The following is a 142,709-nucleotide window of genomic DNA, read 5'->3' on the forward strand; positions in this document are numbered from 1 at the left end:
AGGCCCCGGATCGTGCTTGCACTGCTCTCAAACACAGGAAACAGAAAACAGCTCCTGTGTTCCTGTTCAAATGCACAGCCCCACACTGCACCAGCCTGAGCAAGTTGCATAATTTCCATTCATATGACACGGGGCTGGAAATGGAAAGTATCTCTCATTCATGGCTCTTCGCAGTGGCCCCAAGTGGGTTTAGGGTTATCGTGGGCAGCTGCATGCTCCAGGTCTGAGCACCAAACCACTGGCACAGGCAGAGGTGTTGGGACCTGAAGGAATTTTGCAAGGGCTCCAGAAGCAGTGCTAGATTTCCCTTTGCAATCACAGGCTGCTCTGCTGAGAGCGCTGTGTGGTGGGCACCTGTTTTGAAATCGCAATTTCCCACCGCGCTCTCACTGACCTGTCTGAAAGGATAAAACCAGAAGGGTTTCCAGGATGGGTGACACTGGGGCCAGGGACCAAAACTTCACTTGAGCCTCTAAAGGCTTTTCCATGGTTGGAAACCTCGTTCTTGCTTCAGAGAACTGGTTTGTCCTTCACTCTCTCAGCCAGGAGACCACCTTTGTCTTCAGTTCACAGCAGGATTTCAGGTAAATAAATATTCCAGAACTAGGAAATAAGCATGCATTCAAATATATATCCATGATATCCAAATGAAAATTTTGTTTCAGACATGTGACTATCTGGGGAAAAAAAATATTGCTTGATGCACTGTTCTGTAGGAACAGTTGGAACTTTCCTAGAACTTTCAGCCTGGCAAAGAGGCAGAAAATAATTTTATGGCCAGGAAGATGGCATGGACATTGACTTGTTGAAGTTCCAGATGGACTCAGTGATTCACATGAAGTCATATTTTATAGCTAAACTGCTGGAAACAGAAATATGCATTACAGAATCACTACAAATACTCCATAGTTAAGATTACAAGAAGAACAGATTATTTATTTCAAGCCAATTTTTCAAACCTCCTCAGACCCAAACGATAATTGATTGACTGCAACATGAATCTATCAAAGTCTGGAATACAGATCTGAGGTTAAAGAATAGTACTTTTGAAACCTCAGATTTTCAGCTTTCTTGTCAGGTTTTTTTCTCTGCAGAAAAAGGGGGAAAGAAACATTGAGAACCATGCGCTGCTTTTCTGGAGAAGAAGAAGATGAAATTCTATATTAAATTAAAGCCATCACAATTTTATCATTGATTTTGAAAGAACCAAGGTTGAGAGACAGTAGAGGGAGAAACACAAAATTCTGTAACACCTGAAGATGCCACTATAAGGTTTACAAGACGCGTTTGCTCCCCTTGCAGTGAGATTTGCCAAGATTTCTCTACAGAGCTGATTTCCAAGTGTACACAAAGGAGGCAAAGCTGGACTCCTGGGTTTAAGGAAGAATATGCAGGAGCTCTTGAACCAAGTGAAAGCAGTCAGCAGAGATGTGGCAGATCATGGATTTCTGCATTTGAGGCCTTGAAATTTTGCTGAAAAACATAATTTTAATAGGGAGCAGAGGTGTGTTTCACTCTGGTGAGGTGGACAGGACACAGGCTCATCAAAGACCTCAGAAACCAAAAGCTCCTGTTGTGCTTGAAAAGAGTAGTAATGGAATGTAAAGAAACAAGAGTCCAGAGCTGTTTTATGCCTGAGCAGCCTCCTGGATATAAAAAAAAAAAAAAAAGAGTTTGTGCTAGAGAAAGGGAGGGCAGACCCGTGAAGTGGATACTGATGTTCCCCATTTGCTTCTCATTCCTGCCAAATAATTCTTATACAGTGTTGGGCAAGACAATTCAATTTTTCTGGGCCAGTTTTTCTGACATGGAGGCAATAAAGAATGATTTCTGTCCCCAGTCCTTTGTTCCTTTTGTCTATATGAGCAGCAAGCTGTTCAGGATCAGGGGCTGTGTCTGGCTGGATGTATTTTCAGGGCTTAGCATAGATGTCTCTCAGTCTCAGATGTGACCTCTAGGCACCATGGTGCTACAAAATCAATTACCTGAGCCTGTGTGTTTATGTAGCTAATTGTAATAACTTCCATGGGGATACTGGGTCTAATTTTAGCTCAGTGTAAATCAGTTCATATCCATTGATTGGCCTGTCTCTCCAAGCCTATTGCTTGTGAAAATATTGGTTCACAAGCAGGATGTCAACACACACAGGGACCTTTCCATTGTTTGGGGCTTTTGGTTTTGTTTTTTTTTTTCCCTGTGAAATGAGCAGGTGAGGATGCCTTACTGCCTGAAAGTTAACAGACTTAGGACATATTTCAAATACACCTGATGCTAGTCAATTTGTGAAGATGCAGAAGAGTACAACACAACTAAACAACTTCAGGAAGAATGCCTGAATTGCTGGAAGGTATGTTGGATATGTGCTGAATCACCTCCTGTGCCTCACCTCACTGTCCCTCTGTCCGCCCTACTGGCACAAAACCACACTTTATCATCCCAGAGAAAATCGGGTCAAAGTGCAAAGCATTCAGCACCCAGCGAGGCCAAGCAGATTTACTTCCTTGATGACAAGAAGCACAAGGATTTTGAAGACTTTTCCCATGGCTGCTGAGCACTTTCTCTGGAGTCCTGAGCATCATCAGACTCAGCTGTGGTTTTGTGTCTCAAGGTGTGCTCAGTTCTCACTCCTGACATGCATCAAACTTTTCTGTCTAGTTCAGAGGGATCACTGAAATGTTTGATCAGAGAGAGCTTGATATCAGCACTGTTGTCCAGAGTGCTGCCTGTGAAGCTGAAAGAATATAGAAGCTTCAAGAGCAAATTATCAACATGATTAACAGTAGGTTTATTACACAGTTGGTTCCTCACAGCGTTCCAATTTGATGTTGCATCAGACTTGCTTCTTTTTTGGGAAAAAAAAAAAATTCCCAATGGATTTTCCTCTCCAACATTGTTCAGCAAGCTACAAGTTCCACAGAGACATCAGAAGTCTTTAATGCAGGGTAAATGAAACCTTTTTTTCGGCGTGGTTGCCTTTGTAATAACAGTCTTCTTATTTGTTGGATACTTATGTAACATAAGATGAAAAGACATTTTATAGCCTTCTGGCAAGAGGACTGAAAATTAACAGCATACCTGTGGCTGCCCTAAGCCGGGGAGGGAGTCATTTTCAGGCCATGGGAAAACTGCAGGTTTGCATCCTTCCCTTCTCCTGCCTCACCGGTGTTCAGTATTTCCATGGACTCGGTTCTCCATGGAAGTATCACTTTAAAGGGAAATTAAGTAGTTGGTTGTGATGCAGGAGCAGAATACCAAGGTGGCAAGAGACAAGAGTCACCCAGCAGCGCTCCCCCGAGGAATGTGGTGCTTTAACTCTTGTTTTGTCTCCTGGCTGGGCTCTCTGCTAGCTCTGATTTCCCCTGGCAGCAAAGCCCGGCAGATGCAGCCCATCCAGAGGGAGGAATCCTCGCCATCCCGGTGCCTTTATGGGCCATATCCTGCAGGCAGGCAGACCCCCTGGATCCAAGGGATGCTTTACAAAACAATCAATGGCTTTTCGCACCGACTCCCTCTCCGCGTGCGGAAAGGAAAACCACAAGAAGATAATGATCTGGGGTTTGATCTCACCCATACCGGGCTGACAGTAGGGTAATCCCATCGACTCCAGCTGATTTATTCCAAATGACTTTCACAGGCTTTGGGCTGGGCCTTTAAACAAATGTAAACTTGATCAGAACCAAGCCCAATCACATTCATGCCCATTCTTGCTTTGAATATTTGTCTCCCCTAGCACGTTTTCACCTGGAACCCGAATGACCTCAGAGCAAAGCCTCCTTATTCAACATTAAGTTGACAACTTATTTTCAAACAAGTTAATTACTCTCATTATGAACGCGGGGTGCTTTTAATCCTCAAAGCAGCGATGCTGGGAGATACACTTTGCTGCAATCCCCATTGATTACCAACAAATAGATCCCAAAGAAAGGCAGGCGTGGGTGGGGCAGACTGTGGCCAGCAAAACCAGCCAGACTCCCGGAAAAATCCTCGGGATCCTGGCATGTCCCGAGCTCTGGTGGTGCTGCTGTAGAGCCCTGTGCAGGCATTGGAGAAGCCCTCACCTCTGGGCAGATAAAGGCATGGTTCAGAAGAGTGGCTGAGGGTGATCTTTGGCTTCATCCCAGCGCTCCTGGGGTTAGCAGAGCAAGGGTTGTGCTCTTCCCGCCCAAAACTCTGGAGGTGAGGGATGCTGCAGCCAGCAGAGCATGGACAGAGCATCAGGAGGAGGCTGTGATCCTGCCTGGAAAACCAGCTCTGCTCCCACCAAAGCCCCGTGAAAGCTGTGCATACCCCAGGAGGCCAAGCCCCCGGCATTCCCAGCTTGGGGAATGTTGCCTGGCATCTCCTGGGGATGGGGATCACCCTCAGACAGGCCAGCACTCCTGGCTCTGCAGCTCTGGGGCTGCTGAACTGCTCCTCTGGGCAGCACCATTGCCCACATCCCCGGGATGGCAGCACCATTAGATCAGAACGTGACTCACTATGGAGCGAGCCCTGTCAAGCAAGACAAACACAATTTTGGTTGTTAGCTAATCTATTTCTGTTTGTGTTCCCAATGCATCCAAGGCACTGATTGCATTGCAGTCTGCCATGCTGGCAGGAGGCATGTGCTGCCACAAAGCTCTTTGCTCTGTAAGGAGAGCATTTGTGAGCACAATTGCTGTATTTGTCTATCAATATTACATCACTGCTGACGTACCCTGCGCCAGCTCTCTGGGTGCAATAATATTTTTTGGGTTTCCAGGAGTTACGTTATGGAAAGGCAATATTTAAGCTGAACTAAGTAACTAGAATTCTCATCTAAGGAGCACTTCTACTATCTGTCACCTTCATCTGCCAGCCCTTCCTTCCTTCCTGCATCTCTGTGACTGAAGTTTTGTGGCTTGATAAAGTGAAGCTTTGGACTTTGATCTAAGAAAGCAGGGTTGACGGGGGCTGTTTCAAAGAGGCCTTGTAGGATGCTTCTGCACCTCCACTGCTCAACTTCATCAATGCAAGCAGCTCTCAGGGGTGCTCAGCTCCTCCTGAAAGAATACAAGCTCTGCATTTGGGTTATTTCTGCACATTGTACTTCCTCTCTGTTTGTTTTTTAGTTTTGTAGTTTTGTTTAGTGTTCACTTAGACTTCAGGATGGCTATTTATGGAAATTTAAAATTTTCATGATAAAGAAAGCAGTTTGCAATTAGAATGAGGAGAAACCAGTGGTTTTAAGAACAGACAGGGAAACTTTCTAGCTTGCATGGTTGGCATGTCCATTACCAATTGCCAAACTTTGCAAAGGAGTAAACAGGCAAAAGTGTATGGCAAAAAGGAGGTGAAAAGCACCATAAAACCAACACGCTGTCTTTCTCCAGGTGATCTTAATGTAAAGTAAGTTGGCATACCATGTAAGGCATTATCTGTCACATTTTATAGAAGTCTTTCCAGACTCAAGTAAAAGACCTCACTGCAATCACTTCATGATCAAGTCTTTTTCTGAGAATGACAGAGAGATAACTGATTATTTGTGGAAAGAGAAAAAACTGTGGCTTTGCAAAGCTATACACATACTAGGACTAAAATTATCAAGATTTCTGCTGCTTTTCCTAAGCCTGACTGCAATATATGTGAAAAAGATTGAAACTAAAATATTAGCAATGAATTTACAGCACTTTGGAACCCAGATAGCTGTGGGTAGCTTTTCAGGAGAGCCATGAGCAGGCACTGAGGGTCCATCACTGTGTTTGCCCTCACAGTGGTCATTCAGGCCTTCCACTGCATTTTTACTGATTGTGGGAAATTCCTGTAGAGCCTGCTGGTTAATCATGACAGGTTAAACAAGCTGTTAAGTGATGTGGGAAACCATTGCAAGGATCCTCAGCTGAGGCTGCAAGGCTGAGCCAGGCTGTGTATCACCCCTCTCCATCTGATAGTGCTCTCCTGGTGCTGTGGGCTGTGTGGGAGCCTGCAGCTCCTGTCAGCCCAGCCCGGGGCTTCCTGCCACATTTCTCATGCAGATGGTTCTGCCTCCCGGATTTAAGCCCTAGGCTGGGATGGAAATGAGTGAAGTAACTTGTATTCTCCCTCCTGAGTATGTAATACTGCATTGTGCTGCCTGTCAGCCACCTTCTGAGACAATAGCTAATTTTCCTCACATATAGCATAAGATATTATCACCATTATCGTTACTATTATTGTGTGATATCATTTAAACTAGTCCAAAATTGCATGCCTGGGTGTAATTGCATCTTTCTCCTGATCAGCTGAGCCAGACATATGAGATAACCACACCATGAATGGAGCCAGAGCTGGTTGGGCTCCCTCAGCTTGGGAGCAAAAGTGCCAGAGAGGGTTTCTAAACACTGTTCTGTCAGAATAGCGGGAAAGAAGATCCAGCCTGAGCCGAGAATCTGGTTTTCCTGCTAAGAAGATGCACTGGAGCAGAGGAGAGCTGTTTGTGACCATGTTTCCAGCCAGGTCCAATGGAGTGAGCACTGGAAGTTTGGCAGTGCTGTCTGAAAGAGCCCCACAAAATGCTGAGCTCAGAGAGGGGGACAGAGCTGGGCCCTGATCCCTGCCCTCCTCCACCTCCTGCCTTTCCAGTGGGGGAATCTTAGCAGTGACTTTTGCCCAGGGTGACTTGGTGGCTTGTAAAAGGGTGGATGTCTCAGGGGCTGCCTGCAAGACAAGCAGTGAAACCAACATCTGTCTTATCCTCCTTATCTTCAGGCTGATACCATCAAAGGTCTCAGTCTGTCCTGGCTGGGGACTCATTGTCCCTCCAGGCAGCGAATGACTTGTGAAAGTGGGTGAAGTTTGGGTTTTTAGGTGGGTTGAGGCACTGTGACGGCACCCAGTCCCTTTCCATCCCCCTGTCCCATGGCCATTCCTAACTGAGCCCAGCCACCAAATCCTCCTCAGGACAGAAGAACTGAGGCTCCCAGCAGCTCTGTGAGGAGCCCTCCTGAAGCACAGCACCCACCTTTCCTTCGGCTCCCATGTTCAGAACTAAACTTCTCCCTTTGCCCTTCTGCGTCTTGATCTTCCTAGGACATGTCTCAGCAGAGGTGGAACTGGCTCCTGTGGCTCAGGATGAAACTGTCCTGATCCACCACGCACTCTTGAGGTGGTGGTTTTGGTGAGTTTGTGAGGTGCAGTGGGATCCTGTGTGAGGAAGTTTACCATAAACTGCCTGGGCAGTAATCCTTACACTCAGCAGTTTTCTGTGGAAGAAAATCCCAAGATTTCAACCCAAACACATTTTTTCACCTGCATTTTTTTGCTTTCCACTGAGGTCGTTCCAACTGTGGAAGCATCAGCAGGGAGTAATATGACTTAAATTCCTGGGAAGTCTTACAGCAAGGAGAAATCACTGCAAGACCTTTTTTAACAGCTGGACTTGATGATTTTTCCAGCCTAAATGATCCTATGGTTCTATAAAGTCACACCAGCAGAGCCACAATCAGGACATAGCCAAGTCCCCAGTCTCTAGCAATTACAAGTTAATTAAAGGGTAATATAATCAAGCCAGTGATGAATCATAAACTTTTTATCAATGCAAAATGAAAGATTTTCCCCACCAGAGACTGCAGCTCACATTTTGCTATCACTGTAACTTCATCAAGCCCATGCACTGAATCCAGTGATTTCCCACCTGAGTCAAAAGCAACTTCATGGAGTTATACCAGGGCAAAACCAGCCCAAGGAGATAATGGCAAGGCAATAGAATCCCTTCTTTAAACCCCAATACCTACAGAGAGCCAAACAGATGGATCTGAACCCATATTCCTACCGGGTGATAAGGGATTTTTATGGCACAAGCAGTGCATTGCTTTGTAGATAAACTGCATGTTCCTTAAGGACACTGAATTCATAATCCCTGAGGCAAGGGAGTGCATTATCCTTGCTCCCAAAAGCACAGAGAGTGGCATGAAAGACACGGGGAACCTCATTCTGCAGAATAATGCTGTTGCTATAATAGGAGGGAAACGGAGGGGGGATGCTTTGCCACAGCCAGCAAGGATGAAATGGCCAGCAGTTTACATATCCAGCTTCCCATGAAAGGAAAACAACAGCCTGCCCAATCCCTTCCTACAGCTCTGCTTGTGCCACTGCAGCAACCCCACTGCCAAGCTAAGCCAGCCCCCGTGCAGGAACATAAACACAGCCAGAAATCAGACTTGGCAGCAAATAAAGCCCGGGGTGGGAAATACCTCTCACTTAAAGTATCTGCTGCTCTAAGAGGGTCTCTTTGTAACAAACTCCCACGCTGCAGCCTTAAAGCTTAATGGTCTGTGAAAGTTATTATGCAACATTTTTAGCATTTGATTCCGTTCTGACGGGACTTTATGATCTGTATTACAGGAGAACGCTGTTAAGCCAATCATGCCCATAATGAATCTTTGTAATAGAATAGCTTCTAACATTTTGACTTTTCAGAAATACAGAAACACAAAACTGTCACTGATGTTATTTTCCCCCTGCTTCCCCAAGCCCATCTGTTAGAGCTGCTAAAGATCAAGGGCCATCATTTCTTCTGCAGACTGAATGGTGGAAAAGGCACTTGGCTTCCAAGGGCCTAATTCTGCACTTTTTTTATTCCCAGGCACAGACTCTTCAGGCACTATCAATTTGCCTTTTTCTTTTTAAAGCATGCCTGGTATAAGTCATGTCTGAAATATAATTCCTTATTTCTGCTACTGATGACAGCTTAAATGATTAAAAGGAATTTTTAAAGTTCTTTGTAGGTTTCTCATTTTCATATTATTGTTATTTTCCTTTCTGCATTTCATTCAGTTCTGGTAGCAGAAGGAACCTTACTGGAGTCACTTTTTCCTTCTGTTCATTAAAACTAATTCCATACCGTTTGCTTTTGATGAGCAGTTAAAAGAAAAGGAAATAAAAACACAGGTCCTAAATAGACTAAAACACTCAGCAACTGCACCCTACAATGCAAGAAGGGCCCTTTAAGCTTGAAACAGGAGCAGATTCTTTAAAACTTTCCCAGAGAATAGCAGTGACCTTGCAGATCAGATAACCCATGGTCTCCAAGAGTTCAAATATGTCATCAAGACTTTATTTTACTGCTTGATGTTCCTTGGCCTAGTTGCTTCAACCAGGCTAATTGCACCACTCCCCCACCCAAAACCACCCCCTACAACAGGAGTGCACAACCAGAACCAATGTCAGCAGAGCAGAGCTGGGCACATGGCAGGGACAAGGATAAATGGGACACTGTGTTGTGGAAGGCTGGAGTTCTGCTGAGTGACCCTAATCTGATGGGTGCAACATATTAAAGCCAATGGAAACATTTGATTAAAAACCTGCTAGATCTTTGCTCGGGGTCTAATCACAAAGCCCTCACAGACAGGCAGGCAGGCAGCCAAGTGCTGAGCAGCAGCACAAATGGTCCATGGTGGAAATCCACCAGCCCCCAAGTCCTTCCACAGAAAACCTGCCTGAAGGATACCTGGGCTTCTCAGACCTCTGCTGCCTTTCAGTGTGTGCAGTGAGAGACTGAGGTGCGCTGTCACCACCCTTTAGAACACAGACAGCTCTGAGAGCATCATCTGCCCCAGCCCAGACCTCTTGGGCTGGGTCCAGGAAGCCTCAGCCTCTCCAAGAGGCCACGTGCCTTTGTGTCAGGCCAACACCTTTCAAACTCTGTGGTTTTATTCCAGAAAAATTCCAGTCAGGAATTCCAGGAGACGGGGGTGAGCATCCCAAAACTCCAACACCTCCTGCATCCTGCTGAGAGGGGTGAGCATCCCAAAACTCCAGCACCTCCTGCATCCCACCAAGAGGGGTGAGCACCCCAAAACTCCAGCATCTCCTGCATCCCACCCAGAGGGGTGAGCATCCCAAAACTCCAGCACCTCCTGCATCCCACTGAGGGGTGAGCATCCCAAAACTCCAGCACCTCCTGCATCCTGCTGAGAGGGGTGAGCATCCCAAAACTCCAGCATCTCCTGCATCCCACCCAGAGGGGTGAGCAACCCACAACTCCAGCACCTCCTGCATCCCACTGAGGGGTGAGCATCCCAAAATTCCAGCACCTCCTGCATCCTGCTGAGAGGGGCAAGCACCTCAAAGCACCGTCTGCTCTCACTTGATTTGCAGCCAGTTTGGTTTCACTGACACATTTTCCCTGCTGTTCCCTTCCCCCTGGGTATCCCTGGCAGGATGGAGGAGCCCAGGAGCACAGGAATTAAAAGCATGCCAGTCGGTGTGAGAACTGCTCCCCTCTGTTCTGTCTCCAACAGGCTGGAGCTTGTGAAATCAAACAGGGGCTGCGTGTGAGCACAAAAGCTGACTCCAGCCCATCTCCATAGACTTTAGCATTAACTGAGACTTTTACTTTCATTTTTATGAGAAATGGATGCTTTTCAAAGCCGTTGAGGAAGTAGCTGTTATTGTCAACAAGCTGCATTGGTTTTACTCCAGGATGGGCATTTCAGAGAAATCAGCCAGGAGAAGAATAATCACTTTCAGCAACAGCTACTGTCTAGACTAGTTTAGACTTAACTTTAAACCGTACCCCTAGGCTCCAGTTTAGCAATGTATTTAAACATATATTTAACTTTTTAGGCATATGTAAATTCCAGTGTACTTACTTATTTAAATTTAGGCACATGTTTCAGTCTTTTCCTGAATTAGCTTCTAAAACATTCACAATTTAGCCTCTCTTCCATCAGTGCAAGTCACTGTGCTACATCATTTGATTACTGCAGAAGTAAGAAAAAATATTCTTGGCAATTTCTTGAGAAAATTTTCCTGCTTTTATAACAATATTCTGCTGGGGGGTTCAGCTTTTTTAACCAGTTTCCTTCTTCAGCCTGAACTCAAAAGCAAAGGTGGGATTTGATGAAATACTTCGGTTGTGAAGGGAATATGCTCCAAGTATACACAGATTTTAAAGAGGAGAGATAAAGTGGGGGCACAGCTTTATTGGGCATTTCAAGCAAAAATGCAGCCACTCCTCTTTTCCAGACCCTCCTTTTTCCCAGCTCAGTGTTCTGGGACATTACCTGTTCATTTCAAGGCACGCTGCGGTCAGCACTCACACCATGACACCACCAGCTTGCGGCTGCAGAAGACCTCTGTGTGTATTTTGGGTTGATGTAGTTGCTGATCAAAACTGAAAATCATATTTTATTTTCATAATTTTTTTTTTACTTTAATTCCTTTGAAATTGAATGTACAGTCAGAAAGATGATTCTTCTTTATATTTTTCTTCTCTGAAAAGAAAAGCATTCACAGTCCAAGGTTGCAAATCTGAGCAGTCTGGTCAATGATGTAAACACAAATGAAAATTAGCCAATAATGAAATTCATTTGAGTTAAATAGGAGGTTGCTATCATACCTTGCATCCTCTTCTGTAACTAAATGGAGAGTGAGTCAGGTAAAGAATCAACCAGAGGGGACAAAGCAGCTACTGCTGGCACTGTGCAGTATACACTGACACAGCAAAAAGAATATAAAATAAATAGGATACAAAGATGTAATTCTAGGATTATGTGTTTCCCCAAAAATATGCTGTTCCACACTCATTTTTAACCAAATCAGACTGGACCTCAAGTAAATAACAAAATACCAGTTGCCACAAACATCCCAAATTAAGTATAAATATTTCTGAAGGCTTCGCTAAGACTATAATCTCACCCCTCATGGTTCTCAGTTCTTCACTTCCTTTACTGATTCCTGGAAACAAGTGCAGCAGATTCCCCAAATCTTGTCACCCTGCACCATTATTTATATTTTCACCAATCTAGCACAAGTGCTACAGATTTGAAATGGCAGCACCCCGAGTCCACTCCTTTGGCACACACACACACACACACACACACACACACGAGGCTAAAGGTGGTAGAAAGCCCAGGCAAAGTGAGTTTATTTGATTGCAGTCATTAGTGCTGTATATTAAGGGCTCAATCCTGCTCCCTTTGAAGTTGGTGGAATTACTCCCACTGAATTCATGTGCTCTGAAAAATGCCTGAGTTTTGCAAATTTATCATTTTTGTCATCTACGCTTCAGGTCAAAACTACAACCGAGTGTTTTAGGCTTGGTTCTGAGCCAAATGATTTTTCCTAAAGGTTCCAAGAACACTTGTCCTTCAGAGAGGCGCCAATCCACCTTACAAGGAAGGAGCAGGGGAGCTGAGGATCTCAGAATGCTCTGAGGGATGCAAACATCTCGCAGTGACCACAGCAAGCCCAGCTCCCAGGGTCTGCCCAACAACAGCACCTCACTTTAACTCAACAGGAAGGATGAGAGACCATCCTTTGAGAGAGCACTTCTGCAGTGGGTGTGATGATCCACACTGATTTACTGCCATTTATGGGGAATTACACCTAAAATCGCTACAAAGCATCTCCCTGTGGTTTTGTTGCTGTTTCTTCTTGTTCGGTTGTTGATTTTTTAAAGAAAAAAAAATAACATTGTGCTTCAAAACCTTCTAAATAAGCAATTCAACAACAAATTTCCAATGGTATTTGTTTATTTATGTGCCTCTGGAATGACAAGGAGCGAGTGCCAGTCTAGGGAATAGAGAAAATGTTTCTTTACATTGTAAATCAAATGTAAATGCTCTGTGTGGTCAAGACATGCTTTTTCCTACCTCACATATCCATATCAAACCCCGGTGTCTGTGCTGGCCATTTTCATGCTGCTATATTACCAAAACATACTGCCAGCTGAGCAAAACAGCAACTGTAGCTGCTGGGTACAGAATCAAAATATTCTTCACTCTAAAACACTTTCGCTTTAGGGATGCTGGTGCTTAAATACATTGTTTATTTCACCTTGTTACTGTCTGCCAGGCTTCCTGTGGCGCCTCTCCCCCCACTGGCCCACTTCTGGCACGGCCTAACAGGAGGTTTTCCTTGAAAGAAAGAAACAAAACCTTGCTCCCTGCTTCTTTTTTCCCCCCCCTTTTGCGTTTTCTTACTCCCCCAGTATAAATTTGGGCTGAATTCCATTAGCTTGGGGTCTGTCCCTGCTTTTTTGGTCCCATCAGTGACAGCTCCTCATCTCAGGTCCCTCCAACCATCTCTCTATCCTCCTTGCATCCCCAGCTTGGGGATGGTTCCCCTACAGAAAACCTCTATGAGCTTTGCTCCATTGAATTCCTCATTTCACAGAGGAATTCCATGGAATGAGGAACCCACGGCTGCTCTGGGGTTTTGGGCACCGCAGATGACACTGAACCCCTCCAGGTGGGTTTGAGATGTCCCCATAGAGACACTGAATCTCTCCAGGTGGGATTGGGATGTCCCCACAGAGACACTGAACCCCTCCAGGTGGGTTTGGGATGTATCTAGAGACACTGAACCCCTCCAGGTGGGTTTGGGATGTCCCCACAGAGACACTGAACACCTCCAGGTGGGTTTGGGATGTCCCCATAGACACTGAACATCTCCAGGTGGGTTTGAGATGTCCCCATAGAGACACTGAACCCCTCCAGGTGGGTTTGGGATGTCCCCAGAGAGGGAGATCCTGCCCTCCTTGGGCAGCTGTCCCGGAGCTTTGCCACCCTTGCTGTGAAGAAGTTATTGAGGTGACGCTTCTCGTGTTTTGTGTTTAGGGCCATTGCTCCTCAGCCTGCTGCTGGGCACCCACTGAAGAGGCTGGCACCTTCCTCTTGGCACAGCTTGGAGGTTTTTGGAGTCACCGATGAGATGCCCTTGCAGTCAGTCTTTCTCAGCCTCTCCTCTCAGGAGAACTGCTCAGACCCATCTCCATCTGCCGGACCCTCTCCATCCGCTCCTTCTCTTTCGGGACCAGAGGAGTCCGGAGCAGGAGCGGGTTTATTTTTGGGGGGGAGGTGTTCCCTTTGGCGGCCGCCCTCCCGCCCTCCTCGGCGGCGTTCCGGGGGCAGCGGCGGCACGCCAGGAATGCGCGCTCCCGCGGCGGGGCGCGGCGGCGCGCAGCGGCGGGGGCGGGATGACATCATGAGAAAGTGGCGGCGGCGGCCGGGCCCAGCGCCGCGGGGAGGGGAGCGCCGCCAGGCAGCGAGGGGGAGAGAGAGAGAGCCGGGGAGGGAGAGCGGGCAGGAAGGAAGCGCCGTCGGAAGCCCCCGGGGCCCAGAGCGGCGGAAGCGCCCGCATCCCGCATCCTCCATCCCGCATCATCCCGCATCCAAGGACGGGCGGCAGGGAGCGCGCCCCGCGGCTCCGGGCAGGCAGCAGCGGGCGGTGCCGGCGGCTCGGGGGTGCTGCCCGCACCGGGGCGAGCGGGGGCGGCCCGGCTCTGGCGCTGCCGCCCGGCCCGTCCCCTTTGTGTCGGCGGGAGCGGCGAGATCTGCCCGTCCCGCCCGGTAACAGCCCCGCGCCGCCATTGGCTCCCGCGCCGCCGCTTCCTGCGGCCGCGCCGCCCCCGGGGGCTCCCCGGGCCCCGCGCCAGCCCCGCCCGCCGCCGCCGGCACCGCCCGCCCGCCGCGCTGCCCGCGCCCCGCCGCGCCGCTTTTATGAATGGAGCGGCGGCCGCGTGCTCCGAGCGCGGACAGGCTCCGCCGAGAGCCCGCTCCGACCGGCACGCACCGGGAGCGCGGGACCCGTGTGCCCGGGCGGCGGGGCCGGGAGAAAATGATCAGGAGGAAGGAGCTGGCGCGGTCCAGGGGAATGCAGCCCTGCTCACCAGAAAGGTGTTGGGGGTGCAGGGTTGGTACTAAATAGGGTCCCCCTGGATGCGCATGGAGGCACGTCCCGTTTCGACCCAAGAGCGCGGGGTGGTCCGTGCTTCTTCATTTAATGTTAAAACCTTCCCGGCCAGCTAAAGTTGTGGAAACAGAAGTGGAAGTCCTGTGCGTGAGGCACAATAGACAGACAGATGGACAGGGGGACAGGGGACAGCCTCCTCACTGAGGGACCCTCCAGAGTCGCCCCATGGGCTGTGGCGTGCAAAGGGAACTGAGAGCGCGGGGCCTCCAACATCCTCCTACTCCTCCTGACAGAGGACACAAAATGGAGACAAATGGTCAAGCAAACGAGTAAATGAGAAAAGATGGGCAGACAGTCCATGCAAAGAGATTACATAAACACACAACTGTGCAACAACATGCCCTGTGATCTTTGGCACTGCTCTCCCTGCAGGAGAGATGCTGTGTCCTCCATGGCCAGCAGCCCCTGCCACTAGCTGGAGTTTCTGCCATCAGTGTTGCACCCCTGGCAGGTATTCAACACCCAGGTGATCCTAAAGCACCGAGGCTGAGGTTAATCCATGCACCCCAATTTACAGCCTTCCTGCTTCTCCCAACATCACTTTGGGGCAGGACAAGGCACTTCTCCCAGGCATCAGCCTCACCTCCAGTGCTCCCCAGCAGGCCTCAAGCTGTGCTGCCAGCCCCTGGCAAAGTGAGGCTTTCAGAGATGCCCTTTTTAAACACAAACAGCACCAAGCAGCTCAGGTACAGGAGACTCGGCCAGGGAGCGGGAGCTGTTTACAGCAGGGCCCCATCACGAGTGGACAGAATGTCCTGGAGACGCAGATGATGCCCCTGCAGGCTCCAGCACTTCCCTCCCTCCCTCCCCACCAGCTCGTGTCCCCAGAGGTGCTGGAGGGAGCCCTGGCCTCCACTGTGCTGCTCCGCAGGGATATTTTTCCTGGGTGGCGTGCCGAGTGTGGCCTTCCCAAGTGTGCAGGATTAGCTCTCGCCCTGTCCCCTGCCACCTCCGTGCCCCTCTGGGAAGGTGAAACCTTTAAAGTGAATGGAAAAACAAAAAAAACGAAAAAAAAGAAAAAAAAAAGAGAAAGGTTGGGAAAAGAACCATCTTGGCAGAGCGGTGGGCACCCCAATTGTTTAAAAAATTTGGTGTGCGGTAAAACCATCCTGGCTGGGAAAAAGCAGGGCTGAGGAAATGGGAGAAAGGTTTTCCCTTGGGATCAGCTACAAAGAGGAGTTGGCGTTCAGGCTGGGAGTACACCTTTTTAAAGGACAGCACGGCAGCTTCGTGCCAGTGACAGCAATAATAATAATAATAATAATAATAATAATAATAATAATAATAATAATAATAATAATAATAATGATAGCAAACAGCGAGGCACTGGTGCTGCTCCACTCTGCTCCCCTCCCTGGCGCCCCCGTAAAATAATACAAAGTCTCCTTGCATTTCTCTCCCTGATGTCTGTGTGTGGCCTTAGCCCCATTCATCATTTGGCTCCCAGTGCAGAACTTGCTCCATTTTTAAAATTATGCATGATCCACTGAAGAGACAATTTGGGTTTCCCCCACTTCTGCCTTGCCCTTGAAGAAAGCGAGCCCTTGTCTCATTTGCATTAAAACCCTGCTCTCTATAAGCTAAGCAAAGGGGAAGGACTTGAAGCCTATGGGATGGCTTTAGGGCTCTGCCCCTTGCTTTTGGCTCTCTCCCTCTTTCTCATTCTCTCTCGTGCTTTGATCTCTGCTTAACAACAGTAACGTCACAGAGACTACACCAGGAGAGTTTTGTTGGAAGTTAGAAAGTTTTTCAGCCTCCAGAGGGCTGTAGCGGCAGTAGCAGAAGCAGCATCCAAGGGACTCCTGGAAGGGGAAGAGAGAGAGAGCGAGCGAGCGACTGACTCAGTCCTGCTGCAGAGAACTGACTCGAGGCGACGAAGGCAGACATGGAACATCAGCTGCTGTGCTGCGAGGTGGAGACCATCCGACGAGCCTACCTGGATGCCAGCCTCCTCAATGACAGGGTGCTGCAGACAATGCTCAAGGCGGAGGAGACCTGCTCGCCCTCCGTCTCCTACTTCAAGTGCGTGCAGAAAGAAATCTTGCCATATATGAGGAAAATAGTTGCCACTTGGATGCTGGAGGTTTGTATCTTTCGGCGACTTTTTTTTCCTTGCAACCTCCGGCCACCGAAACGAATTAAGCCGGGGGAGCCGCTGCCCCATCTCTCGGCCCCCCTGCCTTTCCCCCGGGATCGCTTTCCCGGCTCGGCACACGTTGCCTGCCCTCGGAGACGCCCGCGTGGAGCGAGGGGACGCGGCCCGAGGTGGCGGCGGCCGCCGGCTCCGCGTCCCCGCTGCGGCCGCCGGGTCCCGGCGCTGAGAGGCGGCGGATGAGCCCCCCCCGATCCCTGCCCGGTGCCCCCGGGGCTCGGGGGGTGCCCGGCGCCTTTCCCGGCCGTCGGGGCTCGGCGGAGCCGGGGCAGAGCCGGCTCGGGGCTCCCCGGGCCCGGCGGGGAGCGGCTGCGGCCCGGCCGCCGAACCCCCGGCCGCGCTGCCGGCCCCTGCTGCCAGCCCGTGTTTTCTGGGGGATTTTTATTTTAAATTAATATCCTTGTACACGTATGCAAGCGGCTGCCCGTGCCAGTATTATGCGCCATCTTTGTTCTTTTATTTGCAAAGCAAAAAGTGTTTATTAATCGGGAGAAAAACGAAGAAAGTCCCGGGGAGCAAAGCCAAGGGTGTGTGTGTGTGTGTGTGGCGGGGGGAGCGGGGGAAGGGGCCGGGGGAGGAAGGTCGGGGGCCGGGGGACCCCGCTGGGGCTGCGGGCAGGGGGACCGGCCCGAGGGGCTCCGGCCTTTCTGGGGGGAGCTGCAGGGTGAAAGTTTCTTTGTTCAGCGTGAAGACAGGCTGGAGCTGCGGTCACCCCTCAAAGGCACGCTTGTGCTGCGGCAGCAAGCGGCAAGGTCGCCTGGGAAAACACAGTTGGAAAGGGCCCGGTCCCTGGCGAGACACGTCTGGGGGGGGTCCCAGAGGGAGCCCCAGGAGCTGGGCTACATTTTCATGCCTTTTCGGAAGCCGTGGGTGCCCGCGATGTATTTTTAATTAATTTTTGAAACCGCAGCGCCCTGCCTTGCTCTGGGAAATGTCGCGCCCGGCTGTGCTGCAGGGCGAGAGAGGGAGGCGGTGGATTTCACTTCGGGGGATCCTCCTGGAGCCCCCCAGCAGCACCAGAGGCACGGGGCTCGGTAAAGGACCCCTGCCGCTTCATTTTCAGCCTTTTTTGAGAGGTCGAATAATTTTTTAAATATTTTTAAATATTTTTTGAAAAGATGACGTCTGGGGAAATGAGGCTGGACGCCACCTTTGTGTCTCGACCGGAGGGGAATCGGCAGCACAACGGCAAATTAGATGAAAAAATAAAAGCCAAATAAATAAACCCGGGGCCGAGCCCGGCTCTGCACCCCGTTACCGACCACGGGGGTTAGCATTTTCCTCCGCTTTCCGTCTTCTTCCCTTTTTAAAAATTTGTTCTTAGGGGCTGAAAAACTGGGCACAGACCTCTTCTTCGATTACCCTCCTCCCCTTTTGCCATGAATCGCCTGCGGGTTTCTAACGCAACATTTCCCCCCACTTTGTCACTCGTGACTTTCGTTTTCTTTGATGCCTCTGCTTTTCCCATATTTATCCATTTTCCCCCAATTGCGTTTCCTCCTCGTCTCCTTCAACCTTGCCCTTCAAAGCCTGGGGGTGAGGGAGGAGGGAGGGCGAGAGCAGCGGGACAAGCCTGTCTTTCGCCTCAATTAAATTATTCTTCAACGATCTCTCCCCTTCTTGCAGGTTTGCGAGGAGCAGAAGTGCGAAGAGGAAGTTTTCCCCTTGGCTATGAATTATTTGGACAGATTTTTGTCTTTCGAACCCCTCAAGAAAAGCCGATTGCAATTGCTCGGAGCTACCTGCATGTTTGTGGCTTCAAAAATGAAGGAAACTATTCCTCTGACCGCAGAAAAACTGTGCATTTATACAGATAACTCCATTAGACCCGACGAATTACTGGTAATTTCACGTTCAGTCGCTTCAGGAATAAAAAAAAAAAAATCGATGCAAAAAATTTAAGAAAAATATAAAAAAAAAAAAAAGCAGGGGAAAATGACGGCAACGCCGCACGTTGGGAAGCGGCGGGCGGGAGCTGCGGATGCGGCGCGGGCCGGGATGGGGCCGGGATGGGATCGGGAGCGGGAGCGGCACCGGCGGCCGGCCCGGCGCTGGGCGGCCCGCGGGCTCCCCCTGGCGGCCGCGGCGGGCGCTGCCCCGGCGCGGGGGGACCCGGTGCCGCTCCCGGCCCGGCGCGGCCGCTGCTGCTGCTGCCGAGCCCCGGCACCACCGTGTGCGAGCGGCTCTAACCACGCTCCCCCCACCCCACCCCCTGCTCCTTCCGCTTCTCTCCTTCCCCCTTCCCGTCCCTCTCTCTTCTCTTTGCAGCAAATGGAGCTGCTGCTGGTGAATAAGCTGAAATGGAATCTGGCCGCAATGACCCCCCACGATTTCATTGAACATTTCCTCACTAAAATGCCTCTGGCAGAGGACACCAAGCAGATCATCCGTAAACATGCTCAGACTTTTGTGGCTCTGTGCGCTACAGGTATGAGCCCTGCACGTTGCGCAAAGCGCGTTGCTCCCCGACACCATGCGCCCACCCCCTGGCTTGTAAAGCTTCCCATAGCTGTTGGTCTCAGAGCTGCGGGGAGGTAGTTTAAGCCCCGATTATTGCCCCTTGTTTGCAGAAGGTGGATTACTTTGCCAGAGGTAAGTTTTTTTTTATTTTCAGAAGATATTTCGCTTCTGAGTTGGAGTTTTGTGTGGATGTCAGGGAGGGGGACCCCCCATCACTGTCTGTAGCTCAGCACGGTGTGATTTCATGATTTCATGATTTCCTTGCCTCCCCACACCGGGTTTATGTGGGTGCTGCAAAAGGCTCACTGCCTGTGCAGGGAATCCCTCCCTGTGTGGATTCATTCTCTAGGATGAGGCAGAGGGAGATTTTGCCTGTGAATGGCACTGCGTGGAGGTTTTAAACCTTCCTCTTCAAGCTGCCTCTTCCCCCCTCCCTTCCCTCCTCGGTGGCCGGTGGATTGGAGGAGGGCCACGCGGCACGGAGGCTTTTCCTGGCACAGGACCGAGCCGCTGCCATCTGCACCCTCGTGACCACGTGCTGTGCTGGAGCCATGAGCAGGGCCAGCCTCCAAAGACGCCCAGGAGCCGTGGTATCCACGCTCCAAAACCTCGGCGGGACGGACGCGCGCGGCCGGTGGCACCCGCTAGTGCCGTCTGGCTTGTTCTCCAGAGGTTGGATTTGGTGTGAAAAAAGTGGAAGGAAGATGGCAGGAGCTCAGAAGGAACAAAAAAAAAAAACCCACAAAGTTAAAAAAAAAAAAAAAAAGTTTTATTTCACAGAACCAGCCCCGCTGCGAGGCCTTAAAGGTAGAACGACCAAGCCATAAAAGAGAAGTTTATAAACAGTGGCGTTGCTCTTCATCTTGGGCCTAAAATCAGCGTAAGGGGCAGCTCATAGGTGAGGTTGCCTGGAGTAATGCTTGGTGCTGGAAGCGCCACAACCTTCAAACCACCAGCAGGAACGTTTTGGGAAAGTCCAGTGTTGTCCCTCCATGCCAGGTTCTGCCAGATCCGAGGCTGCTGCGACTCTGGAGGCATGATTTGCTAAGTTTGGAGCTAAAAAGAACGGCCACCCGGGCTCCCCTTTGGATGTGGGGATGTTTAACCTAGGTTGTTGTGTTGGCAATGACAGGGATGAAAGCAAGAGTAGTTCAAAGGTTGGAGACTTGCTAAGAGTCCAGTACTTTGATCTACTGTCGGTGTTGTTATGTTTCTTTTAGGAAGCACATCCAGAGCCTTTATTTAACACTGCTGCACACCACAGCTGGAGAATGGATCAGTAAATGAGAACCATGTTCTGGGAGTTTTACTGAGCTTTTAAAAAAACCAGTGCTGAGCTCACCAGTTGGGGCCCTCTGCAGCTCCCTACTGGAGCTGGGAATATTGCCTGGGGAAGGAGCACTCAGGAGGGCTGCCACTAGGCTCTGTGTTTTTATTGTTATTTTTGGATGTCAGGGCTTTCTCTACCTTTTTGCTTTTCTCATGACTTCTTTGTTGGCTAGTGAAGATCACATGTGGCTTAAGCAGCATCTGGACTTTGCTTTGCTGTTGCTGGGTCGTGCTGCATTTCCCCTTGCCAAAACGAACCTAGATGGACTGCAAATGCCTTGTGCTGCCTGGATGCTGTGGGGCCTGATCCAAAGTCCACTGGGGACACTGACAGCTCGCTTAAGTGGCCTCAGGGGCAAGTGCAGTCTCTCCTCTGCCTGTGTCCTCTTCTGTAAAGGAGGTTCTCCTGTGAAGACGCTGCAAAATAATGCTTGCTTAGAAAACAAACCCTTGGCCAGTTGGCTTACCAAGGTGAAGCCTGTGGAAGAGTTTGTAGATGAGTGTGTATGTGTTTGCTCCAGAAAAAGAATGTTACACTGCAAGGTGAAGTTGAGGGGAATTCCTCCTAGGCTCCCCCTCCAGTTGTCTGGTTAGTAGAAGCAGAAGTGGATTTGTTCGATTTGGTTTGGTTTTGAAAAATCCATTTTCACCAAAGGATGCCTTTGTGCTGTGGTAGGTTTGGGAGAAAAAGCAAAAAAGAAAGAAAAAAAGAAAAGAGAAAAGAAAAAAAAAATTACCAGGGCTTGTTTGAAGTTAACACATAATTGAGCTTAATGAATGGGACTTTGGCATGGCAGAGCAAGGCAGGGAGAGCTCAAAAGGAAGCAGGCCTCTTTTGGCCCAAGTTAAGACCAGTGTTGAGGGAGAACTGCAGCTCTATACAAGCATAACAATGAATAGCAACAAATATTGGAGCTTCAGCATTTCATTATGTTCCTCTGGTTATCAAAACATACCAGGCTCATTATTATTATTATTATTATTATTATTATTATTATTATTATTATTATTATTATTATTATTATTATTATTATTATTATTATTGCTGTTATTATTGCTATTGCTTTGGTCCTCTCCAAAGGAGAAAGAAAGATCCCCCTTTGAAATGAGCACGTTACAATTCTCCCATTCTCTGGCCTTTATAAAATTGGAAGTCTCAAGGTATGTGACCAGTTGGAACCTGTTGCATCTTGCAGCAAGTGATTTATGTTCACAGTTTTGATTTGCCTCAATGAAAAGATTTTCATTCATAGCCCCCAGCTCTCCAGACGGATGGAATTGCTGCTCCATTTAAAAAGGAAAAGGGGTGACTCGCCTTGTTAGGAATTTTTTTTTAAAGCGCTGCAGCGCCTATATGCCTGCTTTGTCCTCCCTTCAGGGTGGCTGGCATTCTTCTCTCTCCTCCCCCTCCTCTCTCTCTCCCTCTCTCTCTTTTTAACAACGCTGAAGTTGTTTATTCTTTTTGGATGAAGTCTCAGATAGGCTACTGGGGATGTGTGCTTCAATTGATGGGGCCCCCTACCCCATTGTGGCTGTGTCAGGTCTAATTCATCTCACCGAAGCCCCCTTGTTCCTGAGTGCTCAATAGCGCAAGATGAGGCGATGGAGGCTGACAATGATGCCACACTCTTCACTTGGGGGCATCCAATTACAGGCGAGAGGGGCCCCCTGATTAATATGCTGAAATTAGTGGCCTCTGCCACAAATAATTCCTTGTTGAGTTGCAACAAAAAGGCAGTCCATGCTGCTTGTCTGGAGTGGTTATAGGGACAGACACAAACTGGTCATTTAAACTTCATTATCACTTTTCCACCTTGGAAAGAATGAGGGTGTGACTACGAATTCATGTTCTTGTTTACTGCTCCATTTAAAAGAAGAACACAAATATTAATCCCAAACGTGATCCTGTCAGGACAGGCTCATTAGAGTGACACATTTTGGTCATGTCCCGTTTGTGGAGCATCGTAAACAGTGTCGGGAAGGCACTGCCACTCTACCCCTCTGAGCAACCCCATCCTGGTGGGATCCCTGCTGGGAATCCCCCATTTCCAAAGTCCACCTGCAGTTCTGTGTCACTATTTCAGTTCAGGACTGGCTTTGGAATGGCAGAGCTTTTAGGAGTTCTTTTGGGAATGACAGCAGCTTGCTAGAAGGTGGATGTGTTTACATCTGCCTGGAAACAGGCAGGTTAGGAAAAAGGGGCAAGCCAAATTTATTTTGATGTGTTTATTTTAACATAAACGAGATGACTTTAGCTGAGGCTTGCCTTTTCACTGGCAGTGCATCCCCAAAGCTTGGCCAGAATTTCGTGTATCAGTTCAGTTTTGGAGGTTTGCAGGATGCTGGGCCAAATGCCCCTTTGAAGGTGGGTATTGGTCAAGGCCGCAGTGGAGTGTCAGAGGTGTCTGAATAAACAGATTCAGAGCCAGGACTTCCATGGAGTCCTGAAGGCTTTAGTTCCACTGGTAAAACATTTACACAAAAGTTATTTTATCATAATAAAGGAGATGCATGATTTAATACTTAAACAGTTCCACTGAGCCCTCTAAGCTGTCCATTCCTTTGATTTCATTCAGGGCTTTGACAGATGGTTTATATTTTTCCAACCCAGAGGAAGTTGTGTTCTGATAAAAGCTGAAGGAATGTATCTCAGGTTCTGGTGTACATTGCAGTGTTTCCCTTTCTCCCTCACAAAACTGGACCTTGACTTGTGCCACTTGCTTCCTTTGTTCCTGATTCTCCACCAAGGTGTTCACTGCCACAGATCAAATGCATTCCTGCTTAGCAGAAAAGAGTCTTATCATTAAAATGTAGACTATTATTATTATTTAAAAAAAAAAAAAAAAACTAGAAAAACCCAAACCAAATCAAACAAACCCAAAGGCAAAACATGCTAAATGGCAGAGATAGCCCCTTAAGGGATCCTGGGAGTGGCTTTGTGGAGAGACCTACAGCAATGCAGTCTGGAAGGGGGCCCAGCCTCTTGTCAGCATGGTGTCACATCAGAATGTAACTGATTGTCCGCCAATTCTTGGGACCCCCGTCACTTAGTTATGCCACATTTACATTAAATCCCTGTTGCCAGGATGGATGGCAGCCACTGACAAGAGACTAGGTTGAGACAAAGCATTTTTAAGATGAAACCTTAATTTAAATATGGATTATCTGCCTCCTGACAGGGTTAAGCAGTCTTTCTCTTTTCTTTCTTTTTGTTGATGTTGTTGTTCATTAAAGCAATATTCCTTTGCGTGTTAGAGCAAAAGTTTCTGCATTAAAGGGGCCCAGGACTCGTTGTTAGAGTGCACCTTGGGTCTGACCATGCAAAACACTGCAGGATGTGAACAGGTTTTCTCAGATGTGCAGTGCCATTGACCCCCCATGGCATTATTCACAGGAGCAAAGCATTTAAACCTGGACAAATGGGGGCCCTGCTTATGATAAAAGTGCCTCCGAGTGATGAATGGCCTCCCAGGCCCAGTGCTAGGAAGGGCCACTCTCTGCAGAGCAGTTGCTCATGTGGATAAGTGTTTGCAGGTTTGGACCTGTAAGAGTTTTACAGCAGGAGGCACCTTTCTGCTCACCATTCTCACTGCCTTTTTGGATGCAATAGTTGGCAGCTGAAAGCCATGCTGGTACAAAGAGTGTATGTGTATGGACAGGCTTTTCCTAAAGCAATCATTTCAGTCTTCTTTTTTTTCTCTCTTTTTTTTTTTTCTTTTTTTTTTTTTTTTGTTTCTCTCCTTTCTTCATACAGATATTAAATTTATTTCAAACCCACCCTCCATGATCGCAGCTGGCAGCGTGGTAGCAGCTGTGCAAGGCCTGCATCTGGGGAACACTAACACTTTCCTCTCCTATCAATGCCTCACACATTTCCTATCACAAGTTATCAAATGTGACCCGGTAAGTGACTCTTCCTCTCGGTTGATCTCCTGCATTAAGGGTTTTTTAAGAATGAATGCCTGCTTGCTGCATGGGAGCTAATCTGACAGTAAATCTTGGGAGAGGTCAAGCCTCAGAGTGGGGGTTCTCAATGTGTTCTCTTGCTTGTTTGGCTGTTGTGATGCCCACTGTGATAATCTGTGATGCCCAGTTGTTAATGGCACATCCAGCTCTGGTGTTTGGGACAGGAGGAAGCCCTGCCCCAATTTAGGATGTGTTTGGCTGGGAGTAATTAAACCAGAAGCCCCTGTAAAACAAAACTTGGGGAATAAGACCAGGAAACAGTTTGCTGAGACCTCGTGGTAACTCTGACCTTATCTTTGACCATTCTTGAGGCCTTTTATTGTGCCAAGTGGTGTGAAAAAGCTCTTCTTAAAAGAGTTCTAATGATCTAATTTGGTTTATTACGTGCTGGACCTTCACAGTAGCTGGTATTGAATTCCTTTTTGGAATGAGTGCTTGTCCCACGACTTTCTGACAAGGTAGATGGTCCTCACAGGACCCTTCATTTTGCTCTGCAGCTTCCAGGAGATGCACATCAGTAACTAGTGAGCAATAAACCTTTCATGAGTGAATGGGCCAGGAAGGGAGCCTACAAGGAAGACCTAAAGTCAATGATCCATGTCATAATGGTGTGTGAAGTTGGGGCAGAGTTGAGCTTTGTTTTGTAACAATGTGGAAGACCAATAAATGGATGCTTTAAAAAGGTTCTTGTGAGGTCTCCAAGAGCTGGACAATGAGTCAAATAAAGACAACTCTGTGGTTAGGAGCAGAATCTTGGAGATGCTGTTAAATTATTTTACATGTTAATAATTTAAATGCATAGAAAAATGTCCCAGTCCATCCACTGCAAAACTGGGTTTCTGTAATTGGGCTTTGTTGATGGGATTGAGCAATTTCATTGCAATTAATTATTCTCAAATGAATATTTTACTTTATATAGACTGTGTGAAACAATTGTTGTAAATGCAGTATCTCAGCTTGTAATTTTATGTTATCACCTGAACGGTGCCTCAGTATTGAGCACGTTCTTTTTGCCACTTACCTCACTGCAGCTGAAGTAATGCAGTGTGGAAGTGTTAAATGCCCTAAGCACCTGAAATGCTGAATTCTCTAAGAAATGCTGAACTAATGGGCTGCTCAGTTTGGTACGCACGCACGTGTGGTGCTTTTAGTCAGTTTGTGAACAATGCAGATAATTCCAGTGTGTGGTTGGCCTCTGTCCAGGGTGAGATGTTTGAAGCAGGTACTGAGGGAAAATGCTTGCTGTCTGTCCAGGCAGCATCTTGATTCAAGCAAGATGATTTAACCATTCCTGATACTGGGCACTGAAGTGGATTCTCTCACATCATGCAGAACAACTGCCTGTCCTTATGTGACTTGACTTAGTTAATGACAGAGCTCTTGAAAAAGAAAACAAAGTTGCTTTAGGAAGAAAAGAGGATTTTAAAAAATTATTTAATTTTAATTGTCCTGAGTCATTGCAAGGCCGCAATCTGAACTGGACTTGGTTGACAGCTTGAAAAGGGAGTACCTCCCCTCCAGCTTCCAGTGTTAAATATATTCAAGTGTTAGGTAGAAATAAGGATTTTTGTATGGATTGCTACAGAAAATTAGCATCACAAAGTTCTGTATATGCACAGGTATATTGTTGTGTTTGGAATGGAATAAGGGAACAACAACTTCCACTGCAGCTGTTCTGGGAGAGGAATCTGCTTGGTTTTGTACAGAGCACGATTCCCCTGCAGGGAGACTTTCCCAAAATACCTGTCTGTGTGACCCATGGTATCAAATTCCATTCCTGCTATCCCATTTCACTAGGATTTGTATGGAACCAGTGATGGTCCCCCTTGTCAGGGAACAGGTTTTATGTTGGATAGTCTTGGAATGTTAAGAGCAGGGCTGGTGTTCCCCCTGATGATCTGTTAGCTGGAGCACAGGTCTGTTGGATTTCAGGTTACATAATTACACTTTTTTACCTTCAGTCTCAAAGAGAGCTGAATCTAAAATAAAATGAATAAATGAATATCACCTGATTGGAATTCCTTTATGGTTCATGTTTATGTGTTGGTAGGAGTCCAATTTCCCATTTTGCCTTTGATCAGGGGTAATTAGAAGTCAGATAATCACAATTAGAAGTCTTGGGCTGTCTTCCATCATTCTATTCTTGACCCCATCACCCAAACAGATGGAATTTTACCTGACATTCATTTCCAGGCCAGAAATTTGCTGAACTAGATTAGATTGGGTCTCCATGCTGTCTGTTCGTGCACTGGAATTTGCCTCCTGCCTGCCCCTTCTCAGAGGCACCTTCAGACATGTGCTTGTTATCCACAATGGGTCAGGCAGGAACAAAGGATTTCCAGGCAGTTCCTTTTTTGTTGTTGTTTGTTTCCTTTACTGTGTGACCCTGGAGCCTGATCATGTCCACTGTGTCTTAAAGGTATTTGACCACATCAGTTAAGCTAGCAAGTTCTTTTTTTCTTTTTTTTTTTTTTTTTTCTTTTTTTTTTTTTTCTTTTTTTTTTTTTTTTTTTTTTACTGAGGAGCTTAATTAATCCAGGAAGGGTTTATGACCTTGAACAAACTGTGGGCATTGAAAATTTGGGTAGTGAAGCAGAAAAGTTGTTGGGAGAAGTTATCAGAGTAATGCACAAGTTTTGTATTTGCTTTTCAGTGTTGGGAAGTACTGAGAATGAAAACAGCTTTGGTGAGGTCGTTCACAGTGAATTTTATGTTTTGCAGTTGTTTTTTGCTAGCTCTAATGCATTCCTACAGGCAAACTATTTATCTAATAGCCATGTTAATAAGACATGGACAAAATGCCTTAAAGAGTAAAAAAAAAGTTTTCATTCAACTGTAACTTATGGCAGTCTGTTCATAATATATTGTAAAGATTGTTTTTAAAAAAAACCAGTTACAGCGTGCTGCACTCTGAGAATTTTAAATGAAAAAAAATCTCTGGACAAAAAGTACCTTTAAATTACATAGTCCTATGTAATTATTCATAACTGGACTCCAGAGGGAGAAGAATAGGTATTTATAGAAATTCTTTTGAATGGTTTTAGTTTTCAGAGCTCAAACACGATATATGCAAATGGTCAGGACTAAAAAAAATCCCCACAAAGTTCCCATCAAAACTCACCATGAAATGTACTACCACCTGAAAAAAAAACCCTAAAACAAAACCCAAGACGATTCATTCTGCTCTGAAAAGTTAAAATGCTTTCAGTTTGGGCCACTGAATGTGCTAAAAGAGAATTATCCCCAGAGGTGGCTTTGTAAAGCCAGGATCACCTAAAGCTGGTGTGGACTCTTTTACTGTGCCTGTGGTCCAAGGGGGAGCCTTACAGTCAGGATTGATCCATCATATCTGGAGGAGGGCTGGGTGCAGGGACTTCATAGAGACCTTATTGTGGAGGCCAGAGGTATGCAGGAGCCAAAGGCATGATGATGACTTTAGGATATGAGGCGTTTCTTTTTGTCATTTAAAACGCTGTGTGTCTCTGTCAAGAGGAAATATTACACTAGGCTTTAAACCAGGAAAGGTCATAGGTTATGTGTTTTCAGTGAGCTGTAACTGATGGTCTGATCTGCTTAGAGGTAGGATTAACCTCCCTCTCTCTCAGAAAGGACTTGCAGAGAATTGTTTGCTTGGGTTTCTAATCTTATTTTACCCCAAATGCCATGTGCCCTTATTGGTGGCAGAGGAGATTCTTGTGGTAGTGAAATCAGTGAAAAGCTGGTAGATCACACAAGAAGCCTCTGAATGAAGGCAGAATTGAAACTGGGAAATAAAGAAAACAGCAGGCAGGTCACCCTCTCAGGAAAACAACATTCATTCTCAGTCATGCACATCCTAACACTTTTGACGGCAATTTATCATGGAAGACTGGGTTCACCGCAAGGGCTAACACATGTCATAGGTTAAATCAGAAAAGGCAATGCTGAAAGGAAACTTCAAAGTCCTTCATGCACAGAGTTCGAGATGTTGGGGGGAAAAGCTTACCGTGTTTGTTATAAAGATAAGGGTAAACAGCACACTGGATGAGTTTTGGCAAAATGCTGAGGGATTGTTTGGGCTGTTTAGGGCACCATTTCTGTGCCTCTGCAGTGGGTGTGCAGGGCTCCACAGCCTGCAGGAAGCTGTGCAGGTTGAGCTAAAAGGCCTTCTCCAATTCTGCTGGCTGGGAATCTGATATCTCTCCTCATGGTGTGGCATAATGCCTGGGGGAAGTTGCCTTTCCCCACCACAGACAGGACCTTCCTTAGTTCTTTGCAGTTTTTTAATTCCCAGCGAGGCCTGTGCAGCCTCCTGAACCCTCAGGAGGAGTGTGTGCACATCCAGCTTGGAGAAGGCGCTTTGGAAGTGAGGGGGAAATGTCTCACAAGTGGAAATGAGAGGAAAATGTCTCACCCTGGCTGAGATTTCCAGGTGGATGTGGTAGCTTGGATGGGCTATGTAGTGCATGGTTAGGGAGGCGCTTTGTGGTGCTCCTGAGAGACCTCTCCCTTTTGGGGTCTGGCAGTCCAGTCCAATCTCTGGAGATGCTTTCAGGGTTAGGAGTTTATCAGCTGCCCACAGCTGGACATTGCAGCAGCTGGCAGGCAATCTCAACATATAAATGGCATTTCTGTCATTGGAATTTAGCCCTGGGAGGAAAGTCAGTGTTGGTGAGCATCGCTTCTAGCAAACTCCACTGCTGAAGGGTTCCTGGGGTAAAAGCAGAAATCACAGTTGTGAGCAGGGGGCTTGTAGAGAGCTGTAAACAGCACAGGCAGAGAAGCAGCAGTGCAAGGTACAATCCGCAAAAAAACAGGCTTGCTCAGCCAGTCCTTTCACTGTCAGGTGCTTCTGCTCTTCCCACCCTCCTTTCCAGCCTGCTGCTCTCCCAGATAACCTGGTGACATTTCTCTTGCTTTGTCAAGAAACCAGTATTTTACCCTGTGATCTTTCTAAAGGACTCTTGGGTCTCTCTCTCTCTTCTTTTCCCCTTTCCATTGCACCCTCCTGCAGGATTGTTTACGAGCCTGCCAAGAACAGATTGAGTCCCTCCTGGAGTCCAGTCTACGCCAGGCACAGCAGCACAACGTATCCTCAGAAACAAAGACTGTAGAGGACGAAGCAGACCTCTCCTGCACGCCTACTGATGTGCGAGACGTGAACATTTAAAGAGGACTTCCTAAATGGATTTGCTTGGCAAGAAAAGCAGACAAAGAAAGGGCATCTGAGATGGAATCAGCGTCAGGATCTCCCCCCCAGAAACCCTTTTCTCCAGGACGTTTTTATACCAGAAGGGAAAACCAGTCTTGTTATATTTTTTTCCTCGCTCTGTCTCCCTTCCATCTGTGACTTCAAACAAACAAATAAACAAAAAATACCCCAAAAACTGTCTTAAAAAAAGAAAAAATAGTATTTGCATTACCCCCAGGGGTTTGTGCTACAAAAATAGAGGATTTTATACAATAATAATCAACTAGTTTTTATATTGAAGTGTTCTTGTCTGTATGTTGTGAAAATAGGCATTAACACACAAAATGTCTCCAGGGGAGGTATTAGATTTGATTTCTTACATATAAAACAAACCAACCAACCATTTTTAAAGTAGAAGAGGGTGTTTTTTTTTTAGATAGTAAATGAAATATTCTTTTTCTTTAAAAAGCATAGCTTTAACGCAGTTCTAGGCTTTTCTGTATCTTGCTTGCTTATGCATTTAGTCACTTTATAATTCATCTGTAAATGTTTATTTTATTTCCTTAGGTTTTTTTTTTATCCTCTTCACCTTATAAATGGTTAACGTAACCCATAAGTTAGTGTATATTAGTATGCAGCATTATTATATGTTAATCTTTTTTTTTTTTTTGTGCCTGTGGATTGCCTGTGCATTGAGGCATTTGTAGGGTTCCAGCTTAGCGTGGTTGGGAAAGGCCAATGTACTACTCATACAGGACCCTATTATAAAGAGAAACCGAAATAGTGACATAATATATTATATTTTTGTAATCTTCCTATTTTTGTAGTTACCTGTGTAAAAATGCTGTTCTGACCCCACAGATATTCAGCCTAATTATGGTCAGGTTCAATCCACAGTTCAGTCTTTTTTTTTTTTTTTTTTTTTTTTTTGTTTGTAATATTCTAAAACCATTCCATTCAAAGCACTTTCAGTCCATTAGATATAGGAAATACATTCTTTTATTGTGTGGGAATTTTTTTTTTGTTTGTTTGTTATTTTTAATGGAATGGTTTGGAAATATATAAAGTGCTTGTTGGCAAACTTGGAATTGCAAAGCAAGTGCATTTAACTATGGTGTTAGAGGAGAGGTGATTCTTTTTTTCCGAAGGTTGTGTTCCAGTGAGAGAAAATTGCATTCACAAATTGCCAGGATATCTTCCTTTCCTTTTCTATAGAAAAGTTTGGAGTTTAGAATCCTTTGGTGCCAACTCATCTTTATAAATTAGGGGCCTTAAAGGTTCACATATAGGACACATAGTTTTAAGGATTATCACTAGATGTTTTTACAACTGAAGGTTTTTAAACACTAAAATATATAATTTATAGTTAAGGCTAAAAAGAATATTTATTGCAGAGGATGTTCGTAAGGCCAGTATGATTTGTAAATTAATGCAATTGCCCCTTTTGAAAAAGAAAATCTTTCTACCCTTGATGTTGCAGTTTTAACCCAGCTTATTAAAGCAAAAAAAAAGGACACGCTTCAAAGAACAAACCCAAAACCAGGCAGTCTATTTGGCCCCTTCCTATACATTTTCAAAAGCAGTCTAACCATGAAAAACGCCATAGTTAATAGATATGAAAATTGGAGTACTTGAAAGAAGTTTTTATTCCAGAATATGCCCCATTTTTGGTTGGTTTTTTTTTTTTTAATTTAGCTACAAATAGAAAATTTGCACATCTTGGCTATGTATCTTTTTATTATTATTTTAGAAAGTAGCTGAAGGGACGTGGACATAGCTGTTGAAGTTGATGCTCGAGGAGAATGTGATGGTGAGATGTATGTGAGAAAACTGCCGCTAAGGTGTTGATTGTAAAAAAAAAAAAACAACAACAACAACAAAAAAGAACAAAAAAAGGAAAAAATGTAAAAAATTCAAAAGATAAAAAAAAGAGAAAAAGACAAAAGAAAAGGAGTGGATGCTCCGTTTTTATTGAGCTGCTATGGATAAATTCCCAGCATGGTTTGAAAAAAAATTAACATTGCTTTTCTGTATCTTTGTCATTGTGTTTTGCTGCTATTTTGTGGATCAGTTTTTTTTTTTTTTTTTTTTTTGTTATACAATGTCATATACTGCCATGTAATAGGTTTTAATTTTCTCATAGAAAATTATATTATTGACATCATTTTTTTGGTAGATTTTTTTATGTGATCAATTTTTACTTAATGTGATTACTGCTCTATTCCAAAAAAGGTTCCTGTTTCACAATACCTCATACTTCAGTTACCCGTGTCTAGACCAGGTTTTGATGTTCTTACAGTGCCTCGTAGTTCTACTGCAAACAGAAATGCATCAAACATTGCTCTGAATGGGTCTCTGCATTAATTTAAAAACTAGCAGACATTTCAGAAGATCAATTTATGTCAAGGGTTGGGGTTTTTTTGGTTTTTTTTTTTTGGTTTTTTTTTGTTTTTTGGTTTTTGTTATGCATTTTATAAAGCTGGATACTTTGTCTGATCTGGGGTTTATTATCATAGTAGTTTTAAGTTGTGTTACTAGCCACATTGATATATGAAAGGTGCAGTATAATATAACTCTTGTGTGCCACCTGATGTGGTTCTCCCTCAGCTAGGACACATCATTTGGTATGATAGGTTATCTTCTGGAACTCTAAGTATTTTGTGTGTTTAATCTGTTATGATATACTAGGGGGTTTTTGTTTGTTTTGGTTTTTTTTTTTTTTTAATAATTATAGCATAATGCTAATTTAAAAAAAGCCTGTAAATCTCATAAATAAGCCAGCTAACAGAGTTGTATGCTGAAGAATAATCTAGCTGTTGCCTGTATGCTGCTAAACCAAAACAGAATTAGAACTCATTTTGAGGCAAATGCAGTTAAGATCCTACATAGTGCATAAATAAGCATTGCAATGCTACTAGCAGTCGCAGGACCCAGGAGGACTGGATACATTCTGTCCAAATTTCAGGAACATTTCTTACTGCTTACCTCATAAAACACTTCTGTTTGTGGCATCTCTGTGTCCCTGAACCAAACATGATTATTGAGTTTAGTGCTTGTTGGTTTTATTATGTGTTACACTGAGTGGTAGTGTGTACTGCAAATTTTTTTTGAAATATTGTATGTACTGAAAAAGGCCAAATCCAGATAAGTGGGTTCACGTGCCAACAGAGATGCTTTATTTGTCACGTTATTATAACAATCTGTAGTAAGCAAAAGCAATTCAGATTTGTACATTTTTATATTGTACTTATTGGCATCACTGGTCTGAAATGCACATTTTCACCAACAGACCTGTAACAGACAAGTTTCCAGCAAAAAAATCTAAAGTCTAGAAATAAAATTGGTAAAACCCAACTGTTGTCGTCTTTTAATTTACATTTATCTTTAACTGCCTTGAAAATGCTGAATGGTTGTAACTCCCTGGTGCTGTGAGTAAAGCACGTGACATTTTCTAGGTTTGACACATTTGAAAAGCTGAAGACCTTTTGTTGATATTTTAGGAAACCGTGGGTGTTTCGAGCCATGGGTAGGTAACTGCCTGCCTGTCACACCAACGTGTCTTTTTAATGAAGCAAATTTTTTTTTTCCCTGCCTGAAGACTTTATTTTTTTCACATTAAAGGAAATTAGTCATAGTAAAATGCCCTTTGGTGGTTCATGTGAATAAAGGGTAAAACACAGTAGGTGTTGGATGGTACAGAGTGCTTGCTGGTATTTTCTCATCAGGGGAAGGTTTTGTGTCCCACAGGACCTTTACAGAAGACAGTTGGTTTTAAAAGCCAGTTTGTTAAGCTGCCTTCTTCTCTGTGCCTTCCCTCAGACAGCTTTTACAGCTAAGAGAATATGGAATAAACCTGAAAAACATTAAAGCCAACTAAAAGAATGTAAAAAAAGAACTGGACCCAGGACAGGAATTAGATACTAATACAAAATAAAATGAGAAAAAAAATATAATCTCTGTTCCAATACACAGTCCAAAATATCTCTTAAAATAAGGGCTGCACATTATCAATTATTACTATTACTATTACTATTACTATTACTATTACTATTACTATTACTATTACTATTACTATTACTATTACTATTATTTTCAGAGCTGAACACAGCAGAAGCAGCTTCTTTTCAGTGAAGATGGTCAAGCTTATAACCTATGTATTTGATTATTATCCTGTGAATTTTTATCCTGTAAAACATATCCTGCATTTCCTTAAAAAAATTATGCAAAAGGCCAAGTGCTTGTCCTCCCTGTCACAAATTAGAAATTTGGTATTTGCCTTCTGAGTTTCCCACTGACTAAACTTCACATTACAACTGATTCTGTGCAGCAAGTGCAGCACAGGAAATGAAAAATGAAACTGCAGAGCTAACTTCTAACGTGTTAATTGTTGTCTAGTGCAGAAAAAGCTCCTTTCAGGGCAGTTACCACTAGATGGGAAACCACCTGCATCAGAAGAATCCCAGATGAGTCTCTGTGAGCTCGGTGGTTTCCCAGTCATTTCAGCCAGAAACCTGAAGCCTGTGCAGCTTGCTGCAAAATCCCAGGTCAGGTGGGTGAAGTAAAACCAGTACAAACGGGGTCTGGTTTGTTCCTTTGAAATGGGCAGCTCCTCTGTACGGTGAGTTACACTGGGAGGCATAAAACACTGAGAGATGACCTGAACGAAACTCACAGGGACTTCAAAAACACATCAAGCAAAAGCTTAAATTGGTCTGGGCCAAAAATGATTCCTTTTTCCCAGCATAAAAAAATCCCAAAAGCCCAGAAAGAACAAAGAGCTTTCTTTTGTATGGCTGATGGCTCATCTCTCTGACCTGAAGTGTTTGAAAACCAAGTGAGGACACACTTAGGGGATCTCGACTTCTGACAAAAATCTTGTGCTGATAAAAACATTACAGTGATTCAGTGAGAAATGTAAACCTGTGTTTGGTTGAATGTGTTAAGTGCATTTTGCCATTCCCATCTCTTTTATAAATGCTGTTAAACTGACTAAGTGTTTGTGACTTAAGTAGGTTTAAGCCCACATAGTCAGCTCCGTTATTTACATTTTCCTTCTCCTGAACATCATCTCTCCTAAACTCCTAAACTTGAATGCTGGGTGAACTGTGCCAGTATTACTCACATTGCAAAGGGCAGAAAGACAAGAATGTAGCAAGAAAAACAATTTACTATAGGCTGTAAAAAATATGCATGTTCAGCTAGACTATGTTGTAGCTTATTAAAGGGAAAACTACTGTATGTTTTTGTATCAAATTGAGACATGTACAAAGAAAAACCTCCAACAGATCTCCCAAAAACCTTCCCAGTTCCATTGCTGAATTCAGGCCATTTGACAATCTTGGACCTTTTATGAACACTTAAATTCAAATGCTCTTTATTAAACAATAAACAAGAACTAGCAAATGAAAAAAAAAATTAATCCACTTGCATTCAAGCACAGCTGGCATTTTAAGTGATAGAAAACTCCAGAAGATAAAGGAGAAAGAGAAGGTTGGAGCTGTTTTTAAGAGTCACAGGAATGATCCATGCACGTGAGCTACACATGCTGAGATTCCTACAATGGGACAATGGCAGTAAAGCTGTAAATGATGGCATTTTAATGAATTTTAATGAATTCCTGTTGGCATCATTTTATGAGAAATGTATCTATGATCCCACAAATATAATTTCTCATAGTAATTGCATTGGCATGGCCAGCATAGATTCCCATGTGTCTTCTGACTGAGTCCCACACCATATTCCAATAAAGTGATGAGAAAGGGAATGCAAATTAGTCAGTGGGATTGCACTGATAATGGGACATTTGCCAGACTTCTGATTTTGTTCTTTATGGCCAAGCAGGACCAAATGCAGGAGGAAGGCAAAAGTTACCCATTTGCTTTTTGATTGTCATAAACATTTAAGAGTGAAACCAGAAACAGTTCCTTGCTGATCCTATAGCACCTGCAGAGCCCTGCCTAGACCTGTCCTCCTTTCTGCCTGTGAAGACCAGGTATTAAAAAGTCTCCTATTTCAGGGAATTCACAGATACAGATCTCCACCAGCACCAGGAATGTTGAACCAAAGGAGGAATTATCACATGCAGGGGCCAAGCTCCAAGGCAGGACCTGCCACACGGACTGGCCAGAGAAGGAATCCTCCTCTGGACCGTGTGGGGAACAGAGGTCTAGAGCTCTGAGTCGTGCTTGTAGTGTGTGCATCACAGAAAGGAAATTGCCATCCACTCGCCCTTCCCTGCTTTAGATTCTACATTGCTGAGTGGTTTTGTTTCATCCATCCCACGTGGCAGCAGCTCTGTGACACAGCTTAATTGCCCCGGTCTCCTGTGACAGCCACCACGTTTGTGGCTGGGATGTGATGGGACAGATCCTCACCCAAGGCCCACGAAAGCACCAGCAGGGCACTGTGACAGCACCCCTGAGCCAGCCCGAGGCAGTGACCTGGTGTCCTGAGCCACTCTCTGATGGCAAACTGTCTGCAACGGGCAATTGAGCTTTTTGATGTTTCATCTCTCCCCTTTATTAGATTGTATCACTCCAGATTGTTCAAATACAGGGCATTATTTTTGAACAGCTTTCTTTCCTCCCTGAACATCCACAGACCAAAGTTCTTTACATTTGGCTATTTTAAATATGAAGAGCAAAGCTTCCGCCAATGGATGCTGTTAAATTTCCAGAAGACATCATAAATTATTTACTCATTAGTAAACATTATTTCTTCTAAATGTAATACATTTATTTTGTGGGTTTGACTTAATATTTCAGTAGCCATTTCAGTCACTCACTCTGACCATTTAATTCCTTTAAAACACATCCATTACCCACATATTTTTTCGGTTTCTCTTTCCATGGAGACCCTTGGACTGCAAAGGATCAGAAGGGTTCTTCCCTTATGGATATGACTTTCCAATGTCAGGGAAAGAAGTTTCATCTGCCTTCACTTCTGCATGACAGTGCTCAACAGTGCTGCAGAGCCAGACAATGCAAAGCCTCATGTTTGTGGAGGATTTCTCTCCTTCACAAACAGCTCTCCAGACACCACAATTCAGCCCTCCCAAGGTTTTAAATCCCTCTGTAAAACTGCTCAACATGTCTTCAGGAATCTCTTTCCTCCATGTTTCCGCTGAAAGAGTATTTCAGGCAAATCACAAGGCAAGGCTCCTTGAAAAAGTGTCTCCATGCTTGCTAACACCATTTCTTTCTTTCTCATTGAGGAATAATGATGCTGGAATTTTCTGAAATTTGTCCTCCTCCTAATGCATAAGAGAGCTTAAAAGAAGACCAAGATATAAAACTGTAAAAAGCGAGGTTCTCAAAATGTGGTTCTAACAATGTACTTATGGTGAAGGAGGTTAATGCAGTCCCAAACTGTGCTCCAATCATTCTCTACCCTACTCAGGTGTTCTGGCTGTGACACATAAAATGATGCCATAATCCATGTGGGTTTAGGTTTCCAGTGTCCTTGACTACCTGCCCCACAAACAAGGTCTCCTCAAGAAGGAAATGCACTGCAGATATAACTCCTAGCTCTGCTAAGAAATGACATTCTGTTCTGTCTTGCTCTTAGTCTCAGAGTAATTTGCTTTTTAACTTGTATTTCAGAAAATGTCAAGTGCTTATTAACAATAACTTCTGTATGTGTGTGTGTTCTTAACAGAGGTAAATGGGGTCTCAAAAATTCAATGTCTGCACATACATTGCAAAAAAAAAAAAAAAACAGGCCAGTTTAGAGAACAATGTAGGCATGTGTTTTTAAACTACTGTTCGTGCAGTCTGGTCAGGGCTGTGTGACACAGTATACAGTGTTTTGTCATCCAAGGAATGTCTTTGATCAAGAGTTTATGCAAGAAGAAAAAAAAAGCCATGAAACCCTAATCCGTTCCCACAGTCCAGTAAACGTGAGCTGGACAAACAGTGGACAATAGCAGCAAAGCTTGCTGCTGGAACAATGGCTGCAACTAAAAAAATTAAAGGGTTGCTGACTCACAGTTCCTACTATCAGGAAAGATTCCACACAGTGTTGATTATTCCCCAGAATCCTGAAGATGCTGAAAGTTAAAGAGTGTTGAGCTAAAGCAGCAAAACAGGGAGTTAAAATCAGAAATGGAACAGTGACAAATGCTGAGTTGATTCTGTCTGATGCACAGTCAGGATGCAGGGACTGAATAATCAATCTCCTTTCTGCTGAACATTTTGCTAAAATAAAACTCCATGATTTTATTAGGAACAAGCATCAGTTAAACTCTATCAGACAGGAGGCCACTATTTCAGATGTCATCCTAACAAATTCTGCACAACTAGAATTGTGTAGCTTTCTAATTTTTCCAAGGCAAAAGGTTTATGCCATTTCTCATTCCTATTCAGAAATCTCCCCAAAACCAGATACACAGAATGCTGCACTAGTGCTCAATTAGTTATGGTTATAGAATAGGATAAAATAATTTAAAACATTGTGCAGCAAGCTGCTTTGGAATCAAGTTAAACAATGCCTGAGATTTTTTTACTTTTCATATATTCCATGGATTTAGGAAGTCTCCCACATTTCAGATGAGCTTAGTGACCACGTCTCCTTCCACACAGTAGTGCAGCATTTGACAAGTAGTACTACAGAATTCTAGCACCAAAAATGCTGAAAAAAATTAATTACCACACTTAGAGAATAAACACTCCAGTGATTAAGGTGAGAGCATTCCCAGTGCAATGTCAGATATTCAGCTACAAACGAACTGACTGTGCAAGCCAACAAAACAGCACACAGAGCTTTTATTATTATTTTTATTATCACCCCAGGCTAGGCTGGTCCTGCAGTTCCAAACCCTGGGACACACTGAAGTGCTTCAGCAGTGCTTTGCTCCAGCTGGCTTTTACACATCGGTCCCAGACACCACAACTTGCAACTGGGAACCTGCTGAACGCCTCTCACACCTCCCAAATCCCCTTTTTCCTTGGTGATACATCCACTTCTGTGGGAATGTGTACTGTCACAACTTTATCCATTAAAAAAACAACTCTGGCAGACTGTAAAATGAGAATCTTCATGGTTACTTGCCAAACTATGAAAGCTAAAGTTTTAAGCTGCAATTAGACCAGAAGCCATGGTTGTAAGAAGTTGCAAAGGGCACTATTCAAAAGGCACCAAGAATAGAAAGAATTTGAAAACAATACCAGAAATATTAAGTTCTTACTCTAAAGCACTGTGGGATATTAGGGTGCAGGCAGACTTTTGACAGATGGATTTCTCTTTATTCCAGTGCAGAAGTTGCATTTCCAGCCAAAGTGTAAATAAGCATTCATAAACACAGGGCAGGCTCAAACTCTCTCTTGCATCTCTTCAAAAACCAAAACCTACATAAACCTTGAAACTGATTTAGTGGCAAATTAAAACTCAAAATGTAATTTCACATTGAAATTATCACAACCTTGTTTCAGAAAAACAGATCAGGATTCAAATGAGCCAGAGTACCTCTACAGGGCTGGTTTTGAAGCAATCAATTGCATATCCAGGTTCCTTTTTTTCTGATTTATTTCACTTGTTTCTGTTGATTATAGATATTCACTCAAAGCTGGAATTTATCACCTTTAGTACAGCTGACAAGGAATGGAAAGGAAGTTGCTTAATGAAGACAGAACAAGAATTGTGCTTGGGAACTTTACCAAATGGTATTCAAAGTTTACCTCTCTGCTGCTGCCTCAAAATTCACTCTTTCTTGTACTCATCACACGTTGCAGAAAGGAAAATTATACCTCTTCTGGATTGCCATGACTTCAGCAGCTAGCAGTAATGAGCTGTGTATCCACCTTTTAATAAAATTCCATATTCCACAGGCTCAGCTGACAGATGATCACAAAGAGACAAAACAAGCTAGAACTCAGTCCAGGCAAGTCAGAAATTGGTGAGTGAAATGTTTCAAACATTCCTCCCTAACTACTGAGCTGTAAGCAGGGCTGGTGAATGAGTACAGAGATATATTCTGAAGTCTTACTTCTGCGAAATTTCAAACTTCGTGGACAATCAGCAAGCACCAAGCCACAATCTCAGTGTCCTGCTTTATTAATAACAAGTATCATAATGTACAAGGTTGCATGTTTTTCTATGTCTTTGTGACCCTAAGACAAAGACAAATTAATATTCTTGATGTAACCTGGGCTATAAATCAGGCATACCCAAAACCTCAGCTGTAAATCAGGCCTAAAAACACCTCTTCAGAATGCTGGGAATGTTCCACTGCCACAGCACTGAACGTGACACAAACCCCCACAAATCACTGCAGAAAACAAAAAAAATGGCACTGAAGAAAGCACACAACTGCACATCCAACAGAATTTTGAACTGTACCTCATTTAATAAACTAAATCAGGCCCACACAAGGTGTGAAACAGAAGATATGCAGAAAAATACAGACTCATGGAAGAAGAGACTCCATCAGTGTGTCCACACAAATGAAACTTAATTAAAGACCTAATTAAAAAGAATAAAGACCTAATAGATAACCCTAAACTTGGTATATCCCAAACTTGAAAACCCTGGTTGATACAATACTTATAGTATAGTATATACTCATGTATTTATATAATAATTTATCATGTATTTTTTAAATAGAACTAAAGCAATACAAGAAAATTAGCCACCAAACCAATTTTCCAAATAAAGTCACCACCTGAGTGCCAGAGACATTTTCTCTCCTGAGCTGAACAAAAATAATTGTGTTTGATACAATCTCTGGAGCAGCACCTTGGCTTGTCACCCACATGTCACACACTTCTATTAAACAAATACTCCACCTGGAGCTCTCACAACCCTGCCCTTGCTTTTACAGACATTTTAGCAAATGAGGAAACAAGTAAAAATTCATTCCTGCCTCAGTGTTACTTCAGTGCAAAGATATTCTCCACATAATCAGAATCATCATGAGTGTGTACACTCTGTACTATTTTAACCACTTCACCTACACAACTATTTGCGAGCTCCTACAATCCCACACATCCACTAGATGGCTCTGACACTGCCTGTGGGGATCAAAATTCACATGTAAGACAATTAAACAAACCAAAAACCGCAAATCTGTCTTTGATTTTCATATTTCATATCAAATTCATAAGGCTGAACCATGCCATGCAGGCAGAGCCAGACACACACAGGGTACAGGTGGTAAAAGGAATTCTGGAATTCCTCACTGGAATGCAAAGACATCCAGCAGCCCAAGGCAAAGCCTTGGCACTCCTCTCAGCTAACACAGCTGGCAGCATCCAGTGGTTTGGAATGAGACTGAAGCTGTCACTTTTCAAGGCTGGCACATAAAAAGCTGGTCTGTGTGAGAGGTACTGATAAATATAGTCAATGAGAATCACAACTCTCCTGGCAGTCATGTTCATCTCATCCATCATTTAAACTGGTAACTTGTAGGGAAGTGGTTGGATTTTGTAGAGTTTGCTTCCTTCCCCCATCAGTCTGCAAAACTATTGGAAAATCCAGGTGCAAATTCCATGTTCTAAGCAGGTATCTTCATCCTTCTTCTCTGCATTCTGATCTCCTTTGTCATTCCATCTTCTCCCCACAAAAATGTTTCCTGCTGCAAAGTCTGCAGGGAGTTGATTTTACTTTCCTTCACCCACAGCATGTACACATTGTGTAAACTGAATCATCTGCATACACAGATTTTTAAGTTACAGACATCCTTTAAACAAGGAAAGTGTGCAAATGCTTGTTTTCCTTTTGAGGAATTATCAGTAAAAGACTAGCAAAGAATTAAAACAAATATTTCTATTTAACAGATTTACACACTAGTGTGTGTAATATCCTAAATAAAAGGATATTGGAGATAATAAATGTTAAATAATACTGCAAGTCCAGTGATTTTTCACTTCCCCTTTAACATCTCTTCACTATTTTGATTTTTTTTTTAATATAAAAGTAGATAGACAGTTTTCCAGTTCTGTTAATGTTTTTTTTTCCTTTGGTCATCCACGATTATCTTCATCTGTTGCATTCAAAATGTCAGTGAAGATCTCTCATTACCGAGTCTAAAATCAGACTGAATATTTAGCATTGAACAAACCTAAAAAGGAATACACAGAAGTGGTTCAAAGGGTCTGTTTTTCAAGAAGAATGTTCAAAAAAACTCCCAATTGCTCCATTTATCTTCTTCTGATCCCACTTGTAATTCAAATTGTCAAAGATTATTTCGAAGTTGCTTTTTAAAGATTTTTTCCCTTTATTTTGCATTTGCTATTGCTTGGGAAATTTTCAACTGTCAAGGATTTTCACTTCAAGTATTTTGCTATGATTGCAGAATGGGAATAATAACTGCTCCACAAAACTTTGGAGTGGCTTTAGAAACAAAGTTTCTCAAAAATTAATTTATGTGCTAAAATTACAACTTAATCCTACAAACCTGTTTAAATTTTCCTCTGATTTTTTCCAGATCTTCTTGCAGCTTATCATAAGTGGGGTCTTCATATGGGAATTTCTGAATCATCCCTATTAATGAATCCAGAGCCCTTAGCTTTTTGCTAGAAAAAACAAATTAATCTAATTAAAAGAAAACACAATGATCCTTACACAGGAGTTTTTTGAAACAGTATCACTATGAAAATTACACTGATATGTAATAATCCAGAGCACAAAACCCAGCCCTCCATCCTTCTTTAATTCAACTTTCAGCCCACTGTCAGGTGTGTTCCATATTCTTAAATAAGAAATTATGCAAACTAGGAATTATTCCAAATTGGGAATCAAGCACAACTGACAGATTCAAGGCTTCCATTTCAACTTACCAGTCCAAAGTTGAAAAATATTCAAGAATCAACAAATTGATTACATGACCGGGCAAAATAAAGAAATGCAACCAAAAAGGCAATTCTGGCAGACAGATTAATCAGAATGGGACAGAAAAAAAAGATGTGAAGAGAAGAATGGAAGTCACAGTGAGATGACTTTAAGCCTTTTTAACCTCACCTGTTCTTTGGATCTGTGCATTTCTGGAGCAGACAGTGCCACGTCAGTGCAAACCCAAGGTAGCAGCCAATCTGAAATTAATTTTAAAGAGTCATGAGGGAAAGAAAAAACCACAAAGGACACAGAGCATAGACAGGGGAACAAAAATAAAGCACTACACTGTATCTCACTCTTTGGGACAATAAACCCTGGGTACACAAACGTGTTTCCAAGCTGGAAAGGCTGGCAAGTACAAGGTAACCCAAGCCACCCTCTCAGTTGATGTGTTTAATCCTGCCTCCCTCTAGGGCTTTCCCAGTATGAGGAGATCACAGCAATTCTCTCTTATGGTTTGTCCAGGACCATTTTGTACAAACCATCCAGCTCTGGCGACTGCTGTTTGGCATTCTCATCCTGTAGCTGTGACAAACTGGAGAGGACATATGGGACAAGCTGAGGTGCCTCCCCACCAATGTCCAGCCCCTGAATTCCTAGGAATGGTTATTGATCCAGCTGTGCAGAAGAGGAGCAGTGCCACAAACCCTCACAGAATCACAATTAACAGAGTGCAGGAGACACACACACACCTGCCTCTTTGTGGCTCCAGATTCCATGATTTTCCCTATGCTGGGCCACAGCAGATGGTACTGGGGGGGCAGCAGAACCTTTAGCCATAAATTTGGGAAAAAATATTACCAAAGCTCCATGCAGCAAATAAGCTGAGAAAACACAAGTGCATCTACTGAGCTCTCAAGCTCAAAACAGCTTTATGGGTCCTCCTGGACACAGACATAGCAGTGAAACACAGCAGGCCTCAGCCTGGAAATTTCTGTGTGGCTGTCATTTTCTCATGACATGTGCTGAAGAGTTTCCCCACTTACCTCTGAGCCCATCCTGGCTCCGTGCAGTGCTCCGTGCCTCCTGCCCTCAGCCATGCCAGCGTGGCTGCCCTCTGCAAGCCCCTCCTGGTAGCCCTCCCCGTGGAACCTGGGAGAGCAGAACCACAGCTTGGTTAATCTCCCCATGGAACCTGGGAGTGCAGAACCACAGCTTGGTTAATCTCCCCATGGAAACTCGGAGTGCAGAACCACAGCTTGGTTAATCTCCCCATGGAACCTCGGAGTGCAGAACCACAGCCTGGGTAATCTCCCCGTGGAACCTGGGAGAGCAGAACCACAGCTTGGTTAATCTCCCCATGGAACCTGGGAGTGCACAACCACAGCCTGGGTAATCTCCCCATGGAACCTGGGAGTGCACAACCACAGCTTGGTTAATCTCCTGTCCAGTCACACTGCACACAAGTGGCTCCTGGCAACAGAAACGTGCATCGCCTCCAAATCGTAGAAATACCACATAAAATCAATTTAAATCCCAGAATCACAGGCTTGTTTTGGGTGGGAAAGACCTCTGAGATCATTCAGTCCAACCTTTGAATGATCATCACTGTGTCAAGCAGCCCAGAGCCCTAAGTGTCACATCCAGCTGCTCCTTGGGCACCTCCCGAAGTGGTGACTCCAGCAGCTCCCTGGGCTGCCCCTTCCAAGGCCTGGCACCCTTTTTCATGAAGAAATTCCTCCTTATGTCCAACTTAAACCTCCTCTGGTGCAGCTCAAGGCCACTTCTTTTTGTCCTGTCACTTGTAACCAGGGAGTGAAGTCTGGCCCCACATGGGGGGCTCCTGTCAGGGAGCTGTAGAGAGAGAAGGTTCTCCCCGAGCCTCTTTTTCTTCAGGCTGAGCCTCCCCAGCCATTTCTCATCCAACTCGTGCTCCAGAGCCTGCCCCAGCTCAATTCCCTTCTCTGGACACTCTCCAGGACCTCAAAGTCTTTCTTGTAGCGTGGGACCCACAACTGACCCCACAATTCAATGTGGGGCCTCAGCGGTGCCCAGAACAGGGGGATGGTCACTGCCATGCTCCTGCTGACAATGCCAGGATGCCATCGTCCTTCTTGGCCACCTGGGCTCGTGTTCAGCAGCTCTCTGCCAGCGCCCCCAGGCCCTTTCCCTCTGGGATGCTTTGCAGGGACTCTCCGGCTATCCTGGAAGGCTGCAGAGGGCTGAGGCGGCCCAAGGACCCGGCACTCGGCCTTGCTGACCCTCACCCCGCTGCTCTCAGCCCATCAACCCAGCCTGCCGGCGTGAGTCCCACTGTGTGCGGACACCAATTCCCCTGGCAGCCTGTCCCAGCGTCCGACCATCCCCTGCATGAAGAACCCATCCCTACTACCCAGCCCAAACCTCCCCGCCTCAGCTCCAGGTCGTTCGCGCCGATCGCTCCCTCAGAACGGGCAGGGAGGCGAATTTTCCCCGCCGTCCTCCTCGGGCTCAGCGCTCGCCCTCCTTTCCCTGACGCTCCCCTGGCAGCTCCCAGAGGGAAGCGGAGCGCCGGGGGAGCCCCGTGCTGTAGAGAAGCCGCTGTGGGGCCGCTCCAGGCTGGCTCCGTGCCCCCACCTCTGCTCGGCCATCACGATCCCATCGAACAGGTCGGCCATGGCGGCGCGGGGCACGCCGGGAGCGGACGGCGCGCGGGAGGGGGCGTGGCTCATGCGCACAGACCACGCCCCCATGGTAAGCCACGCCCCCACACGCCACGATGGCGTGCGGCCACCAGGGGGAGCCCGAGCGCCGCCACAGATCCCGGGCCCGGCCGTCCGCGGGGAAACGTCGGTGTCCCCGAAATCCCACCCAGTGTTCCAAAAAGCCCACTGTGCCTCCCAGAAATCCCACCCTGTGCCTCAAAGCGGTGTCCAGACGCTCCCTGAGTTCCGCCCTGCCGTGCGGAGCCGGGTCCAGTGCCCCGGCTCGCTGTGGGTGAGGAGCCTTGTCCCGGTATCCAGCCTGAGCCTGAGGCAGCTCCAGGCCGTTGTCCCGGCTGCTGTCGCTGGTCACGGAATGATAGAGTTTGCACATCTCTCTCATGTAGCATTGGTGTCTGTGGCTTTCAAGAAGTGTATTTTTGGTGTGTCCCCACAATTGTTCCCTGTGAGGGTGGTGCGGCCCTGGCACAGGCTGCCCAGAGAAGCTGTGGATGCGCCATCCCTGGGAAGTGTCCGAGGCCAGTTTGGATGGGGCTCTGAGCAACGTGGAAAGGTGTCCCTGCCCCTGGAATTAAATGATCTTTGAAGTCCCTTCCGACCCAAACCAGTCTATGATTCTAAAACATAAATATTTTTTGTGTTATTACCCACCCAAACTGTAGTGTGTCCTTCTAGGCTGCTCTATTTAAATACTTAGGAGTTGTTACAGATCAACACCAGTCAAAGGAAACATTTATACTCATTTACAAGCACGTGTTTTAAAGTTAACGTATTCTATTTTCCAGAGACTTAATAAAATGTGGCTCTTGGTCACAGTATTCTACCACCCTGCTGTTAGAATACGTATATTTTTGAGGGGGAAAAAGGGGAATTTTTATTTAATTTATCAAGTTGCTCTCCATTCATATGAAAAGTACACTGGCAGAGCAGAAAGAGTGGCCCCCAAATTATCCACTAACAGGGTTTCAATGATTTGAACAGAGGTACAATGGACACTGTGACTTTGAATTGATTTATAGGTTTTCACACTTCCTCCCAGTGGAAATGAAGACGCTCAGTATCCCCTTTCCCGCTCCTCTAGCAACTCGTATTTGCACATCACAGCTTCCAGCTGAGACTTCCCAAGGAGACATTTGACACCTGAGCTGTAAAAACGTTTCGGGGCTGTAAAATGTTCTGTTGCAAATGAAAGCACCTCCATTGTCCCCCTGCCTTTGAGCAGCTCTGATGGGCAGGGGATGGGGTGTGCTGATGGGTGCTGCTGCTGGTGTTTACATTCCCACAGAACCAAAGGTGATTTTTGGAGGTTTTGCACGCCCGGTTCCTGACCGAGTCAGGTGTCGCAGGGCAGGGGAAGCGTTTCCCAGCAATCCTCCAACCTCAAGCCGAGATCTTGTCAGATTTTATAAGCAAAACAGCCAGGTTTGGTCAGAGCTGGGATGGGAAAACTCCAACGAAAACTGGAGCTCTCCAGGAAGTGGTGTGGGTTAATTTAGCTCCTGGCATTCTTCCCTCTGTCTGAATAAATATTGAACCAACCTCTAACCGTGCTGTTGCCGGAAAAATCATCGTGCTGCCGCTGGAAGAATGTAAGCCAAAGGTGTCAGCAAATAGGGTCACAAGAGAGCTCAAGATGATGTTCCCAAAATGTAAGGTTGCCTGTCTTTGCACCCTTGAGAAATTTTCACGATGTTACACCCACTTAAAAAATCTCTCACTGGGTCAATTAAACTGTGTACCCTCCAAACTCCATTATTTGCCATGTTTCCTGTCAAATCTGTGCAAGTTTTTAGCAGAAAAGTGATTTTTCTTTTCTTGCCCCAACTTCAAAAGTTCATTCTTATATTGTTTCCTGGCTTTTTGTGTTTTGTTTGTTGGTGGTTTTTTTTTTTTTTTGGTTTTTTTTTTTTTTTTTTTTTTTTTTTTTTTTTTAAGAAAGGTTTTGAAAGGCGTTCAAAGAAAATATAGTGACTGATCAAAACTGGAAATGAAACCCCCTGAAATCTGAAAAGTTTTGGAATAAAACAACCTGGAAATCAGAACTACGTCTTCCAGCAAACGAGGAGTAGGAGCCCTCCGGATGTGTGGCAGTGGCTCAGCACAAAAGAGAATGGGAAAACACCATGGGAGGTGTTTGCCGGCCAAGAAATCTGCTGTTCCTGTGTCTCACAGCATTTCCAAATGGAAACATTCAGGCTCTTTTCCTGCCAGAAACTGACATCTTTTTCAGGCAAAACTCACACTACTTTTCTCCCTGGCAGCACTGGTTAGAATGGTTCCCATTTTTAAATGGGAGCAGCCTTCTACCCAGAGGATTTTTTTTGTCAAGGGAAGTGGTTGAGTCACCATCTCTGGAGGTATTTAAAAGATGTGTGGATGTGGCACTTGTGGAGAGACAGAAGAGTCAAGCAGATTTCAGTGTTGAGGATGATTTTCTCTTTTATTGCAAATGTACACGTTACACTAATGATAATGCACAGAAATTTTGAAATTAGATAAAATTACAGCTATTTTAAAATTGGCTATTTTTGGCTAAAATTCTGTTGATTACAAAACTGCACAAGATTTGTTACAACTAAATAACCTATATTCAGAAGTATATAAATAGAATCTTGAGCATAAATAACAGTAACAAAATAAACAGATGTATGTATTCAATAAATTAATTATAAATATTGCTTTGGCAATGAAGTGCTAGGTCAGAAAAACACCGGTATTTCCAGTAAAGCTTTTTTTTTTTCTTCTTTTCTTTCTTTTCTTTTTCCTTTTTTTTTTTTTTTTTTTTTTTTTTTTTTTGTTACAGAAATCTCTCTTATAAATGAACCTTTGGAAACAAGTATAATCCCTGAACCATCCTTTTTTTTTTTCCCCTTTGGCTTCACCGTGGCTATTCCTTCACTGAATCTTTTCAGAGGGAGAACAGAACTTGAAGACATTGGGTGCCTTGGCCAGAAGTCCTCACAATCCCTTTTTGCAAGGAGAATCCTGACCCAGTTCTGTTGCTTTTATCTCACTAAACCATCTCTCCACTGATTCCCATGGATGCTGAATCAAGCCTGGAAATGACTTGAAAGAATTCCTGGTGGTTAAAGGTTGAACACAAAAACCTATTTTACAACTGATTTGACCTATACATCCGTTCTCAGTGTTCTTCTCTATTTGCTAATGACATGCTTATATACAACACAATCTTCATTTAAACATTCATTTGAGCTGCTCATTCCCTACCTGATGAACATCAATTCTAGCCCTGGGCACCCTTCCAACCGCACACTGAATCCTCACTGATTTTGATGAGAACTCTCTGCTGGGTAATTCTGATGCCACAGAGAACATAATTTAGCCTACAAAAGAAATCAATTATCAAGTTTCCCAAAGTACCTCTTAGCAGTAAGGGAAGGGAGAAATTTTTCCCTTTCTTCTCTTATTTTCTAAGGGAAGAAAAAGCTCAATGTACAAGCAGATTTGTTTTTTCAGCAGTATGCTTTCCATAGGAGATCTTCCCCAGAATGTTGTTAGCAGCTCTTTAAAGAAGCAGCATTAACTCAAGTTACATCTGGTAGGATGTTTTCCTTCATCTAGTTTTGGTCCAAGTGTTTGAGTTGGGATCTCTGAAGAGGAAAAAGTTTTCTGCATTTGCTTGTATGAGCAGCTATAACAGGTGAATATATGTGGAAGTGTGGCTGGTGTAGAAAAATTACAGTTATTTTATCACCACCTATGGAGGAATTCTGGTAAGGTCGCTAAAGTTTTCGCATTTAATCCTGCTTTTCCAAACAAAACTATGGACAGGCAATTCTTTAGACTATAGAACAGGCACTCATCTCTTGCAGGTACAACAAGGACGAGGCTGGCTCCATACTCAAACACACAAAAAAGTTCCCAAATATCACTACACAGAAAGCTACAAACCCTACAGTCCTCTTCAATATTTCTGTGAAAACATGTGTGGGAGCACAGTCAGTTCTGGAAGCTGGGGCTCTTCACTGGGGACAGTTTGGAGGCGATGCCAAAGGGATCCATGCTGTCTGTCTCCAGGGGCGAGGAGAACGCCTCTGGCTCAAAGGCCTGGCTGTAATCACCATATTCACCAAAGTCTGCTGACTCCATGGGCACTGTGTTGATCATGGGCAAGAAGTGAGACAGGGGAAGGAAATCCTTCCCCTTGAACTGCTGTCTTTGTTTGGCACTGCTCAAAGACACGGATATTCCATGTTTTTTTGATCGATACACGTTGTAGCCGTCTGGGCGAATCTCCTCCTCAAAGGAACAGTCTTCAGTGGAATACCTGAGCTGAAAAGCAAGGAATAGTGAGAATGATAAATATGCCCACCAGGCTGGGTGTATTCAACCACAAAACAAACCTTGGATGGGAAAAGTCCTAGTCCCTCAGTGGTGGTATCCTGGCTTTCCCAATCCCAATCCCTATCCCTGTCCTATTCTGTTATATTCCTATTCTATTCTATTCTATTCTATTCTATTCTATTCTATTCTATTCTATTCTATTCTATTCTATTCTATTCTATTCCATTCCATTCCATTCCATTCCATTCCATTCTATTCTATTCTATTCCATTCTATTCTATTCTATTCTATTCTATTCTATTCTATTCTATTCTATTCTATTCTATTCTATTCTATTCTATTCTATTCTTTTCCATTCCATTCCATTCCATTCCATTCCAGAACCCCTGAAGTTCTTTCCATGCCCATCCCATCAAATAAGCTTTGAATCCCGGGATGTGCTTCTCCACAGCCACCACACTTATCCTGATTGAGCACTGGGAAAAAAGTCTCAGATGCCAGAGCAGATTTAGATGAATTTGTCCTTAATTGCAGTCTTAAGTCCTAATCCAAGTATATAACTCCTGCTCTGTTAGAGATCTGCCTGTGCAAAGGCTTCAGGATAGAAAGGCAGTGTGGCCAATCAGTAAAACAATGCTAAAAGGTAATTTCCACCTTTTTCCACTCAGAATTTACTGAAATTGCCAAGGACCCTTTTACAAAGTGCCATTTTCTTGTTAACATGAGAACTGTTGAATTAATACCAGCAAAAGTTAGGACTTGGTAGAGAAGAATGTATTTTCTTAGGCATGAATTTGTAGGATTACATTTGCAATGGCCTGTACAAATATTATATACCTGTAACATCTTAAGTTATAAATACGAACATATATATATATATATATAATATATGATATTTGTATCTTGAACCCATATCAGCAGGTCAGACCTCTCTAGATCTTTACACCAGCACTTGAGTTGTGCTTCTTACAACTCTGTTGCTATTTCAGTCTCAGCTACTGCAGGTGATTGAACCTTGGTCAATAAAAGAGAATTGCTGATTATGTCTCAGTCTGCAGACACAGAAGTGTCCTTACATGAATGTTCTGCCTGTCTGAACAGAGAGCATATTTAATATTTTTGGGCCTTTCTCAGACACCCTCAGTAACATGGAGTAAAATTAAGGATGTGCATTTGGTTATCTTTCAAAAGCACATTTTAAATTTAAAAAGTAATTTTAAAAAAAGTTTTCTTCAAATAAAATGGTGCAATGTTTATCCTTACACACACACATTATATCTCAGAAAAATATGTGTATATGACAAAAAATTGGGGCTGGATTGTTGGCTGTCTTTATGAGTGCTCAGCCTCACTAAAAAGGATGATGAAATAAAAAAGATTCTTGCTCAAGAAGTGCACACTACAAACAACAGATATTGATTGAGTCCCTGTGTCTCAGCTATACCTTTCCCTCTTCACTACACTGGGATGGTCTCTAGTCTGTCTTTTTAAACAAGTACCAAACAGACTTTTTAAAGTATTTCCAGGGTTTTTTTTTTCCCCACAGGAGGGATTTTTTTCACAGGAGGAATCACACTATGCTAGTAGATTCAGCATTTCCCCTAAACTACTGACTACAGCACACAGCGCATTCAAAAACCAACCCCAGTCATCATTTTTCCAGTGTCAAAACAGGCCAAGTTGCAGGAGCACAGGTTCAGCCCCCAGACACCGTGTCTGCCCTTTTGTTCTCCCGGTCCTGAGCGTGGTGCTGATAAGGCTGAGATCTACCTGCAGAGCTGCCTGCCTGGGCTGTGGGCACAGAGGTGACAGCAGGTGTCCCCAGCACAGAGATGGAACAACACAGCTACTTGCTGTTGTGTTTTCAGAATAAAAACGTGCTGTTGTGCTTTCAGAATAAAACTCCAGCCTGCATCTAATACACTACACCAACAAATGCAGTTCCAGTCAACGTGTATGCCTTCAAAATGGTGCTACAGGAAAACCATTTTAAAATTCTGTGATTGCTCAAGTTCAGCTGGTAGCTCCAACGGGAGCAGAATCCAGGTTCTGATTTGTTTTGGATATACATTAAAGAATTATATTAATGTATTTGGATATACATTAAAGCTAATAATTGACCTGCCATATCATCTGAACCTATGCACCTCATCTCAGCCTCGACTGATTTAAGCCCAGACAAGCAATGAAATCCAGAAAGATAAACTTAATTCTGTGTTCAGCATTCTTAATTTTATCCACATTCAGAAACATCAGTGTTGCTGTTATTAAAGATACCGGGAGTTTTGAGAAGTCCTTTCCTGATTAAAATCAGCAGAAATTTTGCTGGAGTAATCAAAAAAGAATCAAGCTGTATCTTGACTGTGGCTTCATGAAAAGCCATCACTCTGTGAAACTCAGGCTTCTGTACAGACTAAATCTGAACTGCACTTGTCAAATTCTAGAGTCAAGAATGTATTCACCTGCCTTAAAAACTAGAGTTTATGTCAATGACTAGTTTCTAAGCCTAGTGAAAAAGCTGATCTAGTGGCATCAGAGGGGCACGTAACTCTCCAAACCCTGAGTCCCGCAGCTGTGCTGTTATAGCAGGGCAGAAGTGAGGCAGTGGAGAAGCATCCTTTCTCCCTCAAAAGCCTTTTCCTGTCTGCAGCTTCCTGAGATAGCAACCCATGCTCCTGGGAATTGTATGCCTGGCAGCCAGCTGGCTGCAACTCTTCTCCAAAGGAGCAATCTCTTTTTAACTTTTTTCTTCCAGAATACCTGACCTGAAGAGTGAGGAATTACTCATACTCTACGGCAGAGCTTAATCTATTCCTGCAGCAGAATCACAGTCTCCCACCGGTGAGAATTTTAAACCGAAATGCAATTTTGCCCTGGGCTGTACTTTCGGTATGTTTTGGCAGAGGACACGCAAAACATCATTTACTCTCTAAACGATATTTCCTTTCTGCCTTCTAACAATCCCCACAGCGACGGTGACAAGAACCGCAGCTCCTCGGGAGCACAGGCGGTGGGGGAGGGACTGCGGCGGACACCTGGAAGCTTTGTTACCCCGTTATTAGAACACGCCGTTATTAGAAGCTTTGTTACCCCCTTATTAGAACACGCCGCTGTTCCAGAGTGTAAAACCCCCCTGGGGACAGCATCGCGGGTCTCACCTGCCCGTGCAGCCGCCCCGCCTCGTCCATGCACAGGTACCGGGAGCTCTGCACGCCCTTGATGGCCACGGTGCGCACGGCCACGGCGCGGATCTCCAGCAGACCTGCGGGCAGACAGAGAGAGGGGACAGCAGTGTGACCCCCGCCGCCCCATCCCTGTCCCCATCCCCGTCCCCGTGCCCATGCCCGCCGCCGCCACTCACTCTGCGCGCTCTGGCTGCCGGCCGCGTCCACCCGGCCGTCGGCGCCGATGCGCAGGAAGCAGCTGAAGAGGCCGTGCTTGCTGGCGGTGTAGAGGTGCCGCAGCCGGATGGGCTCTCCCCAGCCGTAGTTGAGGTGCGGGCCGGCGTCGGGCAGCGGCAGCGGCAGCGCGGAGGCGGCGGCGGCCGCCAGAGCGAGCAGCGCCAGCGCGGCGGGGCGCAGCCCCATCCCGGAGCGGCGCCTCGGGGCTGTAGCGCGGCCGCAGCCGCCCCCCAGCCTTTTATAGCTCGCCCTTATCAGCTCCATCGATCCGGCCGCATCCCATATAGAGCCCATTTCATAGCCGCGTTCGGTCACTCCCCCGAAAATATTAAGCGGGTGACACCCTAAGTCGCTTCCTCCGCATCCGCATCTCCGAGCTCTCCGCTCCTGCCGGGCTCCGGCCGCGCTCCCGGGGCACTGCACGTCCCGCAGCCCCGATGTGGGACGGGGTGCGCGGGTGGGCGTGTGTGTACCCAGCCCACCCAGTGGCAGGAGGCTGCCCCGCTCCCCGCCGCGGCTCAGCCCCTGCCTTCGGCCTGGCCCGTCCTGTGTTTCATTTCCCTTTGCAGAAATCAAAAGAGTTGCTGCCTAAACCTGGGCTCGCCTCTCCAGGGGAGCGGGACAGCCGCTCCCGGTCCCGGCGCGGGTGCAGCCCGGTCCGGCCAGGTACCGGCGGCTGCGGCTGTCCCGGCGCGGCTCCCGGCTGCATCCCCGCCCGGCCATCCCCGCCCGGGTCACTAGATGGAGCCTGGCCCCTGGGATGCGGCTGCCTCGCCTCGGGGAGCCGCTCTGGGGGCGCTCTCCAGCTCCTGTTTGTCCCCACTTCTTACAAAAAGACTGGGGAGGAAAAAATTCTGGGTGAAGTTAAACTGCATCGCCCGATTTAAGCTTCAAACAGAAATTTTCTTCTGGTCTGCGCATGGATTTTTTTTTCTACGCGAGCTCCTCCCAGGGAGCTCGCTCAGAGAATGGCCCTGGAAAGAAGACGACACACAAATTTGGGGGTTTTCCACTGTATTTGTATCTCAGACATATTTAAAGGGATTGCTGCCGACTCTTCTGCTGTAGATACAAAGTGATCATTGAAGGAATTTTCTTAGATTCCCAAAAAGAAAACTGGTAATTTCATAAAGAAATTATCCCCCCCCCCCGACAATAAATGACAATTCAACAAGCCATAACCCCACCTCCCGACCATCTTCTCTGAAACACAAAGCTTCAGTCATACTGTTTTTATCTTTTCCTTCTTGTTCACTTTCATCATTTTGACCCTGCACTTGCATCTCCCTCCTGCAAACACTCCCACAAAAATCTTTGCTCCATAAGCAATCTTAGCTCAGTGGGGATAAGCACACAGACAAACCACACAAAAATACAGAGGCTTGTAGGATTATGTCTTGCACTTATTTTTATGTGCAATTTCAGGTGTATTTAACTGGAGTTAATGACATTGATCAGTCCGCATTTTGATGAACAAGGTCTTGCATAACAAACTCATTGGAAGCAAGGGATTGAATCTCATCAATCCCTTCAAAAGCAGCTACAACTTTTGATTAGCTTTGGGCATTTTTTTGGTGACCAGTTTGAAACACCCAGAAAAGATCCTAGTTTCCCTGCATGATTGCTGAATAATTAATAAGGATTAAGACCACTTTTCAGTCAGATGTCTCCTGCTGCATCCTCCAAATCATGTGTGGGCTTTCCTACCAATTCTGGTCTTCCTTACATCACGGAAGTTCACAGTATTATAAGCCCAGTAAATAATACGCAGGCATGCAAGTCCCTAATTCTTTTTTTCCTCTGCAATGTTATTACATGGCTGCTACAAAGGCAGTTCCTGCCCTGCAACCCTGGGCCCCACAGCAGTTGTGCATGTAACTCATCCTGGCATTCTTCAAGGTACTGAGCACCCGCCACACACGCGGAGGTTATGGTCTGAAATTAATCTGGAGGGCTCCTTTAGCTCAATTTTTCTGTGCATCTCAGTGAATAGAAGCTGGTTTATGACCACTGCTTCTGCTGTACTGCAGTGGGAACAAGAACATTATTGCAGGGTTTTTTTTCCTCATCAAGAAGTTCAGGCTTCTTTCAAGCAGTAAGGAATTGATGCTTGGAACTTGTTAATTCATCTCTGTGAGGATCAAAAACTGAGGCAGAAAGGACAAATCACTTGCACTAAATGATATTTCAAATCAGCGAAAAAGCTGGCTGTAAAAGAGAATTTCCCAAAAATTGAAGGAGAGCCTTTAAAAATTATTTTAGCTGTTGCTGTTGCTGATGTTGCACAGGCTGATGTTAAAGGGTTCGTGTCTAATCAAATTAAAACAAACATTAAGCTCTTAACTAATTTTTTGGAATGGCCTTTCTTGTTAGGGGAAGGTTCCAACCTAAATAATTTGTCCAAGTCCCCCTGTAGTCCCTGACAGAGGTAAGTGTCTGCAAACACTTAACTAGACTGAATGGTGCCAATCCTATCACAAAACAGCTGCTGAAATATGGGTTGAATATACCCAGGAAGTATTCATTTTCTTATTCAAGTAGAAGTATTCAATTTCTTATTGCCTCTGTAAAGAAAAAAAAGAAGCCTAGATTATTAACTCAGATTCAGGTAACTTATTTTTAGCTAGAAACTGAAGATAACTTATTTTTAGCTAGAGATAAATGAGCTAGTGAATGTCACTGAATTCAAAATACAAGAGTTGCAACACATTATTTTAATTTCAGTTCCTGTCTGTGTCACTGGACTTTATCATTTATTGGCATGTTTTCTCAAAGTTCAATAAAAAAGGCACATGCCTTTGCATGTTCCTACAAATGCACTCGCAGGAAAAAGTATATGGTTGCAGAACAAATGTATTGTAGGGTAAATTCCACAATCAATTCCAGTGTTGGACCTGCTTCCTGCAACAAGGAAACCTGGTAGTGTTAGATTTTCTGCTTTTATGAGGATAGGAAAAACAACCAAAAACCCAGGCAGAAAGTCTTATAGAACAAAAATACCTCCTAACTAAACAGTTCACAATTGCAAAAGCGTTTTCACCTGTTGCAATGGATCATTTATTTCCACTGCACTTTCCAACGTCCCAGTGCAATTTCTGCAGAACGAGAAGTCCAGGTTTCAGCAATAATTAAGTGAATGTGTTTTGGAAGAATAAAATTAGCTATAATTAAAAGTCAAACATCCAGAGATCCTGGAACACACCCCAGAGGTAACAGAGGGCTTGTACCATACTGGATAATGACATGATTGAAACCAACTGAAAAGAAACTAAGGAAGGTGGCCACAAAAATTGGTGAGGAAATAGGGCAAGAACCACCCATGAGTCAAAGTTGGTCATAGCAGGCTACTTGGTGGTGGAGATCAAAGAAGAATTATATAGGTGAGTGACTCAAGGCTGAGTGAGGGTCAAAAATGTGATAAACTGGAGGTGTTTAGGATGAAGAGACATTTTCTCAGTTACGGAATATCTTTGGAATATGATGGTGAAAGCTTTGGTTGTACGAGTCACTGAAGGAAGAGGGAAATACCACAGAAACATTGAAGACTTTCTGCTTCCTTTGGGCTGTCTTTGGGATCTCCTACAGATTTTGGATTTGGGATTGCACCAGTGTGATCTAATATTACTTTTGTGAAGAGATCTGTCAGTCTTCCCCTCTTTTCTCTGAAGTCAGAGATGGGAGAGTTACAGAGGCTGCAAATACTCTGCGGGCAGTGAGGTTCCAGGCAGGGCTGGAGATGTCAGTGCTAATGCCGCCGGTTTCTGGTTTCTGCTGTGGTTCCTGCCAGTCATCCCAGAAGTGACAGAGAAAAGAAAATTATTTTACCCATGGCAGAGAGCCAGCAGAGCAGTCCAGCCTTTTCTCTTGCTTCTGGTGGAGAAGAATATGTCAGGAGAATGAGGGAAGGCAGAAGTGAAGACACAGGACACTGCGATACGCAGCTACTCGAGCACGAGCTTGTTCTATAAAGAGCCTTATCAGCACAGCACCAGTTAAAAAATCTGCCTAAGAAGGAGAGGTTACTCCACCATATGTCAGGGACTGCTCTGCTTCCCAGCTGCTTCTGCAATCCAAGAGGCATGGAGGTGACAATATTTCTCCCCGGGCTGTGAATGAGTGCAGAATTGAGATTCCACAGCTCCCGCTGCGCGCACCCACTGACAGGATGTCATAGGATGGGACGAGCACTCACTGAGCCTCTTCCCTGATACCACAGTCCTCAGTGAATTTGTAGGATTCAAGTGCATCAGAGAGTCATAGATTTCCAAATGATCCACTTCCAGAGGGGTTCTGCTTCTAAAACTGCTCTGCTAAGGAAGGTCAACATGCTGGGGAGATTTTTGCTACTGTAATTGGTGTGTGTTGTTGCTGGTTCTTTCCAAGGAGCACAGCCAGACAACCAATTTCAAATATCTCTCACCATTCTGTTATCTAATGCTTCCTCAGCTATTGCTATCAGTCAATGCATTCCAGAGAGCAATACTGAGCCTGGAATCGACTTGGAGCTTGCACAGTCAAATGATATCTTCTGGTTAGGTCTGCTCTAAAGCTCACAAAATTCCCACCAGCTTCAAATAGCCTAAATACTTTTTTTTTTTTTTTTTTTTTTTTGTCATCACTGCAAGCCATTATTTCATGTTTTAGAAGTATTTCATCCACCCCATCTTTTCTGTGTGCTATCAAATCCTTCATAATTCTCCTATAGAAGAAACCTTACTGATTTTATGGGATCATATTTGGTACTGTGATTCTCCAGCACTAAACCAACAAAGGCTGTGTTTTTCTTATGCTTTTTCTTATGTTTTGAGCAGATCTTCATCCTGCAACAGAAATTAATAATTGCAGGTTTATTTGCCAACAAATTATATTTTGATTTCCAGCTTGACCTAGGGAGTAATGCCCCTGGACTTTGTTTACACAACGTGTTCCTGGAAGCCATAAGGGAAGCTTTTCTAGAAGAGGGTGACTCTAGACCATCAGCTTCTAAGTCAAATGTGGTATCCTTGCAGCATTTACCTGTATTCTTTTCCTGACAGTGACTAAATAATGCTGTCTGCATGACAAGTTCCAGCTTCACTGGAAATATTTTTCCTTTAATAGACAGAAAACAGTAGAAAAAGATATACCAGAAATGCTTCAAACTTGCAAGAGTGCATACTTGGACTTGTGGTCCTGTACAAACACATCTGGACAGAATTAATCAGGTGGTTTTATTCAGCCTGATATAGTGACAATTCCCACAAAATCACCCCTGAAGAGCATAGTAGGAAGCCAGGATTTGCAAAGACTTTGGCAACAAGACCAATACAGGCCCGTTAAAACAAACCTGACCCCAGAACAATTTCACTGAGTGAAATGTGGGATGAATTTGTCCCACAGAGGTCTGACTTTCACTGGAGGTGCATTGTTAAGAGGGACACTGATCCAGGGGTGCTCAGGTGATGATTTTTTGGGAGTCAGAGGTAAGAAGGAGAGGTATGAAAGGGGTTTAGCTCTGCCTGTCTCTTTGGTGAGACACTGAATCCCTCCTTTCCATTGAAGTTAAACCACCTCAGAAATGTGATTGTACCTTTGATTAAAGGCAGATGTTTTCTCAAAAACACCTATTATAATAATCCTGTTTTGTTGTAAAATTGATACTCCAAAGTCTTCTAGTCATGAAGATGATAATAAATTACATCACCGTAGGTATTTATTATGTTCATGACCATCTAAGTGGTGTTCTAGCTAGAATCAGTTAGGCTTGACTGAGAAATGAAGATCAGAGAAAAATGAGTGTGTGCTGAACACATTACAAAAATTTCCCATATTGTGAAGTAAAAGAGGTAGAAAGGGAGTTAAGGAAGCCAGCTAAGTCTCATAGTTTTCTTGCTGTCTATATTTCATCTACACTGCTGCTGATCACTACTAAAAACTCCAAGGCACCAACAGAACTGTATAAATTGTTAAGACATGTAAATGATTATCAAATTCAGCCCATGAGTGCTTATTGACCTGCTGTCATCACCTTTGATTATGATGATACTGCAGGAAGGACTGAAACTGTGAAGCCCTTTATGAAACAGTCTGAACAAATGTAAACCCCAAAACTAGCACAAAGTTTCCTGATCATTTCAGACTGTTAATATTTTGCACACAGGCATATCCTCAGCTTCTGGAAAGCAAAACCATTCATCTGAGTCAACAGATATCTAACCTTTCACTCCAGCTCATACCATAGGCCTAACACTCTGGAGAAATATCTTAGAAAAAACAAAATTCTCATGCAGCTACTCCAAAATCTGTTTAGTACATGGAATTAAAAAGTGCAATGGTATTTTGCCTCCTTTCTCAGAAGACCTCCACATTCATTCCTTAACTTTCGTGACAACCAGGTAGGAAGTTTTACAATAACTTTGCTCAAGAGAGAGGAAGATTATTAATAAACTGTTCTTCCTCTTGGAGGTCATTGTAAGTAATTTTCATCTGAAATGGAGCCTAAAGCATAGCCTGGGTGTAGCTGCACAATTTGCTATGAATTGGGAAACGGAGTAACTTTCTCTGATGTTCCTTATTGCAACTGGTCCCCTTTGCTGCCACCAAACATGGCTGTGGCACATTTGGGGTCAAGAACTGAAGGGCAGAGGTTACTGAAGCATCCTGCCAATGCAGCTAAAAGTGACCTTTAGCTGACAAAGCAGAAATGACACGGGATCTAAAAGAATGGCATTCAAATAGCCAGTCCATCCAAAGCATTGCATTTGGATTGATCCTAATCAGCCATAATTTCCTACTTTAATGGCCAATTAAAAGGCCATTTGAAAGTAAGAGAAGCAGAACAAATCAGCATGGAAAGAGCCTGCATAGTCTTTAGAAAGTAATTCAAGTTTACTTAGATTTTACACATCTGACTAGTGAGGAAACGAGTGAGTAATGGATGTCTTACTCCAAAAGTAGTTCAGCTTCATTGAATAACTTGTTTCAGCAAGACATAAAATCTGAAACACCACTGGAAGGTAAAAGGAAATGTCTGCATTACCACAAGGTATTTAAACCTAAACATCTACCTAAACATCACAAATATGGGAAGGAATGTAGAATCCTCCACTATCTGGTTATTGTGTGTTCTGTACGTTGACTTGCTATAAGAAGCAGAATTAAACTAAATTTTTTTTGTGTATACTTACAACTGTAATTAGACATATAACGGTCAGAAAAAATCTGTTTTACCATTTTAAAATGCTAAATATTTTTATGTCAAACACATCTTCAATTTGTTTTCCTTTTTCTGGAAACAAAGCTCCTTGAACATTTCAAGCTGAAAGTGAGAGCCCCATTGCCTCTGGCTCTTTCATGTCTGGAGGCAGCAGGAAGATCCTTGCACGACCAGAGGCAGAGAGCCCTCAGTCGCTGAAGTAAGCAAAGCAGACAGATGTGCTGGGGATGGAAAGGTGGAGTGGCTCTTTCACATGGCTCAGCATGCAGTTCATCCACTCTGGGTTGTGGATCTGTGGATTTGGGCATTGCCTTTGCCAAGGGGGCTGTAAAGACAATTGCACACCACACACACCCCAGTTAATTCAAAATTCAACCTAGTTCAGAACGTTTACAGAGCAGGGGAGGAATCCTTCTCTCCCTGCGGGGCACTGAGGTTTCAATCAATAGCAAAGGCTCCCCGAGACCTGTCTATTGCTCTTTATCAGAGGCCTCCAGCAGATAAAGCCTGTCACAAAACAGCTACTGATCGCTGCCACTGCAGCCTCGCTGCAAGGGAGAGCTGCTGCTGCAAGCAGGGAGATGCCCTTTTTCCCATTGCCCGCACTATCAGGACACAGGTTGCCACCAGTGTGGTTTGGACTCAGCCAGGCAGATGTTCCATCAGCTGGATAACAGAAGGAAGGGAGCAGCCAATGCTAATGGCATCGAGAGCAGCAGAACTGTAACTGATCCCTGCACAAACCCTTTCAATTCATGGCTCCAGTGGCAATGCCAGCACCTTTCTCAAGAGACAGTAATTGCCAAATTTATGAGATTTTCTCACATACACAGGCAGCAATGACAACCCTTTGCACAGCAAGTAGCAGATATAAAACCCCACTGATTAATCATTCAATCCTCACTCCAACTGACTCACTTATGTTCCCTGTAGAGCTGCAATTTAAATTAATATTTGTAGTTTAGTCCTGTTGAGGCTTCATGAGAACGAAGGCTCCGTTTTGCCTCATATCTTTAAAAAAGATATCAGAAAAAAAAAAGCAACAATATCATGTTTTCCCTTCCTCACATAACAAAATGCACAAGGAGTGGGTTTTGTAGCCCCCCAGGCTGCATATTTATTCCTCTGGAGAGTCTTGCTCCCATTACAGCTGTGGACACACACAGCTCCAGCTTTTCCAATTTCAGATCAATGAGCCACCCAGCAAAGAGCACAGAGTTGGCAGGTCCTGAATGAAATGAAAGGGAGCTCAGTTCTTGGCTCCAGTTTTCTGTCACTCCATTGTCATTCAACAAAACGGACCAAAGAGAAAAGCGATCAATCCATAAACTCATGAAGCCTCAGTCTCCAGCTGTCATCAGCTTTGAGCCCCCTCCACTGATCTTATCTGTTGCAGAGTGATTGAAAGTAATTTGTTTTGGTTGAAAGTAATTTGTTTTGGAGAGTAATTAGATGATCTCTTGGGGGGCTTCCTACCTGGTGACCCAGTGTTTCTCCTCTGCTGGCTGCTCATTAACATCAATTACCATAGAGACACTCTTCAAAGGAAGGCTTGCACTGCCCAGGGTGGGGAACCTATTAAGAAATATGCTTCTCATTCCTGCTAGGAGATAATAAACCGTCTGGTGTCACACAATTATTTGTGGGTCAGACACATATGATCCCGCTGGGGCTTAAACCTTCTGTGTGAAATGCTTAGCAATTAGGAAATGAGCTGGATCTCTCTGTAATGGTGTATATTGATTGGACCAGGCTCAAGCGTAATATCTGGAAACATTTCCTGATGAATTCTCTGGATGAATATCCCATCCTTGCAGAGGTACTGGGATGGTGTATATTGATTAAAACAGGCTCAAGCATTATATCTGGGAACATTTCCTGACACTGGGTGAATATCCCACACTTGCAGAGGTACTGGAACAGCAAATAAATTTCACATCTTTAGGAGAAATTGCATGGAGGCTCAAAAGTTCATACTCTGATTCTTGTTCCCCAAATCACCTCTTTTTAATTATGACAATTTATATGGTTATGTAAGTGACACAGCACTGATAAGCATCATCAAACTGATATCTATTTTTTATTTTTCTGCAAAAATGTGGGTGCCAAATGAGTGAGGCATTACCTGACTGGGGCATTTACTGGTAGTGATTGTATCATTGCTACTGTTCCATTCTGCAGAACAACACAAAATAAAGAACCATTGTGATCCACCTTTTGGACTGGGTCTCTTTTCAGGCACAGAAAGTCTGAGTAATAAATGCTCTTGGTTATGCCTTCATTTACCAATATTCAATCCAAGATTTTCTCTTGTTGCATCTGATTTCTGTGCTGCTCAGGAAGTAGAAAAACACATAGAGGGAGCAGAAATTATCTCTAAAGGCAACGTTGGCTCGTGTACATGTTGTGTAGAGGTCCCAAAGTCACCGAAAGCCCCCGGTTGTCCCTGGGCATGCAGGATGATCTGGCTCTGACCACAAGGAAACTGGGGGAGAAAGGTGGGGAGAACATCCCATCCTTGTTGTGCAGCTCATGGTTACCTGGTCCATAGGGAGAGGAGTTTAAGTTGGGACAGCCTGAGTCCCAATGGCTGAGAATCATCACCAGTGCCTGCAGTCATCAAACCCCACCCTTTGAGATTATCCTGGTTCTCCAGGTTTAACTCCCTACCAGAGTCCTTTAAATGGCTTTTCTGAAAAGCTGCTAAATACTAACGTCTGAAGTAAATAACTGCCTCCTTTTTTTTTTTTTTTTTTTTTTTTTTTCATTTGTCTTGTTTGAGTAATTAGGTCATTATATCTGAAAGTGATTGTTTCATGCGTGCTGAGAGCGAATAATGAAGACCTTTGATGAATCCAGCGAGCAGCATGTAAATGTGGGGGAGGAATGCAGAGGCAAAGGAATGACCTTTCTGGAACAGAATTTCTCCCCGTGCCACAGTTTTTATCAACATTAGGGTCAGTTACTGTGTTTAATTTTTCCTGCTGTGTGTATTCTTCATTGCTTCCTTTTCCTAATAAAATGCACATTGTCCAAAGGGTTTGCAACGTCCTTTAAATGGCTGCTGCTGGCTTGTTTGTGAGCAAGCCAGTGGCTGCTTGTACAGAGCTAAATGTTACCTCTTTCCACAGCTTTCAAGGAATGCTTAGACCTTAAATATTTCATCAGATTGCATTTATATAATGTTGATATTAATGCTGAGCAAGAAGTGATCTGTAGCCACCTCTCCATGGTGATATCCTAACCATGGAGATGAATGGAGGCAAAAATGTAAACTGATTTTATGACTCATTCAAGTGGTAGTTAAAAAATAAAACACAAGGACCAAATATAGAAAATAAATAACCTTTTGCTTCTCAGGACTTATCCTCACAGGTAAGGATGGATTGACTTATTCCAGTTAGCAGCTCATGTGAGTGACTGTGGGGAGTCTCTCTACAGCCCAGTGAAACTAGAATTTTGTTTCTGTGCAGCAGAAAACAAAAGGTCCGTTTTGGCATCATTTAAGCTGGAGTCAAAATAAATGGTTTGAAGGAAAAGACTTCCCTCCTTGCCGAGCTTCAGTTTGCTTTTAGGAGCAAGTGGCACTGGAGCATGGGAGCTGAATTCTCTTGGGAATAAACCAGGCCTGGGCTTGTGCTCACTGACGTCCCCTGACATGGTGTTAGCCCCAGTGGCCACTGAGTCCATGGGACCAGGTTAGACCTTACCCAAAGCAACCCCCTCCAGCCATGTCCAGTGTGGATGCTGGGTCCTCATGGGATAATTCAGGATATCCACACCATCTTCTGTCTTCTTAAAGAAATACTTTAATTTTTTTTCCTATGGCATACAGCAGGTGCAAAAATTCCAAATCTAGATCCATGTTGCTCTGATTCTGAAGAGTAGGTCTAAGGAATAATGAGGTGATTATCACTGACTTGAGATTATTTACTTGTGGGAAAGCTAGCAAAGTAACAATGCAAAGCAGGCTGTTGGGTAAAATCAAAACCAAAACGTGGATCAGAAGAGATGAAATCTATGGCAAAACCCCTGAATTCCCTATGGGGAAAATAACAGTTTTCCCAATGAGAAAATTGAAAATTGCTCTAAGTCGTAACAGGGGCATGGGGCAGGTCACATATCTCAGAAATATTGTGGATAGATACCCTGTTTACAGCTGGCTTACAGTTTTGAGTTACTTGAAGGACTACAGAAGAGAGAAACAGAGTTTAAAGAGTGAGCCTCCCTTCTGCAATGCTATGTAGCAAGTAGGAGCTAATTCGAAATTAATTTCTCAACCACAGAACCACAGGACAAGATGCTTTCTCAATACTTTTGTTAGACCTCATGTGGGTTTTGTTAAGACTCTTTTGGGCCTTAAATCTCCTGTCTACAGAAACACTCCGTCCCTTCTTGATTCTCTGCTACTGTAGTGTAAGAAAGGAAGATTAAGTGACATAGAGCCACCCATTCACATATTTTTACCCGCTGCATTACTGACCATTACAAATGTAATGGCCATACTATTTTCTCTGCACACCCTGGAGAAAAAATATTGTTTTTGTGGGTGGATGATCAGACACTCTTTAGAAGCACAGCACAGAGCCTTTTTTAAATGTGCAGATTATTCACCCAAGGCAGAAATGCCAGGGTATAAGTTAAGGATCCAGAAGAGGAGGAAATACCATGGATGTGCACATCCTGAAGAGAGAAATTTCAGCAGTTTTTCTCTTTGAGACAGGTACCAGTCACAGACCTGGGTTCATATTGGAAAGTCTCCACTGACTACTGTTTGAACAAGCAAGCACATGTTTATTAATTAGTCAAAGTAATCAAATCTCTGTGGGCAATTTACTAAATCCTATTTGTTGCTGTCATGGTACATCCAATCTCTCTGAGCGAAGAGGTGACTTCTTAAACTCCAGAAAACAGCATAACCATATTACAGACTGACAAATGCACTTCCAAATTACAAAATGCCAAATGCACTCTTCGCACTTGCAAAGAGTTTGTCAGCTCATGCTTCCCCTTATCCCGAGATTTCAGCCTGGCCTTCTTCCAACATGTCCAATTCACGACCATGGCTTTGCCCACTCTACCCTGTGGTGGCTTTGTTGGCTCTGCCTTTTCCCTCTTGATGTTGCAGGATAATTGGGTGAATTCCCCACAGGAAGAAGAGGGTTGGGAGGGATTCTAGCAGAGGAAAATAAAATGCCAGCACCCTCTTTATGTGGCTGACACGAAGGTCCTGTACAATCTGGTTCATTAAAGGGATGTCACAAGGTGGTGATTACAGGGAAAGTTCAGCTGGTTTCCCTTTGAAGTACAGAAGGGTGGTGCTCAGGTAATGGAGGTGAACATCAGTGCTTTTGATGTCTGCAGGCTTTGCACCTGCACATCTGGAAGCCTGCACACCTTGCTGCCACCTCACAGGCCTCACAGCTGGCTCTACAAAAGGCCAGCAGGATGCACATCACTCTCAAAGGCCACTCTCCTTCCTCAGCCTGCCTCAAATTGTACCTTGTTACCTTGCTTTGGCGATGGTTCCATTCATTTCCTCCTCACCTTCAAAGAATTGGCAATCAGGCCCCGCAGGTTCTGCTGTGTTGCTGTAGGGATGGTCCAGCATTTGTCCTTGGAAGCCCATTCCAGCCCCACTGAGGAGCACAGGAAGGCTTGGCTCTGGTGCCAGGCGCCCACAGCCCACCATGAAAGAGCTGAGGAAATCAAAGGAGATGGGATGGGATTGGTGTGGACAAAAATCTTACAAATTTCAGTCTCTCTACCACTGTATTTAATTACCTTTTACTTCTAAACTCAACTTCAGTGTATAGAAAGAGTGACAAAACATCATTGTCATTCAAAAACTCAGTTATAGAAGCAAATAATTTTGTGTCATAGCTCAAAGGCAAAATGCATGTTCTCACCAGAAGTGGGAATGGCCATCGCTGCTTTTTTAAATCTTGGGGGAAAAATGCCATTGCATTTGAGACACTGTTTGATTTAGAGAGTTGGCCACCTCTTGCCTGGTAAATGCTGTTTTGATCTTGCTGCCTGGTGCCAGGTCCCTGCCTCAAGAGGTTTGAGGTCTTAAGATTGCTGTGTTAAACATTAGAGCTTACTCCACAGGACATCATTTTCCAGATTGACAGTTTTCCTGATTTCCAGTTGGGTTTTATGTAGAACCATCTGATTTAGGGATTGGTCAAACACAGAATCTCGGTGTTCAACATACTTCAGATGTTTTGCTGTAACTGGAAGAGTCAGTCTGGGGAGATTTGCAAGGACCTAAGTTTGGCTGGAATGAGCCAGGTTGAAGATGAGTTTAGTGCAGGATCATGTCAATTTGGTTGCAGCTGGCTACAGATAACTACAGAACAAGACAAAAAGGAATGTACAGAGTAATTCTTCAACTTTGGGCAATATTTGTTAGTGGATCTTTTTGAAACAAAGGTTACAGTATTTTCTTTTCCTATAGGGTTTCAAACAAGGTATCCAGTGCTAATTATTTCCTGACTTCAATATTTTTTTAATAGCCTTACCTTGACTCCTTTTGAAAGCGGGCATCACATTTGCTCTCTTTCGTTCCTCTGATACTAAGGCTGGTCAAGAAGTGTCACATCCCAGACATCAGTTCAGTGAATTCACATCTGAGCTCATCTCAACTCTGCTACCCTTTGGTCAAGAGCTTTGTGGTTAATTACTCCATTGGATTTGCCCCAGGATGGAAAGAAAATGCAATGGATGGACGCTTAGACAATTAAAACATTATTTATATGCAAAATGTGCAACAATATTTCATCAGCTCATCTCTCTGTGGTACTCAGGGTGATCTAAAATCTCAATCTAAATAAGACCCTTAATACTTTTTTTTTACATTGCTTACCCATTGCAACTTTTTTTTTTTTTTTTTAAGCAAACACATAAATGAAAGAATCTCACATTTTCGCTTCTAATTTTTGAAACATAAAGAAGAGGAAAGTGCCGTATGCTTGTTTAGCCAGGTTTTCAAGCTGCCGGTTCCCATCCCAGTGTGCCCGTCCTCCCTCCTCCTTTTCCTTTTCCTTCCAGGGAGCACATTGCTGCAGGAGCTCAGCTGAAGGGGCTTTGTTGTTTTCTGGTGCCCTGGCAGCCTGCAGCCCCTGCCATGGCACAGCATTCCCCCCTGTGTCTCTGGGCTGTGCCACTCGGAGCTGGCATTTACACAGGGCCCTTGCTGAGTGCGGCCAGCTGAGGCTGCACCTTTGAGAGTGGGCTGTGGAGCCATGAATCCCAAAAGGAGCTCCCCCTCCCCTGGGCGTGTAGGGCTCTGAAATGGTGTAATCCCAGCAAGATGAACACCCATGGGGTGGGGGACATGGATATATTTCCTTCCCAGCATCTGATTTAGGGCTTGACTTCAGTGAAGGCAGTGGAAGGATCCCTACTCATTCCAGTAAACCTGAATCAGGGCTGCAAGATAAACTGTTCTGCCACTTACAAGGTATAAAAGCATAAGAGTATGTTTGTTAATTAATCAGTGCTGTCACATCTTCGAATTTGCAGCAAATGCTCCTTTAAAGCCATCACAGGGAAAAATTTTCACAACAAACCACCCTCTCTGCCAAAGGAGGCTTTTGCTAATAAAGGCTTGTAGGTGTTAGCTGCAAAGGAGAATTAAATAGTAAATGTTTGCTTTCTACTTAGCGAATGTCTGTCATAGCCCTGCTAAGTAGCCAGAAACAAATTATGTGTGAAACTCAGTATCCCTCTCTCTCTTTCTCTCCTGTGATTGATATTTGCTTATGCAGCCCAAGTCCTTAATTTAATTAACAGGAATATGCTTATTTTACAAATTATAACCTTGTAATCTCCTTAGCAGGAAAAAAAAGGAGTGTTCTTACCACTGACTATTCTTTGTTGCGCATCATCTTATTACCAACGTTGTTGTGGCCTTCTATTTCTTAAAAAAAAACCAACTGTATTAGACTTTCTTTTTATTTACACTAACTTCCAAGTGGATTTTATTTACAGACATTTTATGGGAAAGACACAAAAATCTCCTGAGGCTATGTGTTCCTATACAGACTTCTAGAACAGCTCAATTTTTTGAGTGCTTGTGTCAAATATAAAATGAATTAGCACTGATTTGTTTTTAACATTTTCTTTAACAGAAATATTGAGTGGATTTGCCACCATTTTGAAAAAAATCTGTGAACTTTAAACTTCAGTGAAATGTCATAGGTGAAAAAGGAATAGGTGTTGATAGGTAGCAGAGGTGTTTTTAAGTGGGTGTATGTATATTTACATCTACAGACACATTCACGGGGCTGTGGCTGTTTGCATTTTTGTGACCCTGTACAAAGAACCTGTGCTGCATCTGCCTTAAACATGGATTTATGGTTGCCAGTTCATTCACTCTTCCCTTTTATCAAGGAATGTATCCTTCAGTGCACTCCCACCACCAACACAAAGAAATATTTTTATTGATGGTCATGTGCAAAGGTAATTCTGGTAATGCAGCACCCTGCGCTGTGAGTGCCCAGCTGTCCCTGCCAAACCTGCAAAGGGCTCTGCACACTCAAGGGGACAGCATGTTTGGTGCTCCTATGAATAGAATCAGAACAAATTGGCAAGGCAAATGCATGTTTGCTTCTTTATTTTTCTTAATTAACTTCTGGAGAGTGCAAACAATGAATAAATGCAAATTTATACTGCGTCATCTTCCAGAAATCTGATGGAAAGGAACCTCAGATTTATGTCACAAGGGGAAGGGAATGTGGTGACTTTCAGTCTGCAGCTCTGACATCCACATGAGCACCCACAGCTTTTTGATAAATGTATATCTGGTCCTTATTTCTGCATCTGCTTGCCTTTCTGTCAGAGTCAGAAGGCAGTAACAGCAGAATGTTTCCATGACTATTAAACTCTAATTCAGTGTGGGCCATTCAGTGCCTTATTTATTTTCTGTCATCATTAAGCAGAAGAGCATAATTTATTTAGAAACTGAGATTTAAACTAACAATTTAATAAACTAATAATGCTTCCAAGCAGATGCCCTCCCTCATTCTGTGAGGTCACTACCTCACTCTCACCTGACTTGCAAGCACAGAATACCAGGAGTTCCTTTTTACACCAGATCTACCTGAATGGGTATTCAGTGATTCTTCAGCCTTTATTTGCAAAGTGCTTTAAATATATTTATTTTTCCTGTTGTTCATTTTGCTGCACACCTGTGACTAAGAGTAAGCTGAGACTCCCAGGGTCCTGATTAAATCCAAATGATATGTAATAATGATTTTATTAGAGTCACCCAGGTTGCAGAGGAGGACTTTGTTTAGAAGTGTGGTAATTACAGTCTTATTTCTAATGTGAAGATTGCCATTGTGGTATTTATTTGATAATAAAAAATGTAAAAGCTCAAGACTGAAATGAAATGTCTGAGTTTGTAACCTCAGGGAATATTTTGATAGACTTTCATCGCATTAACCTTTGCGCTTGTGTTTACTCCTTTAATCCATATGGACTAAGATATATTCCAAAATCATAACATTTACTGAATAAGCTCTGAGGAATAATCACATGGCATCATCTTATTCCATGAAGTCACATTCTTTGCTGTTTACTAACCATTAATCCACAACATCAACTCCATGAATTTTTTGTCAATGTTATTTTATGGCTACAATACCCATTAAATAATTTAAACTGTGTGTCTCTGTTTATATGTATATTTAAATGAGCAAAGTAAATAGCAAGAATTCATTTAAAATAAATCACTGCCTTGGATGTGGCTCGTATTTCTAAAGATTTGCAGAAGATGCTAAATTTATGACCCTCAAGGTCAAAGACCTTGTAGTAAGAGTTTATCTTACTCTGTGATTTCTTGGGTTTCCATTTATAGATCTGACTCCAGCAGCAATCAGATTCTTTCCCACACAATCACTATCAATCCCTATTGAACACAAAGCCACGTGAGGTGGCCATCTATGTAGGTATGTTTCTGATGAAAGATATGATATAATGACTTTCCTGTCATCATTCCATGGGGGCATGCCTCCTCTGCAGGGCATGAGACTATCACAGCTATATTTACAACTTACATATCTCTAAAGCACTTAAGTGCTTTTCCTTGACCACCCCAAGCATGCTGAAAAACCCTGTGCTGAAATGCCCATGCTGTGATTGCTAAAACAGATACAGCCCAGTGAATCACATCTGATAGCTTATCAGAGAGCATGAACAACCTGGTTTTTATGCCCTTCTGGCTAGTAAGCAGACACTGGGTGTTCCAGTTCCCCTTCCATCAGGGTTCGTGACTGGTACACCCTTGCTCCTCACAGGGATGTGTTGAACTCCTGGCAGGCTGAGCTTGGCTCAAAATTGGCTTGGTCACCTCTGCAGCCCTGAGACGTGGGGAGAGAAACTGCAAAGGACTGAGGGGAAGGAGATACATGGGCCAAAATGAAACATGGGCAAGTCAGAAGCTCCGTGCTAAACTGAAAAAGAGAATTTAACGCAGAAGATGAAAACTGAGGGCAGATACAGATACTGACCAGAGCAGAAACAAAGAGTTGTAAGCTTAAACAAGTTAGATTCAGAGTAAATATGAGGAGCAACTTCATTAAAATGAAGGTGGTGAAGCACTGGCACAGGTTGCCCAGAGGGGCTGTAGATGCCCCATTCCTGGGAACTCTCAAGGTCAGGGTCGACAGGGCCTTGAGGAACGTGACCTTCTTCAAGATGTCCCTGCTCATTGGACTGGATGACCTCTAAAGGTTCCTTCCAACCCAAACCATCTCATGAGCCTGTGATTCTGTGAAAACAAACCCACCCTGACAAGAACATAGCAGGCAGTCCATGCATATTAACATCTGCAGGAACAAATCTGAGTCACGGGGCTGGATGCAGGTATGAGTCGCTCCCACGTTGGCAGAGTTTGCATCACTGCTCTTCTGACCCTGCCTGGCCAGCAGGCAGGTCCAGGCCAGTGCTTGGGTAAAGCTTAAGTGTCTTTGTCCTTGACTGTCTTTTGCCTTAACATGGTGCATAAGGTCTCCAGAATAAAATCTACACAAAAGAGTTCAAGGTGTAGAAAAAAATGGGAGAGGCGATCAGAGAGAATGCAACTGAAAACCATCAGGAAAGGTGGTAGAAAATCAAAAGAGGAGTGTGTAAACGTGTCAGAACAGGATGTGGAAGAAGGAAGGGTGTTGGCTCGGTTGGGGGATGTTTCTGGGCTCAATGTGAGGAGGAAGCTGGGCACAGGCAGGGCTTCTGGGGAAAGGCAGTACCAGTCACCCTGCCCTGGCAGAGGAAGGTCAAAACCACGGCGAAAAGCAAGGTAATCTTGCCGAGGAGGTGTGGAGAAGCTGTAATAAATTGCAGCTATAGTTCTGGCTGTTGGCAGGTCGCTCCTGCCCAGGTTCCAGAGCACACGGCAGGAGACCTGGGGTCGTTACACGGGAGTAACCCCAGGGCAGAGCAGCCCTTATCTCAGAGCTCATTGAAGGAAAGGCACCGACAGAAAGACACCCTGGCTCCAGAGTGAGAGCACACAGGGGAGATAGGGAGCTAACTGCCCCGGTTAATGTGTAACTCCTCGTGGCTGAGCTCCTGCTCACGGCAGCATCAGGGTGCCTCGGAGCGCGATTCAGGATGGAAGGTGAGCACTGAGGGGCTGTGTATGCCCATTCCCAGAAAGGGGACAGGTCTGGAGCACAGTGGTCTCCCTCCCTGCCCCCAGGAGGAGGAGGAGGAGAGAGGTGTCCCAGCCTGGCAGAGCAGTGGTACTCATTCCTGGTGGAGGAGCTGAGTCTTTCCTGGCTGCTGGGGCTGTCCTGCCACGGGGCCAGGAGGGGCTTGAGATGGGAAAAGGCCATCACAGGGCTGGGTTTTAGTGTTGGTACAGGGCATGGGGAGGCTCTGGAGCAGCCTTGGCTTGCTGATGAAGGAGCCCTGAGAAGGGCCTCCATCCCACTGCGCTGCTCAGCCATGGGACCATCCCCACCCTAGACAGGGATCAGAGCGGAGATCTGGTTACCATCTGGCCAAGAAAAAGACTTTATAAAAGGTTTGTCCACCAAAAGGCCCAAAATGCTCCTCATGGGTGAGCCCTCCAGCTTGCCAAGCAGCCCTCACTCAGAGGTGCATGGCTGGACATTGCTTCTCATCTCCTTTACAGAGATCCCCACAGGACTGGGGGAAAGGCTGGCATCTCTCCCGTCTCTAAGGGATGCTCGTGGTGCTTCTCACCCCTTTCTTCTCCCAGGCACCCTTCCCCTCAGTGACATTCCCCAGCTGTATGGGCCCCAGCCAGCACTACAAACACCTTTCCTGAAGGCACTGCAAGCAAACAGATGTGGCTGCAGAGATAATGAAAAAGTATGTAAATAGTAGCCCCCCAGAAAGCACCGAGCTTTACCAAGTGGTTTTGACACTTGCCAAATACCTTTAAGCTGATAAAGATCTGATTTGTACTTCAGAGGTAACCTGATTAGCACCCAATTTGAGTCTGGAATATGGTAATTGGTACAAACATCACTAAATCACTTTCTTTAACCTATATGGAGCAGTGTGAATGAACGATAGTGGAGGTCAACACAGCCTGGGGAGCCATAGAGGATGGGTACTCCTGCATCTACCCACAATAAAATAGTATGGTTACTAATAAAATGCAATTGCATGTACACACAGAGAATGACACTAGAAGTTACCCGAGGTCAATCCAGTGCTCAGAATTTAAGAAAAACTCAATTAAACCTGCTTTGAAACTAAAATCTGTCATGCACCACCTTTTTTTTCCTCTTTCAGTGCCCAGTATGGAGGCTGTTCAATAAATGAGCACCAGTTCCTCATTTTGTTTTGTTCAGCCTCAAGCTGACTGACTCAAAATCTTCATGTCGCGCAAATTTTGATGTATTAATGAACGTATTTTGAAGACTATGACAGCTTGGAAACAAGGAGCTAAGAGCACAGGGATATTAGTGTCAAAAAGTTGAATTAATGTAAACTGCCCAGGTTCAAATCTTCCTGGCACGATTTTTTCTAGTGTTTGCCAATGTCAGATGTTTATACCCACCACACAGCCACAGCTGATTTAAGTTTTGGGTGCCCACCATCCTCGTCACACTTCATGGGGTCTGGTTGAGCATTCAGGAAGGAAAGGCTGGACCTTGCTGTTGCTCCCCTTGGAGAAGAGACGGTTCCAGGGAGACCTTAGAGCCTCTTCCAGTACCTAAGGGGGCTTTGGAAGAGATGGAGAGGCACGTTGGACAAGGGGACAAGGTGGCAGGACGAGGAGGAATGGCTTTAAATGGAAAGAGGGCAGGGTTAGACGGGATATTGGGAAGAAATTTTTCCCTGTGAGGGTGGTGAGGCCCTGGCACAGGTTGCCCAGAGAAGCTGTGGCTGCCCCATCCCTGGAAGTGTCCAAGGCCAGGGTGGAAGGGGCTCTGAGCAACCTGGGATGGTGGAAGGTGTCCCTGCCCCTGAGATGGTGCTGGGCTGGGTGGTGCTCAGGAGCACAGGATCATGGAATGCTTTGGGTTGGAGGTGACCTTAAAGCCCATCTCCTCCCACCCCCTGCCATGGGCAGGGACATCTTCCACTATCCCAGGCTGCTCCAAGCCCCATCCAACCCGGCCTTGGAACTCATTATGAAACTTGTGATGTAAGCAAGCAACATTGTTTTGCATTAAGTAATATGTGGTAGACACTTCTTGGATGATATTTTTAAGTAATCAGATTTTTAAACCAGACGGTTCAGGGAAATGTTTCTTGTCTGAAGTCTGGAACTCATGACTCATATGCAGGGAACAGAAATTGTGCTGTGTCCCTCTTTTGCACGTTGTATTTCCTGATAGCAGCTTGGCATGACGATTTTGCACTGTGCCATCCCTTTTTAGATTATTTAGTAGAAGGAGAACTGGGGCAGTTTTGTTTTGGTGGGGTTGTTTTGCTTTGTTTTTAACTCCACACTGGCTTTTCCACATTAAAAATCTGTTCTCATCTGTGCTTGGCAAGCAGCAGCATAGTGTCATATAAAGTGAGCTACAGCATTTGAGGGAATTCCTTTCAACTCTCTCGCTGCGGTGCTCACTAGTCATTATTAAAAGCCTCCTCAGCCCTTAGCAGAGTGCCTTTAATTGGCCACTTGCCTGGTCAGTTCACAGGCTGCGGTGGAAACCAAGTGGTAAAGTGTGAACAACCCGCTCTGGCACCATAAACTCGGTGACCGCTCTGAAAAACCCGTGGCTATTTATATACAAGGCAGTGTTTTGTCATGCTGATTTTTACTAGGGCAGATCAGATACAGACAGCTTGGGAGATGTCACGGGTGAGTCACAAAATGCTCAGCACGGGCTGGTTGAAACAGGCAAGGCTGCAAAGGAGGGGTGGGGTCGGAGTCTCTGTCCTTTTCCGCGGTGCAGGGGTTCCCTTTTTGGTTATCCCACAGGCTGGATCATCCCTGGGTGGAGAGGAATCTGCCTGGCTGGCAGAACCCATCCTCAGGACAGGTTTTGGGTTGTTCCTTGCAGGTAAATGTTTGGTGGGTGGCAGGAACCTTGGCAATGCTTTCAGTTGTCTCAGAAGCGTTGCAACCCATGACACATCAGTGCCTTCTTTTGGAGGGTTAAAATTGATTTTCACCTTTAATGCCTTGATTTTACTGCCTCAAAGGGTAATGTGAGGAAAGTTTATCCCTGGAAGTGTTCAAGTGCAGGCTGGATGTGGCTTTGAGCAGCATGGTCTAGTGGAAGGTGTCCCTGCCCACGGCAGAGGGTTTGGAATGAGGTGGGTTTTGAGACCCCTTCCAAGCCAAACCATTCTATGACTCTAATTCAATGATTCTGTGATTCTGTGATGATTCTATGAAAGCTGGCTTAGCACTGAAGCTAAAAATGGGTGATGCCAGAGGAGGAAAGTTTCTCCAGAGTCCTCTGTGACATCTCAAGCTGCTCCATCTCTGGTGGCCTTTGTGTTTTCCTGTGTGTAGGACACACGTGCAGCACCAGTTCTCCAGGTCCTGTGAACCTGCAAAGCTACTGCCCTGAAGTCTCACCTTCCTAACAGCCAAGCCTTGGGGTTTATCTCCAGTCTTAAAATTGTAATTGATAAAATTTCATCCCCAAGGCTGCAAAATTTTTTTTAGCCCTGGCGACAACTTTTTGTTATAATTTTGGCAGTCCTGGCAGTGATAAATTTGTGTTTGTTCTTTTTAGAACGTAGTAAACAAAAAAGTTAATTATGAGAAATTCTTGTGTCTGCCTGCCTATTTATTCTGGCTCTATTCATAGCAGCATTAAATACACTGCAGCTATACTTGTGCAGTTATAAAAACTCCACCTGTGCCACATATTTATAGAGCCTGTACAACTTTAGAGAGAAAATGCCCTTGTTCAGAGAGAGGGCAATGGACATTCCCAGCTCATCCATTGCCTTCCCCTTGCCAGGAGAAGAAAAAAAGAACATCACTCAGTAGGAAATGAGGTGGAGAAGTCTGTATGATGGGATCTGGATTTCTGTTTTGCATGGTCCTTACTGAGCTGGACAAATTCTCTTTGCTGTTAGGGTGTGGAAAATCAGAGCTGAGTTTTGTCTGTCCCATTGTGAAACCCTTCCTAGTCATAGGGAAGGGGTAAAACTGAAAGCGTGGGAATTGGACATGATGTGCACATGTGTGTGCAAGTGCACCTGTGTGAGTATTTACAAATAAAAGTTGTGCCAAAGAATCACAGAGTCATTAGGGCTGAAAAAAACTTCCAAGATCATCAGGTCCAACCTTAGACCAGACACCACCACGTCCCCTAAACCACAGCACAAGGCGCCACATCTACTCATTTTTTGGGCACTTTCAGGGACAGTGACTCCACCACTTCCCTTGGGAGCTTTGATTGCTCTTCCAATGAATAAATGTTTCCTAATCTCACCGTATGATGTCACACAGCACTTCAGATTTCTGTACGTTTGTATTGAGTATGAACACAGTTTATAAAGATCCCATCCCAAACCAAACAGGTTTCTTGCATAGGAGCTGTCACACTTCACAGAGAGAGCAACCAGTGCTCAGTGGAGCCAAAACCAGGCAATCAGGCTTGTTTGCAATGTTAACAATGAGCAACAAAAACCTTGCAGCTGGTTTGTGTCCCTGACCATTAATTTTGGATGCTGCCATTGTTAATAACCAGGGAAAGGACACCAGTGAGAGCAGCAGCGTGTGGCAGATGCAAGAGTGCATATCTGTTACTGAGCTTGGAGCTGGGCTTTCCTGGACAGCTTCCAGCTTTGGCAGGGGGAACTTTAGCTGAGTAAGAAATCCAGGCTGTCAGTCCTGGAGTAGCTGGCAGAGGTGCAAAGGCTCCCCAGGCTTTGGGAAAGTGAAATAGCATTTTTTTTCTTCCTTTCCTTGCTGGATGCCTTCTGTTATAAAGAGTTAAAAATCAGTGTCAGGGTGTCATGCATTGTAAACGTTCATCATTTATTATGCATTTAAGTGTGCACAGCACATACACCACAGTCTTGAACAGCACCTGTATAAAACTACAGACAGATTCTGGTAAATGGTGAAAGCTCATACCATGTAACATTGTTAACAAGGTTGCATCACAATATTTAAAAGTTACAACAACTACCTCTGAACATATGTCGTGTGAGGCGGTTGGTTGTGGATTTAATGAAGTGAAAAGTGGCAAAGAACCATTCCCAGAGAGAACCTTTGTGGTCTGATTTTGCTATCTGAAATCTGGAACAAAATCATCAGTTGTCAGAGGTAGTGGTGATAAATACACAATGATTATTCACATATAGAAAACACAGAAAGTACAGAAAATTCCCAGTTTTACATTGAAAAAAAAACCCTAAAAACTATTAGGCATGACATTTCCTTTTCCTTAGTTATTTTTGCTACAAGGGCAGCTGCCTTAAGGTCTGGTCCTGGTCTGCTCTGGTGTTACTGAACTTTGGTGAATAGAGTTTCTCTTCAAGGTCATGTGTAAGCAGAGGATACAGGCAGGTCTATACCATTACAAAGGAACCAAGGCTTTTGTGTAGGAATGTAAAGAGGAAAAGAAAAAAGCTGAATCAAAGATTTGTGTGTAGTCAGAAATAATTAATTTGGATTGGAAGATGATCTGTAAACGTCCTCTAAGTCATCAGACATTGTGGTTAGTCCTGGTTCCCACTTAACATGTTGATGCCCCAAAGGTGAAGGATCTTTTAAATAAAAAATTAAAAAAGAGGGAAAAAAAAGAAGGAAAAAACAAAGACACATGAATCCTTTTAGTGATTCCTCTATAATCAAATCTATCTTTTCCTTCATCACGTTAGAGACATGAGTTACACTTGCAAAATATATAAGGAAAAATATAGGATTACTTCATCACCATATAGTACTGCAGCCTGACAGCTGCCTGCAAATATTTTCACCATGATTACCCTTACTAAAAGTAAACCACTGGGTAAAGATAGCTCAAACGTGACAAGGCTCAAATAGGATGCAACCGACTCTATCCTGAATACTTTTGGCTACATATGGAAAAAAGAGAGATTTGGGATTATGATTGTTCCCCCAGGCCCTCCTCCAGAACTTTAAGCCCAAGCAGGAAAGTGGGCACCTTCCTGCCATGCAGAATTGTTTTACAAGACTGGCTTTGAGAGTTAGTGAGGTAGAAATTAATCAACTTCGTCAGGGAATGAGACAGAAAAAAAAAAAAAAAAGAAAGCAGCATATTTCTCCTTCCAAATACTGCAGCAAAAACAATAAATAGCACAAACCAACCTCAATTCCTCATCATCAATCTAAATTCTTTCTATGGAGCTTGTGTTTGCTACAAAGAGTGAATGCAGAGCTTGTGTTTTGCTACGAAGAGTGAATGCTCTTCCCTTGTAGAAAACTTTGGAAGGTTATAGAGCTCCCCACAATTTGAAAAATTAATATAGTGTCCAAATGAGAAAGGGAATTTGGTTAGAGTGAAGCAGAGCTGGTTCACTGTCCCATATTCCACAGCACGTTTGCTGAGGGAAGGATGGGCGTTATATTTTAGCCTGATGACAAGCAATTGTGCCAAATAAAAGCTCCCATTAAGGGCCACGGTTTATCTGCAGAGAAAACGCCATCCCCAGCCCTGCTGAGCCGGCAGAGGTGTTTCAGCCTCTCGGAGGAGCAGGGGGGCTGCAGGGCAGTTCAGAGTTCAGCGCTGGCGGATCTAAAAACAGCTCTGCGGGGTGGCTGCGCAGCTCCCGTGCCGCGTAAAGCGATCCTGCTTGCAGTCAAATAGCACAGGGGATCGTTGGCATTGTGTGTGGCTCCCTGCTGGCACCTGGCATCCCTCCCTGGCATCCATCCCACCCTGGCATCCCACCCTGGCACCTCCTGCTCCCGGCCGGGAGCCACCGGCGGCTTGGGAAATGCTCTGGGGAGGACAAAGCCACCATAAAACCCAAACAAACAAACACACAAAGAAACAAACCCACACCTGTACAGCAATAAACAACAAACAAACAGTGCAAAACTTTGGGAGAGCGGAATTGGATGTCACCTGGCTTAGGACATGGAGTAGCAGCACACCTGGGATAACTCAGCTGAATTAAATAAACCACCAAGCAGAAGACTTCTACTGTTGCACCATGAAATGAAAGACCTTGGGTTGGAGGTTTGTTTTGTTTCCAGAGATTAAAATTTAAAAAAAAAAGTAACTATAAATAAATTTTGTGACAATATATACAGATTTAAATAATTAACTTAAATATCTTACACCTACTCTTGCATAAAACTCTCCAGTAAAAGTGCACCATGTTTCTTTTCCCCAAAGATGTTCTGTTCTGTGTCTTCCCCTGTGCTGAGGTAGGTCTGAAGGGAGATGTCTCAGATTCTAGGAAGAAAATGTGTCACTGTCATTGTGGGAGATACTTTATTGCCTTTCTTTGTTCTTCCATTTTTGCTTAGGGCTATGTACATCCCGGGATAAATCCTGGATTCATAAGCATTGTAGTTGTTTGGCAGGAGAATCTCTTTGAATTTGCACTCATCATTGAAATGGGCCTGAAATGAAAAGGAAAGAATGAGAGGGAAGGAATTTTAAACATCAGGTGTGGAAATATTCTTGCTGCCAGGTGTAAGAAGGTGTGTTGTGGGCAAATGTGCAGGTGAGCTCCCTCCACTTAGTAATCTTTTGAAGTGGCCTCTGAAGCTTCAAACAGGACTCAGGAGGATCAATTAGGGATGCTGTGCCTAGCCCAGGCACATAGATCTAAAGGTGGGAAGGACACCCATGGAGGGACAGGGTCACCTGAACAGAGCTGAGCTGGGTAAGGACTAAGTCTGGTCCCAAGCCCAGTCCCATGGCCCTGCTCATTGAATTGCTCCTGGTTGTCTCATCAGCAATAAATTGCCTGAGAGGCTTCAGAAAATCCAGAATCCTGGCACTTTCCTGTGTTGCTTGAGGAGAAAGAGGCATTTTAAAGCCACTCATCATGGACAGTATTTTTTGCTTCTTTAGCTTTAAAATCAAAGGTGGGGTTTGGATAACAGGTCAATGGATCAGGAAAACAGATCTAGCAGCAGGCACCTTTCAGGGCTGTGGTTTCATTTGCAAGTACATACAAAGAGGGACAGGTCTTGCAAGTGTCTTATCTGGGAAGGGACAAATGAACTCATCTCTTACTGTCGGCAAAAACCTCAGGGCATGTGAGAGAGGCCTCAGCCTGCCAAGCTGAGCACTGCACTAGGCATTATGCTATCCAGGACACCAAGGCAGCAGTAACCCTAAGAAAGGATGCATTTTGGTGACTGCTTCTGCCTGGCGTTTATACAAGGCACAATCCTCCACAACAGGACCAATAGCCCAGAAAATAATTCTGGATACCTCATGCCTTCATGTGAAAATGCCCCAGTTAACTCTGACATGGTTTGGCTCTTCCTCAGCCCAAGTTTCTTCACTTGGGCAGCATGGCATGGGAAATTCATGGGTGAGAAAGGAGACTTTAAAACTATGACTTTAAAACTATGCTGATCACAGTCACCTGTACAGAGCTGAACTCCAAAGCAGGAATACAGCTGAACATGAGCAGAGATACACCCTGTTATTGTGCACCTCAAGTATATTCTACAAGATGTCTCTATCTTTTCCAAAGATCCCACGTAAAAGAAGGTCTCTATTGCCTTCCTAATGGAACTTCCTTCTCCTAAGCAGAAGTTCAGACCCCCAGGATGCTAAACTGCCACTGGAACTGTCTGTCTGTTCAAGAGCATTAACAAGGAGTGGTCAGTAGGTCACTGACTGATCACATCTCATAAAGGGTCACTCGTGGGGCCTGGCTGAGCACAAGTCCAAGTGCCCTCTGAGAGATGCGGCGATTGCCACACCTGCCTAAGGCTGTTTGTACTCAGATATAACAAACAAATGGACTAAGCCTGGCTTGTGGTCTTGCCACACAGGTGACTGATCTGTTGGTCTATGGGGCAGGCAGGATGCGCAGCCATCGTTGGGTGACTGCAGTTTTTGTGTGAGAACCAAGGAAGTGTGATGCAGAAGAGAGGGTTTCACTCCCAAAGATCAGTGAGCAGCAGAACTGGGCACCACACCTTCTGCTGGCAAGGCAGGAAGGGCTGCTCTGTGCTGCCCAGCCCAGGAGGGGCAGGGTTGGAGCTTGGGCAGCTTTTAGCACACATCTCACCCCAACTGATCACCATCCCCTCCCCAGGCACACACTCGGTGGCTACTTACAGATCCATAGAGTTTGCCTTTGCTGTTCATGGCCACGAAGAGTCCGCTTTTGACACCAAATATGCTCACCACACCTCTTTCCACAGGAGAGATTTCCAGCAGACCTGCACAGGAGACACAGAAATCAGGGGGACAAAAGGGTGTGCCCTGGAGTGTGTGGTGACAGTGCCATGCCAAAGCAAGATACAAAACCCACAGGATCCCCACATCCCAGCACTGCCGTGGGTGTCCACAGAGCCCCACACCCCACACCTCATACTCCACGTGCTGTCCCATGCCCCATGCTGGGACCTCTCTTCTTTTAGCTAAGTATCTATTTTTATTTTGCCCTCCAGGCATCCTCTTGTGTACGCAAGGTTAAAATAAGCCAGAGTATGCTTAGGGCAAATGAAACATTTGTCATCATGCAGCTTATATCCCCGGTCCCGGATCTTATTGTTTCAGTTGGATATCAGAGCCATGAGGCCGCGGGGTTAAGTCCCCAGCAGATGCTTTTCAAGTTTGGGGGCGAGCTGGGCTCACCCCAGCCCCTGCTCGGAGTGGGCGGCCCACGGCGCTGCGGATCCTCCAGATGTTGAGGCAACCCCGACACCTGATGCCTGACGGCGGCAAGGGGACAACGGGGCACTGAGCAGCGCCGACGAGCCCTCCCGAACGCCCGACAAACTGCTCCGGAGCTCCCATGGGGTGCGGGGCTCCCGATGGGCTCCGGAGCTCCCATGGGGTGCGGGGCTCCCGTTGGGGTCTGGAGCTCCCATGGGCTCCGGAGCTCCGATGGGTTCCGGAGCTCGCATGGGTTCCGGAGCTCCGATGGGGTCCGGAGCTCCCGATGGGGTCGGTGGCCGCCCCGCTGCCCCGGGCTCCCGCCACCCTCGGGGGAGCCGAAGGGCGCAGCCCCGCGGTGCTGCCTGCGGCCGGACTTTTTGGGAAGCTCGAGGTCTGCCATGCACCCACTCTCCTTTCGGGACATGCCCCTCTCCGGGGCAGCTCAGTGGGTCCCCTCCCGCAGAACTGCCCTCCGGCCGTCCCGAAAGTCTCGCCCGCGGAGGTTGTCTCCGGCTTACTGTATCGATTCTCGCTGTGAATGCCATCGATGCGGCCGTCGGGCAGCACCTGGATGTGGAAGCCGATGCCCACGTTGCAGTAGAGGCGCCGCAGCCGCTTGATGCCCAGCAGGTAGTCGCCGTCGCGGGCGGCGTCGCGGCGCTCGGCGGGCAGGCGAGCCACGGAGCGGGCGAAAAGCGCCGCGTCCCAGCGGCGCTGGCGGGGCCCGGCGGGGACGCGGCCCGGGGCCGAGCGGGCGCGCACCGCCCCCGGCCACAGCAGCCCGAGCAGCAGCGCCGGGAGCAGCGCCGCGGGGAGAGGCATCCCGGTCAGGGGCGGGGAGCCACGGGCCGGCCGCCGCTCGCTCCCAAAATACGCTCCCACTTTATGCTGAGGTCAAAGAAGGGGAGGAAAAAAAGAAAAAAAAAAAAAAAAACAAAAACAAAAAAACAACAAAAAAAGAAAACTGACCAAAAGCCAAACAGAAAAAAAAAAAAATTAAAAAGGAGAAAAAAAAAGCAAAGCGGAGAGGGAGGGAAGGAAGGAGCTTAGTGCTCAATCCCCTGAGGATCTGCGGTTTCCCTGGGCTGGCTGCATGGAGAGGAAATCCCGGGAGCAAGAGCTTCTGAACTTGATCTCAACTCCAGGAGTCTTGTCTGAAGTGCTGATCTTCTTCTATAGCTGCTCAGCCATAGCGCTTTAGCCCTAGCCACGATATTTATATATCCATGTGCGTTGGTACCTATTACATCACCACCTACTGCTGTCTGCTGCAGCCCTCCGGCTTAGCTGAAAGTCAAATTATCACCCCTAGATGCTTAACAGCTCTGAAGCGTCTTGAAGGGAAACGGTGAGCAGCACTGGTGCTAAACAACAGGGACAGCACAAACTTTTAAAAAGAAAAGGTCATTTTTTACGTCCATCACAGCAGCTTTTCTTTCTTTCTTTCTTTCTTTCTTTCTTTCTTTCTTTCTTTCTTTCTTTCTTTCTTTCTTTCTTTCTTTCTTTCTTTCTTTCTTTCTTTCTTTCTTTCTTTCTTTCTTTCTTTCTTTCTTTCTTTCTTTCTTTCTTTCTTTCTTTCTTTCTTTCTTTCTTTCTCTCTTTCTTTCTTTCTTTCTCTCTTTCTCTCTCTCTTTCTCTCTCTCTTTCTCTCTCTTTCTCTCTCTCTTTCTCTCTCTTTCTCTCTCTCTTTCTCTCTCTCTTTCTCTCTCTCTCTTTCCGTCTCTCTTTTTCTCTTCCCCTCTCTTTCCCTCTTTTTCTTTTCCCTTTTTATCTCCTTTCTTTATATTTTTCCCTTTCTCAAAAGCCTACAAATGCCAATGCAAGATACAAAACCCAAAGAGCGCCCAGCACACTTTCCCCCAACACAATGTACGACTATGTAAACCTGTGGAATTTCAGCTTTTTGCTGTAACCAAGCGACATGGTTTACAGTTTGCTGGATGCAGAAACAAAATTCCCTTCATTAAAAGCCAAAAAGAGTTTTGGAATGGGAGGTTTAAGAAATGAAAAATGAAAGAACTTGAAAAAAAAAAAAAAAAACCAAAAAAACAAAAAAACCAAAAACGAAAAAAAAAAAAAAAAAAGGCCCCCAACCACAACAAAACAAAACAATAAAACCCAACCAAAAAAAAAAACAAAAAAAAAAAAAAAACAAAACAAAAAAAACAAAAGGAAAGGACTAAGCTTTAAACATTTAAAGAGGCAGCCAGTGGCAATAAAGTTTTTGGTTCTAAATATCCCTTTAAGAAATGTGAAGTACCAGACATGTGGAGCTCCCTCTTGGTCACTGTACTGACGGGGGCTGTGGTGACACAAGTTTATTCCAGAGCCCAGAGGTTGCCCACTCGTTCAAATATTGCTGCACTTTTTAACAGAATGGTTAGTTTTTAATCTTTACTTCCATGCTGCTGCTGCAGCTGCTGCTGTGTTGTACTGATGCATTTATTCTTAGGTAATTGCTTCATGTGGTTGAGGTTCCTGGAAATGAAGCTTGTCATTTAAAAGGAGGAGAAGTTTTGAGCCCATCAGTTTAGAGCTACTTTGCTTCGAGCAAATCCCATAGGTTTTGTTACATCCCACAGCTTAAGCCTCGGCCCTCCGCAGGTTTTCGGCACAAACAGGTGAGGAGACATTGGGACAATTTTGGAAGGTCCTGAATTAATAGGAAAGCGTGTGTTTCGGGGGGAGGGGGGAGAAGTGGTTTGTGACTCAAGTCCTTTACAGCCCGAAGCCAGTTTAGTCTTTCACGCCGCTAAAGCTCTCCCGCTGTTCCAGCCAAGGATGCAAGAGAAAAGAGAATTGCCCCGAGGCAGATGACAGCTCACCTAGGTGCGAAAATCTCTGACCTTCGCTAAACCTGAGCAAACTCAGATGATGTGCTTTTATTTCTTCTTGTGAGGTGCACATGCCGCTGCTTTGGGGGCGATTGCAATCTCCTCGGTGCAGTTTCTGTCCCAGCCTCAAGCAAGTTCACTCCTCCGTGTGCGTTCAAAGGCAGCACAATGCAGATTTTTCACTGTGGAGGTGAAAATGCCTCATCCCTACAAATGTTCCAGGTTGGACAGGGCTTTGAGCAGCCTGGTCTCTAGTGGGAAGTGTAGCAGGGGGCTGGAATGAGATGATCTTGAAGGTCTGTTCCAACACTAAGGGTTCTGTGACTCCACGAAATCCACTGATATGAAATGCACAGGTATTTGCCACATTTTTATTTCCATCAGCGCCATCCAGACCCTCTCCTTGCACCTGATCAGCTGAGTGGCTCAGCTGTGGGTGCAAAGGCAGTGGCAATACTGGGAATAACCTTTCCCTCATCACCATTCCAGTGCAGGCATAGTTTCTCTCTGCTCACTTCCAGCACATCCCACCGTCTTGTACAAAGCTATTTGCTGTTTGGCAGGGCTTTGAGCAAGCGGCCAGGACACAGCCACCCCTTCTTCAGAGAAAGAGGGCATCTTTTTCAACTTTTTTCAGGCAGAGAGCAGCTGCTGCCAGGCCTGGAAGCTGCCCTGCTCTGCTGGGCTGGGCACTTCTCCTTCCCCAGGCTCCTCAGGATGCTGCGATCCCACTCTGAATTATTTGCTCTTCGCAAACAGCAGCGGGTGGATTTAGGATTAAGTTTATTTACCTTCTGAGGGATGAGAAGAAGGAGTGGCAGTGCTGCTGCCACACCTCCCCAGCACAGGGGTGGCTGGTGGCCCAGGGCTGGCTCTGCTTGGCCTTCCTGCCCAAAGTAGTGTGAGGTCTAAGCATCCTTCAAACTTGAGTTAGGGATGTGCCCTGGTGGATGATTCACCCCTTTGGGAAGTATGGAAATGGGTCCTAGGACACCCTGTGAGGTTCCTGGTCCTTATGTTTGCAATGTCAGGTCCTAAATGGTTGCACAGGGAATGCAGAGCATCAGGTGGCATTGCCATAATGTCACAGATTAATAAGGGATGCTTCTGCAGCTCCATTGTTCAACCTGCCAAAGGATTAGACATCAGGCTTTCCATAAAGGCTCCCAGTGAACTTTTCTGAGAGGAAAAGCAGTGAGTTTCCAGCTAAGAATGAAACTGTGAGGTATGGGTTTTGTTGTCTATGTCCACATGTGTGTCAGCTTGTGTGCAGGCTGCCTGTGAAAAAAGCCCTGGTGCTGCTGCTCCAAAACCCTCTGGTTTTTATTGTTTGCACCTGGGGAACAAACCCCACAGGAATGGAGGCAAAGCGGAACCACAGCGCTCTCAGTTTGCACCAGGTGTAAATGACAGGTGGAAGGTGCTCACCTACAGCTCTCAGTGCTGTAACACAGACATTGTCAGTCAGAAATTATTGGCACAGGAAACCATCAAAGCAGGATATTCCCCATGGAAGCCAAAAATCAGTGTCAGAAGGCCCAGGGCAGAGAGGGACTGACCCTCCAATGTGCTGTCAGCTTTCAGGCAGTGGAGCTGGGTGTCTCCAGATCATCCCATAATTAATTCTGAATCTTCCATATCCTGCCTTGTTCTGCTGATATGTGTCCCCACTCCTGGTGGACACTTTCTCAGCAACAGTTTAGATTTTAAACCAGCTAAAATGTCTCCATCTCTGTATTGGCTCTCTTCTCTAAAAAGCCTATGTGGATGTCACAGTTCAGACAGCTCTTGTTTCCAAATTCCTCTAGGTTTAAAGTATAAGAAAGAAGGAAGGATCCACAGAATTCAGGTCCATACCCATGTTCAAGCCCCATATCGTGGATTCTGAAGGAAAAAGGGAAAAGAAGAAGGAATCATTACAGTATTATTTTGTACTGTACTGTACATTATTTACACTGGTTTAGCAGCCATCCAAATCAGGCTCTGTGTCTGCCTTTCTAAAGCAATCCAGGTCCACAATTTAAAAATCAATTTACATATTTATTAGCTCCAGTAAATGAAACGACCCTGAAAGTTATTGCTCATGAGCTTTTCTCCTGAAGGCAAATATTTCACTGGGATCCTTTGGTCCGGAAGGATGGAGGGGCTGTACTGGAAGGGGAAAAACCCCTTTCACTCTCTCTGCAAGCTATGAAAATGTGGCAAAAAGGCACCCCGGCTCCCCCTTTGCCTGCACCCCTTTTAATGGCAATGCTTTTGGAGGAGAAGCACCCAGCGCTGTGCAGAGGGGCAGTGGAATATAGCAGAGGGCAGCCACAGCGCCGGGCTGTCAGAACCCAGGACATTCCTCTGGCTGCCCTGGGTGATTCCAGACCCTGGCAAGGGGCTCAGAGACCTTGGCACAGGGTCAAAACAACCTGTGCCTTCTATTTTAGCCCATGGAAACAATTACCAACTTTGTGTGAGGAGTTACAAGCCATAAGGGTTTGAGTAGAATGATTGTGAATTTGTCACAGGGTGAAAAAGTAGAATTTTGGGGTTTTAGAATGGGGGTTCAGGAGGCAAGATGGAGGAATTTGGGCGTGTCCTGTCTTGTTCTTGTCCTCCATCTTCTGCTGTGGTGGTGGCACTTTTGGATTGGTTTAGGGTAGAGACAGACTGTCTAACATAGGTGATAGGTATTGGAAAATTATTGTAAATAAAGTAAAGGTAGTTTTTAGTATAAAAAGCCAACACCACCTCAAGGGAACTCAGTGTGCCACAAACCAACCTGCTGGACACACCTCAGCAGGTCAGAGAAAGAATGTGTTAGATAAGAGAAAATAAACAACCTTGAGAACCAGAGCTGAGGAATCTCAACTTCTTCTTTGGTCACAGGGCTGGGAAAAAAAGACTCTTTAATACCTCAGGAGCCATTTCAGCCACAGGAAACCCGAGATTGGGCAGGCAATAAAGGCAGCAAAAGCCTCCCTCTGGTGTGTTTGGATGGATTCAGGGAGGGGACTGAGCATGGCTTGGTTTGGGATGGGTGTGGATGCTTCCAGCAGCCGCTGCCTCTGCTGCTGGGCAGCTCCTGCAGGGCCACATCCCCGTGCCAAGCAGAGAGGACACAGCTGTGCCCATCTGTGTGGGCTCCTGTAGGCTGCAATTCACACTTCCAGCTTGTGTCCTCATGTGGGGTACCCGCCATTGGTTTCTCTGGGTCTGGATTGAAGGCACTTGAGACAGTAATTCATGTTCGTACTCAGGTGTTTATTATTTCTTATCAGTAAAACAGTTTCACTATTGTGAGTTCTGCAGCTTTCCATTAGAAGGCACAAAATGGCCAACAATCTCTTGGTACAAGGGCTTTTAAGACTAAATTATCCAATTAAGCACTGACACCTGGATTATTTTCCCTTTTAACCCAATAACTGATCCCACAGAGCCCACACTGGGGCTTTTCTGCCCAATTACCAAATGCCACCCAAACCCACGAAGAAGAAGGAAGAAGAAGCATGGAGAACAAACCCAGGACAACACCCAGTGCCCTCCATCTTGCTTCCATCCACAACATACTAAAAATCCCAAAACCTAGATTTCTTACCAAGTGATACAACTACGCTGCTCTCTATAATCTGTTGCACACTTTTGTGCATTCTAGTTTATCTTGAAGTCTGGGAAACCTCCATGGATGAGAGTGAAAGTCTGTGCTGCCCTGGGGGTCAGGGCACCCCAGAGCAGACAGGGAAATATTCCCAGTGCCCTGGCTTTCCACATCCTCACTGCTCACCTACACCCACTGCTGCAGGAGATCAAGGCCCAGACCTCTGGCTTCCTGGGCACTCCACTCAGCTCTGTGGCAGCCCTTTCTCAGCTGCTGTGCTTGGTTTGTTTGTTCTGTGTGGGTTGATGCTCCTTCAGCATCACTGCAGAGGTGTGGGGTGGCCGTCTGGGAGACCCAAGGGCACTGACAAGCAGCCTGATGTGGTCCTGCCAAGCCCTTTCCTTGTCCTCCTGGCATGTCAACAGCTCTGGGGTGAAACAATACGTCTAGACAATTACTACATCTTCTGCTTCTCAACCTGTTTCCCAAGTTGCAGCTTTGCTCCATGCTTTCCTGTGTGCTGTCCACAGCCATAAATCCCATAAATAAATAAAATAATGTCACTACTGCTCTGTGTTGCCAGCAGTTTCCTTCACCCAGTAGCTCTTGCTCCATTATCAGCTGTTCTGGCTGCACGTGCTTCCTGCTGTCCCCTGTCCTCTCTTTTTTCCTGTAGCTCTTCTGCTCCCTTATTCCTTGTCAGGACAAGCGCCCTCCATGGAAGCTGCATCCCCAGCCACCAGCCAGACCTGGACTGAGTGCTGGGATGGGTGGGGAAGGTGGAGGAGCCCCCAGGAGCACCCCTGGAGCTGGTGTCCCTGAGGAGCAGGGTTCAGTGGAATGGGACAGTGGGAAGCCATCAGTCCAGGCAGATCATTCTGGGGGCTTTGTCACACTCCCATGCCCCTCATCCTCAGGTAGTGTGAACCAAAGTTTGGGAGGGAGGTCTGCTAAGAGCACAGATGGAGAAATATCAAGCTCAGGAGGCTCCAGTTACTGATGCTGGTCTTTGGAAATATTTATTCCCAGCCAGGCTCACTCTTAGGCTGAAGCTCACATGCTGATACTTTCATACTCACTGCTGAAATTTCTGCATCTGCTGTTTTGTCCTTCCTTGTCCTGTATGCTTTGCACCTATTGAAACTATAAACACTTTAAAACTAAAAATATACATTTTTTTCCTTTTGTCAGATGATGACACACATACTTGTGCTGATACATTATGTGGCACTCTGCCAAACAAAGCTGGAAAAAGGAAACATAATAGAAAATGAGTTTTGAGAATCAGAGTAAGTGTTTGTTAAGCTTATTTTTATTATTATTTTTGTGGGAAATAGTAGCTTGAGTTGACTTTTTTTGTGTGAGAATGTTTTAGCTGACTTTGAACGTGGCATAATTGGTTTGCACCAATCTGTTCAACATGTGGCCTCTCTTGCATGAATCATTTTTTACCCATGGCTAAAGTGAAGAAAAACTGGCTGCTGTAAGCAAATGACGTGTATTGCTGAATTTTCTAACTCCCCAGCCAAGCGGCACTCAGAACCTGTCAGAACATATATGGACACAGATGTACAACCCACAGCCCCCCTGAGCACGCAGGAGCCCAGCTCTTCCAGCTGACCTTTAGTGTCACAACTGTGAAACAAATCTTCTGCTTTCCTGATGCCACCAGTGGTATTAGCAGTGGCAACCGCTTCATCTTTCACTCTGGCACACAAAAGGCCCAAAGAACAGGTATAAAACCAGGGCAGCACGACGTTGCTCCTGATGGAGCCCGCCAGAAACATCTGTAGGGTTTTGATGGGTGAGTTTTTGCGCAGCAAACTGCAAGCCATGAGCTATGCACAGGTAACAGCTCTAGAGCTTGAGGATCAACCAGCATGGAGGCTACTCACCAAATTCTGTCTTGTTTGAGGGCAGTGGCAGCAGTAACATGCCAGGTAAAATGTATTTTCTTCCCCTTTATCTGGAAAGCAAAGCTGAGGAGGTGTACAGCTGAGCTCTGCAGTGGAGGAGCACATTGCAGCAGGGTGTAAAACAAGTTACCTGTCAGCAGACACATCAGTCATCTGTCAGCAGACCTGTCCAGGGGATTTGCCACAGGTTTTGTCACTCACCCTCTTTGTGCTGTTGGGTTACAGGCCAGGCAGATCACAATGGCAGCCAGTTCTCACTCCCCGTTCAGATCACACGAGTTACAAGTAAATAAGGTTTGGATGAATGATCCTTGCCCAGAAAAATCCCCTTGACACCAAGAAAGCAGCAGAGATGGCATGGCTTGATTTTTCATTTAATCATTGAATTCCCCTTGCTATTCAAGGCCCAAGAGCAGCTTTGTTCCAGTCAACCACTTCAATACTATTTTTGCTCCCATCTTTCTCACTTCACTCATAAAGCTTTGAGAGCTACAGAAGCATCAGCATTACAGGAATTAATCCATGCACCTTAAGAAAAGACAAAAAAAAAAAACAGTAAAGGCTGTTGATCTCCTTTTGGAGGATTCCTCACGCTGCTCTGAGAGCACATTTCCCACAGGGTTTGCTTTTGCTCCCAGAGGTGAAAGAGGGAACAGGCCCAGGCTCTGAGTCATTTTGCTCCATGAAGCCTCCTCAGCTCTCAGCCATGAAGAGTGAAGATTATGAATTTTCTTGCATTTTGAATATGTTTATCTTTGGAGCAGGAGAATGTACAGTTTCCATTCTCCTAATGAGCTCTGAGGGAAGAGATCCCCAGGGAGTTAGTTCAGACACTTACCTGACTTGGGACTGCTTATTAATAAGCAGAATGAGATAAATGCAAATTAGAAATTATCAATTTGAAGACTGTCTTGAGGAAAAAAAAAAGGTCTTTAATGAGGCAGTCAACAGCAGAATGAAGGTTTTGGTATTTTTAATAATTTCCAGGACCTACCTGTGATTCCCTCCATTGATTGGAACTCAGCCAAGTGTCCCTCCTAAATGTGTGTGTCCTACAAATGCTGAGTGCAACAGCATGGCCATCTAGAACCTCTGAGCTGCCACATCCCAGCAGCTTTTCCCTGACATTCTCCCTTTGCTACCACACACCTGAAATAACAGGTAAATTACTGCATGAAAAGGTGCCCCTGAGCTCATTTCCATGTAACTTCCTGGGATAATGGAATAAAGCAAATGAAGCTGTGGCTGCACAAAGTCTGATTCTACCAGAGACACTGCTTTTCCTTCACAGCACACCCACCGAGGATGAATATTTTGACACAAAACTCCACGTGGGTTATTCTCAATATTGGCAGGGATGGAGGGTGCGCACAAGAGCTCCTGGAACCAGGAGAGCAGGATGGGAAGAACACACAACCAAGGGAAAACTCCCTGCCCGGGGAATTCAGACAGTGCTGTGCAGTCACTGCTGTGCTATTTGCCACGTGCTATATCCAGTCACAAAATATTTCACTTGGTGACATGGCCAGAAAAAGCCCTGTGAACCCCAAAGTCTTGGAGTCTTATAATAACCCCTGGAGCACACCCTCCTCCACAAAAGGAGCCCAGCAGTGCTCCCAGTGACCTGCCAGGGACACACTGCATGCAGTTTGTTCCGTATTTAAAGAGTCAGGCAGCAGCCACAGGGGCTGCTTTCAGTGCCTTCATGGCCATCTAGCACTGCTCTGCAGCAGGGAAACAAACATTTTTGCTCCCCTAATGAGATTCATAATGCTGGAATTAGGTGTTACAAAACTATCCAGAGTTTTCAGAGTATCCATTTATTCCAGTGGTTGAAAGCTGAATTCAGATACCAGTATTAGGTAAAAAAAGGATTCTGTCCTTAAAAAAATATATATACTTTCAAAATTAATCTGTCTTCTTTCCTTCTCCCCCTTCTTTCCACTTTTTAATTTGCAAGTTTATGTTCCTGAGAGCTGCTGGACCAGCACAGTAGGAGGCTACTTGTCACTTGAAATTCAAATGCAGGATTTCAGAAAAAGGGAAAATATTGGAGTCTATATGAGCATTTTTTGGATTGGAAGAGAAAGTATCATCATAATGGGACAATAGTTCTTACTGTAAAATGTCATTTCTGTTGCCTACAATACCATACATATTATCACTATCATCTTCATTATTATTTTTATGGGAGGGAGGGAAAATCATTCTAAGACTTCAGTCAAAATCAAACCACAAACAGGATGGAAAAAATCAGCTGCTGGCTGATTTGTAGAAGGAGGGCAGCTGAGACAGGTCAAGACATCACACCAGGACCTCTGGGAACTGGAGCTCTGTCAAACCAGAGCCAGCCTGGGAGAGATCAGAGCAATCCTCAAGGTCCTGTCAGTGGAGGCGCCCAGGGAAGGTGGGTGTTTGTTGGTGTGGGCTCCACCTGGGGCTAAGAGGGTGGATGGAACTCCTGGCTCAGAACCCTTTTTTGGGGGGTGAGGGACTGTAAAAATCCCACTGCCTGAGGACTGGAAGGTGTTGGAGTGAGCAGAGCTCTCCTGTTTGTTTGCCTGAAGTCCTCACTGAACTGCTGCCAAAATAATTCAATTAAATGTTAGTTTTGGTGGCAGTGACAGTTTTCACTGTGAGTACTGAAGAGGCGAGAAGTGTCATCCTTAACACCAGCATGGGGATGTGTTACGCCTACAGTCAGTTTGCATCTTTTCCTTTCCCCCCTGAAACTTCTCTGCTCTTTCTCCCAATGCTGGGGCCACTAGTGGAAAATTAGGAAGATGAAGAAGAGAGGGGAGAAGAGCTGTGCTGTCAAGTGTTGTTATACAATATATTTTGAGAGAGCTTAGAAAGTTTCTCTCCACCCCTCTCTATCATCACAGTAGTTTACCTGAACTGCAGCAGGCAAATTGAGGAGTGTATATCCAAAAAACTACCCCCAAACTCCCTCCTGTAGCAGCTTTGTAGGTGCAATCATAATTCAGAGCCATGGGAACAAACCTCACACACGCTGTTGGGGATTATTATTTAACAGCAGCAAAATCCCACTATTTTTTTACCAAGCCTGAGGAATGGTTTGCAACCCATTCTCAATTTTCAACTCAACATGGACACAGGCTGCAGGATCAGTTCCTAAATACAAGGGATGATGGCTAAAGTTCTTAAATACAGGGGAAAGTGGCTTCAGGAAGTCTTTTCTTCCCTCTTGGGAATATTCCTGCATCACCAACACTGTACTTTGTCATTTATGACAGAGTTGCATATTACTTGAAGTTATGTATTACTAGAATTTGAACAATACTGTACAATTAATGCTACATAATTTCAACATTACTATAGTTGAACAATAACAATAAGTTACATATTTCTAAAACTTCTGTGATGATCAGGGATAAGGGAATGACATTTCCATCACCTGCAGAGGAAAAAATGCAGGACACCTTTTCTCATGGACTAACTGTACACTGCTGAAGGAGCTGCAGCACCTCAACAAAAAGGTCACAAAGAAATGTGCCAGACACATTTAAAGAGCAATTTGGAATCACCAAATCCCAGCCAAATATATCTCGCTGTTGTTACAGCATAAATATAATGACTGCTATTATTAGTAGCAGCAATAGTCACTATTAAGGTTATTATTAGCCATAATTTTTACTGTGGTACCAGTGAGGAATTCCCTGTGGAGAGCAGGGTGCCACTGCAGCACGCCCTGTGTCCCTGTTACCATGACAGTTCTGCTCTGTTTGCCGGTGTGTTTTGGCTGGAGAGCCAGCTGCTGACTCGCTGTGCTCCAAGTTGCTGAGCAATAAATCCCACACCAAATTCAGGACCAGATTTCTGCTCCAAGCCTCAATCCTGTGATTTGCCATGGAGGCTGCTCCGAAATTCCAAGTCCACCAGGTCTCTCTGCAAAAACTCCACTCCCACCAAAACTGGTGGCTCCCAAGTCAAGCTTTTGAAAATATATGTTGCAGGGAAGCACAGGAGGTGCTGCTGGTGAGATTGACCCTAGTGAGGGTTATTTGTGGGAAATGAGGAATATTAGAATTAGTTCTTTGCAGTACAGGCAAATAGAAGAACATTATATCAAGAGGGAGATATTTAGTTAAGCAGGATGAGACCAACTTTGTGAAATGCTACATGAACACAGGTGAGATTTCCCTGGCAGATTGTGTCAAGAGATCCATGAACTGTTGTCCTGGCTCTCAGCTTGATATTGAATGTACTAATTTTGTTAATCCTTCCAAGATTTGACTTTTCTGTCTTCTAGCAACATGCGAAAATGGTCACTGCACATGGAGAATGAATTTCATTGTGGGTTCACTCGCAGGTTTTGTTCCCCTTTCCATAGGCTTCTGGGCAGGGGGGTATGTGTCATCCACTGAGCCAAAAGTGCAGCAGAGGTGTGTGGGGTGCCTTCAGCTGCTCACAGACACCACAGAGGGAAGTTCAGCAGCCCCAGGACCGTGGGGTGACAGAGTTCTCCTGTCCCCAGAGCTGCAATCCGTTAGCATCCATGGTGGTGTGTGCACTAATGGTTCCAAACCATTACCTACAGGGTTGAAATCGTTATCACAAAAGCACCAGAGGTTGTGATTTGCATCTCCCCAAGTATGGATGGGTCCAGTGACTTCTCCATCTGTCATCACAAGTAATCTCTCTGTGTAATCTTCCCGGTACCTCTGTGCCACCAACATCCCCACTATAGGTGTTGTGTTTTCTAATGGTCCACTTAGCACATTCAGAGCTCTTCCCAGCATTGTTTGATTATGTCTTTTAGGGCTAAGATCTGATCAGTGTTTGCACACCCTCTTCTGAAGCTGAGCTGACTTTTCCTTAAGCCTGCCATTCAGCTGGGCCCGCTTTCTTGTTCACAGGCACTCAAGCAGAGGGATTCACAAACACAGCAAACAGCCTAATGCCTCTTGAGTTTTATACTCCTTCCTGCCGCCTCTTTTTCTTTCTCCTTGGCTCGTTGTGAGCCCAGCTGAATGCCAGGGACGAGTCCTTCTGCAGTTTCAGAGAGCCCTGGGGATACCTGGCAGTGTCCCACGGGTGACACCTTTGCTGCCAGCACAGCCAGGAGGGTGCGGGGCCATGTGCCACGCCAAGGGCTGCATCCAGGGAGCCACAGGGATCTGCAAAGCCACTCCATGGATTTTGGTCTCAATTCATGGCACCTATGTCTGTTGGCTTTTCCTTTCCAAAATTTCCCATCATGTTTTGGCAATGCTCTTTCCGATGGATTTACACTCTCATTTCTCACTTCTCACCTAAATTCCTGCCTTTTTCTGTCTCCCTTGTCCATCAAATCAGATTTGGAGGGATGAACCATCCTGACAGGTTTGTGACCATTTGTGTGGGTTTGTGACCCACTGTGTGTGTCCCTCACCTGCCAAAATACAGAGATCTCTCTCTCAAAGGACCTATTTAGAAATACAGATGAGTTAAAAGTACAACTGGAATCTGGGTTTAAGTCCTAATGTAACATACTCAGCCTTTATTCAGGCTAATCACAAAACTGATCTGTCTCTTCACACTAAACTTTTTATGTTGATGGACTTCTGTCAGATGTTATCTGATCAAATATTCATACAGATGTACCATGATACAGGCAGGCAAAATAGTACATTTATGTAAAGGATGATGAGCATTCAGAATTACCTGTTGTGATCAGGTGAAAACAGCAAATAAAACTACTACCAAAAAAACCTCAAAAAAACCAAAAACAAAAAGAAAAAGATACAAGGAAAACAATTCCTAACATTTCTGGTTGTTGAAACACTGCAGACATGGTGAGAGGCATCACAAAATCCTGCAGTGTAAGGCACTGCTCTGAACAGCTCAGAAGCTTGCTTGGTGCTGATGTACAACAGCCATTTCACATATTTTTAACAAAACAGTACTGCTCAGGGCAAAAGTAAACCCATTACAAATAAATAAATCCAGAAGATATTTATGCCAATCAAAAATAGTCATGTTGGTGTTCACACCATGGCATTTTAATGCTTGAACCTGTATTTTGTAAAAACAAAGAAAAAAAAAATTAAAATACATCTCACTAATAAACTATTTATATAATGTGGCGTAAAAATATCTCTGGACCACGAGGAAAGGTTTGTGATGTTTTATTTCAGCTAGAAATCAGTGCAACAATTAAAGCTCTCAGCTCAGGTTCCAGGGAGGCATCTTTCTTCCACTGCATTTTTCTCTGTCCTTCCTATGCCAACTCTTATAAAACAAGATACCACAGGATTTAATTCTAAAAATCTAATATTACTGCCTTGTGGTGTACTGAATACTAGAGATTCCTTCTTGATAATACTGTCTCATGGGATTCCTGCATGGTAACAGAATCTCCTGGGATTCCTGTCTGGTAACCATATCTCGCTGGATTTTGGTAGTATTTCTCCCATTGGATAACCCCAGTCCTACCAAATAAGCAGTCATAAACCTCACACTCTCTTTATTTTACATTACATGGTTTTGCTAATATCAGATCCTGGGGTTTTTTCGCCACTTTTTTTTTACCAAATTGGAATCAGGACTCTAAGAGAAATGAATATGATGGAATATTTGGTTTGTTGGACAAGAACAATGTTGAGATATTCCTTTAAAGGAGCAATAATTGGAATGCTTCACGGCTTCATTGCACTTAGTCTTTAGCCATACATGGACTAGAACACTTTCTGTTGTTCTGAAAGTGAGCTATGGTGAGAGTTCTTCCTCTCCTCTGAGAGAAACCACAGCTGAACACTTTCAGAAGGAATGCACTGAGAAAGGTAAAAACCTTGAGAAAGGTTTTCACCTGAACCATGGAGCAGCAACCCAGCCTCCCTGTCCACCTGGTTGTTCACAGCAAGTTGACTGGGATAAAAATCATTGCAGCAAGTCCACCACCACGCAGAATTTTGTTCCTACAGTCCTGCCTGGTGTTGCCAGAAGCTTTTCCAGCTTCTCACAAGATACAGGGCCACCCTGGGAAGTCAAACTGGGAGATTCTGTCGGGAGGATTGCCCATCTCACAGGGTTCAAACCTGTTCCATCACCCTGCAGCACTGAAAGTGGTTCAGGAGAGATCTGCTCTGCGCTGCTTCACCCTGTGAGATTTCCAGCCTCAAAAGTTTTGTCTTCAGCTTTTTGGTTTATTTCTTGTCTCTAATGGCCCACTTTTGAGAAGATGTGGCCTGGGGTATCACCACCAGGGAGGGATTGCTGCTGAGGTGGAACCCAGCCTTGCTCACGGGAGGGCGATTCCAGAACATTTTCCTATTGCCTTCCGGAGTATTCAGTCCCAAAATTGTGGGTCAGATAAAACACTGTTGGGCCCTGCAAAGAATTACTCAGTAGGATCTGTGTCGCTGAGCTCTTGGGTGTGCCAACAGGCATCTGGGCAGGTTTTGACCTGGTGGCTTTAGCAGAGCTCTGCCCCTCTGGCTCAGTGAGAGATGCTTACCAAGGCTTGAAGCCCCGTGAAGGTGCCTGAAGAACTCAGATGTCAGAGATGAAGGAAGGTAAACAGGCAACACCTATCAAAGTGCTGTGTGTCCTGCCACGTGTTCAGACAAAAAAGTGGACATATGCCATTTTTCCTTTTCACAGCTGTCTTTCTGTCCAAATATAGCCCTCACAACTCCAGAACTTGCAGCCATTCCAAGCCCTTTTTTGAATCCAGACCAGGCATCAACACCAGTTTTTCTCTGGTCCTGCCCAAGCTGTTGAATCTCATCACACTTGGAGGTACAAGGAACTGTGATAACAATCCATGGCAACCTGATGTTATTTTTGAGAGGATCAATGAGGTTCATGAAGTGATTCCTGAAGGTGAAAAAAGAAAACATGCCACACTTGATCACACTTGATACCAGATCTGCCAGGACACCTTTATCCCTAAACCCTGGCATTTCCATGATGGTTATCATACCATTCCACTTGAATTAGCAGGCAGGTGAGCGAGTGGAGGTCCTGGCTGGCACTTTGGCAGCCCCTGCAGTGCCTGGGAAGGCTGTTCTGGCTGTTGCTGTAGGCTGGGATAACCAGGAATGGTGTCAGATCAGGGGCTGCATCTCTCCTCTGCTGCCTTTTAAGTATCAACTCTCTGCTTGGACAATGATCCGAGAGAACTGCGCCGGAGCTTGGGACAACAAAAACCTTTGACCAGGGGGCTTTTGATGGTCTCTTAAGGGGCCATTCATGACTCTGTGGTGAGTCACCACCCCAAAAATACTGCTGGGGCTATTCATTCAGCGGGGCAAGCTGGAAACAATCTGGGGAACTCTCATCTTCAGGTCAGTGGGGGCTGGCAGCTCGGCCGGGGAGCGAGGGGCGAGACGAGAAAGAGCACGGCTCCCAAATTGCTCTCGTGCATGCTGTGCCTGGGCACTGGCCCTGCAGCAAGGGAAGGGTGTATTCCATGCCCAGAAAGCAGAGTTGGGGGTCCCTGCTTTGCTGGGATGAGTGTTTTTCTGCTTAGACCCCTGGACGAGCTGCAACAAGGAACGATGGGGCTGGGGAAGGTTTCTGTGAAACTGGGATGGAAAGGAGCTTGGGGGAGACACATGAAAATTCCTGCCATCCCACACTGCTGGAAGGGTCAGGGAGAGACTTAATGTTTATCCTGTTTATAGCCCACAGGACCTTCTTAGGGCCTGAAGCCCTCCTGCTATAAAAATAGGGGAGAATCCATAAAATCAGCAGCAGCAGCTCACTTATATAGCACAGCTCCTTTCTTACGAGATAGGCAAGGAGCTAAATGCCTTAATTAGAAGTTCACTGAGTTATTTTTTGTGAGTTGCAGCCAATGACACAGAACATGGACTCCTGGTGGAATACCAAGGCAGTAAATCAATGGAGGCTCTTTGCTACCGTTCATGAAATGCTCCAGCTGTGCTCCTAAGGATTATAATGTCAACAGAACCCTTGATTTGAATCACAGCCTTGCCTTCACTCAGGGGCTGTGTATGAGTCTTGAAAAGCAGACAGACTTTCATTGCTCAGGGAAAGAAAAAAAAAGAAAAGAAAAGAAACAGAGAATTGCAGAGCTGAAAATAAAATGGTGATGTAGGGGAGGAACACTGCTTTGTCTCTGCAAAGGAGACACATGGTGACTTTCAGTAAAAACCTTTAGAAACTTAAAGTTCTTTCTTCATGTTTGGTTAGGGTAAATTTCACAGCTGAAATTTAATTTTTCCAAATACATTTAGACAGTGCTTAGGCACCTGATTGAGTGCTCAGCTTCAGCAAAGCCATTACAGCAATGCCAGCTGACTTCAGCCAAAGATCTGGTCCTTACTCAGAGTATGAAATACATCAGGAATCCCAGGAAACAAAAATGGACCATTTCAGACAGTGGTAAGTTTGTCTGGAGGGCAAATATGTTTGAATACCACTCGTGGCAATGTTTCTGCTTTAGGGCATGATCAAATCATAGAATCAGAACCATAAAATACCCTGAGTCAGTGGAGACTGCGCTGTATTCCATCAGGCTGAATTCTCAAAAGCTGTGTAAAAGGTGCAGTTTTGCCTTAGCAAAACACTTGAAGATTCCCAGGAATCTTTTGACATTCAGCAGGTGTTCTCCAGCAATGATTGTAATAAATCTTTAACAACCCACGTGTAACCGGGCGACAAAAAAAAGCTGAAGGATTTTCTAAATGATGACCTTGAAGTTGTTGACGAGGTCACAGTGGCAGTGTCATGCTGCAGTTTGCACATGTTCTTTCTTTCTTATTCCTACAGGAATCAGCTGCTGCCAAAGTATACATGATACAAAGTAGAATCTTGATTATCCAAAGCTCAGTCATAGTCTCTGTTGCCTATAATACAGTTCTATCCCTGGCATTTATTGCTTACACTGAAAAGTATCTCAGTTATTCAAAACCCTGGTGACTCAGATTCAGTGGCTGAACCCATTAAATCAATTTGCAATTAATTCACTTGGCTCAAAACCATTTCCCCTCTCACAAGTGTACTGAAGCTATGCAAAGATTTGCACAAAAATCACTCAGAAAGGGAGAGACCTACCTTTGCTTTAGTTGGAAGCAAAAAGGAGAAAGAAATCTCACATAGCGCCAGTAATCCTGGAACTGTTGTCACGTTTGTACCTTTGCAGGAGCAAGAAAACCTCGTCTCTGAAATGCAGAATTATTTGAAAATGTTGCCTTGTGCTACCACTAAGGTTGAAGAGCAGCTAAAATGCAGTGGGGTTGTAGAGCTGAGCCAATTCCTGAAACGCAATCTTGGTTTTACTGCACTGTCATGGTGTGCAGCCTTTGTTCTTGCCTTGCCATTTGGTTTATTCTGGTTTATTTTAGCTCCTCACCAGCCCATGTGGAGCCTGTGCCAGCTCCTGCTCCCTCCAGCACCTGCAGGACTGCCCTGGGGCTCCTGCCCATGATGGCTCCAGGAGCCTCATCCCATCATTTCCTGGGATAACGTGAACTTCCCTTTCTGTGGTGCCTCCAAGTGCAAGCACACAGGTGCACCCAAAGCTGAAAACTTGGGTTTGCATCCACTAAACACATCCCTGTTTTGCTACTGCCCTCTGGCCAAATAGAAACTACGAGTTTGTTTCATAAATCAGTGAAATTGAAGGGTCACACTGACAAGGGGATGATGGCATTGGTGTGAGAAGATGCATTTTGTTTGTCTCAGATAAAATGCTTTAGTTCTGTAAGTGTGTGCAAAATAAAAACCCACTGGGCTTCACCTGGCAGGGTTCTCCAGGACAGATTCTCTTTTTTCTTCCCCACCTGTCCCTGCTTCTTTTCCTCTTTCTCCTCCATCAGCCCTATGGAGGAAACAGCCCCTCAAGAGCAGCTCAAGGTGTAAGAGTATTTTTCTTCTCTCTCTTTTTATTTTTACCTGTCCACATCTCCTTTCCTATTCTGTTTTACCAATGTTACATGGAAAAGAAGCACAAAGTGTCTTTCAGTCTTCCCATAGCTTTTTTACCAAATGCTTCACTAGTTTCTAAAATAAAGAATAATTATTCCTTTGTTTAACCAACATGTTCTTTACATGGAACATAACCTAGATTGTCTCCAAGATTTATCAAGAAAGCAAACTCTTGTCTAAGGGCTTGTTAGACATCTGTGACTCACTTCTGAAGAGCTTTGTTTTACCACCAAAGACAAAAGATAATCTCAGTTTTCATGGCTACTTTTGAACACAATTCCAGTAAAGCACTTGAAATACAGCTTCATTCTTCATTCTGGGGAAAGAAAGAGTTAATCTGACCCGGAGGGCTTTCTCTCCATGTGCACTACTGAAAATGGGTAACAGATACTTGGAGCAGACAGGCTATGGGACACAAATAAACTCAGTTTCTGCTGCTGTAGTTTTAGACCCATGTTGCCATGAAAAACTGTCCAAGGATTTAAGAATAATTTTCAGTTGGTTTCACGGTCTGAGCAACACATGCCTGTGAGCCTCCAGTGTCTGCAGTGCAAACCAGGCACGCAGGGTCACACCACAGCTATGCTGTGCCCAGTGTCACCTCTCCTCTAGGGACACTGTCTCAGGGGACTTCTTTCAGACTGGATCACTTCTGGCTCCCTAAAGTAACATTTGTGTGGCTTTTCCTCATAGAAACACAAAGGGAAGATGGAGCCATGACCTGCTGTCAATTCTTTCTCAATGAAGCATCCAAAGGCACTGAATTTTGCTCACACTTGGTGAATGAGCCCATTTCTCCCTCCAAAATTCATGCAAGGGGTAATTTCTAGAGATAAGAATTGATTTAAGACAAACCATTGTCTGGTTATCACATATGATGCATTATTGGACAGAGCAATCAAACCTACATGAAGTACTTCTAACAGAAGATTATTTCCAAATATTAAAAAAAAAAAAGGGTATTTCTAAATGAAACAGACATTCATCTCAAAGTGTGAGACCTTGTGACACTATCAGACCTAGTTTTCTTTCTTTTAAGAAGAAAATTTGCAAACCAAGCAGCCGATGCCAGAGATATTTCCAAGCTGGTGGAACTGCACATCCCACAGGGGGCTGGATCCTCCAGGAGCTCTGCAGCCACCCCCACTGTCCTGTGTTCCTTACACTTGCATTAGCAGCAGGATGTCTCTAAATTCTCCTCAGTGTTCTTCAAATCCACATATTTCAGCAATAAAGACACCCCAGCATTCAGGATTGATGCCATGAAGAAAAAGAAATATTTTCTTTAACCGTAAAGTGAAGCCCTTGAACAAAACCCCTGATTGTTTTGTGGCAAAAAGGGGATCTTCCCTGGATTTTTAGAAAGGCTTCTCTCCTGCTATGCAGTGGTGGCATCTGAACAATTGCAGGACTAAAACGGGACAGTTCTCTTCAAGCATCTAAATTTGGAGGTGGCCCCAGAATGCTCACAAAGGAGGGCAGTTCCCATCAACTGCTCTGTAATTATAGATCTGCTTGTTCACCTTCCCAAATCCTTCAAACCTTCTGAAAGGAAACAGGAGACATTTGAACTTGCAAACTTCAAAGGACTGTTTAAGATAGCTTTAAAAAGAAATAAAGACCAATCTGTTCAATGCATTTTTCTTGATCTCTGAAAATCCAAGGAGGAAGAGAGCAAATCTTTAATAGAAGAGGAGGCAGATATGTGGACTAAAGGGCTGCTACCTTATCCAGGCTCCTCAGTTTTGTTGTGTCACTTAGTTCCCACAGGAGAACAAGTTTCCAAAATTTCCCTAGGGTTTCATGCATGTTCTCACTCTCTTTTTCCCTCTGCTTTGCTAATTCATGCTGCTGAAATAATCTTTTCCAACATCTTCCTTATGGGCAGTGCTCTTTGCTGAGCACATCCAAAAGAGCAAGGCACCTTTTGCTTATAAAAAAATATTTTGGCCTAAAATTGGAGAAAAATAAGTCAAATTCAAGTCAAATTTTTACACCTAGATATTTTTGTGTCTGTTTTTATTCATGAAGTATTTTGGGGTCAAAATTTTTCGTATTTTAGGAGCTGGTCACTTCTTTTTGCTGTTATCTTAATAAAATGGGCCACAATAAAAAAGGGACATCTGCAGCTGGCAATGTTTTCTCCCTTGGGTCTGTTTGTGTTTAATGGTTGTGTCCACATCATGGAAAAGGGTGAGAACTTCCATTTCCCATCCCAGGTGCCTTCTCAGGCTACGTACCAGGGTCAAATCCTTTCCTGACCCAGAGATGGGGCGATTGAGAGGTGTTTTAAAAACTTCTGTTTTCAGTCTTATGTGAAGGCTGAGACAATACAGATGTTACAATTCAACTTATCTTCAAGTTTGTATACAAATACATACTATATAAGCCTTCTATCAAACTTTGAAAATTTTCTACAGATTCATTTCTCACCACAAAGTGAAAAACATGAGAAACAACCACAGAGGAGGAGACCTCCCTCACATTGCTCATCTTGCAGCTAAATTTTCATGGGGACAAACCAAGGAGTTCACTGCTTGGAAAACCCCCCCTGGCAGCAGCGAGGAATCCATGATAATTTTTTAAAATGCCATTAATGGAACAGAGGAAAACCAAGAATTCTTCAGTCCCCGAAGATCTGTACAGAGGAGAGCAGAAGCAGCTGAGGGGTGATTGAAGACATTTCACATCCTCTTGTTCAGCTCCAGAAAATGCAGGAATATCTGCCAGGATCTGGCTCATGGGGAGATGCCCTTTGCAGTCTCCTGGTTTGGCAGGTTGGCATCCTTCCCCTCTGCCTCACCTCTCCACAGAGAACCATGGAATAATTTGGGCTGGAAAGGCCTTTTGCTGGTGTATTTTCCTGTTAAAAGATATTTCTTTTGTGGCCAGTAGAAAGATGCTATATTTATTACCGAGAAAAATATTTTGCATTCCAAGAAGGAGAAGAAGAAAAGCTGTCAGTGAGGTCCCTCTGTGCACAGATTATTTTGATAGGACAGATCTCAGCAGTTCCTATCAAAATCTTTTTTGGCAGAGTAACAAGCTGATATCCTTTCTATCCTTAGAAAACAATTCTGCACATCAATAATGCATAAACAGCTGTCCTAACTGAATGCCTCCCTTTACAAGGCCTTCAGCATGTCACTGGTAATTATTAATATTGAAATGAATATTGAAGCATTTCAATTCCAGGAATGTAAAGTTATGTGGAATCTCATTTGCTTTGAGTCCAAAGGTGTAAATGCCTTTGCTGTATCAATGTGGCAATTGGTGATTTTGTTACAACTAACCTTAAGGTTTGGCTTAATTTGTCTGTATTCATTTTTGGGGAGGTACATTGCAAACTTCTCTCTTTTAGTGCCCTTCCTCAGCTTTTGAGGCAGAAAAAGGATTCCTGATTTTTAATGTTATACATTTTTTTCCAGAGGAAAATTCCATGTTTCTGTGAGATACACGGGCATCCAAGTATGAAGAATCTTGTGCTTTGCATCAGGCACAAATGAGCACTAAGATTCAAAGTTTTCATTGTTGTTGTTAACAGCTTTATTTTCTGGGGTTATTGTTTAGGTCTGAAGGAGATTTTGGATGTCAGTGCCCACTGGTGGCAGGGTGCTCAGGGGAAAGGTTTTCAATGCAACTCAAAGAGATGTTATTCAAAGGCATTTTTCTGGGATATCTCATATATTGCCCTGCCTTGCTGCAGTTTTAATATATTTACTTTTCTGCTCCTCTGAGTTCATATTTACAGATGAGGCTGCGAATCAAAGTTATGATGGTGAACATCAACTATTGTAACAGCTTTGTTGTAGAGATTTTTCTCATCCTGAGCCGCACTGGATGGGAGAAAACCTTCTGAAAGCTGGGGGTGTAACCACATCCTTGCTTCAGACAATTACAGGACGCACTTAAGCCTTGTCCACTGAATAGCTGAACTAACACCAGCCCCATTCCACCACCAGCCCCATGAGCAAGCATCCAAAGGGAGGACACGTGTGGCCAAAGGGATTTCTTTGCCTTTTGTTTTCCAGAGGGTTGTACATCTGTGGAAGAAAAGCAGAGAAGAAAGTGGAAATGTCAGGAAGCAAAGCAGGAAATCCAAGAGCTCACAAAAGGACTCGGAACAGAGAGGATTTTGGGGCTGGTTAGTAAAGAGTATGAACAAAACTTCCCTTCTAGCATTATTTTCATGCTTGTGGTGACTGAGAAAAACAGATTTTGTACATTCATTGGAATTAAATGAAATTACCTTGAGAAATGTTGAGGGAATAACTGTGAAGCAGTTTCCAAATAAAAATGGATTTCACTGCTGCTGTTGCTGAGGGAAACAGGAAACAGGAGCAGGGCTCGTAGAAGCCAATATCAGACCTCTATAAAGTGGTGAAGCAAAGAGCCAGAAATATCACAGAATTGCCAGAATATAATCTCAGGATGACAAATTATTGATGGTCAAAGAGAAGGGAAATCCATGCTTAGAAAGTGGAGAAAAAAAGGTGTGAGTAAATTGGGTAACAATTCCTGCCTTTTGGCTTAGTTCTTTGGCATGGGGGAGCTGTTCATGTTTCAAGCACAGCTCTTGCTTTTTACCAAGAGACAGCCACAAAAGTCCCAACACAAACACCAAAGGCCAGGATATTTTACATGAGGTTGGTGAACAGAGATATGATGGGCTAAAAATTTTTTTAGAACTAAAAATCTGCTCCAGATATAAATCAAGAAGTCACAGACCAGGGTGTGTGTCTTCTGTCTGGAACCAAGTAAATGAAAATTTTGCCAAAATCCCTCAATTCACTGTCCTTTACCTCATGAAAAGATAATGACTTTCAAGCCCTGTTTGAGTAATGTGTCAGTGAGTGGAAAAGTAAAAATAAATAAATAAATTGCATAATTTTTACAATTTCTGCAGAAAAATGTTTTTTTAAAAGTACAAAACTCTGAGGAAATGGTTCTACAAGTGTTAGAAATGGCACAAATGGAAAGATTTTTTGCCATGGGGAGGAGGTGAAGGGGATGAAGAAGAGGAACCTTGTAGAGTGTGGGAAAGAGATGGTGCAGAAGAGCAACCTGAAAAGACAATTTTTGGAAGTACATACACCAGCTGCTCCATTCTTGTTCATACCTTCCAATTGGGCAGCTCTACTGAATGGGGAGAAAGTGAATTCAAGGGAGAGAAAAGAAAGTTAGTACAGCAGATGGTTGGAGAGGGCTGGAGAACTGCTGATCCCAAACTGAGCAGCCTTGGTGAATGGAGAGAAATCAGAGGGGCTGGGAGAGGGAGCTGGACTCCAAACCAATAATCAGTTTGAATTAAGGACAGCTGATCACTGAATCACAGACAGGTTGGTGGGTGGGAGCCCTGGAGGGTCCAAGGATCCAAGCAGGGTCATCCAGAGCAGAAAGGGATAAATGAAATTGTGGTGAGCATCCTCTCCTGGCACCAGGGTGAGAACAGCAGTAGCTCTGTGCTCTGAAGTTTTTGAAGTTTGCAGAAACTCTGGAGCCTCCAAAGGGGTAAAGTTTGCATCTTCCTCAAAAAACACAAAAGAAAAAAAATCCTGTACAATGGAAAGGTGTGGATTCATTCAAGGAACTTTTAAGAGAGGAGATACTTCTTGATGTTTTAATCCTAAGGAGAAAATAGCTCAAATATACTTCCTCCTCTAAGGTATCCACTGTGGTTCTGGTCAAAATGAATGAAATGGGATATAAAATACTACTGGGATCATTGTCATGAATAGGATTTCAGGCTGTCAGTGTCTGGGAACTGTGGAATTCAAGGTTGCTAAAAGAATATTAAGCGATGAATGTCTGTAATGAAAAGCATTTCAACAAGAACATTAATGTTTCTTAAAAGATAGAAAAAAAAAAAAAAGAAGCCAAATCCCATAGCCATCTCCTTTGAATTGCTGCAATGAGACTGAGCAAAGAAAAATCCTAAGAATGTGGATGAAATTGTTTTAGGTTGATGTGAAAATCATCACTTACCTACAGTAGTTAGAATGACATTGTGTCCAATGAGTTAATTATTTTTTCTTTCGTCTCTCTTCTCTTTTCTTTTACAGTGATAGCATTTTAGGCTTTGCTGGGACAAAAACTAACACCGAAATAAGAATTTAATTCATGTGTTAAGCTTAACTTTGTTGTGATTTCCTATGGAAAAATTGTTAAAACAGTATTCCCACAAGCATGAAATACAGCTCTAAACAAAGGCAGGAGTAGGAAGGTGTTTTGTAATTAGTGATATTCCTGTATCACACACTGCTGATCCTTTATGGTAGGGAGCTGGGCCATCTGGAAAAGAGAGGCAGGAGAAAAGAACAAGGGGAAAAATGGTAACAGCAGAGGTGCTGCAAAGAAAGGGATACAGCTGGCACAAAAAAACCCTTGGCCTTGAGAAAAGCTGGGAGCGAAGAGCAAAGGTTTGATAGGAAATGGACTTGGAGCAGGGGTGAAGATGCATCTTCGTGTCACGGGAAACATGAGTTTGGTCATTTTCTTCAGACCATCAGGTCTATCAAAAACATCTGAAGAAGACAGTAGTCATTAACTTTACATTAACAGCAATTTTAGGGGAGAGAAAGCTGAGAATGGATTGTGCTTTTGCTACAAGTTGAGGTCAAGTAAATCTGAGAGTGATCAAATAAATATTTTTTGTTATTTATTTAGAAATTACACCTGAGGGAAACAGTGTCTCTCAGCCTTCAGCTGTATGTGATCTTTTCTTGCTGACCCTTTCCTTCCCTTGCATTTTGCTCCTGGAGCTGGAGAGCTGGGAGGGCTCCTGCATCCCCCTTTCCTGCCCAGTCATCTCCCACCTCCAGTGGGAAGTGCAACTGGGAATTGGACAGGGAGCTGGCAGAACCAAGAGTGTCCCCAAAACAGCCCTGATGCCCAGGAGGCAAAACTTAATTTTCTTCCCTTTCAGAAGGCACCTTGCATCCTGCAGCAGTTTGGGCCCTGTGTGATTGGCAGGACAGTGAACAAAGAGAAAACCTGAATTTTTCTGCTTCCTCTTCAGTCTCTCTGTTTTGTCTTTGCACAGTGGCTCCTGACATGAGGCTGCCTGGTTAACTCCATGAAGATCCCATCACTACTTTTTGTTATTTTGCAAAAACTATTTTTTGTTATTTTGGAAAATTTGGGAGCCATGGGTCATGGTTTTCCCTGCTCTTCTTTAAACCTAGGTCTATTCTGTGTGCACCGTTATTTAATGTACATCATTGAAAGGGCTTTTTACATTATTTTAGTATAAAAAAGAATGGAGATCAAGGAACTTTGACTTTCTTATGGAAACATACTTTCCTCCTTTTCTTAGAATTTTACAGAAAAGATAGGAGGGTGGAAGGAATGGAACACATTATTTGGTATAAAAACACCTTTCTGGTTTTACCTTTATGGAGGTGTAAGCAGTGCTAAACCCAGGCTTGGTCACCTCATTCTGTGAACTCATCTTACTTCTCTCTCTCACAGATTTCATCTCCTTCTGAAAGGAAGATTTTTCCCTACCTAGTTTTAAATGAGCACATTTAAATGGGTCTATTCAAAAGCAGCCCACAAGAACTCTTTTTTCAGTATGACCAGGAATGGGATTCAAATCCGTCTGTTTCTCTGTAATGTCAGATTTAACTTACAGATCTTTTGTTAAATTCAGATGGAGCATTTATTTCATTGCAATCTTTCCTTTTTCCAGCTCTCAACTATTAGGGCCTAACTATGAAGAGCACAAGGCCAAACATAATCTGGTAATGTGCAGGTCTATTTAAGTGTTTGAAGTAGCTGACAGTCCTACTTTTCTTGGACAGTCTTGGAAAAAGTATAATTGACAATGGGTGGTCATAAAATAAAAATAAATATATGTAAATTAAAAGAAACAAACCACCAGTTTTCTAACTCCTGTATTATGTAAAAATAAGAATGTAGCCTCTCAAGGCCAGAAGAGCCATGAAAGCACTGTATCTTCTCTGTGGACATGAATTTGGTAAGTGTTAAATATCCATATGGTCTGGGAGGGCAACACCGAGATAATAGCCTATGGCAGGTTAGAATGAAAATACTTTTGAAATGAATATTGAATTTTTTTTTTTTTTTAAGAAAAGAAAACATGAATGTCATTGCAGAATTATTACACCCAGCTGATTTACCTTTCACTGTGCCTCAGCTTACCTCCCATCTCCTTCCCCACAGGTAACAAACCTACAACAGCTACAAGCAAGCGATGCGGGGTTTGGTTCTATCACAGAGTGTATAAAACCTGTCAGTGTTCATGCCCCTGGTACAATCACAGCTGTGAGTCCTTTGGTAGCTCTCCGAAGGCTCTCAGTCCCCGCCAGCCCCACCAGGAGCTCCATCAGTGCCCTCTCCTCCTGCGCTGGTTCCTGCTGGGCGCCCTCAGGAGACTCTCCCGGAATTTGGCGCTGCCGTGGAACAGCCGGACCATCTCGTGGTCTTTGTTGTCCAGCACCCTGGGCAGAAAGAGAGAGGATTTCTGTGTCCTGCGGGTCTTGAAGCCGCGGCGGGGTCGCCCCTTGCCGTTGATGGAGAGGTACCAGAGTCTCTCTGCGCTGGCTCTGCGCCGGCTGCCCGCCCGGCCGGGCACGCTCCGGTACAGCCGCGAGGCGTACGTGTTGTAGCCCAGCTCGTGGATGCGCTCCACGAACTCACACTCGGCGTTGTAGCTCTCCTGGAGAGGAAACACGGGGGAAAATTTAAATATAGGGGATGTTTGCACCCCCGACAAAAGGGGAGAATGATGAGCAGGACTCCATCTTATAGGAAGGCTAAATAATTACTTTATTATATCATTATTATATTCTATCATATATCATTATATATTATATTATATTATATATAAATATCTAATATTAAAAAGTAAATATATTCTATATTCAATATAGTATATTCTATATACTATATATTATGTTTTATATTATATACTATATACAATGTTATATACTATATATAATATATAATATATAATATATAATATATAATATATAATATATAATATATAATATATAATATATAATATATAATATATATTATAATATATAATATATAATATATAATATATAATATATAATATATAATTTATTATATATTATATATTATATATTATATATTATATATTATATATTATATATTATATATTTATTAATCAATTACTTTATTATACTATTGTTATACATTATGATATATTATATTATATTATATTATATTATATTATATTATATTATATTATATTATATTATATTATATTATATTATGTCATATATCATATATCGTATATAATATCATATTATATTATATATTATTATAATATTATATTATTATTCTATACTGTATTACATTACATCTAAACTGAATCTGCCAAGCACTCCACTGCACAGAATCTCGTGACTGTCCCCCAACAATCCTGACACACATACACACACTTGGCCCTGACAGGCCACGGAAACAAAACCCCATCACTCTGGATAAACAATCTCCAAGTTGCACTCTACTTTGGCACAAACACAGGCAGAGCAAATGAGATTAAGAATTGTTTTTCCTTTCTCTGAGGCTCAGAGAATGTGACACCCAGAAATATTATTGGGAAGAATTGTGCCTTGCTTTTCTCTGTGAAGAGAAATGTGGCGACAAAAAAATCTTAAGCCAGACTCTCCTCAGTTTTAGGACAAGGACAGCAACACACTTGGTAAGAAAACAGAAGGCAGGAGGGAAGCACTGAGCCTGAGCAAGGTGATCTCTGTCAGCAGTGTGAGCACTCTGTGCACCAAAGACCATCGGGAGCAGCCCCAAACCAAACTGAAAACAAAAAGGTGGCATGTGGATAGGGGTGAATAGCTCTACTGATTGTTCAGCTGTAATTTTTTTATGTGCTTATGAATTTAATGCAGCTGTGAAACTGGACAGATTATTTAATTGCTGCCTATCAACCTCTGCCATCTATTGAAAAGGTAAAATCCTACAGTGTAATGTAAAGTGTGTCTCTTCAATTTGAGTATTAGTCATTAGATACACTTGAAGTCTGTTCCATCCAGTTCAGACTGGATATTTGAGCAGTAAAACCTACCTTTATGGACCTTCTTGAAATTTATGAAATTTATGAAATTGAAAGCACACTCTGCCTAGCAGTGTGCTCCTCCAAAATGCCAGGCTGCTCCTTCATCACAAACTGTAAGGCACAATATGCACCCATCCCACTTGCTCACATTTCACATGATCAGCCCAAAATTGCCCCTTTTCACCTGCTCCTTGACTGAGAGAGCTCTCTGCAAAAGCCTGGCGTGAGGAACTCCTTCCCCCTCCCTGGGAGCAGAACCTGCACAGACAAAGGAGCTCCCACACTGCCCATCCTTCCTTAACTCCAAACCCATCCTTGCTCCACCTGTGGGATTGAGATTTCAGCATCTAAAATGCGTGAAGCACAGAGGCAGAAAGGAACCAGCCCAGTGGGGTTTTATTTTTCCTTGTCTGGAGTGCGTGGAAAGGGCACAGATAGCCTGAGAAGCCCTAGACCCCATGAGCAGCTCATCTTTAGTGCTGCTCACTCCCCAGAAACTCTGATGGGGGTTGAACAAGGTTTTAAAGGACTCCACATGTCCTGGATTCCCAGCTGTGCAGCGGAAGCGCCCTCCCTTGCGAGGACAGGGCTCTCAGATGCTGTGGGTCTGGAGCCCACACAGCCACCAGATGTAGGTGGGCTTGTCCTGCTGCCTGCCTCCCTTCTGCCTGGGGAGGGTTTATCACACAGGATAAATTCTGCAGACTCTGTTAAACCCATCTTGTTGACATGGGAAAATCGGTGAAGTGAGGGGTAATGGAGTTATTCCAATTTCATTTCATAAAATGCTCCCTGGATAATTATCCCTGAATTAGTCAGGTTTTTTAAACAGAGGCCTTGCACAGGGTCTTGGGCTAGTGATAGCAGTGAAGTCAGGCAAGCAAAGACAAGAAGTTTCTCCTGAGCTGAGTCCTCATCCCTTCCTGCTCCTGTGAAAAAAGCTGGAATGGAGCATCATTCCCTGAAACACAAGCCTGAATCAAATCTCTCAAACTTGAGCTGGAAGGGGACAAATTATCTTTTCAAGTTACACAGAAACCTCCCATGGCTGATGTTCTCTGGCACATGACAGATGAACAAACCAGAGAATGAACAATCAGGAGATGGCCTGATGCTCCTACCACCAGAAAGAGAAATCCAGGAAAAAAGGAGTCTCAGAGCTGTCCTGCTCCTGGCTTTTCTGCACTTTAGGAGAGGAGCTTTTTGCTCAGAATTTGTTTAGTCTTATTTTAATTCAGTGCAAATAATCTGAAGGGAAAAACCCTATTTTGAAGAAGAAAGAGAGAAAGATGAGAAAGAACTTGAAAAAATCATCCTTCCAAATAATTTTTTTGCAGCAGATGCTGGCTCTGAACTGATGGAGGAGGTTAATTGAAAAATATACCCATTTCAATCAGAATATTAACTTCTGCTTAATATTCTGCCTTAACTTTGGCAAGCAGAGCTACCATGCCCTCATTCCTCTTCAGCTGCATTTTCCTTTGCCAAAATCATTTGCAGTGTGGTTCTCTACAGTAGCCAAGAACACTCATCTTTACACACAGCCCCCTTAATCAGAGAGCATCACATGAGGCACATTAAAGAAACTGGGAGGTAAACAGTGCCAGAGCATTGCTGAAAAGCTGGGGCTAAAGGTGTCAACCTGGGGAGGGACAGAGTTGATTGTGTCACCTAGGCTGGGTCCTCATGGGGAAAGATCACATCCCTCAAGGGTGTGTCCTGCTGCCCAAATCAACAGAATTACATCTAATGACTTCTAGGAGGGAGCAAATTTCACCTCAGCCATATTTCCCCTGTTCAAACCTGCTTCCATGCCCCAGGATTCATGGGGAAACTGCACAGTTTGGGCTGTCCTGCCCAAAGAGAGATCACAAGATTGCTGGGATGTAATCAAAGACAGTGGAAGAAATTCAAGCACGGAGATAAAGTGTGCGGCACACACTGACAAAACATGCCCTGGTATGTCCCTGAGTGTGAAGAAGTCTAAGCTGAAGTATTTTATTCACTCAGGGGAGATACTGTCTGGGTTGAGGAGGCAAGGCTCCTGCTTATATCAGCACACCCCAGATTTTATCTCACAGATTAAGGAAAAAAAATTAGGTTAAAGGAGTAAAATAAGGTGTTTATTTTCACATTTATCTTCTAGCACCTTCTCCTGTTTGCTTTCCTTGCATAGCCGTGCCTTTTAGTGGTGCAAATTCTTCCACTGCCCAGCCATAAGCTCTGTGCAAGGAAACTGCCATCAGGAGGCTGCTTTCCTGCAGCACCAATGCTCAGTTACTTGTGGACTCTCTTTACCTGGCGTGTCTCTGCAGGCATCCAAGATCCATATAAAACGTGGACCGTTCTGACATTCCACATACCTGCGGCTGTCCAGGCAGTAAGAAGGTAAGAACACAGCTTTTTCCCCACTTTTAAGAATACACTCACTGGCTGCCTGTAAGAATTCCAGGCAAAAACCTCTTGTAGCTTTACTCTTCTCCAGAAATGTGGATTTATAAGAAATCAGTGCTCCCCACTAGATCCGTTTCCCCCACAGGAAATGACAGGCAAGTGCCAGGCCTCAGTAAAACTTACTGATGCATAAAGTCTGCCCCTCTTGTTCATGGCCAGGTATCTGCCAGAGAACAGGCCCTTGATGGCAACGATTCCAACATCCACAGCAGTTATCTCCAGAATACCTTGAAACAGAATTAAGAGATGTGTTATTGCTCAGGTGTAATTTTTTGAGATGCATTTGCATGGCTGCTTACCTGAGGAGTGTGATCTCACAGCTACCACTTGCTCACACAAGAATCAGGGCAATCACATGAATGAAATTATTATTATTTCAAAGAAATTATTATTATTTGAAACAATACAAAGCAAGGATGATGTGGGAATTGTTCAAGACAAGGTGGACAAGAAACCCCAAGATGTCTGATTGAGATTGAACTCTTTCAAAAATGAAAAAGATCCGACACTGAACTAGAGGTTCACTTAATCCTATATGTGCATAAAACACTTTACATCCCATTTAATGCTTAGGAACACAAGAGCTCTTGACTTATTGGAGCCAGTCACAAAGCTGCCCATTTCAGGACGAAGCCCTTGCTGAGGTCTCCAGAGGGTGAGCCTGAGCAAGGCTGCCATGAACATAATCACGAAAGGCACTTGAGGTTTAGGCAGGCAGTGCTGCCCTCCAGACAAGGGCTGTATGACTGTCTGAGACAAATTAAAAGGGAGCACGTTTTCAGGCCATCCAACACGGGATCCTGCAACAGCAGAAGTGGTGCAACACCTGCCCAAATGTCCGGCCAAAGGTGCCAGGACACCCATGGAGGCACAGATGACCCAGAGGATGCTGTTTTATGTGCATGGCTCTCCATCAGGCTTGCTCAGACCCTGCTCTCAGCTCTCCAGCCACATCCTGATGGCTCTGTGCTTTCTATGAGTGCTTGAGAGCGAGAGGCGACGCTGGCACCCAAACCCCCTGCTGCCTTTGGGAAAGCCTGAAGACAGAGCTGGGTTCCAAGTCCCTTGTGCAGAGCTGGATTGCTGGGAGCTCTGGGAGAGCTGGGCTGGGTTGGGCACAGCTGGTTTGAATCAGGCACCGGTTGGCTGCTGAAGGATGCCTCCTCCGGGCCGTGACAGCTAGGGGGGACTTCTCTAGGAAATAGTGGTTTTCCTTTATGGACTTCAGACGCATCCCTGAGGTCTCCCTATCTCTGTGCGCCATCACCGGGCGGGATTTGAGCATCCTGGGGCGGCGGGGGCTCCCCCGGTGCTGAGCCCCGCTCTCCTCCCTCCTGCCGCCCTCGCACAAACCTCCTCTCGCTCCCGACAGATCCGCTTTCATGCTAATTACCGCCGCTGCCCGGCACATGTCACAGGGACAGATGTGATTTAGCCCCCGCGGGAGCCACGCTGGGACGGGACGGGGACCCGCGGGCAGCTCCAGAGGGCTCCGGGATGGGCCCGGGAGATGCCGGGCAGGGGACAGGGAGCCCCAGTGACAGCTCGGCCGGGCTGCGCAGGGCAGGGGCGCAGTCCCCGTCGGGGAAATTGGGGCTTCGGGGGTCTCCTCCTGCACCGCGGGCATCGCCGCCCTGGGCCGGCCGTCGGGCCCCCGCACCCTGCAGGGCGTTCCCGCCCGGTTCGAGGGCCGGGGGTGCTGCCAGCCCCGGGACAGGGGAGCTGCGCGTCCGAAAGAGCCACCGGGGCGGCCCCTGGGATGCCGAGGGGAAGGGAGAGGAGGGGAGGGGGACACAGATGGGAGATGCCCAGGTGCCCGCCGAGGAGGCAATTGTAACTTTGTACAATTAATCCCGGGCAGCGCGGGGCAGGAGCAGCTTCGCCACCGCCCCGTCGGTGCCGTCCAGCGGCCGGGGCAGCGCCATTCCCCAAAGCCAGCCAGGGGGCAGCGGTGCCGGGCCAGGCGAGCGCGGTACTCACTGAAGGCGCTGTTCTTGTCCAGGGTGCCGTTGATCCTGCCGCTGGGGTGGATCTGCAGGTGGTACCTGGTGGCACAGTAGAGCTTCCTGCGGCGGGGCGCTCCCCCGAGGTGCTCGTAGACGCCGCCGCGTCCCCCCGCATCCCTGCGCGGCCGGGGCGCGGCTCCGGAGCGCTCGGGCACGGCCGCGGCCCGGCCCGGGCAGCGCGGCTCCTGCAGCAGGGCCAGGAACAGGATCCACGTTATAACCATCGTGGCATGGTGGCCGCGGCGCCGGGTCTGCCGGGGAGAGCGAGGCTCGCAGCGAGAGGCACCAGGGCTCCCATTAAAGGCGTCTTGCCAGCAGCGCTCCGGAGATGCCGAGCGCACGCTGCTGCGAGCCGCGCAGCATCGGCGGGGCTTTATCAGCCTCGATCCGGGCCCTTTTATCTGTCTCAGATTTACTTAAATCAATAGACATCGGCAAAGGGCACCGAAGAGTCCCAGCTGTTTGTGTTACACGCAGCTGCCGTGATCAGCCTTCTCCTTGGATTCCCAGATAGACAGACGGCATGCGTGAGACAGAGAGGCAAGGAGGGAGAGAGAGAGGGAGGGAGGGAGAGAAGGAGGGTGCCGCTGAATTTCGGCAGGAGACTGCGGGGAAAATAGTTGATCGACAGAGCATAGAAATAAAAGGAGCTTCCTGCAACAATAGCCTGATCTACGACCAATTGATACGGAGCAGAGAGGAGGCAAAAGGTATCAGTCTCGTGTGAACTCCCAGAGTGCAGCGTGGATAAAATTACACAGCATCTCCGTCTCTCCCTCTCTCTCTCACACCGCACACCCCCGCACGGGGGCCGCCCGCCCCGCGGAGCCTCCGCCGAGCCGAGCATGGGGATGGTCGGGGATGATGATGATGCTCCATCCTCGGGAGGAGGCTTTGGGGAGTGTTAAAGGCAGAGGAGTGAGGAGGGGTGCGGGTCCCGGCTCGCCGGGAGGCGCTGGGGGCAGAGAACCCCCGGGCTCGCAGTCGGGATTCGCTGTGCGTGTGCGGGTGCCCTGCTCTGCCCCCGGTGAGCAGCACAGACAGCCATTCCCAAATCATTCAGCTCGCTCTTAGGGACTGTTAGGCGTTGTTTAGATAGAGCTTTCACGATTTAATCATTCCCAAATTAACTTAGGCAAAGGAAGGCGAGTGTTCTGATGTACATCCCCGAGCGCATTCGCAAGAAGTCGTGGCTAATCCTTTTCCTTGACTCCTGGAAAGTCTCATTAGCTGGCGCGGAGCTGCCCTCGCTACCCTGTCGCTTCACACCACTGCCTACGCTTTCAAAAGAGGATGGAGCTACCTATAAATAAATATAAAAGAAGGCAAAAGGTTCAACAGCTCCGTGAATTACGCTGTCCCTGCGTGCTCCTCAAAGGCAGCTCGTTAATTAGATTTGCATCTGAAACAGGCAGTAGGAGTTTTGGGGAAGTGTTTGAGAGATAATTAGTATTAATGTGCTCGAAGGGCACACAAATGCACCTTTGAAGTGAGTCACGTCACAATTCGAGCGTTTGACCTTGATCAATGTAATTTTTTATTTTCCCGGAACTGGCGAACATGAAGAGGTCTATAAATTTTTTTAAATACCTTCCTATGTAGAGCAGGGGGATTTTCTTACACGTTAAAGACTTCTTTTAAAAGGGAAGCTTTTACTAGCAGGAAAATAAGGGAAGGGGTACGACCTTTTCCTAAAAGGAATGGTAGGAGGACGAAACCGTCTCGAAAGCTACTCCCTGTTTTAAGCTGTGCTTAATATTTAGTAGTTCTTCAAGGCTAAAAGGATTTTCATTATACAGTCGTCTGGAATAAAAGGAAACACACAAAAAAAACCCCCAAGCACCCTCTCCGCCATTACCACCCTTCCTCCCCCTTTTCTTCTCCGCAAGTTAAGCCCCAGCCTCACAAGGAGAGTTTGATCTGGGGATGATAAATGTTTGTACAATTAATTCTTTATTGCTGTTCTCCTACAATGCCACTGCCGTGTGGTCCCGGTGTATCCATTGGAAGCTAAAAAAGCAGTGTATGCAAGTAAAGAAATGAAAATCTTAAACGTGCAGGACCCCAGTTTTGGAGTGTATGGGGTGAGGGGTGTTGCTTGCGGGCCAAATCCGCCAGTCTCTCCCAAAAGAAGAACCTCTGTGGAAAACCTTCCTCTCGGGGATGCTCCGTAAATCGTCTCCTGGGTACGCGTAACCTCTGACGGGCTACGAGACAACTGTGGCAACAGAAAAATAACTCTTGGCGTGCCACGAGTCTCCTGAAAGGTGCTTTCACCGGCACCGCTTGAAGAGAAGATAAAGCGCAATTACTGACAGTAATTACAGCGATCTCCTAAGAGCAAACCCGGGCTCTGTCCCGAGCCTGGTGCATCGCCCCGTGGATGCGCATCTGACGTTTTCCGGCTCGGGATTCGCAGGGCATTTTCATTAGCGCTCTGCAAAAAGCCCCACGCCAATCCCGCAGGATCCTCCTCCCGCCCCCCGCCGCAGCGATAAACCCCAAAGACCGGTGGGTGGAAGAGTAACACGCTAATGACTTTGGCTCAAATTGTTTCCATCTTGATCACATTTTCATAATTAGCGCCATCAGCCGCAAATCTTTCCGCCCTGGGCATCTCGGGCTTCCCGAGCGATGTGGATTCCGCTTGTTAGGGACGGGAACACTCACAGGTCCATCATTAATGGTCCCCTTTTCAAATGAGACCCACCCGACCCCCACGGAAATATCAAAGGGCCCTAACTACCCCGTCCCACCCGGAGCAGCACTCCCAAAGTCGTTTCGCTCCGCTCAGACATCTCTACAATAAAACATAAGCCAAACTCTTGTATATTTTAAGTTTGTCTGGTGACCATTTCTGAAAACAAAAAGGGTCCCTTTGATGTGGTCTGGTTCTAACGGGGCCTGCGACGTCAGATGTGGTCCACCGAGTCTTTCTGGAAATATTTTTAATTATGCCCCCAGAGCTCCCTGTAGCCCCAAAGTAATAATCAGAGAGCGGTTCGAGTCTGTCACTTCACGTGGTGGGGGGAGAAGAGGCTCTAGACCGTACCTAACTAAATCAGAATTACGGCTGATAATGATCTTCTAATTCGCTGGAAGTGTGTGATGATAAATCGAACGCGGTAGGGATCTGATTTTTTTTTTTTTCTTTTTTTTTGCTAACGGAGTATTTCGAAGGCTTCTCTCAGTTCAGCCATAAACCAAGAGTTTCTCCTGCAGAGCCATTGGGTGAAAGCGAATATTTGAGAGAGAGGCAGTTTTTGTCCTTGCAAGCACGTGAAGCACTCATACTCTGAGCTAATTGCCCTCTGAGAAGGAATATATTTATAAAATATATATATGTGTGTATATACATATATATAAAAAATATATATGTGTATGTATGTATATACAAATATATAATATATATGTATATATATACACATATACATAGTATATATGTATATATACACATATATATAATATATATGTATATATACACACATATATAATATATAAGTATATATATACATATATATTATATATATGTATATATATAATATATGTATATATACTATATATAAAATATATTTTATATATATTCGGATATATTTATGTTCTGAAATATATATATATATATATAATATTATATATATATTCGGTCGTTTAAGATCTTTATGGAGACACAATTTTTATTTAAGTATTACCTAAGCGTGAACATTAAAGAAAAAAGGGCAAAACTTTGAAAGCGCCAACTTTAAGCTGTAATAAACTCCCCAAACACCCATCTCGCAGCGATGGGGCTGTAAATCAGGATGTGCTGCTGCTCCTCCGCTCCCAGCGCTGATTTACGACCGGCCCGTTACTCGAAGGAGAAGGAAGTCACAATTTGTAGAGCAATAAATACCGAGGCGGTGGGTGGAGCCCCCAGCAGGGAAAAAAAAAAAAAAATCTTCTCCTTCTCCAATTAAAAATGCATCCCGGATCCGCTGCGGAGCGTGGGAAGGTGCCGAGGAAGCAGGCGCGGTTTGGGATGCGCTGATGGCATCCTCCGAGCGGGGCTCTCCTCCCCGCCCTGCTGCGGCCCACGCACACCTGCTGGCACCGGGAGGAGCCCCGAAAATCCAATTGATTTCATTCGGCTGTATTTTGTTTTCTTTGTGCTGTCCTGGCGGGGTGACCCTGCACCCCGCCAACAATATAATCTTGTTTAAATGACTTTCCAGACCACACAGCATCCACTATCCCGGTCCATAGGGGCGGGCAGTGCTCTTTATTGTGTTGGGCGCTGGTGGCTCCCCAAAAGCAGGATGCAGGAGGAGGAAAGTTCCTGAGAGGAAATTCACAGCTTCTGAAGTTCAGGTTGCTTTTCCAGGTGGGGAGAATGAGATATAGGTAATTTCCAATGAAAGCGCGCAGAAAGAAAGCCCTAAATGAAATGTTAAACACATAAAATATTTTTCCCCTTTATCCACTCATATGAAATGTTTTTCACTTTTATAGTAACTTTTCTTTGCACTTCATGAACAAACTATCTGAGGACTTTAGGATGACACAGCTGATTCTACACATACTACATGAGCTAGTGCTATATTGCCCTTCAGACAGTAAACTAGTTTACAAGTTTTGATCTTCTGTATTTTGGTTAAAACATTATATAATTGAGATCTATTTTTGTTGTTGCCGTTATTAATATTTCAATATGCAAGTGCCTAAATTCCTTACTCCTACTAAATTCCTACCAAGGTTGGTAGGAATTTTTTCTCTGTCTGAGGACCAAGGGATTAATCCTTCATTTAAAGTCCATGGAATTCACTAAGAGCCTTTTCTTTAATGCCAGTGAATTTAGGTCAGGCCCAATCTTATTACCAAAAAAATTATTTTCTGTCGTGTTCTGATAATCTCTTAATGGTTTACTGAATGAAAATATTCAAAACAATGAATGCAGCAACATTAAAGGAGGAAAAACTTTTTACCCTCTATTGCTTACTCCTTTTCAACACAAGCCACAAAGGAAACAGTAGAAGAAATTAACAGAGAAAAATGTGCAATGGTGAGGTTTAGATGACTGTCAGGTGGCTGGGACAGGTCTGGGGCAGGCTCAAAGCAGGCTGCAATGGGGATATTCAGACTCATGCAGAACTGTAAACTACAGCCTCGAAAACAATCAAACACAAAGATAAGGGGTAGTCCAGAAGAGGAGAAAGGGAGTGCAAAAACAATAGAAAGGGAACTTGGGGGTAACCTGGAGACTGTGTCAGCATACCTGTTTCACACCTTTGATATCTCAATCCTTACTTAACGGCCTGAAAAACTTGATAGCCAGGAAAAACTTTACTCCCTTTTTTTTGGTAACACAGCACATGTTTTTGAAATCAAGGAGTTTCTTTTGATTTACACAGGAGCCTGGTGTACCTGGGAGAAATATCTGGCCCATATCCACGATGGAATTGCACTTTGTGCCTGAAGGACAGATCTCAGACGAATCTCCTACTACTTTTAGAATTTATCCCCCCGTTGCTTTCGCAAATCAGAGGTTTGTTAGGATCTCACTCAGCCCTGCAGATCCTTGGGAATTGAGTTACCTGGAGATAAAAGATCTCTCTCTTTCTCCAAGCTGTGCCTGGATCAACACTTTGCAAAATCAGATGACAGGCACAGGGGTCAGGCCTAGGATAAAACCTGGAAGTGGCTGCCTTAGGGAAATGCCATGGACATGGCACGGACAATGGCGTGGACATGCACGGTCCAAATGCATGGACATTTGTCCCTGGAGGAGAGAACACTGGTGCCAGGAATGATCCACTCCACCATGAAGATCAGCAACTGCTGCATTTAAAATCTTCTGGGAAGACCTCTTCAGATCAAGGTTTGCATCATACACTGGAGTTTTCCCAAAAATCCCACCCATGGTTATATGCTGTCCTCAGAAGGCCATGATGCAAAATGTCTTAAAGTTCCTCCTATCTCCAAGAGGCCAAGGAATCAGGAAAAATACAGGCTAGGAAAGGCTGTGTGATTTTAAAATCTAAAATAAAAGCTGATGGAGAGAACAACAGAAACAGAAAGTTAGTAGCTTAGATGAATTTCAGCAGAATTCCTCTTTTCCCACAGGGGAAGAGGTGAGGAAGTCCCAGGGGAATGTTCCCAGATGTGTCCCTGCACCACACAAACCAGGATGCCACAGAGAAATGGTGAAAGGGAAAGGTGCAGTGCGAAGAGGAACAAGCTGAAAGGATATTTCCCTTTTGTACTCCCTGCATTTATCTCTCAGAGCCTGGGTGGGACACAAATTGGAGCCATGAATAACTCCTGGGTGTACAAATATGGAATTTTTCTCTGGAGCCCATGTCCCTAAGGCCTCTCTGGTTATTACTGGGTTTATCACAGTGGCCATGACCTCTCTGTTCCGCCTCTGGGGCAGGTGGGAAGCGCTCAGGACACACCTGGAGAGGCTTGGGATGGTATCAGGGTCATTCTGCTCCTCTCCAGAAGGTCTGCAGCCAAGGAGAATGTGGGATGAGGCTCTGGGGCTCAGCCAAGCCAGCAGGAAAGTGGCCTCCACTTGATATGGACCCTTCCCACAGGGGGCATTTAATCCCACAGGGGGATTGAAAATCTCTCTTGCAAGACCTGGAACTCCATAGAGGAAATATGAAAATGTTCTTCATGAAAATGAAACATGTTTTCTTCTGCTGAGAATAAAACATATATTACCTGTCTTCATCTTCCCCCCGCCCCCATTTTGTGGCAGCAGAAGTCCTACTACTTAAAAGAACAAGTCAAGCCAACAATGAGGAATTCACCTGTCCTGTTCTGCCACTGGTGACCCCACGTTTGCAGGTGTGGCCTCAGCTCCTCTGGTGCTCTTCTGCAGCACTTAACAAATTTTTTTTTCATAGCAGTTCCATTAATTACTAATTACAGTACTAATCAACTGATTAATACCATGTTCTAGATATCCTGTACCTAAGACAGTGCATCTAAGAAAGAATGGAGTAGATAAGACAATTTGGGTCTCTTGTTTCAACCCAATTCAGCCTCCTGAGATGCTAGAAGGTGTATTTTTCACCTGTAACATAAAGAGGGAGTTTCAATAATTGAACAGTGTTTTAGTGCACTTTCTAATCTGAGACAGTCTTCTACAGTTTCTCCTGTCCTCAGAAAAATATCATAGAAGTGGTGACCCAAATTAGCAAAATGATCAAAAAAAAAAAAGTAAATGTAAATGTAAATGTGAATATAAATGATTGTAAATAAAAGATAAACATACATATGTTGTATAAATATAAAATCTGCTTTCTCTCATCTCTCTGGGATGACTGACTGGTAAGTAAAGATGATTTATTTGAGAGAAGAATAAATCAGAGACTCCCAGGAAAGATGAGTTGCATCCTATAGATGTGGCATGTTAGAGAGCTTTACTAAGACCTTTTTTTTTTGGCAGGTATGTACAGAGCAGAGTTCTTCCTGTGGATCACTTAAAAAGAATTGATGCATCTGTCAGAATCCATTCTTCAGTGAGTTACAGGAGGCAGAGTCAGCACTTATTTGTGTTCTTTTGTATCTTTATGTTTGAGCACTGCTTTCTCCAATGGGTGTTTTTTGCCATGAATGTCTCCCTGATAATCCAGTCATTTGGCCTTAATAGACCACCTCAAAAATTAAAAAGTACAAAAAGAAGGAAAAAAGGGTCTGTGGAAACGTTCAGGTTTATTTCCTCCTCTGAAATCACTTGTCCTCTGATTTTAACACTTAACCACTAAACCCACTGACTGCCTGCACAGACCAGTTGAGGTTCCCATCCCAGGAGCATTTCTTCCTCCTGCCCCATTCTGATATTTTATTGTGTGAAGAAGGGTAAATTGAAATGTGAAGAAGTCAGATCACCCACTTGAGGTCCAGGGCACCATCACCTGTTTGTCTCAGGAGCATTTTGCCCACTCATTTATGAATGATGATCCTGGGGCTGTGCTCCAGCTACATCTGAGTGCAACATTGCTCCTTAAGAACTGATACCTGTGGTACCTCAAAAGTGAATCTTGGACTATTTTTCTGAGATATTTCTTTGGATAACTTTGGTTCACAGGGCTCCTCTGAGATAAATCAGTGAAGTTATTGTCAGACAAACATCTGGACTGAAAGAGAACAGTGGGTTTTATAATCCCCAAATTTTCCTGAAGCAGAATGCACACAGTGATAAAGAATTATTTGCTTTTTTCTGAAATTTTGAGGTTTCAAATGTATAACTTTTTTTTTCAGGTCACTCATTAAAATCTCTTCTTTGCCCAGAAAGGACACCCACCTCTGAGCAGACACACAAACACAGACACAGGCACACCTGCAGCCCCTGCCCGTGTGTAATGCCCGAACTTGCAAAGTCTTTGTCATGGAAGTAATCTTTATTCACGTGAGCAGCCCCACAAGACTATTCATGCAATGGAGAATTACTCACATGAGTAAAACTTTTGCAGAATCAGGTCCTGGATCTAACAACAGCATTTTAATTACAGACAATCCCCGAGCAATGTGTACAAAAGAGTTTTTTTCCTGGACAATAACAAAGGTTATTAGCCTGTTCTTTTTTCCCCCCTTCTTGCTCTTTGGTTTGAAAGGAGGCACCAATAATCCAAACCAAATAAAACTGACCTTTGAACCTTTTTTGCTGTACTTTTTCTCATGCCATGATTTCTTTAGTCTGTTAGTGATCTGAAGGCTGGTTCTGGGCTGCAGCCACTTTCCCAGACAGGACTGCCTTTCGTCCCCTGACAAATCACTGCTGAGCCCCTTTTGTCCTGCACCTCTTTGATCTCACCTGCCTGTCAGGCAGAAAAGAACTCCCGTACAGTCAGAATGCATTGCAAACAAATTGGCAACCATTTCATTCCTGTGCACAATTTTCAGCAGAGATCAAGATAGAGATAGGGAATTTTTAACCCTTTCTTTGACCTGCAGGACTGCAGGAGGGAACGCTCCGTTATGGAGGGTTGATAAGGTAATTTATTAAGGAATTGAAGGATTAATAAAAACAGTGGAAAAAGCCCCCAAATCTCTCTAGGTCAGAAATACATGGCATGTTCTCTCTCAAACACAAAGGAGTTATTGCACAGTGGGCAGGGCTATGCTCAGATGCAAGTTTTGTAGAAGATCGATTCCCTTTAATTGGACAGCTGCTTCGGCATAAACTAAAGAAACATAATAGGTATTCTCCAATGTGAACAAAATTAATCCTATTGTAAACAACCATTGGAGTATTTCAAGGGATATCTGAATCCTTTCTAATATCCAAACTTAGCCATAGGTGAGTTTCTTTCCCAGTTTAATCTCAGTAACTTTTAATGTTAACTTTTTTTTTTTAATTTTACAGTTCTTCATCAGATAAAGTTTAGAAAAGACATTGTGTAGCAATTGGCAATGACTCTCTGCATTTCACTCTGTGATATTGGAGGAACCCAGCCCCTGAGCTTGGATTTGCAGGACCATAAGTGTATTCCAGCTGTTTACCATTTATCTTCCCCCACGTGCCAGCCTCCTTCCACAGCAGCAGCCCTGTTTACCCAAAAGGAGATTTTCATCAAAATACCTCTCCACCTTTATTTTAGCCTAGCAGTACATGTTGTACTCAGAGACAGGAAATTCAACACATCCCTCTCTTCTATTTAAAATGATTGAAAGAAGAAGTATAAACTTTTGGAGAAGGCAAAGCCACACCAGTGATGAAAAGGAGAAAGAGCATTCAAATCTGTTGTCAAACATACATATGAATGAAACCGTGGCATGCTGCAAAAAAATATTTCAATTACATTTTATAGCTGAAAGGTCAACATTTTGATTTTCCTGCCACACTTGTCTGATACAAACAGTAGTGATTATAATATATATATATATATATATAAAAATAATATGTGTATATGTATATGTATATCCCCACATATTTGTTTGGTTTAGAGTGTGTAAAATTTTTCTTTCAAGTGTTACTCTGCTGATTCCTCCACAAGGAAAGAATCCTTTATTTGGCAGAAAAAAATAAATCCTCTGAAATTAAAAGGAAAGAAGCTGTTTAAGAACTGGTTATAAATGTTAAAAGAAAACTATTACCAAATCTCAGCTTTGCTCCATTGTTCTGATGCCCTGATAATGTTTAAATATATGTGAGATAAAAATGCTGTTAAAATATAAAAATGTTGTTAAAATATTTGAGATAAAATGCTGTTGCTTCTTGACAGTGAAGCATTGGATTTTTTTTTTTAATTGACCTAAGTACGGCTTCATGTTCTGAAATCCCAGTCCCCAAAGCATGAGAGCAGAATCTCAGTATCAGCTAGATTTTGCTGGTTGGGAAGAAACTGTTGGCTTGTTTACATGTATCATGGAATGATGGAATCACAGAATGGTTTGGTCTGGAAGGGACATCAAAGTTCATCCAGTTCCATTCCCCTTCCCACGGGCAGGGACATCTTCCACTAACCCAGATCTTCATCCAGCCTGGCCTTGAGCAACCCCAGGGGTGGAACATCCCCAGGAGAATCTCCTTCAGTGTGCTTCAGTACATAAAAAGGCCAGTCATGGTGGAGGGGTTGAACCATACCCTTGGAAAATGGACAGACTTCTGCATTTTCACCTCTCATCCCCAAACAGGGTCAGGATCTCATCTGAAGGATCCCCTCCTATCCCACCTTGCAGGTCTTCTGCAAGGACATTTCACGCCCACCCTTTTTTTGGTGATGCCCTGTGTCTCCCAACCTGCACTCAGCCTTCGAGAAAAATCCTTGAGAATCCTCTTCAATTCGTGCAAAGTGCAATTTTGTCCCACCAGCTGTTCAGCAATTAATCCTAAATTGCACAGTTTTTAGCAGGGAATTCTCTGTAATGGAGCTCAGTAAGTTTGGAGTAAGGTCATTTTTCATGGAATTTCATGGGGATCTTAGTTGTGGCTGGGCCAGATCATCTAAGCCAGCTCTGAGAAAGAGCAGACCCAATAAATATGAGGCACACATGGTGATGCTGCTGCTGCTGTTAACCCAAGCTGAACTGCACTGCTGCAGGTACATTTACAGGGGAAATGGTAACCAAAATTCTGTGAAGACAACAATCTTTACAACCACTGGGAATAAAAATTCCAAGGAGATGTTGCCAAAAGATGCCAGGGAGAAGCTCCTTCACCATAATGTTCTCCAGATATCTTTATGGCTACCACTGAGGTTTCTGGTTTAGCCAGTGTAAATTAGAGTCTTTCTCAGAGCATTTCTTTGTTCTTATGAAGGGAAAATGCAGCTTCTGTTTGACCCAACATGTGCAAAAGCCAGCTCCAAGTTACCTCTCCTATAAATTGTTTTGACTGACATTCTCCCCCATGTAACTCTACACACACAGCTTTCAAACTAGGTTTGAAAACCTTTCCCCTGCCTTTTTTTAACCTGTTCCCATCAACTATTTAAGGTGCACTCACTTCTTCTCCTTCTTTTTTTTTTTTTTTTTTGAGCCTGATTATTTATAATTAGTATTTTCTGCCCACACGCAATTGTGCTCTAAACTCTTTCACATTGGGTTAATTCCCTGACTTTAAAATCTATTCATTGACATCCCGAAGAAGAAAAAAAGAAAAAGTAAACATGTCTTTAAAGGATGGCATGAATGGTTGAATCAAGATTAGGTCCCCTCTCTTGTTAGTCCCTGATTTTCAGGGAAGCCTGCAGTCTTCAAAAATCAATTGTCTTCAAAGCTCCAAAAAGCAAAGGAATGAGCAGGGGTCAGACTCAAGAGCATCCCTTGTGCGCCGAAGTTAACGTTACCTAAGTACTTTAAACAATCACTAATTAGTGCTTTCAGCCACCACAGGGCTGAAATATCTTATTTGGCCATAAGCAATTGTGTCAGGCAGACCGGGGCAGCAGAGCCAGCCTCCTGTCCCAGCCAGGGAGAGCTCCTGGAGCAGCCAGCACAGTCCCCTCTGATCCCAGCTGAGGCGGCCACAGGCTCCTGCCTGGACATGCAGCTGCGTTTCCCTGCTGCATTCCGTGTTTAACACAGCCCTCTTTGCCTTCCAGCAGGAGCAGGAATGCCCTCCTGTAGGAATTTGGGAATCTGGCAGAGAAAACAAAAAGCGTCAGTGCTGAGCGTTTCAGAAAGAACTTGGAAAGATCCTTACAGTGTTCTTAAAAATAGCAGCAAAAGAATCAGTAAATTTTTATTTCCTAGCTGAGTTGAATTCAGTAAAGCTCAAGTTTACTACTCACTGTTGCATTTAAATGGGACAGGAATATCTAAAGGAGCACAAAATTATTATTAAATACTGCTTATATACCTTGCAGTATTGATTTGAAACTCAAGCATCCATACCTTGCTGGATGCTTGAGTTTCAAATCAATATTTGAAATCAACAGCCCTAAAATTTTCAATTACACACACACAAAATGATCCTCAGATGGACAGGTAAGGATTTGACATATAATCATTTTTTAAGAGTCCATTTACAGATACCAAGTATCAAATTCTCGATGGAGGTATCATAAATAACTTTCAAAATGAATGCTGTGAAATAATGAGTGGGAAAAATGAGCGCACACAAAGACAGGGCTCCACCATAGCAAACTGGCATTTGAACAGCATTTATAAAAGTGAGGCTTCATAATGACTTTGCTTTTTAAAAAACAGCAAACATTTACAGTTTATTCATTACTGCAAAGTGAGATGAGGATACTTGGCAAGAAGTCAGCGGAGGTTCCAAAATATCCGGGCAAAGTTTGACTTGGATCTCAGTCTGGAGTTTGCCGTGTTGTACAAATTAAATTTGTGCTTCTATCACAGAATCAATTAGGAGCCACAGAATCAATTAGATTGGAAAAGACCTCTGAGATGATGGACTCCAACCTTTGGCTGGTCCCCACCTTGTCAACCAGACCCTGAGCCGCATCCAGTCCTTCCTTGGACACCTCCCTCACGTAAACTGCATTGCACCATGAAAAAAAACCTTCTGTGATCATTAAAAAGCAATCATCAGGAAAAAAGTGGGGCTGTGTCTGTTATAAAGATGGGTAAAATCCTCTTTGTCCACCAGAAGACAGTGTCTGAATTTACAAATTAAAAAAATAATTGGGATGTTTTGAGATTTTTATTAAAAATAAATTTAGTGAAGACAAAGTTGTTTTGAAGATGGAAACTCTGAATTCTTCATATCAACAACGGCAACAAAAATTCATGGAAAAAAATCTGCATAATACCAGCAAAAATCTTCAAAATTCTACTGTGGCTTCTTTGTCTTTTCTTGCCTCTGCCTGAATTTCACTCCTTGTGTTTTACAGCACACTTTAGAGGACGAGCTTCATTGTTATGTCTCAAAGACAAATAAACAACTTTCTAATTGATCTTGTCTGTCAGGAGCTTGTTTCAGATTCCAATACTTGAACTGCAGCCACCAGAATGCTGATTTCTGCTATGTCCAGCACTGATTTTATCAAGTAAAACAGCTTCAGAGATGCTGCCAGTCCATCCTAGAGACAGTAAATAAGTTGTGTCAGAATGACAATTTACGACAGAAAATAAATTCTATAGAAATGTCATTTCTAAGGTTAATATAAATTTTGCTAACAAACTTTGGATTTCTCAGATTTGCTGATATTACCCATTCTTGGGATTTTCAAATGAAGGAACAATTTTGAAATTTTTTTTTCTGGGGGCTGTGTTTTAGCACACCATATTCACAGATGAATGGTGGCAGCGATGCCTTGAGAAGGCTGACCTAGAACAGAGGCTAGATGGAGTTACAGAATGAACTGTAACTCCATCTAGGAGTCCATCTAAATAAACTCCATTAGGCCTTTATTAGAAGGCCTCAATGGATCCTCCTTGGGCAGCACCAGAGCCCAGCCAGGGCTGCACCCAAGATGAACCAAAATGGCCCCAAAATGCACGAGCCAAAATGCACGAGCGCTCCCGGGCTCTCTCCCTTGGATCAGTTCTGCTCCATTTGCACCTTGCAGTTCATTGTGCCATTCCAGCTTTAGCCCAGGCACTCCCACCCTGCTTGTTTTTCTCTCTCCAGCCCATGGTGTTTGTGCTCCTGGGCTGAGATTGGGATCATTTGTCCTTGGTGCCCAGCTGGAGCAGGAATTGTTTTGTCTCCCTGCTCTGTGCACAGAGCTCACCATCACCTGATACAAAGCCCAGACCCACACACTAAAGCAGCACAGAATCTGAAAAATACAAAAAATTTTATTTATAAAAATATAAAACTGAGGCATCAGCAGGGCTGTTTGTCAGCCTGAGCAGAGCCAGGGGCTGCAGGGGTGCAGCTCTCAGGGCAGGGCTCAGCTCTCCACTGCAAACCCTCGATTCTTGCCCCTTTCTGCACTGGGCCATCAGAACCAGGCAGGGCCTGCCAAGCTGCAGCAGGGCTTCAACCCAGCTCTGACTGAAACATCTCCATGTGCAGGTCAGCTCAGAAGGGCCTTTAATGTGAGAGTCACAAAAGGAGGAGATGCAAGCAATTGTTGAAATGTGGAATTTCCAGAGCAAGTCACACAAAGGGAGATGGGAGTTTGCCTCAGTCAAGGCTCAGTTTGAGGATGATCAATGTTTTCTGAAAGTCTACTATGTGTCGAAATGTTCAATTTGCACTCTTTCAATAATCACTTAGCTTAGAAATGGATAAAGATTGCATCTTTGGTGCAATGCAATCAGCATTATTTTACTGAGGAATAAGACAACGAGAAACTAAAAATAATTGCTAAGAACTTGAGAATAATTGACTTTTCAAGCAAGAAGGGATGGTGTCACATAAAGTCTTTGTTGTTTCACATGTGCAAACATCAGCACAGTTTGGATTGTAAGATTAAGGATTGATCCTTTAGGAAATACTCCTTTCCTAAATCTTCCATTCCCACTGATTCCAGTGGGATGTAAATGCTTAAAGGTGTTCCGTGTCTCTGTGCCTTGTGGTCATTGCTGGCAGAGTCCACAGGTGACACGAGGGAAAAATAAACCAGAGGGTTTTGCATTTTACTGCATCCCTGTGGTAATTACCTGCTTGTGGGTCAACCTGAAGTTTCTTTTTTCTTTTTTGCTGAAGAAATCCAACAGCCAGAGCTTTGAATTGACATCATAATTTCTGCAGCACTTGATCTTCTGCCTGTTAGACTCACATATCTTGTCTGTTAAAATTATTCTAAATAGATTTTTCACCTGCTTCATACTAACACACTGAACAATTTGAAGTGTTGGAGCAGGGTCATTACTCACAACTCATAAAAGGAATTATTTAGTAAAATTTTCATGTTATTTATTTGGCCTTGCTCTGCCTTTGTAAGAAACAGTTTTCTATTCCAATTTTCTATGTTTCCCAAGTATGTTAGCAGCAGAGCAAGAGCAGAGCCAGATCCTGCAGAAATCTCTCTACCATGGGGTTTTTCACAAAAGGATTTGTAAAATGAAGGTGAGCGTCACTGTGCACACAGCACAGGCTAAGACAGCAGTTGTGCTGCCTAAATGTGCTCTTTAGAGTTTTGATTCACCAGGAAAACCCTCTCAGAGAAATTAAATAGTACTCATGGGAAAGGATCCTTCTTTCAGCAGGTTTTTCTTGGGACTTTCAGGGCCATTAACAAGCCTAATACACTGCATTACCTTTCCAGTCACTTCTGTTTCCCTTTGTTGTGATACCTACTTAAAATATCAAAGCTGTGAGAAGTTCAATGAGATATTGAAAAGTGAGTAACACAGGTTTTATATGACAATCCCAAATCCCTCCCTCTGTCTTTTTTTTTTTTTTTTTAAGTTCTTTGCCAGCATCACTGGATGAAAAAGAAATAAAAAGTCTGTGGGTGGGACACGAAGGACTGACAAGGTAAAGCCAGATCAAAAAGAAGCCTCCAATAATAAATCAAAGAGGCTAAACAAAGGGCAGGACAGAATAAAAAAAAGAGAAGTATTTTGAATCCTGTAACCTAGATGTAAACTGTCCCAATTCAGCATTATTTAGCAAACACAAGATTAATTCTTGGGCATTCTAAGCTGGGGAAGGGGGAGCAGTGAAGCAATGTTCATTGGAAAAATGGCAAGGCTAGGAATCAGTGGGGAAAATCATCATATAATTCCTGGAAACAAGGAAAGGAAGGAAGGGCCAGCCCTTGATCTTCCCATTAAAGGTTAATATTTCTGGGTGTTCAGGATACACAACTATTGGTCTAATAAAGCTAAAGAAGGAAATTGGGAACAAAGGAAGGGCAGATGTAGCTCGGAAATCCAGAGAGACAATTCATTAACTATCCCTGGACAAAAAGAAATCTGCAGAATATGAGCTGGGGAGGAAATGTCTGTTACGTGTCATGTAACCAAAAGTCAGCTCTAGATTTTCAGGACCATCAGGACCTTCCCTTTATAACTGTTTGATCAGTGGCAAGGTGTGACATGCAATCAGTGAAGCTGTCAGAGCCTCCGAGCGCAGAGGTGGCTGAAAACCAGGAAGAAGTTTTGGAATAACCGTTCATAATTCTGTGCTACCACCCAGCATCTGCTCCGTGCTGTGCACAGCTCTGTGATCCAGCAAGTCCATTCGTTACCTTCAGTCCTGGTCCTCAAAAGTCTTTGTCAAGGTTTCAGCAAATCCTGAATTCAGAGCAAGTCCTGACTTCATTTGATGCATTTCATATATCAGATTTTATCCTGAGATTTTCAGTATCCAACCCAAACCTGATGGATTGAGGACTCAGAACCCAGAAATCCAATCCAAATTGCACTACAACAATTGCAGTACAGTTGCATAAAGCTCCTAGGAGTCAAAATTGATTCACGTAAGCATAAACATACAGAAATTAGGATGTATAAATATGAATTACTGACTTTTTAAGAACATACAAATACAAAATAAACATATTTCCACCTTGCTGGAACTGTGGAAATGCATTTTCTTAATATTACGTGCTTTAGAAGAAAGTTAGCAAGTGTTCTCTTGCTATTGAGACATTCTGACCAGTAATTCTTGCCAGGGAACATGTGAGGCTTCTGCAGGGCATTGCTGTTTGCATTCAGACAATCAAGCCTGAGAATCCTCAAAACTAATATAATTTATATAATCCCACTTAATGGAAATGCAGAAGTGAAGATCTGGTAATCCAAATCCAGGCATTCCAGGTCTAACTTTAGAAATGAAGTTTCTTTAATCACAATCACTTTTTAATTAAAGTGAATTAAAGGGTCTCATTGCTGCAGAGGTCAGCACCTGCTGGGCATATTTCTAAAGATCCAGGTAGGAGCATTTGCAAATTCCTGTTGCTTCACTTTGAACACTCTCTAATTTGACTGGTCTCAATTTGAAATTGAAGCCAAATCTTCTATTTTTCATCAATAATCTGCCTACATCATTTAAAATAAATATTCTTTGAACATACCTATCAAATCAGACATCCACTCTGGTATTTTAACAACAAAACATTTTTTTACCTGACAATTTAAGGTGGACTTGATAGCCCTTAATCCCCAACTGCTCCATAGACTTTTATTTTTTGTAAAGCGCCTTTAGGACAGCAACCTAGACCTGTCTTTGATGTGGGTTTGTCCTTTATTTACTGCAGCTTCTGAGCACCTTTGATAAATTAATCTTGCCAATAGAACAGCACTGGGTAACTCATATTTGGATGCCTTCTCTTGAGGGAACTGCTGCTCCCTGGGCTGGAGGTTCAGGAGGACTGGAGACATCCTCATTTACCTGTTCTTCTGTATCCAGGTGAAAGGGACTCTGTGTGTGTGCTGGAGAACCAGTTCCTCCCACAATAAATCCATTTACTTGTACAGCACAGTTTACTGCAGCTCTCCATCTGTGCATGTGTGATTCAGCTTTTAGAAACAGTGGGTTCTGGGAGGTTATAAAATGTATGTAAATCATGATTACAATAAAAATAGAAATAAATAAGTGAATACAAATGAGGGTCTGTGCCTGTGTGCATGCCCCAGCAGCCTTCAGGGGAATCTGGAATAGTCCCATCTCCCTGGAATATTTCAAGGGGAGCTGTTGTACAGCTCCTGACACTCTGTGAGCTGACACACATCACATTAATCCTGCATTTAACTCTGCAGAAATGAACTCAGATTCACATGGCGTATGGCACACAGGCAAACTTTGAGGTGTGAAACCAGAGGCACTGGCCTGACTCAGAAGTTGAATCTCTGTATTTATTTGAATTATACCAGCCCTGCCGTGGTAAATTGTCACTATGAGGAGGCAGGGTGTATAAACATACCCACAGCAGGTGCCAAATCACCTTTTTATCAGCCCACCATTGGCAGTGGACCTTGGGATGGCTGGCCATGCCTGAAAAGGACACCACAACCAGGGCTTTTAACAATTAAACCCAGTGCCCAGAGCATGAGAGCAGAATCTCAGTATCAGCTAAATTTTGCTGGATGGGAAGAAATCGTTGGCTTCTTTACATGGAATGATGGAATCACAGAATGGTTTGGTCTGGAAGGGACATCAAAGTTCATCCAGTTCCATTCCCCTTCCCATCTTCCACTAACCCAGATCTTCATCCAGCCTGGCCTTGAGCAACCCCAGGGGTGGAACATCCCCAGGAGAATGTCCTTCAGTGTCCTTCAGTACATAAAAAGGCCAGTCATGGTGGAGGGGTTGAACCATACCCTTGGAAAATGGACAGGCTTCTGCATTTTCACCTTTCATCCCCAAACAGGGCTTGTAACAACTAAACTAAAAACTGACAGTGTCAGCTTATCTCTCTGCTCATCCACAGAGGAAAGATGCAAAAGCGTCAAAAAAAAATGCAAACAAAAAAGGGAGTGTGAAAAGCTTGGCCTCAAGATGTTGTTATGTTTATTTACTCTCAGAGAAGAAAAAAAGATAAGAAAAATATACATCTTGTAATGCCTACTCAGTAAAAATGTTGGTCATATCAAACAGTGAATTAAGGGTGATTTATGTTTGCACTTGATTTAATCTCTTTGCAACTGTAGGTATATAGATTATTATTTAGCCAAATTAGCCAAGAAAAAGATATTCTGGTGAGATCACATATTTAGAAAACTGATAAATGCCAGCCAAAGATGGCATCAGCAGAAAAGAAAAAGTCCCAAAAAGAACATTTGAAAGTATATTCTATATTTATTTATTTATTTACTTTTTCCACATAGGAAAAAAAAAAAAAAAAAAAAAGAAATGGTTAGATGGAGGCCCAACTTATGTCTTCATTGATGATGATACAACCCCAAAGCTGATTCATCCAGTTCTGGTTTCAGGCACAGTTTGCATCCATGGCAAGCACGTGATGGAGTGTGGGATGTGGCACACTGGTGCTGTCCATGGCCTTCTGCCTCCCAATTTTACATGCCTCAGCTCCAGAGTTACCACCTTTACTTTTCCTAGAGAGGCTGGAGAGAAAGAAAGAGAGTTTATGATTAAATATCATTCTGAAATTAGTGATTTCAGCTGGAAGTAAGAGAAATGCTGACACGATCATGCCTGGTTTTCCTTAATCCTCCTAAATCATGGATTCAGCTGAATGAATGTTTGCTGTGGGCACCTGAGGGAGGGTGAATGGAGCCTCACTTTCTGCCCATGAATCCTCACATTCCCTGGAGCAGCTCTGGAAGCAGGGGAGGCTCCTTCATGGGGCACTGTGGCCATGTCTGTCTTTCTGGAGAACATTCTCCATGCAAGGAGCCCTTGGTGAAAGGGAGGACTGGAAAGTCTGTGATCAATTACATCAGCAAGATAAATCATTTATGAGCCCCAAATCAAATTTGCTGCATGATTTAAGGGCATCATCGCTGCCTGCAGTGTTGTCATTCCTTGTTAGTTGTTATTTCCTTGTTATTAATTCTGATTCTTGTTGCCTCTCCACTGCCCATGCTCAGAGGGAGAAGTGCTTGGCCTTTCTATGCTCTGTTGCTATGTAATGTGATATAAAACAAGTTTGGAGTGGCTCTCTGGATGCATGCAACCAAAACTAGGCCAGAAATCCCTTCAGCTGCAGCTGCTGCTCATTAAATCACAGATCTGCTCAAGGAGCCTTGTGTCAAACTTCCTGCAGGAGGACCTGGAGGAGAATATTCACCAAGAAATCCCCTGGAAATGGTGTGTGTGCATCCTCTCCATACTCCTGGATGCAAAAGTCTTTTGGCTTCAACAGAACCACCACAAAATTATGAAGGGGATCTGCATTCATGTGTATTTGAATGTGCAGAGAGCGAGAAGGGGATTTAAAAACAATTACTAAAAATAAGAATTCTAAAAAAAAACTGAAAAAAAAAAGATTGAAATTCCACAAATTTCTGTTATTTTACCACTAAGGTTGCTGCAGATGAAGCAGGTTGTTTTTCTCAAATATTGATTTTGTGTTGTATTCTAGAACAAATGGGCAAAATAACATTGTAGATAGCATAGTTTTCAATTTCAGACAGTGTAATTTTGAGCACACTATTCATGTGGTTGTTGTTTTCACTTTAGTCAACAAGTTTTCCTGAGATACTGAAAACTTTTCCATTGAAAAGACAAATCTGCAGAGAGTTCAGAGTTTTAACAACCACCTGTAAGACTCAAAAAACATTTGCTAAGATTCAAAGATATTTTCACCAGGCCTCACTTCCTGAATACAGAATTCCATCTTTCAAAGTCTAAGGGTTTATTCAAACACATTTCACACACATGGGGAAGTGATTTTGATATTTAGAATGGCACATGATTTTTCCTAATGCAGAAAAAATCATAAATAATAATCCAGTGTCTTTTTTTTATCATGGCACTACAGAATGTTTTGGCCAGAAAGGGACCTTAAGGATCCCCTCAGTGCAGGAATGAGGGCACCTGCAGAGAGCAGCTTTGGTGCCTCTCCAGAGCTCTCTCTTATGATGAGGGCTCTCATTTTCCTTCCCAGTTATGATGAGGGCTCCCATTTTCCTTTCCAGATCTAGAGACATTATTTTTTGGCAGGTCCATGCTGCTGATATGAATATCCCTCATCAGGATGTTTTCTTGACTCAGTTAATGAATTTGGAGATAATTAGAAGTGGCTCCATAACTGAATTACAATCCCTGTTGTCATCTGCAAGATTTCCACCACCGCCTTCAGCAGGGAGAGAATTTTTTGTACAACAAAAGCCCAAAGAACATTTTTTTTTTATGTTACCCAAGGAGTAGAGCAAAAATGGGACAACTCCAAGAGCTCTTTAAGATGTCACAATCTCGACCTGCTATTGCCGACCTCCCACTGCTGCCAGCAGAATGACCAAGCCAGGGCTGTTTATTTTCCTGCAGATCAAAGGGAGGCAACAAAAGAGATCCCCCCCCCAAAAGGTGGCTGGCTGCAGAAGGCAGAGCTCTTGTTTCCCTGCGTGATCAGCAGATTCCTCGGGCCTGCACTGACAGCCCCTGGGTGCTGCTCACTCAGCCCCAGCCCCGCCATCAGTCTTGTGGGACAGGGTCCCGGGCTGCATGGGAGAATAGCAGGGCTGCTCTGCCACAGCCAAAACACAATGCCTGCCAGCTGCAATATAAAGTGGGGGAATTCCTCACATGCCTTCCCATTTTCATGGACTGTTGGCAGAGAAGAAGGAGGGGGAAAAAAAAAAAAGAAAGAAAGAAAAGGGAAAAGGCGCACTTTGGCATTCAGCCAGATATTTCTTTCGTTTTTCCTTTTAATTGCCTGCAGTCACTCCACATTGTGCTGAGCACGACCTCTCTCCCTTCCCTCTGTCCCCCTGGCAGCCCCCCTCAGCCCCAGTGGCACTGGGGGAGCACCTGGGCACCCCATCACTGCTCTTTGCTGGGATGCAGAACAGGAGAAATCCCACTGTGGAGCAGCAGCTGCTCAGCCACCAGCACTGCCAGCCCTGATGTGTGCCCCAGGACCTCATCCCCGCCTTGGGAATCCTTGCTTTGGTGGAAATCAGGCTGCAGCAACCTGTGCTGGCTGAGGGTTATTCTCCTTCCCTTGGGGAAGACCAAGGTCTCTTCCTTTAGGATTTAACTGGATTCCAAATCCCCACTGCAGCTCCCAGGACGGAGCCAGTCACCCAAACCAGTCCCTTCCCTGTGCTCTGCAGGGCTGATGGGATGTGTGTCATGGAGCTTTTGATACAACCTAGGAGCAATTTGCGCTTTTTAGGGATTAGGGTGGGTCTTGCAACCTTTCTGTCCCCAGTGAATCTTATTTAATACTTGAGAAAAGGCAGAAGGTGTGAGAAGTAGCACTTGTTATCTCTATCCAAAGAACACAGCAAATTTGTTAACTTTTAAAATGATGTTGCGGAGCAAAGCTCCCAAAGACCTCAGCTGATGTACTTTAAAAGATTGCTTTTCTATCATAATTTAATGAGAATGTCTTTAAATACTCATAAGGCAACCTTTGCTTGAAAACCTTTATATGAACACTGGGACATGTTTGTGTAACAGCCATTTCAGGACAGTGGATTAAATACCTCCACTGTTCACTAGGGACCGGGTCTGAATATCTTGCAAATCAAGAACTTTTCCCCAAATTTTATCCAATAAAAATATGTCTACTACTCAAACAGGCAAAAGCATCTTTGCTGAAAACTGGGGTGATAGCCTATTTTTTAAAATCATATAACAATTTCAGTTTTCTAGGGTTACTCTGTTGTGAAGTTGTGAAGAAATTAAAACAGCAGATTTTGCATCTCAAGGAAATGTTCTGGGCTGTGGGAGCTACAGGGGTTTCAAGCCTAACATCCCCATGTTTGTCATCCTGCTTGTCAGCTGCCAATTTTCTGTCACTGAATGTTGTGGTGGTGATCTTCTCTGCGGGAAAAGTTGTAGCAGAATGAAAGGGAAGAAGAGGAAAGAATGGAAATCTGCCCATGGACAGACGGAAGTGTGAGACTCTTGTCAGGAAATAAAAATGCAGAAGAACGAAAGCAATGAAATATTGCTGATGGAGCTTATACTCCCTAAAACTTCACGAAAAGTGAAGGTTGGCCAAAATATTTAGGGTTTTTTAAAGATTATTACCCAGGTTCTTACTGAATATAAAGTCTCAGTCCAGTCTTAGATGAGAATGAGCAGCTTGAAATGAGAAGGACAAATGGAAGCAGCAAAAATGGGAGATGTTCAGTTCTACAAAGAACAGCTCCAAAGGTGACAGAGAGAGTTTGGAGGTTCAGCAAGTACCCAGAGAGGGTGAAAGCTCAAGAGCCCTGCAGTGCAGGGGTGTTTAGGGCTCTCAGCAAGGGCTCCTGTTTGTGCACTGCCTGTGACTCTGATTTGCAAAGCACTTTTCATTCAGGGATCTCACCCACCCCTGCCAGAGCCACCACATCTGCCAGTGGATGGAGTCAGCTCTGGAATTCCATGAAAAGCAAATGCTGCCTAATGTTCTACTTTTTGAGCACAAATATCAAAGAGAGGGGGGAAAAAAGAGACAGTTGAGGGGCTGGGGAGGAGGGAGAGGAGAGTCAATTGCTTTTGCAGAAGTTGCAGTTTCTTTCAAAAAAAAGCTGTCATTGACATCTTTGCCCAGCAAACATTTTGTCATGCACATCAGTGTATGACTCTAAGGAGATCAATCTAGCGAGGGAGTCAAGCCCACAATCATCGTGTGACAGATTTTCAGACGGTGTTCTCATCAATCACACTGATAATGAGGTGGCAAATTGCTGTCTTATGGCAAAACTAAAAAGACAACTACCCCAGTAGGTGTCAATGAATATGTCAAAGGATTGTCCCACGGGGAGCCTGAGGAGGTTCTCAGAAACCTTTTTGTGAAGCCTGAATGCGGAATACTTTATTGATCACCAAAGAACTTGCACTGACATGCTATTTCCCCATGACATTTGAACCACCAATTTACTAGCCCGTGGTGGGTACCTGCCTGGAAAACACTTAGGGAATTTTCTCTCACCTTTGGCAATACTAAAAAAATCTTGTTTTAATTTTTGCTTAGCCTTTCAGCTTTTGTGGGAGCACCACAAAAGCAAAATCTTACAAATTTTAACCAAGCTAAATGTCTGAAAATTTTAAAGGCCAATACAATTTTGAACCAGTTAGATTTATTCAGAATTAAATTGTTTAGATTATATTCTGAACATTATTCTGAACTTGTTTAGACTATATTCTGAATATTTAGATTATATTTTTAGTTTGATTAGTATCTTATGTTCTGTTTTAGCAAAGCAAATAGACCTCTTAATGGAGTAACCTTTTATTAATCTGCAGAGCAGGATTATCAGTACAGTGACATTTTGAAGATAAAATAGTCCTTTTGTTCTCTATTTCCTAGGGCTCTTAGCATCTGAATTGGAGCCCAAAAAGCTCCTGCAGCTCAAGGCCATGCAGTGGTGAATTGCCATCACTGCAGGTCGTGTTCTAGAGAGTGTTGATGACAGACAGGCTGCTCTGAAATTCTGCATGCTTTGTTTTTCCCATCTCCAACCAATCATGATCGTGCTTCTTTTCTCCCAGTTTTGTCAGAGTGCCAAACTATGGACAATCCTTTTCAGTGCTGAGGCAAAAAGTGTAATAGTAAAATCTTCATGCACTGCATTTATTGCTCTTGGCTCAGTTGTCAGCCAAATTTCACAATATTTCCCTCAAAATTTACATGGAAGAAACTTCTTCTGAAATAATTTGAAGAGAGTTTGTTTTATGTTCTCAGTTGTGGTAAGAAATGATCATGTGAACAGGTGGAAATAAAAAAAAGAATTATTGAAAACACTTTGATAAATATTTTTATTTTATAAATCCAATTTATAATATTGAGCTTATGCTGAGAAACATAAAGAGTTTATGCTGAGAAAAGGCCATACTTCAACAATAAATATTTTAACCCAGACATTTTAATTACATTTGGGGTTAGATGGTGCCAGGTGCATTTCCTGGCAGTTTTGAGATCAGTGATGGAGAATCACACCTAAAATAATTCTCCGGTGTCTCCAGTGTCCAATATCTAGTATATTGGACTTGTGTGGCTGGAGAGAGAAGAGTTGAGGACACAGCCTCACCTCTGCTCCCTTCCTGGCTGACAACCCACAGTGTTAAATGCTGTCATCTCCTTGACACTGCACCTCCTGACAAACCCTTGGTGTAAAACCCCACAGGTTTCACACCTGCAGCTGCCTTGGACAATATTTAGGCACTCCAAACCACATTTGGTTTGACAGCCAGCTTTTGTTCTGTCGCACTAAACACGTGCAGGGCACGAGTAACAATTGGAACTGTAACTGCAATAAATAACAGGGCAAGGGCAAGTGATCTGTCTGTGCACAGCCCTTGCTGGCGAGCTGCTCCTGAAATGAGGTGAGGCATCAGCCTAGCCCCAGGTACATCCTCTGTCAGAAGCCCAAGAAAAGCCATCCCAAAGGTTGTTTTGTGGGAACAATGTCTGCGATTGTTCCTGCCTCCGACCTCTGACACTCCATGAAACCATATCCTGGAGCAGAGCTCCACTGCAGCGCTGGGAGTGATGGCTTTCAAAGAGCCCATGGGCCTTATCTAATTCCAGTGGAACTGGATGGGAAAATCCCCAGTGCCCCACGGCAATGGTGAGGGTTGTCCTGCTGGATTGAAGGGGAACTGCTGTGAAAGGAGCTCTGTTGTGTGAGGGGCTCAGAGGAGCAGGGGCAAGCTCAGATCCCCAGGAGCTCATGGTCTGAGCAGACAAGACAACCCCACGGGGAGGGAACAGAATAGCCCAGGAGCTGAATGGCATTCCATTATCCCATCAGTAACTGAGTCATATCAGCATTGAGTATCTTGGATCTTAATCTCCCAATTAATACAATGGCCTCAGAGACTTGAATTAGACCAATCCCAACTGCACCTTCATTGGAGATTTTTTTTTCTTTTTTTGGGTTTGAATTTCTGTGGTATTTGGGGCTCTGTTCACATTCCTTTAGATCCCTACCTGGATATTTAAGACATGAGCAGGTGTATTTTTCCAAGGGAAAGGGACCACCAAGGCCTGAGAAAACATGTCAGTGGCATCTGCCTTGGGACATGGAGCAGCTCTCTCTGCATGTAGAATAACTCAAAGAAATCTGCTGGGATAGGCCTGCCATGAGGCTTCTTCCACCATTCCTCTCCTGGAAGGCTTAGAGTGGGCAGGAAGAAGGCAAGGAGAATTTCAGAGGTTGCCATCCTGAGCCTGCATTAAAGCTCCTTCATGAGGTCCCAGTTTGAGGATTTGTAAGGACCCTGGTGCACATCCCGCAGCTGCTGCTCACACCCTGGGATGAGCTCTGCAGAGGACTGCCCTGGAGGATGATGTGATCCCTGCCTGCCACCCCCTCGCTCTGTCATTTCCTAAACTCTGATGTGTTTCACACCAGCCCTGGCTGTTAAAAGAGCACATGCACGTGAACACCCCTGGAGCAGACTGCAAGCAGGTTTTTGGAGCATCTATTTCATAGGTCAGCCAAAAGTAGCTGGATCTTATTGTAAAGAGGCTCGAGGGAACACGAGCTGTTGGTTTCTCTTCACACCCACTCTAGGAGGTGGCTACAGAATCAATTTAATCATGGATGGAGACTGCATAACTCAGACAACAAGGTCAAAAGTCTTGTGTCCACAGCAAAAGTGCACTGGTTTGACTCCAGGCAGTTTTTAAATCAATATCATTAAAGCTTGGTTAAATGATTTGGTAAGTAGATAAATACCACTTCTAATTTAATTTAGAGCTAAGCTAATTTAAGACAAACTAATCACTGTTCTTTTATGCTGAAATTAATATATTCCCACAGGAGTTCTCACTGATTTCCCTAAATCAAATAAATTTATATCCTAGGACAAACCAGTGCAGCCTCCCCATGTAACTAAGCCTTAAAAAGAGTTTTTAAAGACAGCTCTCTCACTTAAACACTTAGGCTGCAGTGTGAATCCTCTCAAAGTCAATGTTCTGTGCTGCTCCAAAGCTCCTCTGGGTAATAGCTCATCTCTTCCACCCTCAGTCCTGTGCCTGAGCTGGGTCCTTATCTTTCGACAAGCTCATAAGAATTGTATTTAAAACCAGAGCAGTACCACTGCTGCTCCCGGCAATCCTATTTGGGATTTATACCTCTTCCCCACAACAGCAGGCCAGCTCTTGCTGGGTGTTTGGGAATTCTGGTGCCCAGCTCCTCCACAAAGCACTGACAAAATGTTTTCACCCACTGCAGGCCTCCTGGTCAGGCACTGAGAACTTTTTGTGTTCAAAAGGAGCAGGAAGGGTTGGGCGCATTGGAAGTGGTGCTTAATTCATACAAACCCCACAGCTCTGGGTGTAGGAATCAGACCTTGGCAGCACAGAGGTGAAAAAGTAACGGTTTTTTTTCTATTTAGTGCAGGGAGAAGTACTCCAAACAGCATCAGGGACTGTCAAAGTGCAGATGAGCTTGTGGTGCCTTCACACCTGCAGCTCTTTACACTTCCCTGGGGAGTGAGGCCACTGCACAACAAGGAGAAATAGATTCCCTCACCAGCTGGATGGCAAATGTTGGAACCCTGGAAACTGGGAATTTCAGACTTTCTGTGCTGGCAGGCACTGACCCCCAGGAGAAAACCACATTTCACCTGAGGCTGTGGAGAAGATTCCAAAATGGAATGACAGAACTGGGATTGTGGGTGTGCAGTTTGAATAGAAGTGTGTGATATCACAGGGT

The 142,709-nt window shown here is 44.3% G+C and overlaps 5 protein-coding genes across 5 annotated transcripts; 1 reads left to right on the forward strand and 4 right to left on the reverse strand.

The window, feature by feature from the left end:
* Window positions 1-16,298: 16,298 nt before the first annotated feature.
* Window positions 16,299-33,125, forward strand: CCND1 (cyclin D1). The gene is made up of 5 exons (XM_063158185.1): window positions 16,299-16,777; window positions 18,473-18,688; window positions 19,115-19,274; window positions 24,390-24,538; window positions 29,595-33,125. The coding sequence occupies exons 1-5, from the start codon at window positions 16,580-16,582 to the stop codon at window positions 29,748-29,750; spliced, it is 879 nt and encodes a 292-aa protein (XP_063014255.1). The 5' UTR covers window positions 16,299-16,579; the 3' UTR covers window positions 29,751-33,125.
* Window positions 33,126-40,090: 6,965 nt separating this feature from the next.
* On the reverse strand, window positions 40,091-45,214 carry LTO1 (LTO1 maturation factor of ABCE1). The gene is made up of 5 exons (XM_063158186.1): window positions 45,156-45,214; window positions 43,586-43,691; window positions 42,726-42,796; window positions 42,163-42,280; window positions 40,091-41,826 (listed from the first exon to the last, which is right to left on the reverse strand). The coding sequence occupies exons 1-5, from the start codon at window positions 45,194-45,196 to the stop codon at window positions 41,758-41,760; spliced, it is 405 nt and encodes a 134-aa protein (XP_063014256.1). The 5' UTR covers window positions 45,197-45,214; the 3' UTR covers window positions 40,091-41,757.
* A 2,833-nt stretch (window positions 45,215-48,047) lies between these two features.
* Window positions 48,048-53,651, reverse strand: FGF19 (fibroblast growth factor 19). Its single transcript, XM_063159405.1, has 3 exons — window positions 52,908-53,651; window positions 52,705-52,808; window positions 48,048-49,534 (listed from the first exon to the last, which is right to left on the reverse strand). Exons 1-3 carry the CDS (start codon window positions 53,239-53,241, stop codon window positions 49,202-49,204), a joined length of 771 nt encoding a protein of 256 aa, XP_063015475.1. The 5' UTR covers window positions 53,242-53,651; the 3' UTR covers window positions 48,048-49,201.
* Window positions 53,652-78,968: 25,317 nt separating this feature from the next.
* FGF4 (fibroblast growth factor 4) lies at window positions 78,969-82,197 on the reverse strand. Its single transcript, XM_063159406.1, has 3 exons — window positions 81,894-82,197; window positions 80,830-80,933; window positions 78,969-79,145 (listed from the first exon to the last, which is right to left on the reverse strand). The coding sequence occupies exons 1-3, from the start codon at window positions 82,195-82,197 to the stop codon at window positions 78,969-78,971; spliced, it is 585 nt and encodes a 194-aa protein (XP_063015476.1).
* Window positions 82,198-108,492: 26,295 nt separating this feature from the next.
* Window positions 108,493-115,357, reverse strand: FGF3 (fibroblast growth factor 3). The gene is made up of 3 exons (XM_063159407.1): window positions 115,108-115,357; window positions 113,251-113,354; window positions 108,493-109,290 (listed from the first exon to the last, which is right to left on the reverse strand). The coding sequence occupies exons 1-3, from the start codon at window positions 115,355-115,357 to the stop codon at window positions 108,958-108,960; spliced, it is 687 nt and encodes a 228-aa protein (XP_063015477.1). The 3' UTR covers window positions 108,493-108,957.
* Window positions 115,358-142,709: the final 27,352 nt, after the last annotated feature.

The sequence above is a fragment of the Melospiza melodia genome, chromosome 6 (genome assembly GCF_035770615.1).
Source record: "Melospiza melodia melodia isolate bMelMel2 chromosome 6, bMelMel2.pri, whole genome shotgun sequence".
Classification (NCBI taxonomy): Eukaryota; Metazoa; Chordata; class Aves; order Passeriformes; family Passerellidae; genus Melospiza; species Melospiza melodia.

Bases quoted from the DNA above. Each gene is read 5' to 3' on its own strand.
- FGF4 (XM_063159406.1), bottom strand. From the start codon at position 82,197: ATGCCTCTCCCCGCGGCGCTGCTCCCGGCGCTGCTGCTCGGGCTGCTG. The intron at 80,934-81,893 runs GTAAGCCGGAGA...TCTCCTGTGCAG, and splicing joins TCACAGCGAGAATCGATACA to GTCTGCTGGAAATCTCTCCT. The intron at 79,146-80,829 runs GTAAGTAGCCAC...TTTTCATTTCAG, and splicing joins AAGGCAAACTCTATGGATCT to GCCCATTTCAATGATGAGTG.
- FGF19 (XM_063159405.1), bottom strand. From the start codon at position 53,241: ATGGGCTCTATATGGGATGCGGCCGGATCGATGGAGCTGATAAGGGCG. The intron at 52,809-52,907 runs GTGAGTGGCGGC...GTCTGCCCGCAG, and splicing joins CGGCAGCCAGAGCGCGCAGA to GTCTGCTGGAGATCCGCGCC. The intron at 49,535-52,704 runs GTGAGACCCGCG...CTTGCTTTTCAG, and splicing joins CGGGGCGGCTGCACGGGCAG to CTCAGGTATTCCACTGAAGA.
- FGF3 (XM_063159407.1), bottom strand. From the start codon at position 115,357: ATGGTTATAACGTGGATCCTGTTCCTGGCCCTGCTGCAGGAGCCGCGC. The intron at 113,355-115,107 runs GTGAGTACCGCG...TTCTGTTTCAAG, and splicing joins GGACAAGAACAGCGCCTTCA to GTATTCTGGAGATAACTGCT. The intron at 109,291-113,250 runs GTAAGTTTTACT...TTTCCTCTCCAG, and splicing joins GGGGCAGACTTTATGCATCA to GAGAGCTACAACGCCGAGTG.
- CCND1 (XM_063158185.1), top strand. From the start codon at position 16,580: ATGGAACATCAGCTGCTGTGCTGCGAGGTGGAGACCATCCGACGAGCC. The intron at 16,778-18,472 runs GTTTGTATCTTT...CCCTTCTTGCAG, and splicing joins TTGCCACTTGGATGCTGGAG to GTTTGCGAGGAGCAGAAGTG. The intron at 18,689-19,114 runs GTAATTTCACGT...TTCTCTTTGCAG, and splicing joins TTAGACCCGACGAATTACTG to CAAATGGAGCTGCTGCTGGT.
- LTO1 (XM_063158186.1), bottom strand. From the start codon at position 45,196: ATGGCCGACCTGTTCGATGGGATCGTGATGGCCGAGCAGAG. The intron at 43,692-45,155 runs GTGGGGGCACGG...CTGCTCTCCCAG, and splicing joins ATCGTGATGGCCGAGCAGAG to GTTCCACGGGGAGGGCTACC. The intron at 41,827-42,162 runs GTTTGTAGGATT...ATTCCTTTTTAG, and splicing joins TCAGAGGAAAATTTAAACAG to GTTTGTTCAATGCTAAATAT.